The 141,420-nt window shown below is 53.3% G+C and overlaps 4 protein-coding genes and 1 long non-coding RNA gene across 17 annotated transcripts in view; 3 read left to right on the top strand and 2 right to left on the bottom strand.

The window, feature by feature from the left end:
- Positions 1 to 8,452, top strand: part of LOC102115913 (P2Y receptor family member 8) — a 72,324-nt gene extending 63,872 nt beyond the window's left edge. For 2 of the 3 annotated variants that reach the window (XM_045384383.3, XM_065538735.2), the window contains one exon: positions 4,950 to 8,452. In XM_045384383.3, coding sequence (XP_045240318.2) covers positions 4,974 to 6,053 — 1,080 coding nt within the window. In that variant the 5' untranslated portion in view covers positions 4,950 to 4,973 and the 3' untranslated portion in view covers positions 6,054 to 8,452. Of the gene's footprint in view, positions 1 to 3,467; positions 3,608 to 4,949 lie in introns of those variants that run through there. The other variant, XM_065538737.2, reaches the window with a different exon arrangement.
- Positions 8,453 to 20,334: 11,882 nt separating this feature from the next.
- LOC141406856 (probable bifunctional dTTP/UTP pyrophosphatase/methyltransferase protein) lies at positions 20,335 to 70,058 on the top strand. 6 transcript variants are annotated; one of them, XR_012429876.1, is made up of 13 exons: positions 20,335 to 20,506; positions 26,972 to 27,103; positions 33,186 to 33,233; positions 39,131 to 39,195; positions 42,368 to 42,429; positions 43,085 to 43,193; positions 46,227 to 46,614; positions 48,443 to 48,605; positions 52,080 to 52,264; positions 55,095 to 55,227; positions 56,602 to 56,745; positions 64,464 to 65,444; positions 69,711 to 70,058. XR_012429876.1 is itself a non-coding variant. In XM_074029239.1 (13 exons), the coding sequence occupies exons 1-13, from the start codon at positions 20,414 to 20,416 to the stop codon at positions 69,929 to 69,931; spliced, it is 1,866 nt and encodes a 621-aa protein (XP_073885340.1). In that variant the 5' UTR covers positions 20,335 to 20,413; the 3' UTR covers positions 69,932 to 70,058. The 6 variants fall into 6 exon arrangements, 4 of the variants coding, with proteins under 4 accessions (XP_073885340.1, XP_073885342.1, XP_073885341.1 ...); XR_012429877.1 differs by having other exon boundaries at positions 48,443 to 48,646; positions 65,322 to 65,444; XM_074029239.1 differs by having other exon boundaries at positions 65,322 to 65,444.
- A 3,926-nt stretch (positions 70,059 to 73,984) lies between these two features.
- Positions 73,985 to 82,780, bottom strand: LOC123571389 (uncharacterized). 2 transcript variants are annotated; one of them, XR_012429879.1, is made up of 7 exons: positions 82,668 to 82,780; positions 81,590 to 81,690; positions 77,389 to 77,552; positions 77,118 to 77,293; positions 76,673 to 76,894; positions 74,590 to 74,754; positions 73,985 to 74,148 (listed from the first exon to the last, which is right to left on the bottom strand). It is a non-coding gene; the product is annotated as an uncharacterized lncRNA (long non-coding RNA). The 2 variants fall into 2 exon arrangements; XR_012429878.1 differs by lacking the exon at positions 82,668 to 82,780 and having other exon boundaries at positions 81,590 to 82,657.
- Positions 82,781 to 84,955: 2,175 nt separating this feature from the next.
- SLC25A6 (solute carrier family 25 member 6) lies at positions 84,956 to 90,402 on the top strand. The gene is made up of 4 exons (XM_065538733.2): positions 84,956 to 85,203; positions 87,485 to 87,971; positions 89,113 to 89,253; positions 89,802 to 90,402. The coding sequence occupies exons 1-4, from the start codon at positions 85,093 to 85,095 to the stop codon at positions 89,957 to 89,959; spliced, it is 897 nt and encodes a 298-aa protein (XP_065394805.1). The 5' UTR covers positions 84,956 to 85,092; the 3' UTR covers positions 89,960 to 90,402.
- A 5,769-nt stretch (positions 90,403 to 96,171) lies between these two features.
- IL3RA (interleukin 3 receptor subunit alpha) lies at positions 96,172 to 139,949 on the bottom strand. Of its 5 annotated transcripts, none has more exons than XM_045384376.3 (12): positions 139,832 to 139,949; positions 135,393 to 135,477; positions 132,489 to 132,607; positions 129,995 to 130,109; positions 127,037 to 127,169; positions 126,767 to 126,951; positions 123,299 to 123,414; positions 111,097 to 111,123; positions 105,114 to 105,228; positions 99,238 to 99,343; positions 98,101 to 98,182; positions 96,172 to 96,434 (listed from the first exon to the last, which is right to left on the bottom strand). In XM_045384376.3, the coding sequence occupies exons 2-12, from the start codon at positions 135,454 to 135,456 to the stop codon at positions 96,360 to 96,362; spliced, it is 1,137 nt and encodes a 378-aa protein (XP_045240311.2). In that variant the 5' UTR covers positions 135,457 to 135,477; positions 139,832 to 139,949; the 3' UTR covers positions 96,172 to 96,359. The 5 variants fall into 5 exon arrangements, with proteins under 5 accessions (XP_045240311.2, XP_065394804.1, XP_065394802.1 ...); XM_065538732.2 differs by having other exon boundaries at positions 126,767 to 126,948; XM_065538730.2 differs by having other exon boundaries at positions 135,393 to 135,474.
- Positions 139,950 to 141,420: the final 1,471 nt, after the last annotated feature.

Raw genomic sequence — 141,420 nt, 5'->3', positions numbered from 1 at the left:
TGCTGGGATGACAGGTGTGAACCACGATGCCTGGCCAGGTTCTGAGTTTTGTTCAGGGAGGAAAATGGCTCTGGAATTGCATGATGGTGTTGTTTACACATCTGTGAATATATTAAAAACCATTGAAATGTATGAATGAGCGAAAGGTTATGGTATGTAATATGTAACTCACATCTTGGTAAAGCTGTTTTTTGTTTGTTTTGTTTTTTATTTTATTTATTTATTTATTTTTGAGATGGAGTCTCACTCTGTCACCCAGGCTTGAGTGCAGTGGCACCATCTCAGCTCACTGCAAGCTCCATCTCCTGGGTTCACGCCGTTCTCCTGCCTCAGCCTCCAGAGTAGCTGGGACCACAGGCACCTGCCACCACGCTAATTTTTTTGTGTTTTTTTTTAGTAGAGATGGGGTTTCACCATGTTAGCCAGGATGGTCTCGATCTCCTGACCTGGTGATCCACCCGCCTCGGCCTCCCAAAGTGCTGGGATGACAGGTGTGAACCATGATGCCTGGCCAGGTTCTGAGTTTTGTTCAGGGAGGAAAATGGTTCTGGAATTGCATGATGGTGTTGTTTACACATCTGTGAATATATTAAAAACCATTGAAATGTATGAATGAGCGAAAGGTTATGATATGTAATATGTAACTCACATCTTGGTAAAGCTGTTTTTGTTTTTGTTGATTTTATTTTATTTATTTATTTATTTATTTATTTATTTATTTATTTTTGAGACGGAGTCTTGCTCTGTTGCCCAGGCTTGAGTGCAGTGGTGCCATCTCAGCTCACTGCAAGCTCCACCTCCCGGGTTCACGCCATTCTCCGGCCTCAGCCTCCAGAGTAGCTGGGACGACAGGCGCCCGCCACCACGCTAATTTTTTTGTGTTTTTTTTAGTAGAGATGGGGTTTCACCATGTTAGCCAGGATGGTCTCGATCTCCTGACCTGGTGATCTGCCCGCCTCGGCCTCCCAAAGTGCTGGGATTATAGGTGTGAGCCACAGCACCCGGCTGGTAAAGCTGTTTTTAGAAGAAATGAATGAGAGGGGTGGGAGAGATACACACAGACCCTCAACAGGCGAGAAACATTCCTGGATGCATTGCTGCCAGAAAGGTATGCATTTCCTGCAAAGTGTAAGAAAAAGGGTCCAACCTGGCCGGGCATGGTGGCTCATGCCTGTCATCCCAGCACTTTGGGAGGCCGGGGCCATTGGATCACCTGAGGTCAGGAATTCAAGACCAGCCTGGCAAATATGGTAAAACCCCGTCTCTACTCAAAATACAAAAAGTAGCCAGGCGGGGTGGCGGGCGCCTGTAGTCCCAGCTACTCGGGAGGCTGAGGCAGGAGAATCATTTGAACTCAGGGAGGCAGAGGTTGCGGTGAGCCGAGATCGCGCCACTGCACCCCTGCCTGGGTGACAGAGTTCCAAAAAAAAAAAAAAAGAAAGAAAAGAAAAGAAAAAGAAAAGAAAAAAATAGGGTCTAACCTGCAGCCCCTGAGCGCCCACCTGTGGTCGGTCTGTTGCTTCAGACCATTCAGTGCCCAGATATTTCTGGAAAAGCCACCTCTGCAGGCCAGACACCGCCAAGAGCAACCGTTGTACTCATTTTGTGAAATTTCCATCCTGCCGCCCCAGCCTCGGCGGGACCCAAACCGCAAGCCGGTGCCTCTTGTGTCCGGGCAGCTGGTGACGGTTAGACGTAATTTCTTGATTAATCACCCACGTTGCTCAGCAGTCCTGGCTGGCTGTCTTCCCTGGGGGCTGTCCAGTGGCCACAGGGGACAGATCCGAAATTGCAACACGTCTGGCTGCGAAGGGACTGCTTGCTGGATCGTCAGACCACACAGGTTACAGACATGAGGGTGGCTGGGTGAGGCCGCCATTGCAGGACTTGCAACAGCACGTGCTGGTTAAATGTGTGCGAGGCACAGCTGCCTACCTGGAGGGTTAAAGCCACAAATTCCAGCCCAGGCGCGGTGGCTCAGGCCTGTAATCCCAACACTTTGGGAGGCCGAGGCAGGAGGATTGCTTGAAGCCAGGAGTTTGAGACCAGCCTGGGCAAAAGAGTAAAACCCCATGTCTACAAAAAATAAAAATATTAGCTGTGCATGGTGGTACTCTCACCTGTAGTCCCAGCTACTCAGGAAGCTAAGGCAGGAGGATTGCTTGAAGCCAGGAGTTTGAGACCGGCCTGGGCAACACAGCAAAACCCCATGTCTACAAAAAATAAAAATGTTAGCTGTGCATGGTGGTACTCTCACCTGTAGTCCCAGCTACTCAGAAGGCTAAAGCAGGAGGATTGCTTGATGCCAGGAGTTTGAGACCAACCTGGGCAATATAGCAAAACCCCATGTCTACAAAAAATAAAAATATTAGCTGTGCATGGTGGCATGCACCTGTAGCCCCAGCTACTCAGGAGGATTGCTTGAAGCCAGGAGTTTGAGACCAGCCTGGGCAAAAGAGTAAAACCCCATGTCTACAAAAAATAAAAATATTAGCTGTGCATGGTGGTACTCTCACCTGTAGTCCCAGCTACTCAGGAAGCTAAGGCAGGAGGATTGCTTGAAGCCAGGAGTTTGAGACCGGCCTGGGCAACACAGCAAAACCCCATGTCTACAAAAAATAAAAATGTTAGCTGGGCATGGTGGCATGCACCTGTAGTCCCAGCTAGTCAGGAGGCTGAGGCAGGAGGATTGCTTGAAGCCAGGAGTTTGAGACCAGCCTGGGCAATATAGCAAAACCCCATGTCTACAAAAAATAAAAATATTAGCTGGGCATGGTGGCATGCACCTGTAGTCCCAGCTACTCAGGAGGATTGCTTGAAGCCAGGAGTTTGAGACCGGCCTGGGCAATATAGCAAAACCCCATGTCTACAAAAAATAAAAATATTAGCTGTGCATGGTGGTACTCTCACCTGTAGTCCCAGCTACTCAGGAGGCTGAGGCAGGAGGATTGCTTGAGGCCAGGCATTGGAGGCTGCAGTGAGTTACGTTTGCACCACTGCCCTCCAGCCTAGGCAACAAAGCAAGACCCCATCTCCATAAAACAAAAACAAACAAGCAAAAGAACAATTCCAGGGCACCCCTGTTTCCAGTTCTGTCCACTTTACATTCTCGAAATAAAACTAGTGTCCCTTTGACAGACATATTTTTCATCAGCAGTGCATGGCTGAAGCGTCTGTCCTTCCAGACGTCCCCCACGGCCACAGCAGGCAGAACCCTAAGAAGGAAGGGTCTGATTTTCCTCCTGAAGCCATAGGTGGCCGGAGGTGCCCAGCTAGCCGTGGAGGGCGGTGCTGACTCGTGCATAACCGTAGGTTTCACACCTGGGCACGTCCAGGCGGGGCACAAAACTTCTCCCTGAAACTGAAATGAAAGCTCTGGGCCATTTTAAAAGCAGTTTGAGGAAGCTGTTTGCGCAGCAGCTGGTAAGAAGTCACAGGTCTCCTCTGGAGGAAGAAAGAGCAGGGTGGAGCCTTGGGTTGACATGGGTGTTACAAGCTAGAAAGACTTTGGAGATCTCCCGGCGCTCGGATTGTATGTTTTCTGCTGATACATGCTCTGTGGGAGGAATGTCCCTGAAATGAAAGGATTGACACCTGGGGGCTGAAGGTCGGTCGCTTTGTGGTTTCCATCCATGGGGGACAGTGAGTGAGTCGTGAGATCTGTACAACAATGCGTTCAACCTGCCCAGGGGAGCCACAGGCCCCACTCTGGATCTTCTAAGAGTCTCAGCCTGTGACATGCACCAAGGTCTCCAATGACCTCCCTGATCCAAAGAAGGAGGGGAAGGAGGGAGGGGAAGGAAGGAAGGAAGGGAGGGAGGGAGGGAGGGAGGGAAAGAAGGAATGAAGGAGAGAGGGGGGGAAGAGAAGGAAGGATGGGAGGGAAGGAGGAAAGAAAGGAGGGAGGGAAGGAAGGAGAGAGGAGAGAGAGGAAAGACAGAAGGATGGTAGGAAGGAAGGGAGAAAGGGAGGAAGGAGGGAGGGAGGGAAGGAAGGGAGGAGGGAAGGGAGGAAAGAGGGAGGGAGGGAGGGAAGGAAGGAACGAAGGAGGAAGGGAGGGAAGAGAAAGAAGGAGGGGAGGGAAGGAGGAAAGAAAGAGAGGGAAGGAAGGAGACAGGAGAAAGAGGAAAGACAGAAGGAAGGTAGGAAGGAAGGGAGAAAGGGAGGAAGGAGGGAGGGAGGGAGAGAAGGGAGGAAGGAGGGAGGGAAGGAAGGAACGAAGGAGGGAGGGAGGGAAGAGAAGGAAGGAGGGGAGGGAAGGAGGAAAGAAAGGAGGGAGGGAAGGAAGGAGAGAGGAGAAAGAAGAAAGACAGAAGGTAGGAAGGAAGGGAGAAAGGGAGGAAGGAGGGAGGGAGGGAAGGAGTGAAGGAAGGGAAGAGGGAAAGGAGGAAAGAGGGAGGGAGGGAAAGAAGGAATGAAGGAAGGAAGGAGGGAAGAGAAGAAAGGATGGGAGGGAAGGAAGGAAAGAGGAGAAAGAGGAAAGACGGAAGGTAGGAAGGGAGAAAGGGAGGAAGGAGGGAAAGAAGGAAGGAGGGAAGGAAGGAAGAAAGCAGAGAAGGGAGGGAGGGAGTGAGGGAAGGAAGGATGGGAAAAGGGAGGGAGTGACGGAAGGAAGGGTGGGAAAAGGGAGGGAGTGGGGAGAACAGAAAAGAAGGGAAGGAAGGAGGGAAGAAGAGAAGGTAGGAGGGAGGGAGGGAAGGAAGGAGCCAGGAGGAAGGAAGGAGAAAGGGGAGAAGAGAGGAAAGAAGAAAACGACAGAGGGTGAAGAAAGGAAGCAGACAGGCAGGGAAAGAAGGAGGAGAGGGAAGGAGGAAGGAAGGGCGGGAGGGATGGAGGAGACAGGGAGCCCTCTGCGAACGCATGTCCCCACCCTCCTTGGTCCCCGGGGAGCCCTCCCGGCAGCCACCTCCCCGCCTGCGCCCCTGAGCCGTGCGCCCTTCCCTCTGCAGAGCCCGGGCGAGGACCCCTCCAGGATGCACGTCCCAAACAGCACCGGCCCGGACAACGCGACGCTGCAGATGCTCCGGAACCCGACGATCGCGGTGGCCCTGCCGGTGGTGTACTCGCTGGTGGCGCTGGTCAGCATCCCGGGGAACCTGTTCTCCCTGTGGGTCCTGTGCCGACGCATCGGGCCCAAATCCCCGTCGGTCATCTTCATGATCAACCTGAGCGTCACGGACCTGATGCTGGCCAGCGTGCTGCCGTTCCAGATCTACTACCACTGCAATCGCAACCACTGGGTGTTCGGCGTGCTGCTGTGCAACGTGGTCACCGTGGCCTTTTACGCAAACATGTACTCCAGCATCCTCACCATGACGTGCATCAGCGTGGAGCGCTTCCTGGGGGTCCTGTACCCGCTCAGCTCCACGCGCTGGCGCCGTCGTCGTTACGCGGTGGCCGCGTGCGCCGGGACCTGGCTGTTGCTCCTGGCCGCCCTGTCCCCGCTGGCGCGCACCGACCTCACCTACCCGGTGCACGCCCTGGGCATCGTCACCTGCTTCGATGTCCTCAAGTGGACGATGCTCCCCAGCGTGGCCATGTGGGCCGTGTTCCTCCTCACCATCTTCATCCTGCTGTTCCTCATCCCCTTCGTGGTCACCGTGGCCTGTTACACGGCCACCATCCTCAAGCTGTTACGCACGGAGGAGGCGCACGGCCGGGAGCAGCGGAGGCGCGCGGTGGGCCTGGCCGTGGTGGTCCTGCTGGCCTTTGTCACCTGCTTCGCCCCCAACAACTTTGTGCTCCTGGCGCACATCGTGGGTCGCCTGTTCTACGGCAAGAGTTACTACCACGTCTACAAGCTCACGCTGTGTCTCAGCTGCCTCAACAACTGTCTGGACCCGTTTGTGTATTACTTTGCCTCCCGGGAATTCCAGCTGCGCCTGCGGGAATATCTGGGCTGCCGTCGGGTGCCCGGAGACCCCCTGGACACGCGCCGCGAGAGCCTCTTCTCCGCCAGGACCACGTCCATGCGCTCCGAGGCCGGTGCGCACCCCGAAGGGCTGGAGGGAGCCCCCAGGCCCGGCCTCATGAGGCAGGAGAGCGAGTTCTGAGTCTCCGGGGGTGCAGCTTGGAGAGCCAGGGGCGCATGGAGAGGCCACGGTGCCAGAGGTTCAGGGAGAACAGCTGCGTTTCTCCCGGGCACTGCAGAGGCACCGGTGAGGAAAGGTCTCCAGGTTTCACTGAGGGTAGAGAAACCAGCAAAACCCAGCGGCGCACAGGGCGCTCTGTGAGGCTGCAGCGGGGGCCTCTGCCTCTCTGTGCCATGCACCAGACAGCGTGTGCCACCACGCCCTGCTAATTTTTGTATTTCTTTTTAGTGGAGCCGGGGTGTGCACCCCCGAGTTCCTTAGACACTCCTTCTCACACCTGTCCGTCCCCGAGCATGGACATTCAACCAGCCCCGCTCCCTCGGCCACTCCATCTCTGGATATATCCTCCCTGGGCGACCTGCCAGCCCCATTCCCAGCTCCTCTCCTTGCTGACATCGTCCCTTAGCTGTGGTTCTGGCCTTTATTCTCCCCCAGAGGTGCTGGTCTCCTTAGTGTGGTGCACACCGACATTGCTGTTGGTTTCACTCAGGGCCACTGTGCTGGCTGTGGTTGGAATTCTTCTTTCAGAGGAACGAGGACAGATTTATATACTTCATCTCTGATGACTCCGGGAGCACCTGAGGTTCCTGCAGCTCAACTACTCCCGTGTTCCCCACATCTGCTCCCTGCTCCACCGCACCCCCCAACCTGGAGCTGACCACGGTGATTCCTGGCACGGTTGTTCTGACCTGGCTTGGAGGGCCCCCCACCCCCCCTCTGCTTCTGTGAATCCCTGAGAGTGAAGGAGGTCCCATCAGGCCCCTGGACCACCATCAGGCCTCCCTGACTCAGGACGAGGACCTCGGAGGCCCAGGTGTGGAAATGAGGCTCGGTGACATGGGTCCCAGCCCATCCCAATCCAAGGGTGCAGCTTGATTCCACAGTTCCCGGCCTTCTGCGCATTGTCTGCCTCGTGTTTCCCCCCCTGGCGAGTCCATCCGGGGTCCGGGGAGCAGGCAACTGGCCAGACCCGTGAGACCGTTTGGAGATCAAGCACCGGACACAGGTGTGGACCGCAGGAACCTGCAGGGGTCAGTCGCTGGGCCCCCTCCATGCTGTGTGGGTGGTGAGCAGACTGTGTGTTTGTCTTTCTTCCTCTGCACCAGACGTGCCTGCACCAGCCCCAATACCTGAGCTGGTTTAGCGTAAAGAAGAGGTCTGACTCCCCACAGGCGTCCGAACATTACAGGGAATTGGATTCCTGGCTCTGTTGGGTGAGAAAGATGGTTCTGGAGGCGAGAATGGGAGAGCTGGCCATCCGCCCAGGGGCTCTGGGAAGTCTCCATAGTGGGTGGCCTCGGATGCCCAGCCCCTCCCTTTCTGTGCACTGGGGACACCGACGGAGGCCAAAGCTGCTGTTCAGGGGCCCTGTGTTGGCGCCTCTCTCCTGCCATCATTATCATGGAAGGAAAACAGAGATGGTTTAGTAATTAATTCAACCATTCCCAAAACCCGTGTCCACCCGGAACATCAGGATGGGACCGTGTTTGGAAACCGGCTCTTTACAAATGTAATTTTTTTTTGTACTTTTTTTTAAAATTATACTTTAAGTTCTAGGGTACATGTGCATAAGGTGCAGGTTTGTTACATATGTATACTTGTGCCATGTTGGTGTGCTGCAGCCATCAACTCGTCATTTACATCAGGTATAACTCCCAATGCAATCCCTCCCCCCTCCCCTTCCCCATAATAGGCCCCGGTGTGTGATGTTCCCCTTCCCGAGTCCAGGTGATCTGATTGTTCAGTTCCCACCTATGAGTGAGAACATGCGGTGTTCGGTTTTCTGTTCTTGTGATAGTTTGCTAAGAATGATGGTTTCCAGCTGCATCCATGTCCCTGCAAAGTAATGAAGTAAGGCGAGGCCATCCTGCATTTACAATGGGCCCAATCCAGTGTCCCTGTGAGAGACGGAAGAGGAGACACAGACACAGAGGAGGAGGCCACGTGGAGACGGAGGCAGAGATTGGAGTGATGCGGCCACAAGCCCAGGGACGCCTGGAGCCCCCAGGAGCTGGGAGAGGCAGGAAGGATCCTCCCCTAGAGCTTTCCAGGCAGTGTGACCCTGACACACCTGGATCTCAAACTTCTGGTCTCCAGGACCGGAGGAGGATAAACTCGTGTTAAGCCCCCAGTTGCTAGGAATTCTGGGATTTCATTTCAGCAGCTCCCGCCAATGCACACACGCATTGAATCCACTCTGACATCCTGAAACTGTGATGTGGACCAGTGCAACGCGCTGGTTCCTGGGTGGGTCATTTCGGGAGGCCCGCTGTGCCCCAGGCTGGATCCCAGGGAGTGCTGTGTGTGTGTGTGTGTGTGTGTGTTTGTGTGTGAGCAATAAAGCTTTTTAATCACCTGGGTGCAGGCGGGCTGAGTCCAAAAAGAGAGTCATCAAAGGGAGATAGGGGTGGGGCCGCTTTACAGGATTTGGATAGATAAAGGAAAATTACAGTCAAAGGGGGTTCTCTGGTGGGCAGGGGTGGGGGGTCACAAGGTGCTCAGTGGGGGAGCTTTTGAGCCAGGATGAGCCAGGAGAAGGAATTTCACAAGGTAATGTCATCACTTAAGGCAGGGACAGGCCATTTTCATTTTCACTTCTTTTGTGCTTTTTGGATGTAATCTCCCAGCTATGGCCACTAGAGACAGATGAAGGCTCCTGGAAGAATGATGGCCCTGTAATGTGTAATGCTCTTTTTGTGTGTGTATTTTTGTTTCTGTTTTTTTGTTTTTTGTTTGTTTTTTGTCTGGATAGCACAGGAAGCTTTTTTTTTTTTTTTTTTTTCCGCAATGCCCAGCAGTCTGGTGGCTCATTCTCTCCATCACCCCCTAAGTCTGCTTCATGAATGACATCATGAAGGCATCCAGGATCCCTGGAGACAATAGCTCTGTGTTTTCTGATTTTTCTTGATTGAAGGACCAGAGTTTTTTTGGTTTTTGGTTTTTGGGTGTTTTTTGTTTTGTTTTTGTTTTTTTCTTTTTGAGACAGAGTCTCACTCTGTCACCCAGGCTGGAGTGCAATGGTGTGATCTCGGCTCACTGCAACCTCCGCCTCCTGGGTTCGAGCGATTCTCCTGCCTCAGCCTCCTGAGTAGCTGGGATGACAGGCGCCCGCCACCACACCCGGCTAATTTTTGTATTTTTAGTACAGACGGGGTTTCACCATGTTGGCCTGACTGGTCTCCAAATCCTGACCTCAGGTGATCTGCCCACCTCAGCCTTCCAAAGTGCTGGGATGACAGGCGTGAGCCCCTGCACGGTTCTGTATAAAGTGCTGCAGACCCTGGAGGTCAGCTTCATAAACCGAGCACCCCATCCCCTCCTTCAGAACGCTCCAGATCCCCCTGCCATGTGCCGTCGTGGCATGAAACCAGCCTTCCCGCCTTTGCCCTCTGCCGAGCCATGGTCTTTGGTGAAGGCGAGTGAGGCAGGCGTAGACGTGGGACTGCCAGGATGGTGTACCAGCAAGTGCAGCCTGAATGTCCACATGTCTCCAGAAAAATGAGCCACTGTTGTGAGCTGGTCTGCAGGCTCCAGGCGGGGGAACCTCCCTGGGAAACAGCGCTCTTCCACACATGGATGAAGGAGAGGCAGAGACTGCAGTGATGCAGCCACAAGCCCAGGGACCCCTGGAGCCCCCAGGAGCTGGGAGAGGCAGGAAGGATCCTCCCTTAGAGCCTCTCAGAAGGAATTGGGGCCGGGCGCGGTGGCTCAAGCCTGTAATCCCAGCACTTTGGGAGGCCGAGGCGGGCGGATCACGAGGTCAGGAGATCGAGACCATCCTGGCTGACACGGTGAAACCCCGTCTCTACTAAAAAATACAAAAAAAACTAGCCGGGCGAGGTGGCGGGCGCCTGTAGTCCCAGCTACTCGGGAGGCTGAGGCAGGAGAATTGCGTGAACCCGGGAGGCGGAGCCTGCAGTGAGCTGAGATCCGGCCACTGCACTCCAGCCTGGGCGGCAGAGCAAGACTCCGTCTCAAAAAAAAAAAAAAAAAAAAGAAAAGAAAGAATTGGATACAATTGTAGTAGATTGAATAGTGGTCCCCAGAGAGATCTGTCCATAGCCTAATGCTCAGAGCTTGTGAGTAAGACCTTATTTGGAAACAGGGTCTTTGCAGATGTGATTAAGTTAAGGACCTTGAGATTGGATCATTCTGGAGTAGGGTGGGCGCTAAACACAATGGCAGGTGTCCTAAGACACACAAGAGGAGATGCAGACACAGAGGAGGAGGCCACGTGGAGACGGAGGCAGAGACTGGAGTGATGCGGCCACAAGCCCAGGGACCCCTGGAGCCCCCAGGAGCTGGGAGAGGCAGGAAGGATCCTCCCCTCGAGCCTCCAGAGGGAACTGGGGGCTGCAGGAGAGACCCAGAACTTCCACAGAAAGAGAGAAATTGTCCTCCTGCTTCTCTAGACTGTCCCAAAGCTGAACCCTAGAAAGCAAAGCTGATACAGGAGCCTCCAGGACTGAAAGGCCTCAGTCAGCAAGAGACCCCGTAGGAGATCCAACCGCAGGTGCTCAGCGTGGGCCTTGGGTGTGTCTCGTGGGGGTGGGGGGCGGAACCCGTGAAAAACCTCAGAGTAACACCTTCAGGGCAATGCACAGAAGATCCCTAAACTGCCTTGTAAACAAAACTGAGAGCTTGAGTCAGAGGAAGCCGAGAGGATATCCTTCCTCGACACTGTTGAGAACGCCGACATCCTCCCGCAAATGAAGACGTTGCAAGCAGGCAAAGTGCTTCAGTTTTGTTTTTTGTTTTTTTTTTTTTTGCCTTTATGACGATTTGTGCAGCCACTTGGCTATGGAGAGCGACCGACACCCCCTCTTACTTCTGTGAATGTTTCCTGCAAGCTGACTCCGTGTGTTCACTTGCCGAGCTTTGAGTAAAAAGATAGCACGTGTCTGTTGACTCACACCCGTGTTTTAAGATGGAAAACTTTCCTTCTGTCCTTGGCAGGACATGGAGAGAGGGAGGCACTCCAAAAAGTCTCAGCCTTCATCAAGACGTGGTGGTTCATGCCGGTAATCCCAGCACTTTGGGAGGCTCAGGCCGGAGGACTGCTTGAGTCCGGGAGTTCAAGGGCCAATCTAGGCAACACGGTGAGACCCTGTGTCTATAAAAATTAAAAATAAAACATAAAAAAAAAAATCAGCATTGATGCTGCTTCTGTTTTGTTCCACTGCAGAAGGCAAATGTGTTTCTGTCTCTGATTTCTGTGGGGTTTGCATTTTAAACACAGACCCCATTTGATGCTGGATCCAATGTCTTATCCTCTTCACAGGCTCCCTGTCTTGGTCCGTTTATCCTGCTGGAAAACAAACAAACAAAAACAAAAACAAAACGCCATTGCTTTACTCAGGGTTCTCTAGAGGGACAGAACTAATAGCATAGATAGATAGATAGATACATAGATAGATAGATAGATAGATAGATAGATAGATAGATAGATAGATAGATAGATAGATAGTAGGTAGATAGAGATAGATGATTGATAGATTGATAGATAGATAGTAGGTAGAGATAGATAGATATAGATAGATAGATAGATAGATGATAGATACAGATAGATAGATAGATGATAGATAGATAGATAGATAGATAGAAAGATAGATAGATGATAGAGACATAGATAGATAGATGATACATAGATAGATAGTAGGTAGATACAGATAGATAGATGATAGATGATAGATAGATAGTATTTAGATAGATACAGATAAATGATAGATAGTAGATAGATATAGACAGATAGATGATAGATACATAGATACATAGATAGATAGATAGATAGATAGATAGATAGATAGATAGATAGTAGGTAGATAGATACAGATAGATAGATGATAGATAGATAGTAGGTAGATAGATATAGATAGATGATAGACAGACAGATAGATAGATAGATAGATAGATAGATAGATAGATAGATAGATAGATAGATAGATAGATAGATAGATAAAAGAGTTTAAGGCTGGGCGCAGTGGCTCACACCTGTAATTTCAGCACTTTGGGAGGCCGAGGTGGGCAGATCACCTGAGGTCCAGAATTCAAGACCAGCCTGACCAACAAGGGGAAACCCTGTCTCTACTAAAAATACAGAATTACCGGGCCTGGTGGTGGGCACCTGTAATCCCGGCTACTCGGGAGGCTGAGGCAGAAGAATCGCTTGAACCTGGGAGGCGGAGGTTGTAGTGAGCCAAGATCACGTCACTGCACTCCAGCCTGGGTGACAGAACAAGACTCTGTCTCAAAAAAAAAAAAAATAGACAAATGGATAGATACATGGATAGATAATAGATGGATAGATAGATGCATACATGGGTAGATAGATGATAGATTGATAAATGGATGATAGGAGATAGATAGATAGATACATACATACATAGATACATAGATGAAAGGTAGATGATAGATTGATAGATGATAGATGAAAGTATAGATGATGGATAGATGGATAGATAGACAACAGATTGATGATGGAAAGATAGATGGATAGATGGATAGAAGATAGATAGGTAGATAGATAGATAATACATTGATGATGGAAAGATAGAAAGGTGAATAGATGGATAGAAGATAGATAGATAGATAGATAGATAGATAGATAGATAGTTACACAGATGATAGATAGATGGATACATAGATAAACAGAATGGATGGATAGATAGATAATAGATGATAGCTAGATAGATGCAGGTAGATAATGGATACACAGATGGATAATAGATAGATAGACAACATAAGTGGGGGGATAGATGACAGATGAGGTAGGTAGGTAGATACAATAGATAGATGACAGGTAGGAAGAATAGATAGATGATGGATAGACAGATATATATATACATAGATGGATAGAGAGATACATAGATGATAGATACATACATAGATGGATAGATAGATGATAGATAGATACATATATACATACATAGATGGATACATACATAGATGATAGTTGCATACATATATAGATACATGGATAGATACATAGATAGATGATAGAGAGATACATACATACATACATAGATGGATAGATAGATGATAGACAGATATATACATGGATAGATAGACGATTGATAGATACATACATACATAGATGGATAGATAGATGATAGATACATATATACATACATAGATGGATACATACATAGATGATAGATGCATACATATATAGATACATGGACAGATACATAGATAGATGATAGAGAGATACATACATACATACATAGATGGATAGATAGATGATAGATAGATACATATAAACATACATAGATGGATACATACATAGATGATAGATGCATACATATATAGATACATGGACAGATACATAGATAGATGATAGAGAGATACATACATATATACATAGATGGATAGATAGATGATAGATAGATACATATATACATACATAGATGGATACATACATAGATGATAGATGCATACATATATAGATACATGGACAGATACATAGATAGATGATAGAGAGATACATACATACATACATAGATGGATAGATAGATGATAGATAGATACATACATAGATACATAGATAGATACCTACATAGATACATGCGTACATAGATGGATAGATGATACATACATACATAGATGGACAGATACATAGATGATAGATACATACATACACATACAGATGGATAGATACATAGATGATAAATAGATACACACATACATACATAGATGGACAGATACATAGATAGTTGATAGATACATACATACATAGATACATGGATAGATACATAGATGATAGATACATGCATACATAGATGGATAGATACAGAGATGATAGATACATACATACATAGATGGATAGATAGATGATAGACAGATATATCCATGGATAGATAGACGATTGATAGATACATACATACATAGATGGATAGATAGATGATCGATAGACAGATACAAACATACAAACATAGATGATAGATAGATAAATACATACATACATAGATCCATAGATGGATGGATAGATAGATAGATATCATGGCTAAATAGATGGAAGGGTGATAGATAGATCCGCAGACAAGATAGATGGATACATGATAGATGAATAGCTGGATAAATGATGGACAACATAGATACATAGATAGATGATAGATAGACAAACCCTCGCATGCTAACTCAGGGTTTCTCCACCTCAGCACAGCTGACATTTGGGGCTGGAGGGCTCTCTGCGGTGGGGCCGTCCCAGGCACTGTAGGATGTTGAGCAGTGGCCCTGGGCTCTGCCCACCAGATGGGAGCAGCACCCCCACACTGCACACACCCAGACATGACAGCCAAAAATATCTTCAGACATTGCCAGGTGTTTCCTGGACGGTAGGATCTCCTCAGTTCTTGGCAACTGAATTACACACAACCTACAAACCGGCACACATTTGAGAATCTTTGAACATCAGACTATGCGATGCTGGCTCAATGCAAAACAGGACATTAAGGAGAGAAGCCCGGCCTGGCGGGATGGGGTGTCTGAGTTTGCCGGGGTTGCCATAGCAAAGTTCTGTACGCTGTACAGCTTAGACAACAAACATTGATTCTCCCACAGTCCTGGAGGCTGGAGGTCTGAGGTCAAAGTGTGGGCACGGCTGGTTCCTCCTGAGGCCTCTCTCCTCCGCGTGGAGATGCCGTCTTCTCCTTGTGTCCTCACAGGGTCATCCCTCCATGTGTGTCTGTGTCCTCATCTCCTCTTCTTATGGGATGTCTTAGTCCATTGCAGGCTGCTATCACAGAATACCATAGACTGGCTGGCTTAGACACAACAGGCATTTGGCCGGGCACAGTGGCTCACGCCTGTAATCGCACCACTTTGGGAGGCCGAGGCAGGCAGATCACCTGAGGTCAGGAGTTCGAGACCAGCCTGACCAACATGGTGAAACCCTGTCTCTACTAAAAGAAAAAAAAAATACAAAAAATTAGCTGGGCGAGGTAGCAGGCACCTGTAGTCCCAGCTACTCAGGAGGCTGAGGCAGGAGAATGGCGTGAACCCTGGAGGTGGAGCTTGCAGTGAGCCGAGATTGCACCACTGCACTCCAGCCTGGGCGACAGAGTGAGATTCTGTCTTAGAAAAAAAAAACAAAAAACAAAACAAATAAACAACAACAACAAACAAAAAACAGGCATTGGCCGGGTGCAGTGGCTCATGCCTGTAATCCCAGCACTTTGGGAGGCCAAGGCGGGCAGATCACCTGAGGTCAGGAGTTCGAGACCAGCCTAACCAATGTGGTGAAACCCCGTCTCTACTAAAAAAAAAAAATAATAATACAAAAAAATTAGCGGGGCGTGGTGGCAGGCACCTGTAGTCCCAGCTACTCGGGAGGCTGAGGCAGGAGAATGGCGTGAACCCAGGAGGAGGAGCTTGCAGTGAGCTGAGATCGCGCCACTGCACTCCAGCCTGGGGGACAGAGCGAGACTCTGTCTCAAAAACAAACAAAGAAAAAAAAAAAAAAAAAACAGGCATTGGCCGGGCATGGTGGCTCACGCCTGTAATCCCAGCACTTGGGAAGGCCAAAGTGGGTAGATCACCTGAGGTCGGGAGTTTGAGACCAGCCTGGCCAACATAGAGAAACCCCATCTCTACTAAAAGATACAAAAAATTACCCGGGCGTGGTGGTGGGCACCTGTAGTCCCACATACTCAGGAGGCTGAGGCAGGAGAATCGCTTGAACCTGGGAGGCAGAGGTTGCAGTGAGCCGAGATCGTGCCACTGCGCTCCAGTCTGAGCAACAGGGCAAGAGTCAGTCTTAAAAAAAAAAAGCAAAGGAAATTCTGAAGGGCACATTGAGAGCAGGAGGGCTGCAGTAGTCAGGGATTTTGAGCAGTTAAATCTCTGCCTGGTGGGGTTTCAATGCTGTGGCCATAACGGAGAACTTACAGGCTGCTGGACCCCATCTCTGGTTAGCTGGCACCCCTTCTGGAACGCTGGTATGGGAGACTGGGTGGATCCGTGTCTCCCCATCGACTTGTCTACCAGGTGAATAGCACCTTATTTGGAAATAGGGTTCTTACATGTGCAATTAGTTCATGGTTTCAAGATATCATGCTGGATTAAGGTAGGCCCTAAGTCCAATGACAAGTGTCCTTCTAAGAGACAGAAGAGGAGACACAGACACAGAGGAGAAGGCCACGTGGAGACGGACGCAGAGACTGGAATGATGCGGCCACAAGTCCAGGGATGCCTGGAGCCCCCAGCAGCTGGAAGAGGCAGGAAGGATCCTCCCCTAGAGCCTCAAGAAGAAACCAAACACAATTGCAATGGTTTAGATGGTGAGCTCCAAATGATATGTCCATGTCCTAAGCCCCAGAACCTGGGAATGAGAACTCACTTGGAAAAAGGATCTTTGCAGATGTGGTTAACGATGAGATCATCCTGGAGTAGGGTGTCCCTTAAACACAATAACAGGTGTCCTTGTAAGAGAGAGAGGAGGAGACACAGACACAGAGGAGGAGGCCACGTGGAGACAGAGGCAGAGACTGGAGTGATGCGGCCACAAGCCCAGGGACACCTGGAGACCCCAGGAGCTGGGAGACGCAGGAAGGATCCTCCCCTAGAGGCTTCAGAGGGAGCGTGGCCCTGCCTATGCCTTGATTTCAGATTTCTGGCCTGCAAGGCTGTAATGCAATTGACTTTTGCTGTTTTAAGTTCCAGGGTTTTCAGTGACGGTTACCAGTAACCCCCACTGTAGGTCACTGAACCCTTCAGCTTTGCCTGTACCTGTTCAGGAAGTGGCAGCGTTCACTTCATCTTCCATAGACAATTGCTATAATTTTCTTTGCTATTTTTCCTTTTCTTTTTCTTTTTCTTTTTTTTTTTTTTTTTTGAGATGAAATCTTGCTCTGCCGCCCAGGCTGGAGTGCAGTGGTGCGATCCCGGCTCACTGCAAGCTCCGCCTCCTGGGTTCAGGCCATTCTCCTGCCTCAGCCTCCCGAGTAGCTGGGACTACAGGTGCCGCCACCTCGCCCGGCTAATTTTTTGTATTTTTCAGTAGAGACGGGGTTTCACCGTGTTAGCCAGGATGGTCTCGATCTCCTGAGTTCGTGATTTATCTGCTTCCCAAAGTGCTGGGATTATAGGCATGAGCCACCGCACCCGGCCTTCCTTTGCTATTTTTCTTTATGATTTAATATCTCACCCGCGGCTGGGCCCAGTGGCTCACACCTGTAATCCCAGCACTTTGGGAGGCTGAGGTGGGTGGATCACCTGAGGTCAGGAGTTCGAGACCAGCCTGGTCAACACGGCGAAACCCCATCTCTACTAAAAATGCAAAAATTAGCCAGGTGTGATGGCAGGTGCCTGTAATCCTAGCTCCTCTGGAGGCTGAGGGAGGAGAATCGCTTGAACCTGGGAGGCGGAGGTTGCAGTGAACCGAGATCGTACCATTGTGCTCCAGCCTGGGTGACAGAGTGAGACTGCATCTCAAAAAAAGAAAGAAAAGAAGAAAAGAAAAGAAAAGAAAAGAAAAGAAAGAAAAGAAAGAAAAGAAAAGAGAAAAGAAAGAAAAGAAAGGAAGGAAGGACGAAAATACCTTCACTTGCATGGAGTTTATGTTATATGCAGTACAGTTTGTAAAGTTGTGATTCCCTCTGTTGCTTCAAAACGAAGAAAAGTTACTTCTCCAAAAATACGAAATATGAAATCTGTATGCTGCTGTTATTTTTAAATTTTTTTTTTCAAAACTCACAATATTGCAAATCAGACATCACATGGTTTAGGTGTTTTATTTTTTCCTCCCGTTTATTTGACTATTCTGTAACTTCTCTGTTTTCCGTTTTCTCCATAATGTATTGGACACCCTCAGACGTCGTTCCACAGTGAACAAAAGTAACTGTGGGATTCCGTTCTCTGTGTCTACACATCGCTGGCATGTGATCTGGGTGTATGATTATTTTTGACATTTTATTTTAAAATCTTCTGAGTCACAAAAGGCTGGGGAAACAGTACCCGGAGTCTCCAGGCCACGTTGGGTTTATGTGGAGCAGGTGCGGCTGGGCTCTGGGTGGGGGCGGGTTAAGAAAAATCCAGGCACAGCTCACGCGCGCCCCCTGCAGCCTGCGGCGCGCAAGGGACCCGCTGCCTGGGGGTGGGGTCCGTTTAGGGAGGGAAGGTGCAGCCGAGACCACCAGGGCGTCCCTGACCTCGCAGCGCCCGCTCTGGTCCCATCCCTGAGCCCACAGGGGGTCCCCACGCCGCGCCCATCACCAGGCGCGCGGATCCCCAATGTCCACGCCCCTCCCACAAGGACCCCCACCTTCTTCCACACCCCTCCCACCCAGCCCGCGGGGACCCCCATCTCCATACCCTTCCCAGCATTCTCGCGGGGACCCTCATCTCCAAACCTCTCCCACCATCCCCACGGGGACCCCATCTCCACGCCCCTCCCACCATCCCCGCGGGGACCCCATCTCCACGCCCCTCCCACCGGTCAAGGAGGGGCCCCCTTCTCGCCATTCCCACCAGTCCCGCGGGGACCCCCATATCCACGTCCCTCCCACCACGCCCGCGGGGACCCCATCTCCACACCCCTCCCACCCGTCCTGGAGGGACCCCCTCATCTCCACGCCCCTCCCACCAGGCCCGCAGGGACCCCATCTCCACGCCCCTCCCACCAGGCCCGCGGACGGCCCCATATCCACGCCCCTCCCACCCGGCCCGCGGGGACCCCATCTCCATACCCCTCCCAGCATTCTTGCGGGGACCCTCATCTCCAAACCCCTCCCACCATCCCCACGGGGACCCCATCTCCACGCCCCTCCCACCGGTCCTGGAGGGGTCCCCTTCTCCACGCCATTCCCACCAGTCCCGCCGGGACCCCCATATCCACGCCCCTCCCACCAGGCCCTCGGGGACCCTCATATCCACGCCCCTCCCACCAGGCCCGCGAGGACCCCCATATCCACGCCCCTCCCACCAGGCCCTCGGGGACCCTCATATCCACGCCCCTCCCACCAGGCCCGCGGGGACCCTCATATCCACGCCCCTCCCACCAGGCCCGCGGGGACCCTCATATCCACGCCCCTCCCACCAGACCCGCGGGGACCCCATCTCCACACTCCTCCCACCAGACCCGGGGGGACCCTCATATCCACGCCCCTCTCACCAGACCCACGGGGACCCCATCTCCACACCCCTCCCACCAGGCCCGGGGGAACCCTCATATCCACGCCCCTCTCACCAGGCCCGCGAGGACCCTCATATCCACTCCCCTCCCACCAGACCCGCGCGGACCCCCATCTCCACGCCCCTCACCCGGGGGGGACCCTCATATCCACGCCCCTCCCACCAGGCTCGTGGGGAACCCCCCATCTCTACGCCCCTCCCACCAGGCCCGTGGATACCCCCCGCCATCTCCACGCCCCCCCCACCGGGCCCGCGGGGAGCCCCCCATCTCTACGTTCCCCAAGATGGCGCCCACAAGACCCCCATCTCTGAGCCTGGCCCCCCCACTTTCGGGTAAGAACACCCCACCCCCCACCGCTGCTCACAACCGCAGCCGCGGGAACCCCAGCATTTCCACTCCCCACGCCGCGCCTGCAAGGAACCCCAGGAATCCACGCCGGCCTTTCCTCCCTGGGGGACCCCCAGCTGCTGGCGCGTCCTGCGGGATTGTCAGTCTTGGCGCTGCGGGCGGGGCGGGGAGGGGCGGGGCGAGCGCCAGGGGCGGGGACAGGGCCCGGGAGGCGGAGCTGGGGGCGGTGCTTCACTGCGAGGCCGGGGCGGTGCCCGAGGGGAGTCGGGCGGGGGTGTGGCCTGGGCGTGGCCTCACGGGGAGACCAATGGAGGCGTGGAGTGGGCGTGGCCTGGAGGGGAGGGCAACGACGGCGAGGCCGGGGCGGGGCATCGCGGGGAGGCCAATGAAGGCATGGACTGGGCGTGGCTTCATGGGGAAGCCAATGGAGGCGTGGAGTGGGCGTGGCCTGGAGGGGAGGGCAACGACGGCGAGGCCGGGGCGGGGCATCGCGGGGAGGCCAATGAAGGCATGGACTGGGCGTGGCCTCACGGGGAGGCCAATGGAGGCGTGGAGTGGGCGTGGCCTGAAGGGGAGGACAACGACGGCGAGGCCGGGGCGGGGCATCGCGGGGAGGCCAATGAAGGCATGGACTGGGCGTGGCCTCACGGGGAAGCCAATGGAGGCTTGGAGTGGGCGAGGCCTGGCGAGGAAGGCAATGAAGACCTGGACGGGGCGTGGCCTCGCGGAGGCGGGCGGGGCGTGGCCTCGCGGAGGCGGGACTCTGGCCGCCGTTTTTTGCAGCTGCGCTCACCGCGGGCTCTGGGCTCTGCTCCGCGGACTCCCGGCTCCCGGCGTGGGCGCCATGGTGCTGTGCCCGGTGATCGGGAAGCTGCTGCACAAGCGCGTGGTGCTGGCCAGCGCCTCCCCGCGCCGTCAGGAGATCCTCAGCAACGCGGTGCGGCCTGGGCCTGGGCGGGGCAGGGGGCAGGGGGCAGGGGGCGGAGGGGCTGAACCCAGGAGGGCCCAGAGACCCAGGAACCCGAGGGGTAGGGATGGGAGAGTGACCCGAGACCCTGAGGGATGGGGGAGGGCAGAGTGACCCGGGACCCCCAGGGATGCGGTTGGGGAGAGTGACCCGGAAGCTCCAGGGATGGGGGAGGGGAGAGTAACCCGGGACCCCCGAGGGATGGGGGTGGGGAGTGACCTGCGACCCCTTAGGGATGGGGAAGGAGAGAGTAACTCGGGACCCCTAGGAATGGAGAGGGTAGAGTGACCGAGGACCCCTAGGGGTGGGGAGAGCAGTCTGACCCTGGACCCCCATGGATGGGGACGGGGAGAGTAACCCGGGACCCCTAGGAATGGGGAGGGCTGAGTCACCCAGGAGCCCCTAGGGGTGGGGAGAGCAGTCTGACCCTGGACCCCCATGGATGGGGACGCGGAGAGTAACCCGGGACCCCTAGGGTTGGGGAGGGCTGAGTCACCCAGGAGCCCCTAGGGACGGGGGAGGGGAGAGTAACCCAGGCCCCTAGGAATGGGGAGGGCAGAGTGACCTGGGACCCCCAGGGATGTGGGAGGGGAGAGTAAGCCGGGACCCCTAGGGATGGGGGAGTGGGGGAGAGTAACCCAGGACCCCTAGGAATTTGGAGGGCAGAGTGACGCGGGACCCCCAGGGTTGGGGGTGAGGAGAGTAACCCAGGACCCCTAGGGATGGGGTTGGGGAGAGTGATCCCGGACCCCTAGGAATGGGGAGGGCAGACTGACCCAGAACCCCCAGGGATGGGGACGGGGAGAGTAACCCGGGACCCCTAGGGTTGGGGAGGGCTGAGTCACCCAGGAGCCCCTAGGGGTGGGGGAGGGGAGAGTAACCCAGGCCCCTAGGAATGGGGGAGGGCAGAGTGACCTGGGACCCCCCAGGGATGTGGGAGGGGAGAGTAACCCGGGACCCCTAGAGATGGGGAGGGCAGAGTCACCCAGGACCCCTAGGGATGGTGGTGGGGAGACTAACCCGGGACCTCCTAGGGATGGGGTTGGGAAGAGTGACCCAGGACCCCTAGGCATGGGGTTGGGGAGAGTGACCTAGGAGCCCCTAGGCATGGGGTTGGGGAGAGTAACCTGGGACCCCTAGGAATGGGAAGGACAGAGTGACCCAGGACCCCTAGGGATGGTGGTGGGGAGACTAACCCGGGACCCCTAGGGATGGGGAAGGGGAGAGTGACCTAGGAGCCCTAGGCATGGGGTTGGGGACAGTAACCTGGGACCCCTAGGAATGGGGAGGGCAGTGTGACCCAGGACCCCTAGCGATGGGGAAGGGGAGCGTGACCCAGGACCCCTAGGGATGGGGATGGGGAGACTAACCCAGGACCCCCCTAGTGATGAGGGAGAGCAGAGTGACCCAGGACCCCCTAGGAATGGGGAGGGCACAGTGACCCAGGACCCCCTAGGGATGGGGGAAGGGAGAGTGACCCGGGACTCCCTAGGGATGGGGGAGGGGAGTGACCTGGGACCCCTGGGGATTGGGGAGGTGAGTGATCCAGGACTTCTAGGGATGGAGTGAGCCCTGTGTCTGAAGGTTGGGCTTCATCGTTGGGGTGTGGGAAGTGTTTCCTGGTGCCCCCGTGGGGATCTTATTGCGGGTGGTAGTGGGCCTAGGCAGTGGGTGTCTGCCTCTCTCTGGAGCCCTAATGACATGGAGGAGAGGGTCTAGTGATGAAGGGATAGTTACTGGTGATGGGGGTAGTTACTGGTGATGGGGGATAGTTATAGGTGATGTGGGATAGTTACTGGTGATGGGAGATAGTTACTGTTGATGGGGGGATGGTTACTGGTGATGGGGGGATGGTTACTGGTGATGGGATATAGTTACTGGTGATGGGGGTTAGTTACTGGTGATGGGGGGTAGTTATTGGTGATGGGGGGTAGTTACTGGTGATGGGGATAGTTACTGGTGATGGGGGTAGTTACTGGTGATGGGGGGCAGTTACTGGTGATGAGGGGTAGTTACTGGTGATGGGGGGTATTACTGGTGATGGGGGGGTACTACCCTCACTGGTGATGGTGGGCAGTTACCGGTGATATGGGGTAGTTACTGGTGATGGGGGTAGTTACTGGTGATATGGGATAGTTACTGGTGGTGGGGAGTAGTTACTGGTGATGGGGGTAGTTACTGGTGATGGGGAGTAGTTACTGGTGATGGGGGTAGTTACTGGTGATATGGCATAGTTACTGGTGATGGGGGTAGTTACTGGTGATGGGGGGTAGTTACTGGTGATGGGGGTAGTTACTGGTGATATGGCATAGTTACTGGTGATGGGGGTAGTTACTGGTGATGGGGGTAGTTACTGGTGATGAGGAGTAGTTACTGGTGATGGGGGTAGTTACTGGTGATATGGCATAGTTACTGGTGATGGGGGTAGTTACTGGTGATGGGGGGTAGTTACTGGTGATGGGGGTAGTTACTGGTGATATGGCATAGTTACTGGTGATGGGGGTAGTTACTGGTGATGGGGGGTAGTTACTGGTGATGGGGGTAGTTACTGGTGATGGGGAGATGGTTACTGGTGATATGGGATAGCTACTGGTGATGGGGGGTAGTTACTGGTGATGGGGGTAGTTACTGTTGATGGGGGGATGGTTACTGGTGATGTGGGGTAGTTACTGGTGATATGGGATAGTTACTGGTGATGGGCGGTAGTTACTGGTGATGGGAGGTACTATCCTCACTGGTGATGGGGGGCAGTTACTGGTGATGAGGGGTAGTTACTGGTGATAGGGGTAGTTACTGGTGATGGGGGGTAGTTACTGGTGATGGGGATAGTTACTGGTGATGGGGGGTAGTAACTGGTGATGGGGGGTAGTTACTGGTGATGGGGATAGTTACTGGTGATGGGGGTAGTTACTGGTGATGGGGGGTAGTTATTGGTGATGGGGATAGTTACTGGTGATGGGAGTAGTTACTGGTGATGGGGGGTAGTTACTGGTGATGGGGGGTAGTTACTGGTGATGGGGAGTAGTTACTGGTGATGGGGGTAGTTACTGGTGATGGGGGTAGTTACTGGTGATGGGGGGTAGTTACTGGTGATGGGGAGTAGTTACTGGTGATGTGGGGTAGTTACTGGTGATGGGGGTAGTTACTGGTGATGGGGGGTAGTTACTGGTGATGGGGGGTAGTTACTGGTGATGGGGGGTAGTTACTGGTGATGGGGGGTACTACCCTCACTGGTGATGGAGGGCAGTTACTGGTGATGAGGGATAGTTACTGGTGATGCAGGGTAGTTACTGGTGATGTGGGGTAGTTACTGGTGATAGGGGTTAGCTACTGGTGATGGGGGTTAGCTACTGGTGATGGGGGTTAGCTACTGGTGATGGGGATAGTTACTGGTGGTGATGGGGGTAGTTACTGTTGATGGGGGTAGTTACTGGTGATGGGGGTTAGTTACTGGTGATGGGGTAGTTACTGGTGATGGGGGTAGTTACTGGTGATGGGGGTAGTTACTGGTGGTGGGGAGTAGTTACTGGTGATGGCAGAAAAGTTATTAGTGATGGTGGGGTAGTTACTGGTTGCCTATGGATAGAGCAGTGGGCAGGAGTCTGCTCTTGGGAACTAAGGACAGGAGGTCTGGTACCTGGGAGAGGGGACCCCACGTGCCTGGGCCTAGTGACGGGGATGAGAATGGTCTGGGTGCCTTACAGAAGGCATGGGTCTCCATGATGGGGGGTGACGGGGCATAAGGCAGGAGTCTACGTGATCTGGGGTTGAGGTCTGCGGGGCAGGTCCAGGGCTTGGTGACTGGTGCCCTGAAGACCAGGATGGGCGTTGGGGCCAGGATCTGGGTACGCCTTCAAGAGGTGAGGAGGGCTGAGGAGGGTGTAAGAGTTGAAGAAAGATGAAACAAGAAAAGCAGCTTCACAGTCAAAGACAGATTTATTTTGGAGAATAAGCCTGAGGGGGGCTTCCGGCGGCGTTCGGTCGGGAGCGTTCTCTTACAGACTGAGGGTACTTAAGGGTTTAGGAAGGGAAGCCTATGGCGGGCTCGGAATGTTTCTGTGTGAGGCAAAGTTGACTGATGGGTTGGAATGTCTCTGGTCTGAGGGGAGCTTATCTTGGCCTTGGGATGTTTCTGGTCACAGTGGTTTATTTCAGGGTTTGACTGTTTCTGGTCATGCTGACATTAGCCATGAGGCTCATGATTTGGGGCTGGTTTTAGGCGGTTTTTAATCAAGGGAACTTAAAATGGTGGCACTTAGGCCGGGCGCGGTGGCTCAAGCCTGTAATCCCAGCACTTTGGGAGGCCGAGACGGGCGGATCACGAGGTCAGGAGATCGAGACCATCCTGGCTAACACGGTGAAACCCCGTCTCTACTAAAAAAATACAAAAAACTAGCCGGGCGAGGTGGCGGGCGCCTGTAGTCCGAGCTACTCGGGAGGCTGAGGCAGGAGAATGGCATAAACCCGGGAGGTGGGGCTTGCGGTGAGCTGAGATCCGGCCACTGCACTCCAGCCTGGGCGACAAAGCGAGACTCCGTCTCAAAAAAAAAAAAAAAAAATGGTGGCACTTGTCCAAGTTGGCCGTGCGTGTCCAAGATGGCCGTGCGTGTCCAAGTTGGCAGTATGTGTCCAAGATGGTGATATGTGTCCAAGTTGGCCGTGCATGTCCAAGATGGCGGTGTGTGTTCAAGATGGTGATATGCGTCCAAGATGGCAGTATGTGTCCAAGTTGACCGTGTGTGTCCAAGATGGCGGTGTCTGTCCACGATGGCGGTGTGTGTCCACTATGGCGGTGTCTGTCCACGATGGCGGTGTCTGTCCACGATGGCGGTGTGTGTCCACGATGGCGGTGTGTGTCCACGATGGCGGTGTCTGTCCACGATGGCGGTGTGTGTCCACGATGGCGGTGTGTGTCCAAGATGGCGGTGTGTGTCCAAGATGACGGTGTGTGTCCACGATGGCGGTGTGTGTCCACGATGGGGGTGTGTGTCCACGATGGCGGTGTGTGTCCACGATGGCGGTGTGTGTCCACGATGGCGGTGTCTGTCCACGATGGCGGTGTCTGTCCACTATGGCGGTGTCTGTCCACGATGGCGGTGTGTGTCCACGATGGCGGTGTGTGTCCAAGATAGGGGTGTGTGTCCACGATGGCGGTGTGTGTCCAAGATGGCGGTGTGTGTCCAAGATGGCGGTGTCTGTCCACTATGGCGGTGTGTGTTCACGATGGCGGTGTCTGTCCACGATGGCGGTGTGTGTCCACGATGGCGGTGTGTGTCCACGATGGGGGTGTGTGTCCACGATGACGGTGTATGTCCAAGATGATGGGGTGTGTCCAAGATGGCGGTGTCTGTGCCAGATGGGGGTGTCTGTCCACGATGGCGGTGTGTGTCCACGATGGCGGTGTGTGTCCAAGATAGGGGTGTGTGTCCACGATGGTGGTGTGTGTCCAAGATGGCGGTGTGTGTCCAAGATGGCGGTGTCTGTCCACTATGGCGGTGTGTGTCCACGATGGCGGTGTGTGTCCACGATGGGGGTGTGTGTCCACGATGGCGGTGTCTGTCCACGATGGCGGTGTGTGTCCACGATGGCGGTGTGTGTCCACGATGGGGGTGTGTGTCCACGATGGCGGTGTGTGTCCACGATGGCGGTGTGTGTCCACGATGGCGGTGTGTGTCCACGATGACGGTGTATGTCCAAGATGATGGGGTGTGTCCAAGATGGCGGTGTCTGTCCCAGATGGGGGTGTCTGTCCACGATGGTGGTGTCTGTCCAAGATGACGGTGTGTGTCCAACATGGGGGTGTGTGTCCAAGATGACGATGCTTGTCTGTCAGAGGGGGAGATGCGGAGTTCCCTGAGCCCTGGCAGGTTGTGACAGCCAGGGGCACCCCCACTGGGGGCATTTACCACCGTCATTCCTGACCCCACAGTCTCTGCGGGGATCACTACCTCTCAGACCAGGCCTCCCCAGGGATGCTGTTTTCTCTTCCTGGGTACCAGGGATTGACTCAGAGCCATCATTGCTTCCTTTCCCGCAGCCATCACTGCTGGCATTTTTCCTGAACTTCCTGTGGGCAGGATGGTTTTACCCCAACCATCAGGGCTCCGGGAACCCTCTGCCACCATTGACTCATGCGTTCAGGGCCTGAGTCAATCCTTCCCCGCTGGCCTCTTCGTTCCTGGCTTCTTCCTTTGCCAATGTCTTCCGTCGAGAGCCAGGAAGGCCCCCGGTCAGTCCCTGAAGGCCCCTAACCACACTTAGGGAAAGCTCTGGTGAGTTTCCGACTCCCCGGCCACACTCAGGGAAGGTTCGGTGGATGGAGGAGAAGATCGGGGCGTGTAGCCAACATCTCCTGCCAATCTTGCATGTTCTGTTCCGTTCCGTTTTCTTAGGCTCTTTCGTTGACCCTCCTGACCCCTTTTTCTTCTGTTGCAGGGTCTGAGGTTTGAGGTGGTCCCCTCCAGGTTTAAAGAGAAGCTGGACAAAGCCTCCTTCGCCACTCCGTACGAGTACGCCATGGAGACCGCCAAGCAGAAGGCCTTGGAGGTGGCCACCCGGATGCACCAGGCAAGGGGCCCCCTGCCCTTCTGCCCCCATGAAAATTCCTTTGCTCTGACGAGGGGATTTGCAGGTGCTAAATATCCATGATACAAATAAGTGTCATTCACAAGATACAGTTGGTGCCACAGCTGAGCTATTACTATGTTACAATGTAATGCGCTGTTGCAAGTAACCTAATAGTTACTTAGATAATAGTATCATTTATGATACAGAATTAATGTAGATTATTACTATATGTGTTACATTCTCTTGCAATTGATATCATAGTATCATTTATGATATAGAATTAATGTACCTTATCTGCTACTATGTTATTCTCTTGCAATTGATGTAGCATCATTTATGATACAGAATTAATGTAGATTATTACTATATGTGTTATATTCTCTTGCAATTGATATCATAGTATCATTTATGATATAGAATTAATGTACCTTATCTGTTACTATGTTATTCTCTTGCAATTGATGTAGCATCATTTATGATACAGAATTAATGTAGATTATTACTATATGTGTTATATTCTCTTGCAATTGATATCATAGTATCATTTATGATATAGAATTAATGTAGCTTATCTGTTACTATGTTATTCTCTTGCAATTGATGTAGCATCATTTATGATATAGAATTAATGTAGATTATTACTATATGTGTTATATTCTCTTGCAATTGATATCATAGTATCATTTATGATATAGAATTAATGTACCTTATCTGTTACTATGTTATTCTCTTGCAATTGATGTAGCATCATTTATGATACAGAATTAATGTAGATTATTACTATATGTGTTATATTCTCTTGCAATTGATATCATAGTATCATTTATGATATAGAATTAATGTAGCTTATCTCTTACTATGTTATTCTCTTGCAATTGATGTAGCATCATTTATGATACAGAATTAATGTAGATTATTACTATATGTGTTATATTCTCTTGCAATTGATATCATAGTATCATTTATGATATAGAATTAATGTAGCTTATCTGTTACTATGTTATTCTCTTGCAATTGATGTAGCATCATTTATGATACAGAATTAATGTAGATTATTACTATATGTGTTATATTCTCTTGCAATTGATATCATAGTATCATTTATGATATAGAATTAATGAAGCTTATCTGTTACTATGTTATTCTCTTGCAATTGATGTAGCATCATTTATGATACAGAATTAATGTAGATTATTACTATATGTGTTATATTCTCTTGCAATTGATATCATAGCATCATTTATGATCTAGAATTAATGTAGATTATTACTATGTGTTATATTCTCTTGGAATTGATATCATAGCATCATTTATGATCTAGAATTAATGTAGATTATTACTATGTGTTATATTCTCTTGCAATTGATATCATAGCATCATTTATGATCTAGAATTAATGTAGCTTATCTGTTACTGTGTTATTCTCTTGCAATTGATATAGCATCATTTATGATATAGAATTAATGTAGATTATTACTATATGTGTTATATTCTCTTGCAATTGATATCATAGTATCATTTATGATATAGAATTAATGTAGCTTATCTGTTACTATGTTATTCTCTTGCAATTGATATAGCATCATTTATGATATAGAATTAATGTAGCTTATCTATTACTATATGTTACAATATTCTTTTGCAATTGATATCATAGCATCATTTATGATACAGAATTAATGTAGATTATTACTATGTGTTATATTCTCTTGCAATTGATATCATAGCATCATTTATGATCTAGAATTAATGTAGATTATTACTATGTGTTATATTCTCTTGCAATTGATATCAGTATCATTTATGATATAGAATTAATGTAGATTATTACTATGTGTTATATTCTCTTGCAATTGATATCATAGCATCATTTATGATCTAGAATTAATGTAGATTATTACTATGTGTTATATTCTCTTGCAATTGATATCATAGCATCATTTATGATCTAGAATTAATGTAGCTTATCTGTTACTGTGTTATTCTCTTGCAATTGATATAGCATCATTTATGATATAGAATTAATGTAGATTATTACTATATGTGTTATATTCTCTTGCAATTGATATCATAGTATCATTTATGATATAGAATTAATGTAGCTTATCTGTTACTATGTTATTCGCTTGCAATTGATATAGCATCATTTATGATATAGAATTAATGTAGCTTATCTATTACTATATGTTACAATATTCTTTTGCAATTGATATCATAGCATCATTTATGATACAGAATTAATGTAGATTATTACTATGTGTTATATTCTCTTGCAATTGATATCATAGCATCATTTATGATCTAGAATTAATGTAGATTATTACTATGTGTTATATTCTCTTGCAATTGATATCAGTATCATTTATGATATAGAACTAATGTAGATTATTACTATGTGTTATATTCTCTTGCAATTGATATCATAGCATCATTTATGATCTAGAATTAATGTAGATTATTACTATGTGTTATATTCTCTTGCAATTGATATCATAGCATCATTTATGATCTAGAATTAATGTAGATTATTACTATGTGTTATATTCTCTTGCAATTGATATCATAGCATCATTTATGATATAGAATTAATGTAGCTCATCTATTACTATATGTTTTAATATTCTCTTGCAATTGATATCAGCATCATTTATGATCTAGAATTAATGTAGATTATTACTATGTGTTATATTCTCTTGCAATTGATATGAATAGTATCATGTATGATATTCAATTAATGTAGCTTATCTATTACTATGTATTCTAATCTCTTATGGTCGGGCGCGGTGGCTCACGCCTATAATCCCAACACTTTGGGAGGCCAAGGCGGGCGGATCACCTGAGGTCAGGAATTCAACACCAGTCTGGCCAACATGGTGAAATCCCATCTCTACTGAAAATACAAAAATTATCTGGGCGTGGTGGTGCACGCCTGTAATCCCAGCTACTCAGCAGGCTGAGGCAGGAGAATTGCATGAACCCGGGAGATGGAAGTTGCAGTGAGCCGAGATCATGCCACTGCACTCCCGCCTGGGCGATAGAGCAAGACTCCGTGTCCAAAAAATAAAAAATAATTTATCTTGCAATTAATATAATAGTGTCATTTATGATATACAATTAATGTAGTTTATTACTATGTGTTATAATATTATCTTGCAATTAATATAATAGTATCATTTATGGTATACAATTAATGTCCAGTATTACTATGTGTTGTAATATTCTACAATTAATATAATAGTATTATATATTGTAATAGTATGATATAGAATTATGTAGCTTATTACCGTGCCACTATGTAATATCTGATTGCAATTAATGTAACATCATTTCTAATATAGAATTATGTAGTTTATGTGTTCCTATATGCTACAATGCAATATACAATTATAATTAATATACTACTATCATTTAAGATTTAAGATTCATGTAGCTTATCTGTTACTATGTTATGAATGTAATATTGCAATTAATATAGTAATATCAGTTACAATATAGAATTAACATCTATCAGTATGTGTTGCGATACACAGAATTAGTATGTGTTACTGTGTGAGACTATGTAATACACTATGACAATTAACATAATTGGATCATCATGTAGAATTACGTCACTTATCTGTTACTATATGCTACTATGTAATACACTATTATTTTAGTAGAGGTGGAGCTTCACCATGTTGGCCAGGCTGGTCTCCAACTCCTGACCTCAGGTGATCCACCTGCGTCGGCCTCCCAAAGTGTTGAGATTACAGGTGTGAGCCACCGCGCCCGGCCGTAATACACTATTATAATTAATACACTCCTGTCATTTAGGATAGAGAAGTCATGTAGCTTATCCATTACTATATGTTATATAATGTATGACTCCAATTAATATATGAGTCACAATGTATAAAATTAACGCAGCTATTACTATATGTTGTAACTTGCTGTTACAGAGAATGTAATACTATCATTTAGGATATAGAGTAAATGTAGCTCCCCTGTTGATGTGTGTTACCATACAATACGCCATGGCACTTAATAATAAGAGATACATTAGAGGGCCGGGTGCGGTGGCTCACACCTGTAATCCCAGCACTTTGTGAGGCCGAGGCGGGCAGATCACGAGGTCAGGAGATCAAGACCATCCTGGCTAACACGGTGAAACCCCGTCTCTACTAAAAACACACATACAAAAATTGGCTGGGCGTGGTGGCGGGTGCCTGTAGGTAGTGGCAGGTGCCTGTAGTCCCAGCTACTCGGGAGGCTGAGGCAGGAGAATGGCGGGAACCTGGGAGGCGGAGCTTGTAGTGAGCTGAGATGGCGCCACTGCCCTCCAGCCTGGGTGACAGAGCGAGACTCTGTCTCCAAAGGAAGGAAGGAGGGAAGGAGGGAAGGAAGGAAGGAAGGAAGGAGGGAGGGAGGGAGGGATGGAGGGAAGGAAGGAAGGAAGGAAGGAGGGAGGGAGGGAGGGAGGGAGGGAAGGAAGGAAGGAAGAAAGACATTAAAGAAAGGAAGGAAGGGAAGGAAGGAAGAAAGACATTAAAGGAAGGAAGGAAGGAAGGGAAGAAAGACATTAAAGGAAGGAAGGAAGGAGGGGAGGAAGATATTAAAGGAAGGAAGGAAGGGAAGGAAGACATTAAAGGAAGGAAGGAAGGAAGGAAGGAGGGGAGGAAGACATTAAAGGAAGGAAGGAAGGAAGGAGGGGAGGAAGACATTAAAGGAAGGAAGGAAGACATTAAAGGAAGGAAGGAAGGGAAGGAAGACATTAAAGGAAGGAAGGAAGGAAGGAGGGGAGGAAGACATTAAAGGAAGGAAGGAAGGGAAGGAAGACATTAAAGGAAGGAAGGAAGGAAGGAGGGGAGGAAGATATTAAAGGAAGGAAGGAAGGGAAGGAAGACATTAAAGAAAGGAAGGAAGGAAGGAAGGAGGGGAGGAAGACATTAAAGGAAGGAAGGAAGGAGGGGAGGAAGACATTAAAGGAAGGAAGGAGGGGAGGAAGACATTAAAGGAAGGAAGGAAGGGAAGGAAGACATTAAAGGAAGGAAAGAAAGAAGGGAAGGAAGACATTAAAGGAAGGAAGGAAGGATGGAGGGAAGAAAGGAAGGAAGGAAGAAAGACATTAAAGGAAGGAAGGATGGAAGGAAGGAAGGAAGGAAGGGAAGGAAGGAAGACATTAAAGGAAGGAAGGAGGGAAGGAAGGAAGGAGAGAGAAAAGGAAAGGAAGAAAGCCATTAGAGGGAATGCTGTTGTGAGTAGTGCTATGAAGACAGGAATATTGATTGTGGCTTTTGGCAGTGCAGAGCTTAGGGAGGCCAGGGCTGGGGGCGATGAAGGTCAAAGCTGCACGCACATGTCCTGTGACTGCCGGCTGCTCTGCGGCTGAATTTCCAACCTGGATCTGGATTTGTTTTATCACCCTAAATACCTTTTTTTTTTTTTCTTTCTTGCCTTTTTTGTTGTTGTTGTTGGAGACGGAGTCTGGCTCTGTCACCCAGGCTGGAGTGCAGCGGTGCGATCTCGGCTCACTGCAACCTCCACTGGTGCCCGACTGATAAATTTGTATTTTTCTTAGAGACGGGGTTTCACCGTGTTGGCCAGGCTGGTCTCGAACTCCTGACCTCAGGCGATGCACCCGCCTCAGCCTCCCAAAGTGCTGGGATGACAGGCGTGAGCCACGGCACCCGGCCCTAAGTACCTTTTTCTGAAATTACATCGAACAGGTCAAGTCTTTTGGCCTTAATTCTGGGCAACTTGGGGCCCCTGGATCAACCTCAAGTAGAACCTGGAAGAACAAAAACTTACGCAACAGGCATTGTGTTTCCCGTGGTGCCCGTGAGACGCTCTGTGAGGGCCGGACCCCTGATCCTGCAGCCCCTGGGGCCCCGGCCTCACCCACGTTCCAGTCCCTGCAGGGGGACCAGCTGGGACACCCACTCGTGTCCTTGCTCATGACTTGGAGCGTCCCCAGCCTGAACTTCCAAAGTGGGCCTGGCTTTGCACCCTGTGCTGCTGTTTCACGCCCGTACCAACGGGGTGGACACTCCTCTGTGAGACCCACGGCATGTCACCACTAAACCGGAATCTTGCTTTCTTGCAGAAGGACCTGCGGACGCCCGACGTGGTCATCGGGGCCGACACGATCGTGGTGAGTGTGGCCAGGGTCCCTCCTTTCTAACGTCCGACTTGGTTTTCACATGCTGGGTGACTCTGCCTGTTCCGGACGTTCCGGGTTCCCTTGAAGACAGCAGTCCTTTGCCAGGGGCCAGCAGCGCCTCCTGGGTATGAGCACCCTGGCCTGTGGAGGAAAGGGGTGGACTCGCTTCCGGAAACTTCCATCACAAACCGCCACCAGATAAGGGGCCTAAAGGCACAGGAAGGGGCCGGGCGCCGTCGCTCGCCCCTGTCATCCCAGCACTTTGGGAGGCCGAGGCGGGCGGATCACCTGACGTCAGGACTTCGAGATCAGCCTGGCCAACATGGTAAAGCCCCATCTCTACCAAAAACACAAAAATGATCACGCCTGTCATCCCAGCACTTTGGGAGGCCGAGATGGGCGGATCACGAGGTCAGGAGATGGAGACCATCCTGGCTAACACGGTGAGACCCCGTCTCTACTAAAAAAATACAAAAAAAAATTAACCGGGCTTGGTGGCGGGCGCCTGTGGTCCCAGCCGCTCGGGAGGCTGAGGCAGGAGAATCACTTCAATCCGGGAGGCGGGGGGTGCAGTGAGCCGAGATCACGCCACTGCTCTGCAACCTGTGTGAGAAGAGCAAGACTCTGCCAAAAAACAAACAAACGAAGGCACAGGAAGGTACACAGTTCTGGAGGCCAGAAGCCACAAATCAAGGTGTCTGTAGGATTCGTTCCTTCCAGACGTACTGAGGAGACGTTGGTCTTGGTCTGTCTCCAGCTCCTCGTGGCTGCCGGCAGCTCCTTGTATCCTTTGGCTCATGGGTCCCGTGGTTCCTATCGGTGCCTCCGTCTCCATGTGGCCTTCTCCCCTCTGGGTGTCAGTGTCCAGATTTTCCTCTTCTTTTTCTGGTTTTGAGACGGAGTCTCACTGTGTCGCCCAGGCTGGAGTGCAGTGGCGTGATCTCAGCTCACTGCAACCTCCGCCTCCCCGGGTTCAAGCGATTCTCCTGCCTCAGCCTCCCGAGTAGCTGGGATTACAGGCACCTGCCACCATGCCTGGCTAATTTTTGTATATTTAGTAGAGACAGGGTTTCACCACGTTGGCCAGGCTGGTCTCGAACTCCTGAGCTCAGGTGATCCACCCGCCTCGGCCTCCCAGAGTGCTGGGATTATAGGCATGAGCCACCGCGCCCGGCCGACATTTTCCTCTTCTTATGACGACACCTCTCATAAAGTGCCCGCCCTAATCCTGTCCAACCGCATCTTAATTACATCGGCAAAGACCCATTCCTCTTTTTTTTTTTTTTTTTTTTTTTTTTTTTTGAGACAGAGTCTCGCTCTGTCGCCCGGGCTGGAGTGCAGTGGCCGGATCTCAGCTCACTGCAAGCTCCGCCTCCCGGGTTCACGCCATTCTCCTGCCTCAGCCTCCCGAGTAGCTGGGACTACAGGCGCCCGCCACCTCGCCCGGCTAGTTTTTTGTATTTTTTAGTAGAGATGGGGTTTCACCGTGTTAGCCAGGATGGTCTCGATCTCCTGACTTCGTGATCTGCCCGTCTCGGCCTCCCAAAGTGCTGGGATTACAGGCTTGAGCCACCGCGCCCGGCCTTTTTTTTTTTTTTTGAGACAGAATCTCACTCTGTCCCCCAGGCTGGAGTGCAGTGGTGTGATCTCGGCTCACGGCAACCTCCGCTTCCCGGGTTCAAGCGATTCTCCTGCCTCAGCCTCCTGAGTAGCTGGGATTACAGGTGCCCACCACCACGCCCAGCTCATTTTTGTATTTTTAGTAGAGACGGGTTTCATCATGACCAGGCTGGTCTCAAACTCCTGACCTCAAGTGATCCGCCTGCCTGGGACTCCCAAAGTGCTGGGATGACAGGCGTGAGCCACCGTGCCCGGCTGAAACTTTCCCCTTTTTATAACACCACCACCCATAAAGTGTCCACCCTAATCCTTTCCAACCGCATCTTAATTACATCGGCAAAGACCCATTTTTTTTTTTTTGAGATAGAGTCTCACTCTGTTGCCCAGGCTGGAGTGCAGTGGTGGGATCTCGGCTCACTGCAACCTCCGTCTCCCGGGTTCAAGCAAATCTCCTGCCTCAGCCTCCCGAGTAGCTGAGACCACAGGCACCTGCCACCACACCCGGCTAATTTTTGTATTTTTAGTAGAGACGGGGTTTCACCGTGTTAGCCAGGATGGTCTCAAACTCCTGACCTTGTGGTCCACCTGCCTCGGCCTCCCAAAGTGCTGCGATTACAGCCGTGAGCCACCGCGCCCGGCCTATGTCTTTTGTTTATAAGCCACCCAGTCTCTGGTATTCTGTGATAGCAGCCTGAAATGGACTGAGACATCTCATAAGAAGAGGGGATGAGGGCACAGACACACACAGAGGGACGACCCTGTGAGGACACAGGGAGAAGACGGCGTCTCCAAGCCCAGGAGAGAGGCCTCAGGAGGAACCAGCCCTGCCCACACCTGGATCTCGCCCTTCCAGCCTCCACGACCGTGGGAGGATCAATTTCTGTAGTTTAAGCCACCCGGGTTAAAAGACTTTGCTATAGTGACCTGAGCAGACTAACATATCTGCTCTTAAGTATGTACCCAAAAGGATTCAAAACAGGTCTTCAACCAAAAACTTCTACATAAATGTTCACAGCAGCACCATTCACAACAGCTAAAAAGGCAGAAATGGCCGGGCGCGGGGGCTCAAGCCTGTAATCCCAGCACTTTGGGAGGCCGAGACAGGCGGATCACGAGGTCAGGAGATCGAGACCATCCTGGCTGACACGGTGAAACCCCGTCTCTACTAAAAAAAATACAAAAAACTAGCCGGGCGAGGTGGCGGGCACCTGTAGTCCCAGCTACTCGGGAGGCTGAGGCAGGAGAATGGCGTAAACCCGGGAGGCGGAGCTTGCAGTGAGCTGAGATCCGGCCACTGCACTCCAGCCTGGGTGACAGAGCGAGACTCCGTCTCAAAAAAAAAAAAAAAAAAAAGGCAGAAACAGCCCACGTGCCTTTCCGTGGATAAATGGATAATTACAAGACGGTCCATCCACACACAGTGGAATACTATGCAGCCATGAACAGGAACGAGGCTGGCCGGGCGCGGTGGCTCACGCCTGTAATCCCAGCACTTTGGGAGGCCGAGGTGGGTGGATCACGAGGTCAGGAGATTGAGACCATCCTGGCTAACACGGTGAAACCCCGTCTCTACTAAAAATACTAAAAATTAGCCAGGCGAGGTGGCAGTGCCTGTGGTCCCAGCTACTCCGGAGGCTGAGGCAGGAGAATGGCGTGAACCCGGGAGGCGGAGCTGGCAGTGAGCTGAGATCCAGCCACTGCACTCCAGCCTGGGCTACAGAGCGAGACTCCGTCTCAAAAAAAAAAAAAGTAGCTGGGCGTGGTGGTGGGCGTCTGTAGTCCCAGCTACTTGGGCGGCTGAGGCAGGAGAATCACTTGAACCCAGGAGGCGGAGGTTGCAGTGAGCTGAGACTGCACCACTATACTCCAGTCTGGGCAAAAGAGTGAGACTCCATCTGAAAGGAAGGGGAAGGGGAAGGGGAAGGGGAAGGGGAATGGCAGGAGAAGGGGAAGGGGAGGGGAGGGGAAGGGGAAGGGGAGGGGGGGGAAGAGAAGGGAAGGAAGGGGAAGGGGAAGGGAAGGGGAAGGGAAAGGGAAGGGAAGGGAAGGGGAAGGGAAGGGGAAAGGAAGGGAAGGGGAAGGGAAGGGGAAGGGAAGGGGAAGGGGAAGGGGAAGGGAAGGGGAAGGGAAAGGGAAGGGAAAGGGAAGGGAAGGGAAGGGGAAGGGAAGGGAAGGGAAGGGGAAGGGGAAGGGAAGGGGAAGGGAAGGGGAAGGGGAAGGGAAGGGGAAGGGGAAGGGAAAGGGAAGGGAAGGGGAAGGTAATGGGAAGGGAAGGGAAGGGGAAGGGAAGGGGAAGGGAAAGGGAAGGGAAGGGGAAAGGAAGGGAAGGGGAAGGGGAAGAGAAGGGGAAGGGAAGGGGAAGGGGAAGGGAAGGGAAGGGAAGGGGAAGGGAAGGGGAAAGGAAGGGAAGGGGAAGGGAAGGGGAAAGGAAGGGAAGGGGAAGGGAATGGGAAGAGAAGGAAAGGGGAAGGGAAGGGGAAGGGAAGGGGAAGGGAAGGGGAAGGGGAGGGGAAGGGGAAGGGAAGGGGAAGGGAAGGGGAAAGGAAGGGAAGGGGAAGGGGAAGAGAAGGGGAAGGGGAAGGGAAGGGAAGGGGAAGGTAATGGGAAGGGAAGGGGAAGGGAAGGGGAAGGGAAGGGGAAGGGAAGGGGAAGAGGAAGGGAAGAGAAGGGGGAGGGGAGGGGAGGGGAAGGGAAGGGGAAGGGGAGGGGAGGGGAAGGGGAGGGGAAGGGAAGGGGAAGGGAAGGGGAAGGGGAAGAGGAAGGGAAGAGAAGGGGAAGGGGAGGGGGAGGGGAGGGGAAGGGGAAGGGAAGGGAAGGAGAAGGGAAGGGGAAGGGAAGGGAAGGGGAAGGGGAGGGGAGGGGAAGGGAAGGGGAAGGGGAGGGGAAGGGGAAGGGAAGGGAAGGGGAAGAGGAGGGGAAGGGAAGGGGAGGGGAAGGGAAGGGGAAGGGGAAGAGGAGGGGAAGGGAAGGGGAGGGGAGGGGAAGGGGAGGGGAGGGGAAGGGAAGGGGAAGGGGAGGGGAGGGGAAGGGGAAGGGAAGGGGAAGGGGAAGGGAAGGGGAAGGGGAAGGGAAGGGGAAGGGGAAGAGGAGGGGAAGGGAAGGGAAGGGAAGGGAAAGGGAAGGGGAAGAGGAGGGGAAGGGAAGGGGAGGGGAGGGGAAGGGGAAGGGGAGGGGAAGGGGAAGGGGAAGGGGAGGGAAGGGGAAGGGAAGGGGAAGGGAAGGGGAAGGGGAAGGGAAGGGGAAGGGAAGGGAAGGGGAAGGGGAGGGGAGGGGAAGGGAAGGGGAAGGGGAGGGGAGGGGAAGGGAAGGGGAAGGGGAGGGGAAGGGAAGGGGAAGGGGAGGGGAGGGGAAGGGGAAGGGGAGGGGAGGGGAAGGGAAAGGGGAGGGGAGGGGAGGGGAAGGGGAGGGAAGGGGAGGGAAGGGGAAGAGGAAGGGGAAGGGAAGGGGAGGGGAGGGGAAGGGGAGGGGAGGGGAAGGGAAGGGAAGGGGAAGGGAAGAGGAAGAGGAAGGGAAGAGGAAGGGAAGGGGAAGGGAAGGGGAAGGGAAGGGGAAGGGGAAGGGGAGGGGAAGGGAAGGGGAGAGAAGGGAAGGGGAAGGGAAGGGGAAGAGGAAGGGAAGGGGAAGGGGAGGGGGAGGGGAAGGGGAAGAGGAAGGGAAGGGGAAGGGGAGGGGAGGGGAGGGGAAGGGAAGAGGAAGAGGAAGGGAAGGGGAAGGGAAGGGGAAGGGAAGGGGAAGGGAAGGGGAGGGAAGGGGAAGGGAAGGGGAGTGGAGGGGAGGGGAAGGGGAAGGGGAGGGGAAGGGAAGGGGAAGAGGAAGGGAAGAGGAAGGGAAGGGGAAGGGGAGGGGAGGGGAAGGGGAAGGGAAGGAAAGGAAAGGAAAGGAACAAGGAACATGAATGGACCTTGAGGACATCACGCTCAGTGACGGAAAGCAGGCACAGAGGACCGCAGGTTGCAGGATTCCATGACTACGCCGTGTCCACAACGGGAAACGCACAGTGAAAGAAAGAGGATCTGGGGAGGGGCACTGGGGCGGGACAGCTTCCTGGGGCCAGGGTCTCCTTCTGGGGTGAAGAGAACATTCTGGAACCAGGCAGGTGGCGGTAAGGCAGCGTGGTCCGTTCAGGTAGTTGTTTGATACGGTGACTCTCGGGCCGTGTCCACTTCATTTCCGTAAAACGAGTGAGTTCTGCCAATGGCCCCGTGGGGCTTGCGTGGGCCTGACTCAGGCGGCGGGGACCGACTCCCCGCGTTCCCTTCCTCTCGCAGACGGTCGGGGGGCTGATTCTGGAGAAGCCGGTGGACAAGCAGGACGCCTACAGGATGCTGTCCCGGTGAGCACCGTGCTGGCCTCGGAGCTGTCTCAGTTCTGGGCCAGAGTAGCCGGCATATCCGGCCGGGTGTCCTGGGGAGCAGGGTGGATGTGTCTCAGCTCTGCCGTCGGAGCTGTGCTGTCTGTGCTCCTCTGTGTGCGCTGTGCTGTGTGAGCTGTGTGTGTGAGGTGTGTGTGTGAGCTGTGTGTGTGAGGTGTGTGTGTGAGGTGTGTGTGTGAGCCGTGTGTGTGAGCTGTGTTGTGTGAGCTGTGTTGTCTGAGCCGTGCTGTGTGAGCTGTGTTGTGTGAGCTGTGTGTGTGAGCTGTGTGTGTCAGCTGTGTGTGTGAGCCGTGTGTGTGAGGTGTGTGTGTGAGCTGTGTGTGTGAGGTGTGTGTGTGAGGTGTGTGTGTGAGCCGTGTGTGTGAGCTGTGTTGTGTGAGCTGTGTTGTCTGAGCCGTGCTGTGTGAGCTGTGTTGTGTGAGCTGTGTGTGTGAGCTGTGTGTGTGAGCTGTGTGTGTGAGCCGTGTGTGTGAGGTGTGTGTGTGAGCTGTGTGTGTGAGGTGTGTGTGTGAGGTGTGTGTGTGAGCTGTGTGTGTGAGCTGTGTGTGTGAGCTGTGTGTGTGAGCCGTGTGTGTGAGGTGTGTGTGTGAGCTGTGTGTGTGAGGTGTGTGTGTGAGCTGTGTGTGTGAGCTGTGTGTGTGAGGTGTGTGTGTGAGCTGTGTGTGTGAGCTGTGTGTGTGAGCTGTGTGTGTGAGCCGTGTGTGTGAGCTGTGTTGTGTGAGCTGTGTTGTCTGAGCTGTGCTGTGTGAGCTGTGTGTGTGAGCTGTGTGTGTGAGCTGTGTGTGTGAGGTGTGTGTGTGAGCTGTGTGTGTGAGCTGTGTGTGTGAGGTGTGTGTGTGAGCTGTGTGTGTGAGGTGTGTGTGTGAGCTGTGTGTGTGAGCTGTGTGTGTGAGGTGTGTGTGTGAGCTGTGTTGTGTGAGCTGTGTTGTCTGAGCTGTGCTCTGTGAGCTGTGTGTGTGAGCTGTGTGTGTGAGCTGTGTGTGTGAGCCGTGCTGTGTGAGGTGTGTGTGTGAGCTGTGTGTGTGAGCTGTGTTGTCTGAGCTGTGCTGTGTGAGCTGTGTGTGTGAGCTGTGTGTGTGAGCCGTGTTGTGTGAGCTGTGTGTGTGAGCTGTGTGTGTGAGGTGTGTGTGTGAGCTGTGTGTGTGAGGTGTGTGTGTGAGCTGTGTGTGTGAGCTGTGTGTGTGAGGTGTGTGTGTGAGCTGTGTGTGTGAGCTGTGTTGTGTGAGCTGTGTGTGTGAGCTGTGTGTGTGAGCTGTGTGTGTGAGGTGTGTGTGTGAGCTGTGTGTGTGAGCTGTGTGTGTGAGGTGTGTGTGTGAGCTGTGTGTGTGAGCTGTGTTGTGTGAGCTGTGTGTGTGAGCTGTGTGTGTGAGCTGTGTGTGTGAGGTGTGTGTGTGAGCTGTGTTGTGTGAGCTGTGTTGTCTGAGCTGTGCTCTGTGAGCTGTGTGTGTGAGGTGTGTGTGTGAGCTGTGTGTGTGAGCCGTGCTGTGTGAGGTGTGCTGTGTGAGCCGTGTGTGTGAGCTGTGCTCTGTGAGCTGTGTGTGTGAGCTGTGTGTGTGAGCTGTGTGTGTGAGCCGTGCTGTGTGAGGTGTGCTGTGTGAGCCGTGTGTGTGAGCTGTGTTGTGTGAGCTGTGTGTGTGAGCTGTGTGTGTGAGCTGTGTGTGTGAGCTGTGTGTGTGAGGTGTGTGTGTGAGCTGTGTTGTGTGAACTGTGTTGTCTGAGCTGTGCTCTGTGAGCTGTGTGTGTGAGCTGTGTGTGTGAGCCGTGCTGTGTGAGGTGTGCTGTGTGAGCCGTGTGTGTGAGCTGTGTTGTGTGAGCTGTGTGTGTGAGCTGTGTGTGTGAGCTGTGTGTGTGAGCTGTGTTGTGTGAGCTGTGTGTGTGAGCTGTGTGTGTGAGCTGTGTGTGTGAGGTGTGTGTGTGAGCTGTGTTGTGTGAGCTGTGTTGTCTGAGCTGTGCTCTGTGAGCTGTGTGTGTGAGCTGTGTGTGTGAGCTGTGTTGTCTGAGCTGTGTGTGTGAGCTGTGTGTGTGAGCCGTGCTGTGTGAGCTGTGTGTGTGAGCTGTGTGTGTGAGCTGTGTGTGTGAGCTGTGTGTGTGAGCCGTGCTGTGTGAGGTGTGCTGTGTGAGCCGTGCTGTGTGAGGTGTGCTGTGTGAGCCGTGTGTGTGAGCTGTGTTGTGTGAGCTGTGTGTGTGAGCTGTGTGTGTGAGCCGTGCTGTGTGAGGTGTGCTGTGTGAGCCGTGTGTGTGAGCTGTGTTGTGTGAGCTGTGTGTGTGAGCTGTGTGTGTGAGCTGTGTGTGTGAGCCGTGCTGTGTGAGGTGTGCTGTGTGAGCCGTGTGTGTGAGCCGTGCTGTGTGAGCCGTGTGTGTGAGCTGTGTGTGTGAGCTGTGTGTGTGAGCTGTGCTGTGTGAGCTGTGTGTGTGAGCTGTGTGTGTGAGCTGTGTGTGTGAGCTGTGTGAGCTGTGTTGTCTGAGCTGTGTGTGAGCCGTGTGTGTGAGCTGTGCTGTGTGAGCTGTGCTGTGTGAGCCGTGTGTGTGAGCTGTGTTGTGTGAGCTGTGCTGTGTGAGCTGTGTGTGTGAGCTGTGTGTGTGAGCTGTGTGTGAGCCGTGCTGTGTGAACTGTGTTGTGTGAGCTGTGCTGTCTGAGCTCTGCTTTCTGAGCTGTGTGTGAGCTGTGCTCTCTGAGCTGTGCAGGGAGGCAGGCACCATCCCTCCATGCTCACCCTTGTCTGGGATTCTGCAGCACCGATCCCAGAGTGTCTCACGCCCACTGCAGACTGTTGGGGCCATGAGAAGTTGGCAGTGCCCTGTCCTTCCCACTGGGCGTCCTGGACCTGAGCCCACAGCCTGGCATCTCACTCCCATCCCAGGACATGGGAGAGACGCGCCCCTCCCTGCCCGCCATAGGCCCAGCTGAGGGCTGCCCGGCCTGGGGCCTCCCGTCAGGGCCACGGCTCGTGGGATTTGTGACGCCTTCCTTGGCCTCTCCGTAAAGGTTTCCCTGGAGACCACACGGCAGGACCATCGGGAAGCAGAGAATGGGGACGGAGCCAGGACCAAGGACACCTCGCTGGCTCCCTGGTTTGAGACTCGCTTTGTAGCTCTCACGGTTCACAGCACGGTCACCGGTTGTGTCTTGCAGGTTGAGTGGGAAAGAGCACAGCGTGTTCACAGGCGTCGCCATTGTCCACTGCTCCAGCAACGGTAACCGTGGCCCGGGGATCGGGGTCCCCCCCAGAGGCCGAGAGAAGAACCCGGGACATTCTCAGGACCCTGGGCTGGAGGGAGGGGGACGGTTACCCACCCCCACCCCCAGAGGGGTTTGTGCTTATGGCCTGCCTGGGAAAGTTGTCAGCCGATTTGGAAGTGTGCAGGAGAAAGGAAAACGTGTGCTTTGTCTCTCTTTCTTTTTTTTTTTTGAGACAGAGTCTCGCTCTGTTGCCCACAGGCTGGACTGCAGTGGTACAATCTCAGCTCACGGCAACCTCTGCCTCCCAGGTTCAAGCGATTCTTCTGCCTCAGTAGCTGGGATTACAGGCGCCCATCACCACAGCCAGCTAATTTTTGTATTTTTAGTAGAGACGGGGTTTCACCATGTTGGCCAGGCTGGTCTCGAACTCCTGGCCTCAGGTGATCCACCTGCCTCGGCCTCCCAAAGGGCTGGGATTACAGGCCTGAGCCACCACGCCCGGCCCCTTTCTCTCTTTTCTTGTCTGAGACGCACCCCTTTCCCCCATGAACCATCCACATCTGAACTGTGCGCTACACTCAAGTCCACACCTCCACAGCCTTTCCACTGTCAGGGCACGGAGGTGACAAGCTGGCGTCCAGGCTCACCCCCAGGGCTCTGTCCTTGCAGACCGTCAGCTGCACACCAGGGTCTCGGAATTCTACGAGGAAACGACGGTGAAGTTCTCGGAGCTGTCTGAGGAGCTGCTCTGGGAATACATCCACAGCGGGGAGCCCATGTGAGTCTCGGGGGCAGGGGGAGGACGGGGGACACGTGTGGAAGCCTCTGGCCACTCTCACACGCGGGGTCCCACTCGGCCTTTGGGAAAGAAGGAGGCCCCTGTTCCTGAGGCCGTGTGGCAGAGGGAGAGCCGCCCGGCTGGGAAGCACATATATCCCTGGGCACACCTGTACTTTTCTGAGCCACCCGCTGCTCGCTGGGGGCTCGTCCAGGCACCTGCTCAGGTTGGGTCATTTGCTCCAGGGGCTCACAGAACTCAGGACAGCACTTTTCCTTCCCAGTTCCTTCTTCACGACCACACTGAGCCATGGAGGCTCAGAGAACCAGACTCCCAGGACAGAGAGGGGCCGGGTGGGAGCCAAGGGCTGCGGTGGGGACGGGGGAGGCCCTGGGCAGGGGTAGAGAAGTTCATGCCATGGGAGGAGGAGACCCCAGAGGTCTATGCCCAGCATGCTGGCTACAACTAACACTGAGAAACGGTGTGATCCAAAGTCACCCTAAGAGGTGATTCTAACGGTCGTCCCTGCCAAAGAATGGTGAGCGTGGGAGGTCTGCCGGCACCCGTCGGCTTCACTCATCATCCACCATCTGCGTTTATATGGGTTATACTCATCTACATCACACATCATGTCTCCATAATGATACATTATATAACGTAACGTGATAGAATTATATTTACAATTACATATAATTTGTGTATTACACATATTAATTATACATAATTATACGTTATGCAAATAGTTTATATATTATATATTTCTAATCTATTCTATTATACTGTAATATGTACATATATTTTATTATAGAGTATAAATCATAATATCGATTGATATTTAATGGTTAATTTTTAATGATTAATTTTAATTAATATTAAGTAATGATTGTCATAATTAATATTAATGTAATGTAGTTATACACCATTATAATTATAATAGATATTGTTACAATACATTATATTATAGATTATATAACACTTAAAATAGTTTATATAATAGGGACTGTTATATATAGTTATATATAATTTATTATATATTATAATAAAATATAATTATATATATTTATGTAATATAGAATTATATATGAATCTATGATATGATGGATAATATATATGTATTAAATATGAATAGATGTAAGTATACATATTAATACATATTAATTACATAATACTATATATTATATGTTATGTGTGATTATATGCATATAAATTATATATTAAATATATGTAATTATACATATTAATTATATATAAGATACAATATTATAATATATAAATATTATATATAATATACATAATATGTAATTATATATAATATAACATGATTATATTAAAAATAATTATATTAAATATATTTTTATATTATAAAAGTATATAAAATATTTATATATTTATGTATATAAATTTGTATAAAAGACGTTTATATATATATAAATAATTTTATCTATTTTTTTGAGACAGGGTCTCACTGTCACCTGGGCTGCAGTGCAGTGGCAAAGTCATAGCTCCCTGCAGCCTCAACCTCTCCAGTCAAAATGATCCTCTCACCTCAGCCCCCCTAGTGGCTGGGTCTACAGATGGACACCACCACGCCTGGCTAATTTTTTAAAAGTTTTTGTAGCAATGGGGTCTCACTATGTTGCCCAGGCTGGTCTTGAACTCCTGGGCTCAAGCAATCCTCCCACCACAGACTCGTGAGTAGCTAGGACCACAGGCACACGCACCAATGCATAGGCCCGATTTTGTTTTTGGTTTTTGTCGAGATGGAGTCTGCGTAACGTATACGTATCTTAACCTAAGATACGTAGAGGATGCTACGTCAGCTGAAATAAGCCAGGCAGAGAAAGATACCACAGGATCTTACTTATATGGAATATAAAACAGTTGCACTTAGTCAAAGAATACAAGATATAAGTCAGGGCCAGGTGTGGTGGCTCACGCCTGTCATCCCAGCACTTTCAGAGGCCGAGGCGGGTAGATCACTTCAGATCAGGAGTTTGAGACCAGCCTGGCCAACATGGTGAAACCCCATCTCTACAAAAAATACAAAAATTACCCGGGCGTGGTGGCGGGCGCCTGTAATCCCAGCTACTCTGGAGGCTGAGGCAGGAGAATCGCTTGAACCCGGGAGGCAGAGGTTGCCGTGAGCCGAGATCACACCACTGCACTCCAGCCTGGGCGACAGAGCGAGACTCCGTCTTTTAAAAAAAAAAAAAAAAAAAATTAAGTGAGACGGGAGGAAGAATTTCAAGGCTTTTTCCAGCCTGGTGACTGTGGCTTTCAGTAACACTGTCTTACTGGAAAATTGCCAGCACACTAGATCTCAAGTCTTCTCCACACACACACAAAATAAGTACATGAGGTGCTGGATAGGATAATTGGCTTGATTTAATGATGTTACATGTATACGTATGTCAAAATATCCCATTTAACACATGAAATTTTTTTTTTTTTTTTTTTTTTTTGAGACAGAGTCTTGCTGTGTCAGCCAGGCTGGAGTGCAATGGCGCGATCTTGGCTCACTGCAACCCCTGCCTTCCAGTTTCAAACGATTCTCCTGCCTCAGCCTCCCGAGTAGCTGGGACTACAGGCACCTGCCACCACGCCTGGCTAATTTTTTTTTTTTTTTTTTTTTTTTTGAGACGGAGTCTGGCTCTGCCGCCCGGGCTGGAGTGCAGTGGCCGGATCTCAGCTCACTGCAAGCTCCGCCTCCCGGGTTCACGCCATTCTCCTGCCTCAGCCTCCCGAGGAGCTGGGACTACAGGCGCCCGCCACCTCGCCCGGCTAGTTTTTTGTATTTTTTAGTAGAGACGGGGTTTCACCGTGTTAGTGATTTTTGTATTTTCAGTAGACGGGGTTTCACCATGTTGGCCAGGCTGGTCTCGAACTCCTGACCTCAGGCGATCCACCCGCCTCGGCCTCCCAAAGTGCCGGGATGACAGGCGTGAGCCACTGCGCCCGGCCTTGCCCTGAAATTTTTAGACCCGGAAACTTTTCTCCCCGTCGTCACCTCTTAACCTTCCCCTGCCCACGCAGGGACAAAGCTGGCGGCTACGGGATCCAGGCCCTGGGCGGGATGCTGGTTGAGTCTGTGCACGGGGACTTTCTGAATGTCGTGGGCTTCCCACTGAACCACTTCTGCAAGCAGCTGGTGGAGCTCTACTACCCACCCCGCCCGGAGGACCTGCGGCAGCCCGTCCAGCACGACTCCATCCCGGCCGTGGACACCTTCGAAGACCTCAGTGATGTGGAGGAGGGCGGCTCGGAGCCTGCTCAGAGGGAGACGGGCAGCCGCGACGAGAAGGCCGAGGTGGGAGCGGCCGGACGGGCCACGGCCGAGGCCGAGTGCCACAGGACTCGGGCGACCCTGCCCCCGTTCCCCACACGCCTCCTGGAACTGCTGGACGGCTTTAAACTATCAAAGGTACCTGTGTCTGTCTCCTCAGGTTGCTTTCACCGACCACCCCACACACTCGGCTTGAATCAACAGTCCTGAAGGCTGGCAGTCTGAGGTCAAGTTCTCTCAGGGCCACGCTTTGTCCGAACGTTCTAGGGGAGGGTCCTTCCTGCCTCTCCCAGCTCCTGACGGCTCCAGGCATCCCTGGGCTTGTGGCCGCATCACTCCAGTCTCTGCCTCCGTCTCCACGTGGCCTCCTCCTCTGTGTCTGTGTCTCCTCTTCTGTCTCTTAGAAGAAGGCCTGTTGTTGGGTTGAGGGCCCTGATCCAGGATTATCTCATGTCAAGATCCTTAACTTGATTACATCTGCAAAAACCCTATTTCCAAATAAGGTCTCATTCCAGGTCCTGGACTTTAGGATGTGGACAGATCTTTCTGGGGGCCGCTGTTCCATCTGGTATAATTATATTCCATTCCTTCTAGGGTTCTAGGGGAGGATCCTTCCTGCCTCTCCCAGCTCCTGGGGGCTCCAGGCGTCCCTGGACTTGTGGCCGCATCATTCCAGTCTCTGCCTCCGTCTCCACGTGGCCTTCTCCTCTGTGTCTGTGTCTCCTCTTCTGTCTCTTACAAGGACACCTGTCACCGGATTTTGAGGCCTCCCTAATCCACTGACTCCAACTCATCTGAAGTCCCCTAGCTTACTTACGTCTGCAAAGACTCTTTTTTTTTTTGAGATGGAGTCTGGCTCTGTCGTCCAGGCTGGAGTGCGGTGGCGCCATCTCGGCTCACTGCAAGCTCCGCCTCCCGGGTTCCCGCCATTCTCCTGCCTCAGCCTCCTGAAGGGTTTCGCCATGTTGGCCAGGCTGATCTCGAACTCCTGACGTCAGCCGATCCACCCACCTCGGCCTCCTAAAGTGCTGGGATTACAGACGTGAGCCACCACGCCCAGCCTCAGGCCCCGTCTTTCAGCCGTTCTGCAGGTCTGGGCTCCCAGGGTCCCCTCACGGCGCACAGCAGACCGAGAAGGGATGCAGCCCTCCCAACACCAGGGGTCCCTTACAGGGCATCCTCTGGGAAGCAGAGGTGGGGATGTCAGGTGCAGGAGGGGCGCAGGTTTTGGGGAGACAGGGAGACCGGGCTGACACCTCCTGTCATTCATCATCACCAGGAGAGAGAACATGAGGTGAATAAGGAATAAAGGTAGTTACGGCACATTCCATCTCTGTCTCTAATTTACTGAGTGATGATTATTAAATCACCACCGGATGGATTATAAACAACAGACATGATTCTCCCACCGTCCTGGAGGCTGGAAGTCTGAGATCCAGGTGTGGGCAGGGCTGGTTCCTCCTGAGGCCTCTCTCCTGGGCTTGGAGATGCCGTCTTCTCCCTGTGTCCTCACAGGCTCGTCCCTCTGTGTGTGTCTGTGTCCTCATCTCTTCTTATAGGGACCCCAGTCCTATTGGATGAGGCTCCACCCAAATGACCTCATTTTACCTGAATCACTTCTTTCAAACCCTGCCTATGCACACCGTCACATCCTGACCTGAGGGACTGGGGGTATTAGGGGTGCAACATACGGGTTTGGAACTCAGTCCATATCTGCAGCACGTTGATTTTTCTCCCACAGGCTGGTTTTTCTGCATGATGTTCATCGATGTGCTTTTACCTTGTGTACGCCTTGTTTTACAGCTGGAGACTTGATCCTCCAGATCCCCAGCGTTCTCTGTAAAAGGCGGCTCGGTGGCCCCGTCGAATACTTTCGACAACATTGGTCTGCGTCTTTTGGGTCTGCGGGAGTCAAAAGTACTCGGCAAGTGACTTCATGGGTCTCTCTGCACTTGTTTTTTAACAGGCCCTGCTCACTGCTTGCAAGCTGAAGGTGTTCGATTGGTTAAAACGTGAAGCACCCCAGAAGGCGCCAGATATTGCCAGCAAAGTGGACGCCTCTGCCTGTGGAATGGAGAAGCTTCTGGACGTCTGTGCTGCCATGGGGCTCCTGGAGAAGACAGAGCAAGGTGACAGGACCCAGCGGGTTTTGCTCTGACGATCTTTACAGGTAGAAGTCACTGAGGGAAGGTGAGCTGGAGCCCGGGCAGAGCGAGGAAGGAGGGCCAGACCTTCTATCCCTCTGCCCTCGGGAACGCTGCTTTTCCCAGAACGGGGAGAAGCAGAGGGTGAATGAGAGAGGGGGAACAGTGGTGGCCGCGAGCACGCCGGAGAAGCGTGACGTCCTTATGGGCTCCAGTCTCAAAGGGGCTGTATCAGTCCATGTTCTCCTGAGAAACAGAACCCAGTAGGGTGCACACAGACATTAATTTACTTGCTGATTGATGTTTATGGACAGATAAGGTGGGTGGATGGGTAGACAGATACATAGATAGATGATAAATGCATAGATACCTTGATATAGATTGACGATACAGAGATGATAGATACATAGGTGATGGGAAGAATTGATAGATACATAAATGGATGGATGGATGGTAGGTGGATAGATGGATGGGAGGAAGGATGAATGGATGGATGGACAGATGGATCGATCAATGGACAGATGGATGGATGGGAAGGTGGATGGATTGGTGGATCAGTGGATGGGTGGATGGATAGATGGATGGACGGATAGACGGATGGATAAATGAAAGGGTGGGTGGATGGATGGATCAATGAATCGGTGGATGGGTGCATAGATGGGTGGGTAAGTGGATGGATGGGTGGATGGATGAGTGGGTGAGTGGATGGGTGGGTGGATGGATAGATGGATGGATGTGTGGATGGAAGGATGTGTGGAAGGATGTCTCAATGGAGGGATAGATGATTGGATGGGTAGGTAGGTGAATGGATGTGTGGATAGATGGATGAGTGGGCATGTAGATGGGTGGGTGGGTGGGTGGATGGATGGATAGATGGATGGATAAATGAAAGGGTGGGTGGATGGATGGATCGATGAATCGGTGGATGGGTGCATAGATGGGTGGGTAAGTGGATGGATGGGTGGATGGATGAGTGGGTGAGTGGATGGGTGGGTGGATGGATAGATAGATGGATGTGTGGATGGAAGGATGTGTGGATGGATGGGTGGATGATTGGATGGGTACGTGGGTGAATGGATGTGTGGATGGATGGATGAGTGGGCATGCAGATGGGTGGGTGGATGGATGGATGGATACAATGGATAGATAAATGAAAGGATGGGTAGATGGATGGATGGATCAATGAATCGGTGGATGGGTGCATAGATGGGTGGGTAAGTGGATGGATGGGTGGATGGATGAGTGGGTGGGTGGACAGATGGATGGACGGATGGATGGATGAATGGATGCATGTGTGGACTGATGGATGAGTGGGCATGTGGATGGGTGGGTGAATGGATGGATGAGTGGATGGATAGATGCATGGCTGGGTAGATGATTGGGAGTGTGGGTGAACAAATGAGTGGGTGGACGGATGGATGGATGGATGGATGGATGGATGGATGGATGGATGGATGGATGTGTGGATGGATACATGTGTGGATGGATGGATGAGTGGACATGTGGATGGGTGGGTGAATGGATAGATGAGCAGATGGATGGATGCATGGCTGGGTAGATGATTGGGAGTGTGGGTGAACAGATGGGTGGGTGGGTGGACGGATGGATGGATGGATGGATGGATGGATGGATGGATGGATGGGTGGATGGATGGATGGATGAGTGGGTGGGTGGGTGGATGGATGGATGGATGGATGAGTGGGTGGGTGGGTGGATGGATGGATGGATGGATGGATGGATGGATGGGTGGGTGGGTGGGTGGATGGATGGATGGATGGATGGATGGATGGATGGATGGATGGGTGGATGGATGGATGGATGAGTGGGTGGGTGGGTGGATGGATGGATGGATGGATGAGTGGGTGGGTGGGTGGATGGATGGATGGATGGATGGATGGGTGGGTGGGTGGGTGGGTGGATGGATGGATGGATGGATGGATGGATGAGTGGACATGTGGATGGGTGGGTGAATGGATGGATGAGTGGATGGATGGGTGCATGGCTGGGTAGATGATTGGGAGTGTGGGTGAACAGATGGGTGGGTGGGTGGACGGATGGATGGATGGATGGATGGATGGATGGATGGATGGATGGATGGATGGATGGGTGGATGGATGGATGAGTGGGTGGGTGGGTGGATGGATGGATGGATGAGTGGGTGGGTGGGTGGATGGATGGATGGATGGATGGATGGATGGATGGATGGATGAGTGGACATGTGGATGGGTGGGTGAATGGATGGATGAGTGGATGGATGGGTGCATGGCTGGGTAGATGATTGGGAGTGTGGGTGAACAAATGAGTGGGTGGACGGATGATGGATGGATGGATGGATGGATGTGTGGGTGGATGGATGAGTGGATGGATGGGTGCATGGCTGGGTAGATGATTGGGAGTGTGGGTGAACAGATGGGTGGGTGGGTGGACGGGTGGATGAATAGATGTATCGGTGGATCAGTGGATGGGTAGCTGGGTGGGGGAATGGATGGAAGGAGTTGGACAGGCTTGCTTCTGGGGTTTTCAGTGAGCTGGATGAGGCCCACTCACATTTTGGAGGTTCATCTCCTTTCCTTAATGTCAAACCGATGGTAGATGCAAACGCCAGCTTCAGTGCACCTCCACACCCACATCTAGATGGGGGTTTGATTGCGTAACTGGGAACTTAAGTGTGGCCACAACCACGAAGGAAGGATCAGCCTCGTTGGGTAACAGTTACAGCAGTCGACAGCTGGGGCATGGTGGCTATAGTCAGATGGATGATGTTTATTTTATTTTATTTTTGAGACGGAGTCTCGCTCTGTCGCCCAGGCTGGAGTGCTGTGGCGCGATCTCGGCTCACTGCAAGCTCCGCCTCCTGGGTTCACGCCATTCTCCTGCCTCAGCCTCCCGAGTAGCTGGGACTACAGGCGCCCACCACCTCGCCCGGCTAATTTTTTGTATTTTCAGTAGAGACGGGGTTTCACGGTGTTAGCCAGGATGGTGTCGATCTCCTGACCTCGTGATCCGCCCGCCTCCGCCTCCCAAAGTGCTGGGATTACAGGCGTGAGCCACCGCGCCCGGCCGTTGTTGTTGTTTTTGAGATGGTGTCTCGCTCTGTCACCCAGGCTGGAATTTCAGTGGCATGATCTCGGCTCACTGCAACCTCTATCTCCCAGGTTCAAGCCATTCTCCTGCCTCAGCCTCCCGAGGAGCTGGGACCACAGATGCCCGTCACCTCGCCCGGCTAATTTTTTTGTATTTTTAGTAGAGACGGGGTTTCACCGTGTTCGCCAGGATGGTCTCGATCTCCCGACCTCGTGGTCTACCCGCCTCGGCCTCCCAAAGCGCTGGGATGACAGGCGTGAGCCACCGCGCCCGGCCGACGATGCTTATCGTAACATCTCAGTGATGCGTCCCCTACGGTCAGGTTTCCTTGGGTTTCCTCGTTAGGAGGTCACAGGACCGTCCCCGTTTCTTCAGGTTACAGTAACACGGAGACAGCCAACCTTTACCTGGCGTCGGACAGTGAGTACTCTCTGCACGGCTTCATGTTGCAGAACAACGACGTCATCTGGAACCTCTTCACGTACCTGGAGTTTGCCATCCGAGAGGGGAGAAACCAGCACCACAGGGTGCTGGGGAAGAAGGTGGAAGATCTATTCCAGGTATAGCATAACAGCCCCGCACACACCTTTTTCCACCTAGCGTGCATTTTGCTAAAGCACTTTGGCACCCAGCTCACCAGGCACCTTGAGCCATCTGTCTCCGGTCTGACGGATCCCAAAGGCTCGGCTCGTTAAGCCTGGAGACCTTAGTGCCGTGGCCTTTGCGTCCCTCAGCCCGGGAACAGGTGCAAGGTAGACCCTCCTCCACCGTTATCCAGCAGCCGATGAACATAGAATTCCCTGCTAGAAACGGGTCTGAAGGCCACGCACAGGGGCTCGCACCTGTCATCCCAGCACTTTGGGAGGCCGAGTCGGGAGGATGATTTGAGCCCAGGAGTTTGAGACCAGCCTGGGCAACATAGTGAGACCCCATCTCTGCAAAAAAAAAAAAAAAAAAAAAAATTAACGATTAGGCTGGGCACGGTGGCATGAGCCTGTAATCCCAGCTACTTCGGGAGGCCGAGGTGGGTGGGAGGGTCCCTCGAACCCAGGAGGTCGAGGCTGCCGTGTGAGCCGTGCTGCCGCACTCCGGCCCGGGCGACAGAACAAGGCTCTGTCTCAAAAGCAGCAACACAGGAAGGAGCGGGACAGGCTGCGTTAAATGAATGCCCTGGTTTTTTTTTGTTTTCTTTTGTTTTGTTTTTTGCTTCAATGGAATCGACACTTGCTTCTCCGAGACCGCCGTTTGCAAAGCGCTGGCTGCATCCTCTCACCCCTCCTTCCCCTTTCCCCGCCCAGAACCTCTCTGAGGTGGACGCGCGAGACGTTGTGGGGTCCGTGGGGCCTCTGCGGGCGGCGAGGGGGTCTCGGTCTGCAGGGCTGCACCAGACGGGCGTGGGGAGTCTGCTGTGGGCTCGGCCGGCCACGGCCTCATTCCTCCTCGGCAACCTTCGTCCCTATGGCACCGAGCGCCCAGTCAGAGAGCGTGTGTGTGTGCTGCAGAGATGGACCCCAGGGAGCCTGGGCCTTCGTTCCGATGTCAGGGAGAGACACAGACAGACAGACAGAGGGAGACACAGAGAGAGAGACAGGGAGACAGAGACAGAGGGAGACAGAGACAGGGAGATAGAGGGAGACAGAGACAGAGACAGGGAGACTGAGACAGAAAGAGATAGAGATAGAGGGAGACGGGAGACAGTGAGATAGGAAGACAGAGACAGGGAGATAGAGAGATAGAGGGAGACAGAGACAGACAGGCAGAGATGGAGGCAGACAGAGACAGGGAGATAGAGGGAGACAGAGACAGGGAGGCTGAGAGACAGACAGAAAGAGAGATAGAGGGAGACGGGAGACAGTGAGATAGGAAGACAGAGACAGGGAGACAGAGACACAGATAGAGGGAGACAAAGACAGAGAGACAGAGGGAGACACAGAGAGAGAGACAGGCAGACAGAGACAGAGGGAGACAGAGACAGACAGGGAGATAGAGGGAGACAGAGACAGGGAGATAGAGGGAGACAGAGACAGGGAGATAGAGGGAGACAGAGACAGGGAGATAGAGGGAGACAGAGACAGGGAGACTGAGAGACAGAGGGAGACAGAGACAGACAGGGAGATAGAGGGAGACAGAGACAGGGAGACTGAGAGACAGACAGAGATAGAGGGAGACGGGAGACAGTGAGATAGACAGAGACACAGATAGAGGGAGACAAAGACAGAGAGACAGAGGGAGACAGACACAGACAGGCAGAGATGGAGGCAGACAGAGACAGGGAGATAGAGGGAGACAGAAAGAGACAGAGATAGAGGGAGACGGGAGACAGAGAGAGAGACAGTGAGATAGGGAGACAGAAACAAAGAGGGAGACGGAGTAAGAGACAGACAGAGACACAGAGGGAGATGAGAGACAGAGAGACACAGCGAGGGAGGGACACAGGGACAGGGAGCCTTGGAGAGACAGAGATAGAGGCAGATAGAGACAGAAACAGGAGACACAGATAGAGGGAGACAGAGGCGGAGGGAGAGAGAAAGACAGAGACAGAGACAGAAGGAGACAGAGACAGAGAGAGAGAAAGAGGAAGACAGAGACGCACCGAGGGAGACAAACAGAGACAGACAGACAGAGACCAAGGAAGACAGAGTTGGAGAGAGACAAAAGCCAGTGGCGGAGAGAGAAGCCGAGAGGCGTGGCCAGGGGCCCCGAGCCGGCGTGAGCAGCTGGCCTGGGCATCGCAGAGTACACATCCCTAAGCCCCATCATTGCCACCCGCGCAGGGGAGGGCCGGGAGCCCCCGTGGGATTTAGGGAGCCAGGATGGAGCGGGGCCGTCCCGCTGGGAGTCGGGCTCAGAAGCAGCCTCAGCAGGGTTTGCATGCCCTGGCGGGGACAGGGGATGTCCGGGCAAACCCCGGACGCAGCCCCGAGCCAGGATGGGCCTGGGCTCCTCCGGGACCCGGGGTAGGTGCCACCGGGGGGGACGTGGGGGAAGCTCGGAGTGGAGCTTCTCCTCTGCACACCGGAATTCTCGGAGGAGCCCCCTCTGCCACACCGCACCGGCGTGGTGAAGCACGGGCACCCTCCAGGGTGAAAAGCTTGATTGTGAAAAGCCTATTGGGAAACTCAGACGCTTGGAGTTCAGGCTGTGATGCGGACCAAGTGATTCCAAGGAGACGGCCCACCGCTTTGGGGTCCTCCGTCCCCAGCCAGCCCAGCCCCCACAGAGACAGGGGCGCCCAACACAGCTGTGGTGGGAAGTCTCCTCTGCAGCCCAGGCCTGGCTGAGCCCCCACGCCCTGGAGCCCTGCGCTTCGACCCCCGGACCCCCGGGGAGAGGCTGGGCGGACCCTCGGCCCGTGCTCCCTGGCGCCCCTGAGCCCCCGCTGTGTTCCAGGACGCGTACTACCGGAGCCCGGAGACGCAACTGCGGTTCATGCAGGCCATGCACGGCGTGGCAAAGCTGACTGCGCGCCAGGTGGCCACGGCCTTCGATCTGTCCCGCTTCTCCTCCGCCTGCGACGTGGGAGGTGGGTAGCCGCCCCCCCCCCAACCCCTCCAGGGCTCTCCTTCCTTTCGTTGATTAAGCCGCGGGCATCTTCCCTGCTCAGGACACCTGCAAACTGCCTTTTTCCACTGAGAAACCTGACGACGACCTGAATTGGGCCAGGCTGAGTCCCAGATGGTGGGTGGATATTCCCACATTCCAGGAGTCCCCCTACAGACTCTGGGGCCCTCTCTGTTGGCTGCGGAGCTGAGGCAGAGCACCTTGGAGCCGCTGGCTTCCCCTCAGCAAGTCTGATTATATCCTGACTCACCCTCCACCCCACCCCAGCCCTGGACAGTGGGTGGAGCAGTAGACACGTTCCCAAGGGGTGCTGGGGGATCAGGGGCCTGGGATGATTCTCACACCATCCGCTTACATTTCCCCAACCTCGGAATGCCTCTCCTCCTTGTGGTCCAGAGTGGCTGCTGTAGCACCAGCCATTGTGTCTATATCCCCATGGCAGGAAGGAGAAGGGAGAAGTACAGCCCCCACCTCTGGGCTGGAAGGATTTCCCTGCAGGTCTGTGCCCCCACACGTGGCCCAGAGTGGCTGCTGTAGCACCGGCCATTGTATCTATATCCCTGTGGCAGGAAGGAGAAGAGTGGAGTACAGCCCCCACTTCTGGGCTGGAAGGATTTCCCTGCAGGTCTGTGCCCCCACACGTGGCCCAGAGTGGCTGCTGTAGCACTGGCCATTGTGTATACATCCCCACGGCAGGAAGGAGAAGGGAGGAGTACAGCCTACACCCCTGGGCTGGAAGGATTTCCCTGCAGGTCTGTGCCCCCACACGTGGCCCAGAGTGGCTGCTGTAGCACCAGCCATTGTGTCTATATCCCCATGGCAGGAAGGAGAAGAGTGGAGTACAGCCCCTACCCCTGGGCTGGAAGGATTTCCCTGCAGGTCTGTGCCCCCACACGTGGCCCAGAGTGGCTGCTGTAGCACCGGCCATCGTGTATACATCCCCACGGCAGGAAGGAGAAGGGAGGAGTACAGAGTACACCCCTGGGCTGGAAGGATTTCCCTGCAGGTCTGTGCCCCCACACGTGGCCCAGAGTGGCTGCTGTTGCACCGACCATCGTGTCTATATCCCCATGGCAGGAAGGAGAAGGGAGGAGTACAGCCCCCACCTCTGGGCTGGAAGGATTTCCCTGCAGGTCTGTGCCCCCTCACTCACCTGCTTGCACAGTCTTCTCTGGGACCCCAGCAAACTCCCCACCACTGGCTTTCCCTTCCAGCATGGGTCTCAGTGCCATGCCCTCGAACATGACTTCTGCCCCGGTTGAGCTTGGGAGAATTGTCAGCGTTCCGTAGGCACCAGGACGACCTGGCCGCAGAGCGTGTATTTGCTTCCCCGCAGGCTGCACAGGTGCACTGGCCCGAGAGCTGGCCCGCGAGTACCCTCGTCTCCAGGTGACTGTGTTTGACCTCCCTGACGTCGTCGAGCTGGCCGTCCACTTCCAGCCCGCCGGACCACAGGCGGCGCAGATCCACTTTGCAGCAGGTGAGCCTTCCTCGCGTTCGCCCTGCCAACGTTTTCCAGGCTCCGTCATCTCTTTCCAGACAGAGTGCGTGGCTGTGCGTGTACCCGTGTTTCTGCGTGGGCGCTTCTATGGTGGGTGTCTGTGTGCATACATGACTGTGTGCTGTGCGTGTGTGTGTGCATCTGTCTGCCTGTGTGTGTGGTATGCCCTTGGGCGTGTCTGTGCGTGAGAACGTGTGTGTGCGTGTGTGTCTGCATCCGCACGTGTGTGTGTACGTCTCTGGTGTGTGGTTGCATATGTTTCTGTGAGAGGTTGTGTGTGTGTCTGTGTGGATATATGTGTGCATGTCTGTGTGTCTGCGTCTGTGTGCATGTTGTGTGCCGATGGGTGTCTGTTTGTATATATGACTGCTGGGGTTGTGTGTGCATGTGCGTGTCTGTGGGCATGTCTGTGTGTCTGCATCGGTGTGCATGGTGTGTCTGTGGGTGTCTGTGTGCATATGTGATGGCTGTGCTTGTGTGTGTGGTATGTCTGTGTGTGTGTGTGTGTGTGTGTGCGTGAGACTGTGTGTGTCTGTGTCTGCGTGTGTGTGCACGTCTCTGTGGTGTGTGGTTGCATATGTTTCTGTGAGGGTATGTGTGTGCACCTGTGTGGATATAGGTGTGCATGTCTGTGTGTGCGTCTGTGCCCATCTGTGTCTGCGTCTGTGTGCATGCTGCGTGCTGGTGGGTGTCTGTGTGTGCATGTCTGTGTGTGTGTGTGTGTGCATGCTGCGTGCCGGTGGGTGTCTGTGTGTGCATGTCTGTGTGTGTGTGTGCATGCTGCGTGCCGGTGGGTGTCTGTGTGCGCATGCTGTGTGCCGGTGGGTGTCTGTGTGTGCATGCTGCGTGCCGGTGGGTGTCTGTGTGTGCATGTCTGTGTGTGTGTGTGCATGCTGCGTGCCGGTGGGTGTCTGTGTGTGCATGTCTGTGTGTGTGTGTGCATGCTGCGTGCCGGTGGGTGTCTGTGTGCGCATGCTGTGTGCCGGTGGGTGTCTGTGTGTGCATGCTGCGTGCCGGTGGGTGTCTGTGTGTGCATGTCTGTGTGTGTGTGTGCATGCTGCGTGCCGGTGGGTGTCTGTGTGTGCATGTCTGTGTGTGTGTGTGCATGCTGCGTGCCGGTGGGTGTCTGTGTGTGCATGTCTGTGTCTGTGTGTGCATGCTGCGTGCCGGTGGGTGTCTGTGTGTGCATGTCTGTGTCTGTGTGTGCATGCTGCGTGCCGGTGGGTGTCTGTGTGTGCATGTCTGTGTGTGTGTGTGCATGCTGCGTGCCGGTGGGTGTCTGTGTGTGCATGTCTGTGTGTGTGTGTGCATGCTGCGTGCCGGTGGGTGTCTGTGTGTGCATGTCTGTGTGTGTGTGTGCATGCTGCGTGCCGGTGGGTGTCTGTGTGTGCATGTCTGTGTGTGTGTGTGCATGCTGCGTGCCGGTGGGTGTCTGTGTGTGCATGTCTGTGTGTGTGTGTGCATGCTGCGTGCCGGTGGGTGTCTGTGTGTGCATGTCTGTGTGTGTGTGTGCATGCTGTGTGCCGGTGGGTGTCTGTGTGTGCATGTCTCTGTGTGTGTGTGTGCATGCTGTGTGCCGGTGGGTGTCTGTGTGCATATGTGACTGCTGTGGCTGTGTGTGTCTGTGTCTCCGTGTGCATATGTGTGTGCATGTCTGTGTGTCTCCGTCTGTGTGCATGGTGTGTGTCGGTGTCTGTGTGCATATGTGTCTGCTGTGCTTGTGTGCGTGTCTGTGTCTGTGTTTGTGTCTGTGTGTAGTATGTCCTTGTGTGTGTGTCTGTGTCCACGTGTGTGTGTGTCCACGTGTGTGTGCACGTCTCTGTGGTGTGTGTGTGTGTCTCTGAGGGTATATGTGTCTGCGTGTCTGTGTGGGCATATGTGTGCATGTCTGTGTGTGTGTGTCTCTGTGTGCCCGTCTGTGCGTCTGTGCATGTCACTGCTGTGCTTGTACATCAGTGTGTGCATGTGTGTCTGTGTGTGCATGTATGTGTGTGGTATGTCCTTGCATGCATGTCTGTGCATGAGAATGTCTGTGTGTCTGCGTCTGCGTCTGTGTGTGTGCAACTCTCTGTGGTGTGTGCTTGCATACGTGTCTGTGAGGGTATGTGTTTCTGTGTGTCTGTGTGTACATGTCTGTGTGTGTGTCTGCATCTGCGTGCGTGTGTGTGCCTGTCGCTGTATCTGTGTCTGTGTGCCCATCTGTGCATGTGTCTGCATCTGTGTGCATGTGTGTGCCTGTCTGTTGGTGTGTCTCTGTGTCCGTGTGTCTGTGTGCCCATCTGTGCATGTGTCTGCGTCCGTGTGCGTGTGTGTGCCTGTCTGTTGGTGTGTCTCTGTGTGTCCGTGTGTCTCCGTGCCCATCTGTGCATGTGTCTGCATCCGTGTGCGTGTGCCTGTCGCTGTGTCTGTGTCTCCGTGCCCATCTGTGCATGTGTCTGCATCTGTGTGTGTGTGTCTGTGTGCCCATCTGTGCATGTGTCTGCATCTGTGTGTGTCTGTGTGCCCATCCGTGCATGTGTCTGCATCTGTGTGTGTGTGTCTGTGTGCCCATCTGTGCATGTGTCTGCATCTGTGTGTGTGTGTGTGTCTGTGTGCCCATCTGTGCATGTGTCTGCATCTGTGTGTGTGTGTGTGTGTGTGCCCATCCGTGCATGTGTCTGCATCTGTGTGTGTGTGTGCCCATCCGTGCATGTGTCTGCATCTGTGTGTGTGTGTCTGTGTGCCCATCTGTGCATGTGTCTGCATCTGTGTGTGTGTGTGTGTCTGTGTGCCCATCTGTGCATGTGTCTGCATCTGTGTGTGTGTGTGTGTCTGTGTGCCCATCCGTGCATGTGTCTGCATCTGTGTGTGTGTGTGTGTCTGTGTGCCCATCTGTGCATGTGTCTGCATCTGTGTGTGTGTGTGTGTCTGTGTGCCCATCCGTGCATGTGTCTGCATCTGTGCATGTGTCTGCATCTGTGTGTGTGTGTCTGTGTGCCCATCTGTGCATGTGTCTGCATCTGTGTGTGTGTGTCTGTGTGCCCATCCGTGCATGTGTCTGCATCTGTGCATGTGTCTGCATCTGTGTGTCTGTGTGCCCATCCGTGCATGTGTCTGCATCTGTGTGTGTGTGTCTGTGTGCCCATCTGTGCATGTGTCTGCATCTGTGTGTGTGTGTGTCTGTGTGCCCATCTGTGCATGTGTCTGCATCTGTGTGTGTGTGTGTCTGTGTGCCCATCTGTGCATGTGTCTGCATCTGTGTGTGTGTGTCTGTGTGCCCATCCGTGCATGTGTCTGCATCTGTGTGTGTCTGTGTGTGCCCATCCGTGCATGTGTCTGCATCTGTGTGTGTCTGTGTGCCCATCCGTGCATGTGTCTGCATCTGTGTGTGTGTGTGTGTCTGTGTGCCCATCTGTGCATGTGTCTGCATCTGTGTGTGTGTGTGTGTCTGTGTGCCCATCTGTGCATGTGTCTGCATCTGTGTGTGTGTGTGTGTGTCTGTGTGCCCATCTGTGCATGTGTCTGCATCTGTGTGTGTGTGTGTGTCTGTGTGCCCATCTGTGCATGTGTCTGCATCTGTGTGTGTGTGTGTGTGTCTGTGTGCCCATCTGTGCATGTGTCTGCATCTGTGTGTGTGTGTGTGTCTGTGTGCCCATCTGTGCATGTGTCTGCATCTGTGTGTGTGTGTGTGTGTCTGTGTGCCCATCTGTGCATGTGTCTGCATCTGTGTGTGTGTGTGTGTCTGTGTGCCCATCTGTGCATGTGTCTGCATCTGTGTGTCTGTGTGCCCATCCGTGCATGTGTCTGCATCTGTGTGTGTGTGTCTGTGTGCCCATCTGTGCATGTGTCTGCATCTGTGTGTGTGTCTGTGTGCCCATCTGTGCATGTGTCTGCATCTGTGTGTGTGTGTGTGTCTGTGTGCCCATCTGTGCATGTGTCTGCATCTGTGTGTCTGTGTGCCCATCCGTGCATGTGTCTGCATCTGTGTGTGTGTGTCTGTGTGCCCATCTGTGCATGTGTCTGCATCTGTGTGTGTGTGTGTGTGTCTGTGTGCCCATCTGTGCATGTGTCTGCATCTGTGTGTGTGTGTGTGTCTGTGTGCCCATCTGTGCATGTGTCTGCATCTGTGTGTGTGTGTGTGTGTCTGTGTGCCCATCTGTGCATGTGTCTGCATCTGTGTGTGTGTGTGTGTCTGTGTGCCCATCTGTGCATGTGTCTGCATCTGTGTGTCTGTGTGCCCATCCGTGCATGTGTCTGCATCTGTGTGTGTGTGTCTGTGTGCCCATCTGTGCATGTGTCTGCATCTGTGTGTGTGTCTGTGTGCCCATCTGTGCATGTGTCTGCATCTGTGTGTGTGTGTGTGTCTGTGTGCCCATCTGTGCATGTGTCTGCATCTGTGTGTGTGTGTGCCCATCCGTGCATGTGTCTGCATCTGTGTGTGTGTGTCTGTGTGCCCATCTGTGCATGTGTCTGCATCTGTGTGTGTGTGTGTGTGTCTGTGTGCCCATCTGTGCATGTGTCTGCATCTGTGTGTGTGTGTGCCCATCCGTGCATGTGTCTGCATCTGTGTGTGTGTGTGCCCATCCGTGCATGTGTCTGCATCTGTGTGTGTGTGTCTGTGTGCCCATCTGTGCATGTGTCTGCATCTGTGTGTGTGTGTGTGTGTCTGTGTGCCCATCTGTGCATGTGTCTGCATCTGTGTGTGTGTGTGTGTCTGTGTGCCCATCCGTGCATGTGTCTGCATCTGTGTGTGTCTGTGTGTGCCCATCCGTGCATGTGTCTGCATCTGTGTGTGTCTGTGTGCCCATCCATGCATGTGTCTGCATCTGTGTGTGTGTGTGTGTCTGTGTGCCCATCTGTGCATGTGTCTGCATCTGTGTGTGTGTGTGTGTCTGTGTGCCCATCTGTGCATGTGTCTGCATCTGTGTGTGTGTGTCTGTGTGCCCATCCGTGCATGTGTCTGCATCTGTGTGTGTGTGTCTGTGTGCCCATCTGTGCATGTGTCTGCATCTGTGTGTGTGTGTGTGTCTGTGTGCCCATCTGTGCATGTGTCTGCATCTGTGTGTGTGTGTGTGTGTGTGCGCCCATCCGTGCATGTGTCTGCATCTGTGTGTGTGTGTCTGTGTGCCCATCCGTGCATGTGTCTGCATCTGTGTGTGTGTGTCTGTGTGCCCATCCGTGCATGTGTCTGCATCTGTGTGTGTGTGTGTGTGTGCCCATCTGTGCATGTGTCTGCATCTGTGTGTCTGTGTGCCCATCCGTGCATGTGTCTGCATCTGTGTGTGTGTGTCTGTGTGCCCATCCGTGCATGTGTCTGCATCTGTGCATGTGTCTGCATCTGTGTGTGTGTGTCTGTGTGCCCATCTGTGCATGTGTCTGCATCTGTGTGTGTGTGTCTGTGTGCCCATCTGTGCATGTGTCTGCATCTGTGTGTGTGTGTCTGTGTGCCCATCCGTGCATGTGTCTGCATCTGTGCATGTGTCTGCATCTGTGTGTCTGTGTGCCCATCCGTGCATGTGTCTGCATCTGTGTGTGTGTGTCTGTGTGCCCATCTGTGCATGTGTCTGCATCTGTGTGTGTGTGTGTCTGTGTGCCCATCTGTGCATGTGTCTGCATCTGTGTGTGTGTGTGTCTGTGTGCCCATCTGTGCATGTGTCTGCATCTGTGTGTGTGTGTCTGTGTGCCCATCCGTGCATGTGTCTGCATCTGTGTGTGTCTGTGTGTGCCCATCCGTGCATGTGTCTGCATCTGTGTGTGTCTGTGTGCCCATCCGTGCATGTGTCTGCATCTGTGTGTGTGTGTGTGTCTGTGTGCCCATCTGTGCATGTGTCTGCATCTGTGTGTGTGTGTGTGTCTGTGTGCCCATCTGTGCATGTGTCTGCGTCTGAGTGTGTCTATGTGGGCCTGTCAGTGTATCTCTGTATGTCCGTGCTTGTGTGTGTGTGTGCATGTCTTTCTGGTGTGTGCTTGCATGTGTGCCTTTGTGTCTGCAGGACTGTACGTCTGTGCATTTGGATGGGTGTATGTGTGCGTGCCTGTGTGTCTGCGTCCGTGGGTGTGCCTGTGCGTGCCTGTGTGTCTACCCCCGTGGGTATGCCTGTGCGTGTCTGTGTGTGGGTCCAGAGAGACACGAGGGCATCTCCAAACAGGTGGATGAGACCGGGTGCGCTGGCTCACACCTGTCATCCCAGCACTTTAGAGAGGCCGAGGCGGGAGGATCACCTGAGGTCAGGAGTTCGAGACCAGCCTGACCAACATGGTGAAACCCCGTCTCTACTAATAATACAAAAACCAGCCGGGCGAGGTGGCGGGCGCCTGTAGTCCCAGCTGCTCGGGAGGTTGAGGCAGGAGAATCGCTTGAACCCAGGGGGAGGCGGAGGTTGCAGTGAGCCGAGATCGCGCCACTGCACTCCAGTCTGGGCAACAGAGCGAAACTCCATCTCAAAAAAGAAAAAAAAAAAAAAAACGAGACACCTGACATGCCGTAATTCAGTACCATCCTACTGCGGCCAGGCCTGCAGGCACAGGTGCTGGGGACCTCCATGCCCCTCCACTGGAGGTTTCTGGATACTTTTTTTTTTTCTGAGACGGAGACTCGCTCTGTGGCCCAGGCTGGAGTACAGTGTCCGGATCTCAGCTCACTGCAAGCTCCGCCTCCCGGGTTCACGCCATTCTCCTGCCTCAGCCTCCCCAGTAGCTGGGACTACAGGCGCCGCCACCTCGCCCGGCTAATTTTTTGTCATTTTGGTGGAGACGGGGTTTTACCGTGTTGACCAGGCTGGTCTCGAACTCCTGATCTCAGGTGATCTGCCTGCCTCGGCCTCCCAAAGTGCTGGGATTACACCCCGCCCAGCCGGAAATGCTAAAGTTTAAAATCATGAGCCCTGAAAGAGCACCTTCTCCTCAGGGCTGGGGGAAAGCAGCTCAGACTTCCCACCACACACCCTCCCGCCCCTTCTTTCCCCTCATGCAACTCGCAGCTTGCTTGCTTGCTTGGCTGTGGTTCATATTTGCTGGACACAGCAGGGTTAGCCATCAGTCAATACAAACACTTCTGTGATCATCCGCAGGTGCACACCAGCACACGGTAGCTACGGGGTTTCCCGGGGTGACTGGAACAAACTAGCCCAAGCGGGGGCCTCACAACTTCCAAAACCACAGGAATTTATCCTCTCCCAGTCCTGGAGACCAGAGTCTGAGATCAAGACATCTCAGGGCTGGGAGGCTCCTTCCTGCCTCTCCCACCTCCTGGGGGCTCCAGGCGTCCCCGGGCTTGTGGCCGCATCACTCCAATCTCTGCCTCTGTCTCCACATGGCCTCCTCCTCTGTGTCTGTGTCTCCTCTTCTGTCTCTTACAAGGACACCTGTCATTCCATTTAGAGCTGAGCTAATCCTGGGTGATCTCATCTCAAGATACTCAACAGAATGACACCCGCAGAGACCTTCTTTCTAAATGAGATTCTATTCACAAGTCTGCGGGTTAGGACATGGACAGATCTTTTGAGGTCACCATCCCAACCCACTGCAATTGTGTTTGGTTCTTTCTGGAGCCTCTAGGGGAGGCTCCTTCCTGCCTCTCCCAGCTCCTGGGGGCTCCAGGCGTCCCTGGGCTTGTGGCCGCATCACTCCAGTCTCTGCCTCTGTCTCCACGTGGCCGCCTCCTCTGTGTCTGTGTCTCCTCTTCTGTCTCTTAGAAGAACACCTGTCATTGCATTTAGGGGACACCCTATTCCAGGATGATTGCATCTTGAAATTCTGCACTCAATGACATCCAGAGAGACCCTATTTCCAGATAAGTTCCCATTCCCAGTGACCGAGAGTCGGCACCTGAATGTATCTTTTAAGGGGACGCCATTCACCGCACTCCAGCAGACCATCTTTTAATTTCAGCAATCATAGAGGGGCGTGCCGCTACACGCACCCCCCTGCAGGCAACCCTTCCGGGGTGCCTGAATCGGGATCGCCAGGGAAGGCCCCGCTGTTGCCCACTCCCTAGCAGTGCGGCCCCGACGCTCCCTGGCTGAGAGACACCCATTTGCCCTGACTCTGCCTGCCTCGCCCAGGTGGTGCCTCTGAATTTCCTTTTTTCCTCCCTTGCCTTTTTTTTTTTTGTCAGCCGGGCTGGAGTGCACTGGCGTGATCTCAGCTCACTGCAGCCTCCGCCTCCCGGGTTCAAGCGATTCTCCTGCCTCAGCCTCCCGAGTAGCTGGAATTACAGGCACCCACTACCCCCGTCCAGCTAATTTGTATTTTTAGTAGAGCTACGGCTTCGCCATGCTGCTCAGGCTGGTCTCGAACTCCTGAGCTCAATCTGCCTACCTCAGGCTCCGAAACTGCTGAGATTACAGGTGTGAGCCGCCGTGCCCGGCCTTTTCTCGGCCGGAGTCTAACCGCACGCCCGTGGCATCGCTAACCAGCTCCTCTGTTCAAGTACCCATGGGGATATACTCATTCCTGCCCACACCCCTCTCTTCTCCATCCCTGATTTAGGATGTGGGTGGCCGTCCGAGGATCTGTCCGGGGAGGACTGCTTCTCCCATACCTGACGGACGTGTCGCCTTTTGTCTTTAAACCAGGTGATTTTTTCAGGGACCCCCTCCCCAGCGCTGAGCTATATGTCCTGTGCCGGATCCTGCACAACTGGTCAGACGACAAAGTCCACAAGTTACTCAGCAAGGTCGCCGAGAGCTGCAAGCCAGGTGAGAGCCCGTCGTCACGTTCACTCTTTTTGTTAAGACGTAGTTTTCGGTTCAAGTTTTACAAGGCGGCCGGGCGCGGTGGCTCACACCTGTCATCCCAGCACTTTGGGAGGCTGAGGCTGGTGGATCACCTGAGGTCAGGAGTTCGAGACCCGCCTGGCCAACATAGTGAAACCCCGTCTCTACTGAAAATACAAAACTTAGGCAGGCGTGGTGGCGGGCGCCTGTAATCCCGGGTCCTTAGGAGGCTGAGGCAGGAGAATCGCTTGAACCCAGGAGGTGGAGATTGCAGTGAGCCGAGATTGCGCCACTACACTCTAGCCTGGGTGACAGAGTGAGATTCTGTATCAAAAAAAGAACAGCAAAAAAAGAACTGGCTTATGTGATTTTTGGAGGTTGGCAAGTCCAGCGTCTGGATGAGAGGCCCGCGACATTGTGGAGGATAAATCCGCTGTATTTAAAGCTGGCCAATGTGGTCAGGTGCAGTGACTCACACCTATCATGCCTGCACTTAGGGAGGCCAAGGTGGGCAGATCACCTGAGGTCGGGGGTTTGAGGCCAGCCTGGCCAACATGGTGAAACCCCGTCTCTACTAAAAATATAAAAAAATTAGCCGGGCATGATAGCAGGCACCTGTAATCCCAGCTACTCGGGAGGCTGAGGCAGGAGAATCGCTGGAACCTGCAGACGGAGGTTGCAGTGAGCCGAGACGGTGCCACTGCACTCCAGCCTGGGCAACAGAGCGAGACTCCATCTCAAAAAAAAAAAAAGAAAATCCTAAAGAGAAAATATATTTACCATTATGAAGTTGAAGTGGCTCATCCTAAAGGTCTTCATTCTTGTTGTCTTCACACTGAGGAGGCTGCAGAGGAGGAGGAAGCCGTGGGCTGCTCTTGCTGTCTCAGGGGTGGCCGAGGCAGAGGGAAATCCGTGAGGGCAGTTTAGAGCCGTGTTGCTCAAGGCTCAGCTGGATCGAAACTGTGTGTTTATACACAGGCACACACACACACACACACACACCACGCACCCTCTCGGCTCAAAGCCTTCGTATCAGGTTTCTCCCGTTCCCCCAGCCTGCTCCTGGAGCCGGGTGGGGCTGCTGGAACCCCAGGCTCCAGGGGTATCGGATTTCCACAATGGAAGGACACGGCCCTGAGGGAATCTGGTGGGCGTTCAGGCTCCCTCAGAGTTCACAGTTGCTGCTGCAGTGAGAATTCCTAGAATATTTGCAGAGAACACTTAATTACCTTAACAGAGCCGGCCAGGACTCCTCATAGGTTCAGCTGGTCAAGAGACTTCCATCCTTTTCTCTCTCCCTCTCCCTCTTTCTCCGTCTTTCTCTGTGTATCTATCTTTTTTTTTTTTTTTTGAGACGGAGTCTCGCTCTGTCACCCAGGCTGGAGTGCAGTGGCCGGATCTCAGCTCACTGCAAGCTGCGCCTCCCGGGTTCCCGCCATTCTCCTGCCTCAGCCTCCCGAGTAGGCACGTGCCACCACGCCCGGCTAATTTTGCATTTTTAATAGAGACGGGGTTTCACCATGTTGGTCAGGCTGGTCTTGAACTCCCAACAGGTGATCCACTCACCTGGGACTCCCAAAGTCCTGGGATTACAGGCGTGAGCCACTTTGCCCGGCTCTCTTTATATATATATATATTTTTTGAGACGAGGTCTCATTTTGCTGCCCAGGCTGGTGTGCAGTGGTGCAGTCACAGCTCACTGCAGCCTTGACCTCCTAGGCTCAAGCTATCCTCCCACCTTAGCCTCCCGAGTAGCTGTGAGTACACGCATGCATCACCATGCCCAGCTAATTTTTTTCAAAAGTTTTCTTTTGTGAGGCCGGGCGCCATGGCTCACACCTGTCATCCCAGCACCTTGGGAGGCCGAAGCCAGCAGGCTACGAGGTCAGGAGTTTGAGACCAGCCTGAGCAATAGGGTGAAACTCCATCTCTACTAAAAACACAAAACTTAGCCAGGCATGGTGGCGGGCGTCTATACTCCCAGCTACTCAGGAGGCTGAGGCAGGAGAATCGCTTGAACCCAGAAGGTGGAGGTTGCAGTGAGCCGAGATCACGCCACTGCACTCCAGCCTGGGCGACAGAGCGAGAGTCTCAAAAAAAAATAACCAAAAAGTTTTCTGTGGAGATGGGAGTCTCTCTCTGTCACCCAGGCTGAAGGGCAATGGTGTCATCATAGTTCACTGCAGCCTTGACCACCTGAGCTCAAGCAATCTTCCTTCCTCAGCCTCCCCAGTACCTGGGAGTACAGGCATATATTACCATGCCCTGCTACTTTTTTAAAATTTTTTTTGTAGAAATGGGATCTTGCTATGTTGCCCAGGCTACTCCCAAACTCCTGGGCTCAAGCGATCCTCCTGCCTTGGCCTCCCCAAATGCTGGGGTTAAAAGATGCTCGAGCCACTGCACCTGGCCTGTCTCTCTTTCTCTCCCGCTTCCTCTCTGTCTTCTCCTCTCTGTGACTTTTTATGTATCTCATCTATCATCAGTCTGTTTCTCCTCTCTCCTCTTTTCTCCCTTCCTTCCTTATCTGTCTTCTGTCTCTTCCTCCCTCTCCTCACCCTGCCTCTGTCTCTTTTTATACTTCTATCATCATCCTTTTTTAAAAAAAAATCCTTTTTAAAAAATAAAATAAAATAGAGACCAGATCTCACTATGTTGCTCGAGTTGGTTTCAAATTCCTGGGCTCAAACCATCCTCCCACCTCAGCCTCCCAAAGTGCTGGGATTACAGGCGTGAGCCACTGCACCTGGACTTCTAACAGTGATCCGTCAGCTATCTGTCATCTGTCTATCATTTATTATCTATCTATCCATCCATCCATTCATCTACCTACCGATCATCTACCATCTATTCATCTATCCATCCATCTCATCCATCTATCTATCCATTCATCTATTTGCCCATCATCTACCATCTATTCATCTATCCATCCATCTCATCCATGCATCCATCTATCCATCCATTCATCTACCTACCCATCATCTACCATCTGTTCATCTATCCATCCATCTCATCCATGCATCCAACTATCCATCCATTCATCTATCTGCCCATCATCTACCATCTATTCATCTATCCATCCATCTCATCCATGCATCCAACTATCCATCCATTCATCTATCTGCCCATCATCTACCATCTATTCATCTATCCATCCATCTCATCCATGCATCCAACTATCCATCCATTCATCTATCTGCCCATCATCTACCATCTATTCATCTATCCATCCATCTCATCCATGCATCCATCTATCCATCCATTCATCTACCTGCCCATCATCTACCATCTATTCATCTATCCATCCATCTCATCCATGCATGCATCCATCCATCCATCTGCCCATCTACCATCTGTTCGTCTATCCATCCATCTCATCCATGCATCCAACTATCCATCCATTCATCTATCTGCCCATCATCTACCATCTGTTCACCCATCCATCCATCTCATCCATGCATCCATCCACCCATTCATCTGCCCATCATGTACCATCTGTTCACCCATCCATCCATCTCATCCATGCATCCATCCACCCATTCATCTGCCCATCATCTATCATCTGTTCACCCATCCATCCATCTCATCCATGCATCCATCCATCCATTCATCTATCTGCCCATCATCTACCATCTATTCACCCATCCGTCCATCTCATCCATGCATCCATCCATCCATTCATCTATCTGCCCATCATCTACCATCTATTCACCCATCCATCCATCTCATCTATGCATCCATCCATCCATCTGCCCATCATCTACCATCTGTTCACCCATCCGTCCATCTCATCCATGCATCCATCCATCCATTCATCTATCTGCCCATCATCTACCATCTATTCACCCATCCATCCATCTCATCCATGCATTCATCTATCCATCCATCTACCTACCTACCTACCCATCATCTACCATCTATTCACCCATCCATCCATCCATCTCATCCATGCAACCATCTATCCATCCATTCATCTACCTACCCATCATCTACCATCTGTTCATCCATCCATCCAGGAGAACTGGAACGGACCCAGGTGATGCATCCATCTATCCACCCATCTTTCGATCTAATCTCCTTCTCCGTCTGTCCGCCCTGCATCGTCTCTGTCTCACTCCCCTCCCCTCCCTGTGTAAGGGTTCTCGGCAGCCTCTGCTCACAGCTCTGAGCTCCCATTGCCCGCTGTGTCCCCCTGAAGGATCCCCGCCTGGCTGGCCAGGACTCCAGCTCTCTGCTCTCCCCCCCCAGGGGCCGGCCTGCTGCTGGTGGAGACGCTCCTGGATGAGGAGAAGAGGGAGGCGCAGGGTGGCCTGATACAGTCGCTGAACACGCTGGTGCAGACTGAGGGCAGGGAGCGGAGCAGAGGCGAGTACCAGTGCTTGCTGGAGCTGCACGGCTTCCACCAGGTGCAGGTGGTGCACTTGGAGGGTGTCCTGGATGCCATGTTGGCCACCAGAGTGGCCCCCTGAAGCCCAGGCAGCGTGTTCATTATAGGGACGTCCTCCCCCAGGCTGCAGGTGGACCACCTGGTCCCCAAGTACATAGGACAGTCACATAGGAGCGTGCAGTCGTGGCTGAATAAAGAAAGCAAAAGTCTGTCCATGGCTCCTCTGTGAGAGTTCTTGATGAGGGAAGAGGCTGCATTTGGGGAGAAGGGAACAGAGGGTGCATTAGGGGAGGAGGGGATGGAGGCAGCATTTGAGGAGGAGGGGAAGGAGGCTGCATTTGGGGAGGAGGGGATGGAGGCTGCATTTGGGGAGGACGGGATGGAGGCTGCATTTGGGGAGGAGGGGATGGAGGCTGCATCTGAGGAGGAGGGGAAGGAGGCTGCATTTGGGGAGGAGGGGATGGAGGCTGCATTTGGGGAGGACGGGATGGAGGCTGCATTTGGGGAGGAGGGGATGGAGGCTGCATCTGAGGAGGAGGGGAAGGAGGCTGCATTTGGGGAGGGGGATGGAGGCTGCATTTGAGGAGGAGGGGAAGGAGGCTGCATTCGGGGAGGAGGGGAAGGAGGCTGCATTTGGGGAGGAGGGGATGGAGGCTGCATTTGGGAAGGAGGGGAAGGAGGCTGCATTCGCAGAGGAGGGAGATGGAGGCTGCATTCGGGGAGGAGGGGATGGAGGCTGCATTTGGGGAGGAGGGGATGGAGGCTGCATTTGGGGAGGAGGGGATGGAGGCTGCATCTGAGGAGGAGGGGAAGGAGGCTGCATTTGGGGAGGAGGGGATGGAGGCTGCATTTGGGGAGGAGGGGATGGAGGCTGCATTTGGGGAGGAGGGGATGGAGGCTGCATTCACAGAGGAGGGAGATGGAGGCTGCATTTGGGGAGGAGGGGATGGAGGCTGCATTTGGGGAGGAGGGGAAGGAGGCTGCATTCGGGAAGGAGGGGACGGAGGCTGCATTTGGGGAGGAGGGGAAGGAGGCTGCATTTGGGGAGGGGGGACAGAGGCTGCATTTTGGGAGAGGGGATGGAGGCTGCATTTGGGGAAGAGGAGGAAAAGGAGGCTGCATTCGGGAAGGAGGGGACGGAGGCTGTACTGCGGGAGGAAAGGAAGGAGGTTGCATTTTTGGAGGAGATGGAGGCTGCATTCAGGGAGGAGGGGAAGGAGGCTGCATTTAGGGAGGGGGGTACAGAGGCTGCATTTGGGGAGGAGGAGGGGAAGGAGGCTCCATTGGGGGAGAAGGAGAAGGAGGTTGCATTTCTGGAGGAGATGAAGACTGCATTCAGGGAGGAGGGGACGGAGGGACAGCAGGGAGGACCGTTCAGCCCGGCGGACGTCCTGGGAGCCAGCAGCCTTCCAGAGTAGCCGGTGGGGACTCGCGGGGAGGGTGGTGGGGACGGGGCTTTCTCACGGCTGCTACGAGGGTGCCGTCCACCAGGCAGGGCCTTGGTCCTTCTCCGCACCCCAGCCTGCATCTTCCCACCTTCCCCACGATTTCCAGTGTGTCTCCTCTGTGGGAGCACCGTCGCTGCCGCTCACCCCCGGACGCCCACAGGCCACAGAGTGGCAGTTCTCCGGGCAGGTTCCGTGTCTCCTGTCTTGGTGTAGAGACTGTCACGAGCGGGACCTCCCCAGCCCCTCCTGCAGGGCTGAAATGCGTCTGTAAAACACCCGCTCCCCGAGTCCAGGCAGGCCAGACTCACACCTGCCCTGCGAGGACCTCCTGGGCACACAGTCACTGCGGCTGTAGGGAGCCCGGCGAATCCACATTTCCCCCGTGCTCCACTCCCAGTTCCTGCTGCCGGGCTGTGTCCCGACCCTCAGACCTCAGTTGGCCCTGTGGGGCCCACACAGCCCCCTTTCCTCCCTAGCCCCTCCGGGAACAGCTGGGCCAACCTGGGGCTGGGCTGGGGCGGAGCCCCTCAAACCACAGCCTTGACCTCCAGGAGCACCGAGGTTCAGGCATGATCTGAAAAGCGGGGAGAACCGGAGCAGGCCCAGGTGATGTTTTTAGGGCAGACACACCCACAGCTTTCCCGTTCCCGGGCTGGGCGTCCGTCTGCGTGATATTTCAGCTGTTTTCCTTTTTTTTTTTGAGTCATAGAGTCTCGCCCTGTCGCCCAGGCTGGGGTGCAGTGGCCGTATCTCAGCTCACTGCAAGCTCCGCCTCCCGGGTTCACGCCATTCTCCTGCCTCAGCCTCCCGAGTAGCTGGGACTACAGGCACCCGCCACCTCGCCCGGCTAGTTTTTTGTATTTTTTCTTTAGTAGAGATGGGGTTTCACCGGGTTAGCCAGGATGGTCTCGATCTCCGGACCTCGTGATCCACCCGTCTCGGCCTCCCAAAGTGCTGGGATGACAGGCTTGAGCCACCGCGCCCGGCCGGTTTTCCTTTTTTTGAGACGGAGTCTGGAGTTTCGCTCTTGCTGCCCAGACTGGAGTGCAATAGTGCGATCTCGGCTCACCGCACCCTCCACCTCCTGGGCGGCCTATTTCAAGGTGCCCGCTGGACAGGTGGGTGTGTGCTTTTCTGCAGTGGTCACGCGTGATCGCAACACCCAAGTCACAAGCTGCTGCACCCTTACTGTTGCCTGGCATCACAAAAGAATGTGTAGGTTGCTTTGTGCTTTAAGAAAACAGCTGAAATAGGCTGGGTGCAGTGGCTCACACCTGTCATCCCAGCACTGTAGGAGGCCGAGGAAGATAGATCACTTGAGGTCAGGAATTTGAGACCAGCCTGGCCAACATGGTGAAACCCTGTCTCTACAGAAAATAACAAAAATCAGCCGGGCGTGGTGGCGGGTGCCTGTCATCCCAGCTACTGGGTGGGAGGCTGAGGCAGGAGAATCGCTTTAACCTGGGAAGCGGAGATTGCGGTGAGCCACGATTGTGCCATTGTACTCCAGCCTGGGCAACGAGAGCGAAACTCCATCTCAAAAAAAAGAAAAGAAAAAGAAGAAAAAAGAAAACAGCTGAAATCGGCTGGGTGCAGTGGCTCACGCTTGTAATCCCAGCACTTTGGGAGGCCGAGGCGGGTGGATCCCCTGAGGTCAGAAATTTGAGACCAGCCTGGGCAACATGGTGAAACCCTGTCTCTACAGAAAATACAAAAATCAGCTGGGCGTGGTGGCGGGTGCCTGTCATCCCAGCTACTGGGGGGAGGCTGACGCAGGAGAATCGCTTGAAACCAGTAGGCAGAGGTTGCGGTGAGCGGAGATCGTGCCACTGCACTCCAGCCTGGGCGACAGAGCAAGACTCCGTCTTAAACAAATAAAAAAAAGAAAACAAAACTGATTTCTGTATATTTTATGTAACATAAATTATGTGTTCTATAAATTCTGTAAATGATGCGTTCTATCCATATACAGGTATGTGTGTAGAGGTGTGTGTATTCAGGTGTGTATACGTACATACACACCGACCTGCACACACACACACACACACAGATACGGTCATACGTGTCACTGAACGACACGGACCTGTTTTGAGAAATGCGTCCTTCGGCAATTCTCTTTGTGTGCACATCACGGGGTGTGCTCACACATACCGCCGTGGCACACACAGCCTGCTACTCACCTGGGCTGTGTGGCAGGACCCCGGGCTCCCGGCCTGCTACTCACCTGGGCTGCATGGCAGGACCCCAAGCTCCCGGCCTGCTACTCACCTGGGCTGCATGGCAGGACCCCAAGCTCCCGGCCTGCTACTCACCTGAGTGTGCCGAGTGCCGTAGGCTGCTATAACACAACGGTGTTTGTATGTCTACAAATAAAGACACAGGAAAACTACAGTATTACCATCTCCTGGGACTTCTGATGTCTACGAAGGCCGTTGTTGACTGAGGGAACGTTACCAGGCACGCGTGACTGTGTGTGATTCTGGACAGACTCTGTTTTTTTTTTTTTTTCTTTTTTGAGACAGAATCTCGCTCTGTCGCCCAGGCTGGAGTGCAATGGCGCGACCTCGGCTCACTGCAACCTCCGCCTCCCGGGTTCAAGCCATTCTCCTGCCTCAGCCTCCCCACAGTAGCTGGATGACAGGCGCCCACCACCACGCCCGCCTAATGTTTGTATTTTTAGTACAGACCGTGTTTCACCATGTTGGCCAGGCTGGTCTGGAACTCCTGACCTCAGGTGATCCGCCCGCCTCGGCCTCCCAAAGTGCTGGCATTGCAGGCGTGAGCCACCGCGCCCGGCCTAACCGCACTTTTTTTTTTTTTTACGATCACACGTGGTGTCTCCATGGCAGGCCTAGATGGACCAGGAAGAAAATTCGACTTTGATGATGAAAGGGGGAGTCCAGAGCAGTGGTGCGTGGCTGTGGCCCTCACCGCTTGGCAAGCAGGAAGGATGAGGCTTCCAGTCCCCTCCAATCACACTGGCCTCAGCGTGGGGCCAGACGGGACAGCCGCCAGGCGATGCCACAGAGCCCAGCCCTGGAAAGCGGCCAGCCCTCCGTCCCTCCTACTCCCTCCTCCCTCCCTTCCCATGTCAGCCTGGCCCAGAGCTGTCCCTCCTTCCTCCCTCCCCAAGTCAGCCTGGCCCAGAGCTGTCCCTCCTCCCTCCCTTCCCACGTCAGCCTGGCCCAGAGCTGTCCCTCCTTCCTCCCTTCCCACGTCAGCCTGGCCCAGAGCTGGGGCGACAGATAGCATCCCGGTCACCTTGGGCTGCCTGCAAGGTTTCCCCACGTACCTGCAGGACGCCGTCTGTCTTAAGGCACACGAAGGCCTCTGCAGGGTTCACAGACGGCTTCCACAGCTGCTCTCTGCTCCATCTCAGGTGACCACTGGCCATCTCGAAAGCAACCTGCTTTGATGGCTTTCAAGCCTGAAGCTCCCTCCTCTCCAGCCCCTGCCACTGGGGACGGGGAATCGGGACAGGATGGAAACAGAGGCAGGCCCAGCCCGCCAGTTGTAGGGGCCAGGGACAGATTCCCACCTCTTGGGTGCCCAGGGAAGGCCCCACCCCGGATTGAAACGTTCGTGGGTCCGAGAAGGTTCTGGGACTCTGCCCAGGAAAAGGCTGGCATGGGGGGCCCCTCGGTGGAGAGAACCACAGGCGTCTGACCTAGGGGGAGCCCAGGCCCTGCGTGGTCTTGGTTGTTGGGAGTGGGCTGGGGGGCCACGTGATTGCAGCAGGACCTCCGGCGTGGCCTCCGTGTTCTGGTCCCCACGCCCATGTGTGCCCTTAAACTAAGGGTCCATGGAGGGCGTCCCCCAGGTGGAAGGAACCTGCAGGACACCCTCAGCAGAAGCCAGACACAGGGTCCCTGGGACCTGTTCCCTCTCACTCTCCCTTCTGTGTCTGCTGGAACTTTTTTTTTTTTTTTTTTGAGGAGTCTTGCTCTGTCGCCCAGGCTGGAGTGCGGGTGGTGCGATCTCGGCTCAGTGCAAACTCCGCCTCCCAGGTTCAAGCGATTCTCCTGCCTCAGCCTCCCCAGTAGCTGGAATTACAGGCGCCCGCCACCACGCCCAGCTAATTTTTTTGTATTTTCAGTAGAGACGGGGTTTCACCATGTTGGCCAGGCTGGTCTCAAACTCCTGACCTCAGGCCTCTCAAAGTGCTGGGATGACAGGCGTGAACCACCGCGCCCAACCCGTCTTTTTATTCATTGGAGTAACTGTGCAAAAGCAGCACCTCTGGACTCTGAGAGTCTCTGTGTGGCATGCATAGAACATCGCAAAGACTGCGATGATTTAAAAACCAGTGGCCGGGCGCGGTGGCTCAAGCCTGTAATCCCAGCACTTTGGGAGGCCGAGACGGGCGGATCACAAGGTCAGGAGCTCGAGACCATCCTGGCTAACCCGGTGAAACCCCGTCTCTACTAAAAAAATACAAAAAACTAGCCGGGCGAGGTGGCGGGTGCCTGTCGTCCCAGCTACTCGGGAGGCTGAGGCAGGAGAATGGCATGAACCCGGGAGCTTGCAGTGAGCTGAGATCCGGCCACTGCACTCCAGCCTGGGCGACAGAGCGAGACTCCGTCTCAACAACAACAAAAAAACCAGTGGGGTGACAAGGCTGGAAGTCTGTGCAGGGCAGCCTGGCCGGCCGGGTTCACCCACTCCCTCCTTCTCCACTCAGCGAGCGCTGCACTGAGGGCCTGGTGCATACCAGGACTGTCTGTCTGGCTCTAAAACACCCTCTGGATTTATCTGGGGGCTGGGGTGGTGGAAGGAGGAGGACAACAGACCCTCAGGATGATGTTGAGTACACAGCTCCTCCCCACCTGCCGAGCTCAATGCCTTGTTCCAGAAGGCTTTGCAGAGAGCCCTTTTCCAGGGTAAAGGTCTTACGGGGCTCTTCGTGGGGGAGAGGTCTTGGGGGGCCCTTGTGAAGGGGGAGGTCTTGGGGAGCCTTTGAGACGGAGATCTTGGGGAGTTGTCTTCCAGGGGCAGGTCTTGGGGGGCCTCTTTGGGGGGAAAGGCTTTGGGGGACCCTCTTCATGGGGGAAGTCTGGGGGGCTTCCTTCAGAGGGCAGGTCTTGTGGGGACCCCTTTGGGGGAGGCCTTTTGAGGAGCCCTTTTCAGGGCGGTGGCCCTGGGAGTCCCTTTTCAGGGAGGAGGTCTTGGGGAGCCCTCTTCAGAGGGAAGGTCTTTTGGGGGTCCTCTTCTGGGCAAAGGGGTCTGTCAGGCCCCCTCATCCTGCAGCCTCATCAGCTCTCCCTGGCCCACACTTCTTACGGGCAGAGCCTCGGTAATGATTAATTACAGAACAGCTGCTGTGGCCCCACCCAACACAGAGCCTGGCACCCCACCCCACCCCGCAAAAAGCCCACCTCAGCCCTGCTCTGATTCCTTCCCAGCCATCGGATGAAGCCTAACGTCTTTCCTGCTTCCGGGTGGGACGTGGTGGCTCACACCTGTCATCCCGGCACTTTGGGAGGCCGAGGCGGGCCGATCGCTTGAGGTCAGGAGTTCGAGACCAGCCTGCTGCTTGGGCCCGGCACCCAGGATGTGCTTGGCAAATGCTTCTGGAATGGATGGATGACACCCCGTCTCTATTAAAAATACAAAAATGAGGCGTGGTGGCACGCACCTGCAATCCCAGCTACTCGGGAGGCTGAGGCAGAAGAAACGCTTGAACCTGGGAGGTGGGGCTTGCAGTGAGCCAAGATCGCGCCACTGCACTCCAGCCTGGGCAACAGAGCAAGACTCCGTCTCCATATACACACACACACACACACACACACACAAGCCACCTCTACTTCTATATGAACCCACCACTTCTCTGAACCCCAGGGGGCTTTGTGGACGCAGATTCCATGAGAGCACCCGCTGGTCAGGCAGCAGTGATCTCTGAAGCCACGCGGGTAATTTTATCAGACGCTGGCAGATAAGGAGTCCTCGTGGCCGAGTGCCTGGCAGGCAGATCGGGACTCATTCCTCTCTACTCAGTCCTTGGAGGGGGAGGGCGGTGAGAGACACAAGCTCTACTCCCACTACCCAGCAGCTGTTCTCTCCCTCACTTCCAATTCCCGGCTGTGAGGCTCACCTCACCCTCCTTTCCCAGGGAGGCCATGTCCCCGGGTTCCGGGGCAGGTGGCCCCAAAGGCTTCCCAGGTCATGCCCTACTCAGGCATGGCGACTGCGTTGTTCCCTCCCAGATACGAGGGGCAAAGAAGTTAGCGTCCAGGGCTAAGTCCCACGTGCAGGACTCTGTACGGAAAAACAGCCCCAGTTAGCAATTCATCCATCCATCCATCCTTCCATCCATCCATCATCTATTCATCCATCCATTCATCCATCCATCCATTATCCATTCATTCCCGAATTTGCCGAGTGAGCACATCCATCTATCCATGCATCTATCCACCCACCCATTCATTATCCATCCATCCATCCTTCCATCCATCCATCCATCATCCATCCATCCATCCATCATCCATCCATTCCAGCATTTGCCAATCAAGCAATCCATCCATCCATCCATCCTTCCATCCATCCATCATCTATCCATCCATCCATTCATCCATCCATCCATTATCCATTCATTCCAGAATTTGCTGAGTGAGCACATCCATCTATCCATGCATCTATCCACCCACCCATTCATTATCCATCCATCCATCCTTCCATCCATCCATCCATCATCCATCCATCCATCCATCATCCATCCATTCCAGCATTTGCCAATCAAGCAATCCATCCATCCATCCATCCTTCCATCCATCCATCATCTATCCATCCATCCATTCATCCATCCATCCATTATCCATTCATTCCCGAATTTGCCGAGTGAGCACATCCATCTATCCATGCATCTATCCACCCACCCATTCATTATCCACCCACCCATCCACCCACCCACCCACCCATTCATTATCCAACCATCCATCCATCCATCCATCATCCATCCATTCCAGCATTTGCCAATCGAGCAATCAATCCATCCATTCATTCATCCACCCCCCCACCCCCCCCACCCATTCATTATCCAACCACCCACCCATCCATTCCAGAATCATTTGCCAAGCAAGCACATCCATCTATCCATCCACCCACCCACCCATTATCCATCCATCATCCATCCATTCCAGAAGCATTTGCCGATCAAGCAATCCATCCATCCACCCATCCATTCATTATCCATCCATCCATCCATCATGTATCCACCCATCCATTCCAGAAGCATTTGCTCATCAAGCAATCCATCCATCCATCCATCCATCCATCCATCCATCCATCCATCCATCCATCCATTCCAGAAGCATTTGCTGATCAAGCAATCCATCCATCCACCCACCCACCCATTATCCATCCATCCATCCATCCATCCCAGAAGCATTTGCCAAGCACATCCATCTATCCATCCATCCACCCACCCACCCACCCATGATCCATCCATCCATCATCCATCCATCCATTCATTCCAGAAGCATTTGCCAGCAATCCATCCACCCACCCACCTATTCATTATCCATCTATCCATTCATCCACCCACCCACCCATTATCCATCCGTCCATCATCTATCCACTCATTCATTCCAGAAGCATTTGCCAATCAAGCAATCCATCCATCCACCCACCCACCCATTCATTATCCATCTATCTATCCATCATCCATCCACTCATTCCAGAATCAGTTGCCAAGCAAGCATATCCATCTACCCATCCATCCACCCACCCATTCATTATCCATCCATTCATTATCCATCCATTCATTCCAGAATCATTTGCCAAGCAAGCATATCCATCTACCCATCCATCCACCCACCCATTCATTATCCATCCATTCATTATCCATCCATTCATTCCAGAATCATTTGCCAAGCAAGCATATCCATCTACCCATCCATCCACCCACCCATTCATTATCCATCCATTCATTATCCATCCATTCATTCCAGAATCATTTGCCAAGCAAGCACATCGATCGATCTATCCATCCATCCACCCACCCACCCACCCATTCATTATCCATCCATCCATCCATTATCCATCCATTCATCCATCCATCCATTCCAGAAGCATTTGCCGATCAAGCAATCCATCCATCCACCCATCCATTCATTCCAGAATCATTTGCCAAGCAAGCATATCCATCTATCCATCCATCCACCCACCCATTCATTATCCATCCATTCATCCATCCATTATCCATCCATCCATTCCAGAAGCATTTGCCGATCAAGCAATCCATCCATTCACCCATCCATTCATTCCAGAATCATTTGCCAAGCAAGCATATCCATCTATCCATCCATCCACCCACCCATTCATTATCCATCCATTCATTCCAGAATCATTTGCCAAGCAAGCACATCGATCTATCCATCCATCCACCCACCCATTCATTATCCATCCATTAATTATCTATCCATTCATTCCAGAATCATTTGCCAAGCAAGCACATCGATCTATCCATCCATCCACCCACCCACCCACCCATTCATTATCCATCCATCCATCCATCCATCATCCATCCATTCATCCATCCATCCATTCCAGAAGCATTTGCCGATCAAGCAATCCATCCATCCACCCATCCATTCATTCCAGAATCATTTGCCAAGCAAGCACATCCATCTATCCATCCACCCACCCACCCATTCGTTATCCATCCATCCATCCATCATCCATCTATCCATCCATCATCTATCCATCCAGCCATCTATTATCCATCCGTCCATTATCCCTCATTCCAGAAGCATTTGCCAAGTGAGCACATCCATCTATCCACGTATCTATCCACCCACCCGTTCATTATCCATCCATCCATCCATTATCCATCCATTCCAGCATTTGCCGATCGAGCAATTCATCTGTCCACTCACCCACCCATTCATTATCCATCCATCCATCCATCCATTCCAGAATCATCTGCCAAGCAAGCACATCCATCTATCCATCCAGCCACCCATTCATTATCTATCCATCCATCATCAATCCATCCATCATCTATCCATCCATCCATCCATCCACCCATCTATTATCCATCCGTCCATTATCCCTCATTCCAGAAGCATTTGCCGAGTGAGCACATCCATCTATCCACGTATCTATCCACCCACCCGTTCATTATCCATCCATCCAGTCATCCATGCATCTATCTATCCATCCATCCATCATCCATCCATTCCAGCATTTGCCGATCGAGCAATCCATCCGTCCACCCACCCACCTATTCATTATCCATCCACCCATCCATTCATTCCAGAATCATCTGCCAAGCAAGCACATCCATCTGTCCATCAATCCACTCACCCACCCACCCATTATCCATCCATTATCTATCCGTCCATCATTGATCCATCCATATCCATCACCCATCCATTCATCCATTATCCATCCATCCATCTTCTGTTCGTTATCCATCCATTCATTATTCATCCATCCATTCATTATCCATCCATCACCCATCCATCATCCATTCATTATCCATCCATCCATCCATCATCCATCCATCCATCCATTATCCATCCATCAATCCATCCACCCATTATCCATCCATCCATTATCCATCCATCCATTATCCACCCATCCACCCATCATCCATCCACCCATCATCCATCTATCATCCATCCATCCATTATCCATCACCTGTTCATTATCCATCCATCCATTATCCATCATGTATCTATCCATCCATCACCCATCTATCCATTCATTATCCATCCATCCATCCATCCATCCATTATCCACCTATCCATCCATTCCAGAAGCACTTGCCAAGCACATCCTGTGTGCCAGGCCCAAGCAGGCAGGCATCCTCCTGGCTCGGAGAGGAGCCTGAGCAGAGCCCACAGACAGCACCACCCTGCTGGCAGGTCACCAAGCCACCAAGCCAGTGCAGGCTGAGGGCTGAGCACACAGAGCGCCATCTCAGTGTCTGGACATGGTTAGCCGTCCCCACCCGCATGGAAGGAACCTTCTTCTCTCCCCTAAGACAGGCTTTGCAGACTTGGACAGGGAACACCGTGTTCCAGGGCCCAGGCACTGAAAACCAGCACCAGGGCCCCGTCCTGCGCGACCTCGCTGAGGCTGGGAAACCAACACAGGCCTGTTGGGCGCAGCGCCCCAGCAAATTCCCCACCCCTGCCCAGCACCCACAGTGCTCCCGGCCTCCTGCAGGGAGCCTGGCTTGGTCCTGGGTCCTCAGAGGACACTGTCCACTGCCGGGGCCCTAGCAGAACCTCAGGAATGTGCTTGGTCTCCATGCCCTCCCCACAGCAAGGGCCCAAGGTTAGACCTACCCATGCTTCAGTGACTTCTGAGCCACCCGTCCCGCCGCCCAGCTGCCGCTCCAGCCTCCAGAGCCGGCCCCAACCTCCAGCCCCAGCCTCAGCCGCTCTCCCTAGAGGTCAGAAAAAGCCTCAGGCAGGGCTCACAGCTGCACCCAGGAGTCACCCAGGGTGAGTCCGCTCTCCAGGGCAAGCGGGTCCCTGCTGTCCACCCACAGCCAGGGACTGTACCTCCTCAATACACAAGGGAGATAAAGGAAAAACAAGAGCGAGAAAGCACAGGGAGAGAAAAGGAAGGAAGGGAGAAGGAAACGGAAAGAAGAGGAAGGAAAAGAAGGGAGGAAAGGAAGGAAGGAGAGAGAGCAGGAGGAGAGGAAAAAAGAGGGAAAGAAAGGGAGCGATGGGGAAAGGCAGGAAATGAAGCGAGAGAGGGAAAGAAAAAAAAAGGAAGGAAAGACGGAAGGGACGGACGGGAGAAAGGGAGGAAAAGGGCAAAGGAGGAGGCGGGGAGACAGGAAAGAAGGAAACGGGGAGGGAGGAGAGAAGAAAAAGGAAAAAGAGGGAGGGAGGAGAGAAGAAAGAGGCAGGGAGGGAGGAAAGAAAAACAGGCAGGAGATAAGAAAAAAGAAAGGGAGGCTGGGCGCGGTGGCTCACGACTGTAATCCAGCACTTCGGGAGGCCGAGGTGGGCGGATCACCTGAGGTCAGGAGTTCGAGACCAGCCTGGCCAACATGGTGAAACCCTGTCTCTCCTAAAAATAAAAATAAAATAGCCGGGCGTGCTGGCACCAGCCTGTAATCCCAGCTAGTTAGGAGGCGGAGGCAGAAGAATCTCTTGAACCTGGGAGGCGGAGGTTGCAGTGAGCTGAGATCACGCCACTGCACTCCAGCCTGGGTGACAGAGCGAGGCTCCATCTCAAAAAAAAAAAAAGGAGAACAGGGAGAAAGGGAGAAACAGACGGGAAGAAAAGAGCGAGACAGGAAAGAATAAAAGAAAGGAAAAAGAAAAAGAGAGAGAGAAAGGGAGAGAGGGAGAAAGGGAGAGAGGAAAGAAAAGAACGGAAAAGACACGACCAGGCACAGTGGCTCACCAGGCACAGTGGCTCACAGCTGTCATCCTAGCACTTTAGGAAGCCGATGTGGGCGGATCCCCTGAGGTCGGGAGTTCGGGACCAGCCTGGCCAACATGGTGAAACCCCGTCTCTACTAAAAAATATAAAATTAGCCAGGCGTGGTGGTGGGTGCCTATAATTCCAGCTACTCGGGAGGCTGAGGCAGGAGAATCCCTTGAACCCAGGAGGGGGAGGTTGCAGTCCAGCCTGGACAACAAGAGCGAAACTGTGTCTCAAAAATAAATACATAAAACAAACCGGAAAAGAGAGGGGGGAGAAAGGGAAGAGAGGGAGGGAGACAGGAAAGAAAGAGGAAAACGGAGGGAAGGAGGGAAAGGGAGAAAAAGGAGGAAGGGAAGGAAAGAGAAAAAGAAAGGAAGGAAAAAGGAAGAAGGGAAGGAAAGAGAAAAAGGAAGAAGGAAAGGAAAGAGAAAAAGGAGGAAGGAAGGAAAGAGAAAAAGGAGGAAGGGAAGGAAAGAGAAAAAGGAAGAAGGGAAGGAAAGAGAAAAAGGAGGGAGGCGGGAAAGCAGCAAAACTCAAAGGCAAGCGGGGAAGGAGGGAGACGGGGGCCAAGGGCGGGCGGGAGAGAGCCGGGAAGGGAGAGGAGGCGGAGGAAGCAGAAAAAGCGGGAGGGAGGGAGGGAGGAAGGGCGGACAGGGAGGCCGGGAAGGGCGACCCCGGCCGCAGCCCCCCCAACCCGACGGACACTGGCAGATCGGGGAGCCCAGGGCGGGTGGGCGCGGCCCAGGGACCCCCAGCCCCAGCGCAGAGGGCACCGCGGGGTCAGAGGTCGGAGGCCCAGGGACCCCCCCCCTCACCCAGCCCGAGCGCGGAGGGCACCGCGGGGTCAGAGGTCGGAGGCCCAGGGACCCCCCCCCCTCACCCAGCCCGAGCGCGGAGGGCACCGCGGGGTCAGAGGTCGGAGGCCCAGGGACCCCCCTCACCCAGCCCGAGCGCAGAGGGCACCGCGGGGTCAGAGGTCGGAGGCCCAGGGATTCCCCCCCTCACCCAGCCCGAGCGCAGAGGGCACCGCGGGGTCAGAGGTCGGAGGCCCAGGGACCCCCCCCCCCCCACACCCAGCCCGAGCGCGGAGGGCACCGCGGGGTCAGAGGTCGGAGGCTCAGGGACCCCCCACCCCCACCCCCACACCCAGCCCGAGAGCGGAGAGCGGTGCGGGGTCAGAGGTCGGAGGCCCAGGGATACCCCCCCACACCCACCCCGAGCGCGGAGGGCACCGCGGGGTCAGAGGTCGGAGGCCCAGGGACCCCCCCCACACCCACCCCGAGCGCGGAGGGCACCGCGGGGTCAGAGGTCGGAGGCCCAGGGACCCCCCCCACACCCAGCCCGAGCGCGGAGGGCACCGCGGGGTCAGAGGTCGGAGGCCCAGGGACCCCCCCCCCACACCGAGCCCGAGCGCAGAGAGCACCGCGGGGTCAGAGTTCGGAGGCCCAGGGACCCCCCCCACACCCAGCCCGAGCTCGGAGGGCACCGCGGGGTCAGAGTTCGGAGGCCCAGGGACCCCCCCCACACCCAGCCCGAGAGCGGAGAGCGGTGCGGGGTCAGAGGTCGGAGGCCCAGGGACCCCCCCCACACCCAGCCCGAGCGCAGAGGACACCGCGGGGTCAGAGGTCAGAGGCCCAGGGACCCCCCCCACACCCAGCCCGAGCGCAGAGGGCACCGCGGGGTCAGAGGTCAGAGACCCAGGGACCTCCCCCCACCCAGGACGGGCGCGGAGGGCGGCGCGGGGTCCCCCGGGTACACTCCGGCAGGAAACGGGGTCTCCCGAAGTGGGACCCGGGAAACTGTGACGGGGTTGGAGCCGCCTGGAGGTCAAGGGTCGGGGGTCGGGGCACCACGTGTTGCGCATCCCGGCCGGGTAGCCGCGGCCTCCGGGAGAAAGCGGGCGGCGCTCTCGGAGCGACCCGAGTACCATGGTGGGCTCCTGACTCCGCAGCCGCCCGCCAGCCCGCTCGGGTACCGGCAGCGGCGTGACCTTCACAAGGTCAAGGCTGCCGCGGAACACCCCCGCGCTGCCCCTACGGCGCATGGGCGGAGCCTGACTCCCGGCATACCTCGGGGTGCGGGGCGGGGCGTCTCCGGGGAGCGCAGCCAATGGGCGCGGTGCGCTGGAGAGCGGGGCGGGGCGCGGCGGGGTTCCCGGCAGCCCCCGGGGGCGCGGCACGCAGGCGGGGGTGGGTCGTGGCCGGGCGGCGCAGCCAATGGGCGCGGCGCGAGGGGGCGTGGGGGCGGAGAGTGGGCGTGGCGTCGGCGCCTCAGCGGCTGCGCGGTGGCCGCTCCGTCCTTTCGGTCCCGGCGGCGGCAGGGCTGAGCCAGCGACGCCCTCCATTCACTCTCCGCGCCCGCTCTCCGGCTGTCCGCCCGTTCCGCTGCCCGCCCCGCCACCATGACGGAACAGGCCATCTCCTTCGCCAAGGACTTTTTGGCCGGAGGCATCGCCGCCGCCATCTCCAAGACGGCCGTGGCTCCGATCGAGCGGGTCAAGCTACTGCTGCAGGTGGGGACGCGGGCGCGGCCGCTCCGGGGATGGGGGGACGGGAACCGAGTGGCCGGGCCGGGAGGGGACGCGGGCAGCGGAACCCTGCAGGCGGGCGCCGGAAGTGGAAGGCCGCGATGGCTTTGTCCAAGCGCCGCCGGCTTCCGGGGCAAGCGTCACGTGACCGCTGCGGCAGGGCGTGGCGACGTCCACGCGTGCGCACTGGGCCCGACCGGCGGCGGGGATGCGGCACGGGCCTGAGGGCGCATGCGCGATGGACCAGGCCCAGGGATGCACTTTGCAGCGGGCGGGCGGGCCTTGACCTTGAACTCAATCCTGCGGGTCCTCCGGGCTGGGACCAACCTTTCCGGCCGTCGCCTGGCCGGTGTCTGCTCTTGCCCCGTCCACCGTGAAGGGCAATTCTAAGGCCCACGGGGCAGCGAGCCTGCCCGCAGGTGTCCTGGAATAACCAGGATACGGTTACTGGTGGTTCTCACCCCCCTCTTCATAGCTCATTTGTGTAATTCTGATCCAGAGCGATGCATTTTTTTTGTCTTTGGGGAGAGGGTTATCGAAAGCAGATGATGCCTAGGAACACTGCTGCCAGCACGTCGTTGTTCACGTTGTACTCCCAGTGACCAGCTCGGTGATGGGAATGCATGGGTTTGGCCGCAAGGACAGGTCACGCCCGCGATCCCAGCGCTTCTGAGAGGCCTGAGGAGGATCGCTTGATGCCAGGAGTTTGAGAGCAGTGGGGGGCAACAGAGCAAGACCCCACCTCAAAAAGAAATTATTTTAACTGAAGGAAGAAGGGCGTCCAAGTGCGTTGAGAGGCCTGGGGAGGATCGCTTTTGAGCTCAGCAGTTTGAGACCAGCCTTCTAAGATAATTATTTTAAACTTAGCAGGGTGGCGTATTCCAGGAGTTTGAGACCAGCCAGGGCAACGTAGCAAGACCCCCACATCTTTAAAAAAATTTTTCTTTTTTTTTTTGAGATGGGGTCTTGCTCTGTCCCCCAGGCTGGAGTGCTGTGGCGCCATCTCAGCTCACTGCAAGCTCCGCCTTCCAGGTTCACATCACTCTGTTGCCTCGGCCTCCCGAGTAGCTGAGACTACAGACGTCTGCCACCACGCCTGGCTAATTGTTTGTATTTCTAGTAGAGACGGGGATTTTACCGTTTTAGCGGTCTCAATCTCCTGACCTCGTGATCCACCCACCTCAGCCTCCCAAAATGCTGGATTATAGGCGTGAGCCACGGTGCCCGGCTTAATATTTTTTTTAGAACTTAGCAGGGCGGGGTGTCCCAGCGGCTCGAGAGGCCCAGGGAGGATCACCTGAGCTCAGGAGTTTGAGAGCAGCTTGGTCACCGTAGTAAGACTCCATCTCTCAAAGTAATTTTTAAAGTTAGTGGGGCTTGATGCTTGTGCACCTGTAGACCCGGATACTCGGGAGACTGAGGCGGGAGAATGGCCTAATCCACGAGTTGGAGGCTGCAGTGAGGTGAGATCGCACCACTACACTCCAACCTGGGTAACAGCATGAGACCCTATCTTTTTTTAAAAAAAGAAAGATGAGGACAACTTACCAGTAATGCCCACAAGCTAGTTTCCTAAACAGGATGATGCACTCTGGCCGGGTACAGTGGCCCATGCCACCTTCGGGAGGCCAAGGCGGGCGGATCACCTGCGGTCAGGAGTTCGAGAGCAATCCGGCCAACACGGTGAAACCCCGTCTCTACTAAAAATAAACAAAATGAGGCCGGGCGCGGTGGCTCAAGCTTGTAATCCCAGCACTTTGGGAGGCCGAGATGGGCGGATCACGAGGTCAGGAGATCGAGACCATCCTGGCTAACACGGTGAAACCCCGTCTCTACTAAAAAATACAAAAAAAAACTAGCCAGGCGTGGTGGCGGGCGCCTGTAGTCCCAGCTACTCGGGAGGCTGAGGCAGGAGAATGGCGTAAACCCGGGAGGCGGAGCTTGCAGTGACCTGAGATCCGGCCACTGCACCCTAGCCTGGGCGACAGAGCGAGACTCCGTCTCAAAAAAAAAAAAAATAAACAAAATGAGGCAGGCATGGTGGTGGGCACCTGTAATCCCAGCAACTTGGGAGGCTGAGGCAGGAGAATCGCTTGAACGCAGGAGGCAGAGGTTGCAGTGAGCCGAGATCACCCCATTGCACTCCAGCTTGGGCAACAAGAAAGAATGATTTGTGTCAAAAAAAAACAAAAAAAATCACTCTGTAGCTGGGATGTTTCGGGTGGTTGGCCCCGGGTCTGGTCTGGACACCCTCTGCGTCCCCCAGGTCCAGCACGCCAGCAAGCAGATCGCCGCCGACAAGCAGTACAAGGGCATCGTGGACTGCATCGTCCGTATCCCCAAGGAGCAGGGCGTGCTGTCATTCTGGAGAGGCAACCTGGCCAACGTCATCCGCTACTTCCCCACTCAAGCCCTCAACTTCGCCTTCAAGGATAAGTACAAGCAGATCTTCCTGGGGGGCGTGGACAAGCACACGCAGTTCTGGAGGTACTTTGCGGGCAACCTGGCCTCCGGCGGTGCGGCCGGCGCCACCTCCCTCTGCTTCGTGTACCCCCTGGATTTCGCCAGAACCCGGCTGGCCGCGGACGTGGGAAAGTCAGGCACAGAGCGCGAGTTCCGGGGCCTGGGAGACTGCCTGGTGAAGATCACCAAGTCTGACGGCATCCGGGGCCTGTACCAGGGCTTCAGCGTCTCCGTGCAGGGCATCATCATCTACCGGGCCGCCTACTTCGGCGTGTACGATACGGCCAAGGGTACGTGTGGCGGCCGTCGCAAAGTCCCGGAGACGGGATCGATGCGCAGACATTCCCTCGGGGTCCCTTGGGCTGAAGGTCTGAGATCCAGGTGTGGGCAGGGCTGGTCCCTCCTGAGGCCTCTCTCCTGGGCTTGGAGACGCCGTCTTCTCCCTGTGTCCTCACAGGGTCATCCCTCTGTGTGTGTCTGTGTCCTCATCTCCTCCTCTTATGGGATGTCTTAGTCCATCTCGGGCTGCTATCACAGAATACCATAGACTGGGTGGCTTATGAACAACAGACATTGATTCTCCCACAGTCCTGGAGGCTGGACGTCTGAGATCCAGGTGTGGGCAGGGCTGGTTCCTCCTGAGGCCTCTCTCCTGGGCTTGGAGACGCCGTCTTCTCCCTGTGTCCTCACAGGCTCAACCCTCTGTGTGTGTCTGTGTCCTCATCTTCTTTTCTTATGAGGTGTCTTAGTCCATCTCAGGCTGCTATCACAGAATACCAGAGACTGGGTGGATTGTAAACAACAGACATTGATTCTCCCACCGTCCTGGAGGCTGGAAGTCTGAGATCCGGGTGTGGGCAGGGCTGGTCCCTTCTGAGGCCTCTCTCCTGGGCTTGGAGACGCCGTCTTCTCCCTGTGTCCTCACAGGATCGTCCCTCTGTGTGTGTCTGTGTCCTCATCTCCTCTTACAAGGACACTAGGCTCATAGGATGGGGCCCACCCTGCTGACCCCCTTTACTGTTACTCACCTCTTCAGAGACCTCACATGCAAGTACAGTTGCATTCTGAGGCCCTGGTGCCGGGGGTGGTACGTCAGCATGTGGATTTTGAGGACACAATGTAACTCCCGTCGTAACTGTGACCCTTTAGAAGGTCAGGGCCCTCGCTTTTCCCCCAACAGGCCTAACCCCGGCCTCTGGAACTGTCTTGCTGGGCTCCGGTAGGTGGCCGGCGGCCTCTTCCCCTCCTGGCCCTGCCCCGACCTTTGGTGTTGTAAACATCAGCTTGCACCGAGCAGCCACGTGGAGGGGGCACGGGTGGTCTTGGAAGAGCTCATCACCACCTCGGGTGGCCGTGAGCACACAGCGGAGGCTGAGCCTGGTCTCCGGTGGCCGTGCAGGCGCTGGAAGGTGACGTGCCGTTCCCCCGCAGGCATGCTCCCCGACCCCAAGAACACGCACATCGTGGTGAGCTGGATGATCGCGCAGACCGTGACGGCCGTGGCCGGCGTGGTCTCCTACCCCTTCGACACGGTCCGGCGGCGGATGATGATGCAGTCTGGGCGCAAAGGAGGTACCCGCGCGGGCTCGGGAGGCGGGAGACCCTTGCTAGTGGGAAGGGGAACCAGGAGCTCCTTGGCCTGGGCCGGTGGGAGGCCAGGAACCATCAGAGGAGGCACTGTCCCGGGCGTGGGAGGCAGCAGTGTGTCAGAAAGTAACCGGCTGTGCGGAACGATTTTCCTGAATGATGGGCTTCTGATCTTGGGGGTTTCATGGTCCAGGCAGCAATTGCTGCATCCCCACCTCCTAGAACCTCCGCCCACATCCACACCCTCGATCCTGCCCTCTCTGCGTGGACGCCAGGGGAGGAGATGGGGGACGCCCAGGGCAGGGCCTGAAGCCCTGTGTCCAGCCCTCCTCGAGACAGTGGCTTACGAGGACGGCTTGAGCTCAGGGCACGGGGTCACCAGAGCCTCGGGTTCCCTCCTATAATCAGAACTGTGGCTCAGGCGTCCGGGGTGTTACTTCTGTAAAACGTCTTCAGGGGTGCAGGTGGCGTCCGTGTCTCGAGGAGCTCGGCGGCGAGGCCCTCACTGTCTGACCGTCTCCCTGTCGTTGCAGCTGACATCATGTACACGGGCACCGTCGACTGCTGGAGGAAGATCTTCAGAGACGAGGGGGGCAAGGCCTTCTTCAAGGGTGCCTGGTCCAACGTCCTTCGGGGCATGGGGGGTGCCTTCGTGCTGGTCCTGTACGACGAGCTCAAGAAGGTGATCTAAGGGCCGCGGCCTCCTCCCCACACACACCAAGGGAACCAAGAGAACCACGTAGAATCCTCAACCGTGCGGACCATCAACCTTCGAGAAATTCCATTTGTCTTTTTCCCAGCCGGACCCTGCCCGTAGACGGCGGCCGGGGAAGGCTGTAGAGAAGGGGCGCGACGCGATCCCGTCGTCGGCCCCCGATTCCATGTCTTGATCACGGGGTGGGAGGGAACCATGGCGTCCCCGCGGGCCCATGGGCGAGGCACTCCAACACTGAGACCTAGAGTCCAGACGCTTGTAGGACCCGAGTCGTGTTTTAAGTATTTATTTAAAACAAAAGAATCATGTTTCCCATTTGTACCTCAGCGCTAGCCCCTGTTTTTGCACGGCCGAGTACTAGCAAGTATGTTCTGTGTTGGGCATCCTGCTGCAAAACAATAAACCGAGGACACACAGGGCCTCCTGCCTGACCGCACCTCTCCACGGGGCAGCCTGGGGTCTGCAGATGGGGGCTGGGCCCATGGGACGCAGGTGGGGCCACGCTCTGCCCCTGTGGCCGGCCCACGTTCCTGGCGTGTGGTGCCACCACCTCCCCAGCACCCCCAGGACAGCAGACAAGGTCACAGCTGGGAAGAGGAGGGGGGTAGAAACCAAGGCTGGCGGAAGTGTAGCCGGGCTCCGTGGTGAATGCTGGAGGTCCCCAGGGCACCTGCACTTACTGTGCCTTCTCTGAGACCATTCGTGTGACCGTAACACCTTGGCTTGGTTGTAAATAAGACACGTGTCTCCTAGCTCTGAAGGCTGGAAGTCCCAGAAAACCAAGGCGTGGCAGGTTCGGTCTCTGGTGAGTACCCGGTTCCTGGCTTCCGGATGGCTCCTTCTCTCTGTGTGTCCTCACACGATGGAGGAGGCCAGGGAGCTCTCCGGAGTCCCTTTTACAAGGGTGGGGATCCCATCCAGGAGGCCTCACCACCTCATCACTCCCAGAGACCCCCACTTCCCACACCGTCACTTTGGAGAGGGGTATTTTCAGGCTGAATCTTGGGGAGACCCAAATGGGCATGAGGGCCTGCGTTCCTCTCCGCCTCCCACAGCTCCCGAGGGCCACGCCAGCCCCCATTCCGGCGTGAACAGTGGAGTCAGCTGGGGTCCCCAGAGTGGCCGCTGTGTGTCCTTGGGTTCGCCCGTGAGGATCCCACCACAGGGGGTGCCCACCGCCGGGCACGCCAGCTTCCTTCGAGCTCCCTGCGCACATTCATTGCGAGGCAAGAAACGCCGTGTTGACTCTGCCAGGCTGAACGTTGGGCCTTGGTGGTGCCAGCACACGCCAGGGCCACAGGGACCGCAGCCCTGGGGATCCACAGCTGGCTCTCCTGGGCTCTCCACAAATCCCAGCCGTAGTAAAAAAAAAAAAAATCTGTTTTTTGAGTTGGAGTCTTCCACCCAGGCTGGAGTGCGGTGGCGCCATCTTGGCTCACAGCAACCTCTGCCTCCTAGGTTCAAGCAATTCTGCCGCGGCTTCCCAAGTAGCTGGGATTATAAGCGTGCACCATCACACCCGCCTGATTTTAGTATTTTTAGTGGAGATGGGGTTTCACCATGTTTGCCAGGCTGGTCTCAAGTTCCTGGCCTCAAATGATAGACCGCCCACCTCGGCCTCCCAAAACGGTGGGATGACAGGTGTGAGCCACCGTGCCTGCCCCGAAAGGCAGACTCTACATCTCTGCACTTTGCCAGGTAGAAACCCTCATTTGTGTCCCGATGAGTCCCGTGTTTGTCACGTGTCTCGGCCCGGAGGCAAGTGGAGAAACAGGAGCTTCCGCCATCAACCCTGTGGGTCCTGCACACCCTCCACAAAACAGCCACGACCCACGGGGATTCGTGGGTCCTGCACACCCTCCAGAAACTAGCCATGGCCCACGGGGACCCGTGGGTCCTGCACACCCTCCACAAAACAGCCACAACCCACAGGGACCCGTGGGTCCTGCACCAGAAATGCCACGGCCCACGGGGATCCGTGGGTCCTGCACACCCTCCACAAAACAGCCACAACCCACAGGGACCCGTGGGTCCTGCACACCCTCCAGAAACTAGCCACGGCCCACGGGGACCCGTGGGTCCTGCACACCCTCCACAAAACAGCCACGGCCCACGGGGACCGTGGGTCCTGCACACCCTCCACAAAACAGCCACGACCCACAGGGACCCGTGGGTCCTGCACACCCTCCACAAAACAGCCACAACCCACAGGGACCCGTGGGTCCTGCACACCCTCCACAAAACAGCCACGACCCACGGGGACTGGTGGGTCCTGCACACCCTCCAGAAACTAGCCATGGCCCACGGGGACTGGTGGGTCCTGCACACCCTCCACAAAACAGCCACGGCCCACGGGGACCTGTGGGTCCTGCACACCCTCCACAAAACAGCCACGACCCACAGGGACCCGTGGGTCCTGCACACCCTCCACAAAACAGCCACGGCCCACGGGGACCTGTGGGTCCTGCACACCCTCCACAAAACAGCCACAACCCACAGGGACCCGTGGGTCCTGCACACCCTCCACAAAACAGCCACGACCCACGGGGACTGGTGGGTCCTGCACACCCTCCACAAAACAGCCACAACCCACAGGGACTCGTGGGTCCTGCACACCCTCCACAAAACAGCCACGACCCACAGGGACCCGTGGGTCCTGCACACCCTCCAGAAACTAGCCATGGCCCACGGGGACCGTGGGTCCTGCACACCCTCCACAAAACAACCACGACCCACGGGGACTGGTGGGTCCTGCACACCCTCCAGAAACTAGCCATGGCCCACGGGGACTGGTGGGTCCTGCACACCCTCCACAAAACAGCCACGACCCACAGGGACCCGTGGGTCCTGCACACCCTCCAGAAACTAGCCATGGCCCACGGGGACCGTGGGTCCTGCACACCCTCCACAAAACAACCACGACCCACAGGGACCCGTGGGTCCTGCACACCCTCCACAAAACAGCCACGACCCACGGGGACCTGGGCTCCGAGTTCCTGCCTGGAGCCGTGGTAACTGCTTCATCCACTCTTGGACATGTTTTCACTCCTGTGACTTCATAGATTATAACACAGTAGTCCGGGCATGGTTTCCTTAGCAGTTCCAGTGAAATCCTACGTGGTGGTATACTGGACTCTGGGGGATTTGGGGGATTCGATGGTGGCGGGGGAGGGTATCCAAAGTTACAGTTCAAAGACCAGCAAGTGCACTTCGCGTTACTTTTTTTTTTTCGAGATGGCGTCTCACTCTTGTCACCCCGACAGGAGTGCAATGGTGTGCTCTCGGCTCAACGCAACCTCCGCCTCCCAGGTTCCAGCCATTCTGCTTCAGCCTCCCACGTAGCTGGGATTACAGGCATACGCCACCACGCCCGGCTAATTTTGTGTTTTTAGTACAGACGGGGTTTCACCACGTCAGCCGGGCTGGTCTCAAACTCCCGACCTCAGGTAATGTGCCTACCTCGGCCTCCCAAAGTGCTGGGGTGACAGGCGTGATTTTACACACATAAGCCACTGTGCCTGGCCAGTCCTGCCCAATCTTGAAATGCTGAGGCTCTTAGCAAGCTGAGTGTTGGAGGTAACTTCATAGGAAATAATACGTGGTGTTACTAAGAGAATCCTGCCTCGTGGGTACTACCAAAATCACAGTTCTGGTTGGGCTCCGTGGTTTAGCTCTGTAATCTCAGCACTTTGGGATGGTGAGGGGTGGATCGCCTGAGGTCAGGAGTTCGAGACCAGCCTGACCAACATAGAGAAACCGCGTCTCTACTAAAAACACAGATTAGCCGGGTGTGGTGGCGCACGCCTGCAATCCCAGCTACTTCAGAGGCTGAGGCTGGAGAGTTGCTTGAACCCAGGAGGCAGAGATTGCTGTGTGCTGAGATGATTGTGCCACTACACTCCAGCCGGGGTGACAAGCGAGACTTTGTCTCAAAAGAGGTTGGGGGGGCCGGACGCGGTGACTCAGGTCTGTAATCCCAACGCTTTGGGAGGCCGAGGTGGGCGGATCACATGAGGTCAAGAGTTCCAGACCAGCCTGGCCAACGTGGTGAAACCCGTTCTCTACTAAAAGCAAAGTTAGCCGTCCATGGTGGCAGGTGCCTGTAGTCCCAGGTACTGGAGAGGCTGAGGCAGGAGAATTGCTTGAACCCAGGAGGCAGAGGTTGCTGTCAGCTGAGATGGTGCCAGTGCACTGCAGCCTGGGTGACAAAGCAACAGTCCGTCTCAAAAAAACAAAACAAGCCGGGCACGGTGACTCACGCCTGAAATCCCAGCACTTTGGGAGGCCGAGGCGGGCGGATCACCTGAGGTCGGGAGTTTGAGACCAGCCTGACCAACATGGAGAAATCCTGTCTCTACTAAAAATACAAAAATTAGCCGGGCATGGTGGTGGCGCACGCCTGTAATCCCAGCTACTTGGGAGGCTGAGGCAGGAGAATCACTTGAACCCAGGAGGCAGAGGTTGCAGTGAGCGGACATCGCGCCACTGCCCTCCAGCCTGGGCCACAGAGTGAGACTCTGTCTCAAAAAAATCACAGTTCCTTCGTGTGGATTTGCAGTGGGGCGGTTTCGACTCATCCTGGGCTCCCTGGGAGGGTTCCGTGTTCTAGGTGGAAAAGCCGCGGACATCGGGACCGTCCCCAGGGGCTGCAGGTGGGCTGACAGGCTCCCTCCTTGCCAGCGTCACTGCTGCCTGGATTCCTTCTCCCTGCTTTCCTCCCCCGCCACACACAGGCAATGCTCCTTTCACCTCTTTTCCTGCAGCTCCAAGTACCCCCGTTTTCGGTTTGGCCCTCACACCCGGCAGAGGCCCGGTCGGGAAGACCCCAACCGGGAGACAGGGCCTGGGGAGGGGATCAGAAGTCGAGGTAGGGTGGGGACGGAAGGGCCCAGGCTGGCCTCAGGGTGTGAGCGCAACTGAACCTGCCAGGGCAGATCCCAGAGCCCTCGCCGGATGTGGGCAGCTCCTCAGGTCTGTGGGTAAAAAGGAGCGTGGACACGGCCTGTTTACGGACATTAGAGTCTGCCTGGCTACACAAGCCCTGTACGGTGGCTTAGAGACGTGCAACCAGGCCGGGCGCGGTGGCTCACGCCTGTCATCCCAGCACTTTGGGAGGCCGAGGCGGGCCGATCACGAGGTCGAGAGATCGAGACCATCCTGGCCAACACGGTGAAACCCCGTCTCTACTAAAAATACAAAAATTAGCCGGGCGTGGTGGCAGGTGCCTGTAGTCCCAGTTACTCGGGAGGCTGAGGCAGGAGAATGGCGTGAACCCGGGAGGCGGAGCTTGCAGTGAGCCGAGATGGCTTCATTTCACTCCAGCCTGGGCCACAGAGCGAGACTCTGTCTCAAAAAAAGAGCTGTGCAGCCAGGGTCACGTGTACAACTGGGGGCGGAGAGGACAGACAAGCCAGGCAGGACATCTGGCGCCCTCGGAAAGCAGCAAAGCTGTTGTTTCTCAGAAGTCCTAGAGGAGCCAGTTATAAGACGCTGGAGGCCGGGCGCGGTGGCTCCCGTCTGTCATCCCAGCACTTTGAGAGGCCAAGGCAGGCGGATGAGGTCAGGAGTTCGAGACCAGCCTGGCCAACATGGTGAAACCCCATCTCTACTAAAAAATACAAACACTGGCCGGGTGTGGTGGCAGGTGCCTGTCATCCCAGCTACTCCGGAGGCTGAGGCAGGAGAGGTCTGAACCCCAGAGGCAGATGTTGTAGTGAGCCGAGATCACGTCACTGCACTCCAGCCTGGGCGGCAGACCGGGACTCTGTCTCAAAATAGAAAAAAGGCCAGGTGTGGTGTCTCACGCCTGTAATCCTGGCACTTTGGGAGGCCGAGGTGGGCGGATCACAAGGTCAAGAGTTCGAGACCAGCCTGGCCAAGAGACCAACCTGGTCACTATGGTGAAGCCCCGTCTGTACTAAAAATACAAACATTAGCCGAGGGTGGTGGCAGGTGCCTGTCATCCCAGCAACTCGGGAGGCTGAGGCAGGGGAATTGCTTGAACCCGGGAGGCGGAGGTTGCTGTGAGCTGAGATTGCGCCACTGCCCTCCAGCCTGGGCGACAGAGCGAGACTCCAAAAAAAAAAAAAAACGTGGAAACGTCTGTCTAGTGGTGTTGGAGGAATGGGGCTGAATCCAGAGACGGGGACCAGTGAGTGGGGGAAAAAAAAAGCACTTTTATCATGAAGTAAACACACAAAAGTTCTGTTCTTTCCTTTTCCTGGCATCTTCTGACTACATTGCACAGGCGTCTCCCACGCCCACCACCCGTTAGGAACGTCCATTCCTGCGCCGCGTCCAGCAGCCACAGGCTGTGCAGGTGCCTGGCCCGGCCAGGGAGATTGAGGCAGCCCCCGGCAGGCCCTGAACCCCGGTCTCAAGTTTTCTCCACCACCTGCACTTCAGACACCAGACACTCCTCCAGGCCGGCTTTGCCCACCTCCCAGACCACCTGCAGAGACAAGACGAGGCAGGGTGAGTCGGGCACCCCTAGATAACAGAGCCCAGGTCCTGATCCGCAGGGGCCTGTCCCATCTCAAATCGGCTCTGAGGGCCAGGTGTGGTGGCTCGCACCTGTAATTCCAGCACTTTGGGCCAGGCACTGTGGGTCACACCTGTCATCCCAGCACTTTGGGCCGGGCGCGGTGGCTCGCACCTGTCATCCCAGCACCTTGGGCCGGGCACGGTGGGTCACACCTGTCATCCCAGCAGTTTGGGCCGGGCACGGTGGTTCACGCCTGTAATCCCAGCACTTTGGGCCGGGCGCGGTGGGTCACACCTGTGATCCCAGCACTTTGGGCCGGGCGCGGTGGGTCACACCTGTAATCCCAGCACTTTGGGCCGGGCGCGGTGGCTCACGCCTGTCATCCCAGCACTTTGGGCCGGGCGCGGTGGGTCACGCCTGTCATCCCAGCACTTTGGGCCGGGCGCGGTGGCTCACGCCTGTGATCCCAGCAGTTTGGGCCGGGCGCGGTGGGTCACGCCTGTCATCCCAGCACTTTGGGCCGGGCGCGGTGGGTCACACCTGAAATCCCAGCAGTTTGGGCCGGGCGCGGTGGGTCACGCCTGTCATCCCAGCACTTTGGGCCGGGCGCGGTGGCTCACACCTGTCATCCCAGCACTTTGGGCCGGGCGCGGTGGCTCGCGCCTGTGATCCCAGCAGTTTGGGCCGGGCGCGGTGGCTCGCGCCTGTGATCCCAGCACTTTGGGCCGGGCACGGTGGGTCACGCCTGTAATCCCAGCAGTTTGGGCCGGGCGCGGTGGGTCACGCCTGTAACGCGCCTGTGATCCCAGCACTTTGGGCCGGGCGCGGTGGGTCACACCTGAAATCCCAGCACTTTGGGCCGGGCGCGGTGGGTCACGCCTGTCATCCCAGCACTTTGGGCCGGGCGCGGTGGCTCACACCTGTAATCCCAGCACTTTTCGGAGGCCAAGACGGACGGATCACGAGGTCAGGAGATCGAGACCACCCTGGCCAACACGGTGAAACCCCGTCTCTACTAAAAATACAAAAAAATCAGCTGGGTGTGTTGGTGCGCGCCTGTAGTCCCAGCTACTCGGGAGGCTGAGGCAGGAGAATCGCTCGAACCCTGAACCGGGAAGGTGGAGGTTGTGGTGAGCTGAGATCGCACCACTGCCCTCCAGCCTGGGCAAGAAGAGCAAACCTCCGTCTCAAAAAAAAAAAAAAAAAGAAAAAAATCCGCCGTTCCCTGGTGTGTGGGGCGCCGAGACAGCCCGTGATCACGGTGGGCGGGGAGCCCGGTGTCCCCCCCACCCCCTTCATCCTGCAGGTTTTGGCAGACGGTGTCCAGCCGCCTAGTCCAGGGCGTCTCACTCTGGTCGCCCAGGCTGGAGTGCGGTGGCTCGATCGTCGTTCACTGCAGCCTCCGCCTCCCGGGTTCAAGAGATCCTCCTCCCTCAGCCTCCCGAGTAGCTGGGATTACAGGTGCACACAGCACCACGCCCGGCTGATTTTGTATTTTTAGTAGGGACGGAGTTTCTGCATGTTGGCCAGGCTGGTCTCGAGTTCCTGGCCTCAAACTGTCCGCCCGCCTGGGCCTCCCAAACCGGCCACCACGCCCGCCCAGACCCCTCCCGCGGCGGAAGACGTAACATACCAGCTTGTCCTGTTGGAAGGTGTCACCGATGGGGTCTTTCATGTGTGGGATGCGGGGAAACAGTCTCTGCATCACCAGATACCTCGGAGGAAAGAGAAATGGTCCAGCTCTGAACCCAGCACCCACCAGCTCATCATCCGGGACACGGCGTGTCCAGGACAGGCAGGGCCAGGACGGAGCAAAAGACTCCAGTCATCTACTCCAGGGGTCTCCCTTTTCCCGGCCCCCGAGGCCCTGACACGCCCCCGACAATCATCGTAGGCAGGCACTGGTGTCTAAGAGGGAGCAGGGTGCTGGGACCGGAGCCACCTGGGGTGCAGCTGCCAACACACCCTTGGTGCCTCAGGTCACGGAGTTTACGACTTGAGCCAGTAGCTTGCAGCTCCTCCTCCTCCCTGTCCCTCTCTACTCCTCCTCCTCCCCTTCCCTCCCTACTCCTCCTCCTCCCCCTCCCTCCCTACTCCTGTTCCTCTCCCCTCCCTCCCTACTTGTCCTCCTCTCCCCTCCCTCCCTACTTCTCCCCCTCCCTCCCTCCTCCTCCTCCTCCTCCTCCCTCCCTACTCCTCCTCCTCCTCTCCCTCCCTACTCCTCCTCCTCTTCCTCCTCCCTCCCTACTCCTCCTCCTCCTTTTCCTCTCCCTCTCCCTCCGTCTCCCCCTCCCCTTCCTCCTCCCCTTCCCCTCTGGGAGATAGAAGTTACCACTGCACCCATTTGACAGTTTGTGAAGCTCTGATGCCTGGCAAGGAGACTGGGTCTGGCCGGGCACAGTGGCTCACGCCTGTCACCCCAGCACTTTGCGAGGCCGAGGCGGGCAGATCAACTGAGGTCAGGAGTTCGAGACCAGCCTGGTCCACCTGGCAAAACCCCATCGCTACTAAAACTGTAAAAATTAGCTGGGTGTGTTGCTGGGCGCCTGTAATCCCAGCTACTGGGGAGGCCGAGGCAGGAGGATCACTTGAACCCGGGAGACGGAGGCTGCACTGAGCCGAGATCGCGCCGTTGCACCCCAGCCTGGGCCACAAGAGCGAGACTCAGTCGCAAAAATGCTCCTAATGATGCTCAGGACGGTTCTGGGAATAACTTTCAGGGTCGCACTGGAAACAAGAGGGACCCCCGCGGATGCCCTGGAGGGCTCACCTTCTGCAGATGAGGAACACACAGAGCAAGGCCAGCAGCGTCCCCAGCGCGATCAGCAGCGACGTCCGCCAGGCACGCGAGCTCGCGCCCTCCTCCTGGTCGCACTCTGGGGGAGAGGACGAGAGGGTCACGGACCGGGGCCTCGGTCTAGGGGGAGAGGGTCACGGACCGGGGCCTCGGTCTAGGGGGAGAGGGCGAGAGGGTCACGGACCGGGGCCTCGGTCTAGGGGGAGAGGGCCACGGACCGGGGCCTCGGTCTAGGGGGAGAGGACGAGAGGGCCACGGACCGGGGCCTCGGTCTAGGGGGAGAGGGTCACGGACCGGGGCCTCGGTCTAGGGGGAGAGGGCCACGGACCGGGGCCTCGGTCTAGGGGGAGAGGGCCACGGACCGGGGCCTCGGTCTAGGGGGAGAGGGCCACGGACCGGGGCCTCGGTCTAGGGGGAGAGGACGAGAGGGTCACGGACCGGGGCCTCGGTCTAGGGGGAGAGGGCCACGGACCGGGGCCTCGGTCTAGGGGGAGAGGGCCACGGACCGGGGCCTCGGTCTAGGACGAGAGGGTCACGGACCGGGACCTCGGTCTAGGGGGAGAGGGTCACGGACCGGGGCCTCGGTCTAGGGGGAGAGGGTCACGGACCGGGGCCTCGGTCTAGGGGGAGAGGGCCACGGACCGGGGCCTCGGTCTAGGGGGAGAGGGCCACGGACCGGGGCCTCGGTCTAGGGGGAGAGGGCCACGGACCGGGGCCTCGGTCTAGGGGGAGAGGGCCACGGACCGGGGCCTCGGTCTAGGGGGAGAGGGCCACGGACCGGGGCCTCGGTCTAGGGGGAGAGGGTCACGGACCGGGGCCTCGGTCTAGGGGGAGAGGGTCACGGACCGGGGCCTCGGTCTAGGGGGAGAGGGCCACGGACCGGGGCCTCGGTCTAGGGGGAGAGGGCCACGGACCGGGGCCTCGGTCTAGGGCGAGAGGGTCACGGACCGGGGCCTCGGTCTAGGGGGAGAGGGCCACGGACCGGGGCCTCGGTCTAGGGGGAGAGGGCCACGGACCGGGGCCTCGGTCTAGGACGAGAGGGTCACGGACCGGGACCTCGGTCTAGGGGGAGAGGGTCACGGACCGGGGCCTCGGTCTAGGGGGATCAGGGACCATGGGCTCTCCCCACAGCCCTGGAAAGCAGACAGGTGGCTGCCACATGGGGAGGCGTCCAGGGGGGACACCCCCGTCCTGCCACCCGCACAGGAACCGTGACCACCTGCGGGCCACCTATGTCCCCGGACAAGAAGGGACGTCCGGGCCTCCCAGGCCCAGCCCGGAACCCGGAGCGACATCCGGACCTCCCAGCCCGGAACCCTGCGTTCCCGGACAAGGAGGGACATCCGGGCCTCCCAGCCCCAGCCCGGAACCCGGAGCGACATCCGGGCCTCCCAGCCCCAGCCCGGAACCCTGCGTCCCAGGACCCGGAGCGACATCCGGACCTCACAGCCCGGACCCTGTGTCTCGGGACCTGGAGCGACGTCCGGACCTCCCGGCCTGGAACCCAGCGTCCTGGGACCCGGAGCGACGTCCGGGCCTCCCGTCCCCAGCCTGGAACCCGGCGCGACATCCGGGCCTCCCAGCCCCAGCCCGGAACTTCGCGTCCCAGGACAAAGAGGTACATCCGGGCTTCCCATCCCGGAACTCTGCGTCCCGGGACCCGGAACAACATCCGGACCTCCTAGCCCGGAACTCTGCGTCCCAGGACAAGGAAGTACATCCGGGCCTCCCAGCCCCAACCTGGAGCCCGGAGCGACATCCGGACCTCCCATCCCGGACCCCTGCGTCCCGGGACAAGGAGGCACATCCGGGCCTCCCAGCCCCAGCCCGGAGCCCTGCGTCCCGGGAGAAAGAGGGACATCCGGGCCTTCCATCCTCAGCCTGGAACCCTGAGTCCAGGGACCCGGAGTGACATCCGGGCCTCCCAGCCCCAGCCCGGAACCCTCCGTCCCAGGACCCGGAGCGACATCCGGACCTCCCAGCCCGGAACCCTGTGTCTCGGGACCCAGAGCGACATCCGGGCCTCCCAGCCTGGAACCCTGCGTCCCGGAACCCGGAGCGACGTCGGGGCCTCCCAGCCCCAGCCCGGAACCCTCCGTCTCGGGACCCAGAGCGACATCCGGGCCTCCCAGCCTGGAACCCTGCGTCCCAGAACCCGGAGCGACATCCGGTCCTCCCAGTCTGGAACCCGGAGCGACATCCGGACCTCCCAGTCCCAGCCCGGAACCCTGCGTCCCAGGACAAGGAGGTACATCCGGGCCTCCCAGCCCCAGCCCGGAACCCTCCGTCTCGGGACCCAGAGCGACATCCGGGCCTCCCAGCCTGGAACCCTGCGTCCCAGAACCCGGAGCGACATCCGGACCTCCCAGTCTGGAACCCGGAGCGACATCCGGGCCTCCCAGCCCCAGCCCGGAACCCTGCGTCCCAGGACAAGGAGGTACATCCGGGCCTCCCAGCCCCAGCCCGGAACTCTGCGTCCCGGGACCCGGTGCGACATCCGGGCCTCCCAGTCCGGAACCCTGCGTCCTGGACCCGGAGCGACATCCGGGCCTCCCAGCCCCATCCCGGAAGCCTAAGGGAGTTGGAAGACACGTGGATCCCCGTCTGCCTGGTGCTGGGGACACGGGGAGCGCCGGGGCGTCCACTGCCTCGCAGCCTGGCAGGTGCTTTGGGTGCGGTCAGCACGGGGGGGGAAGCTGAGGCACCACCGGCGTGCGTGCTTGGAACTCGATTTTCTGGGTATCACGGAGTGTGTGTGTGTTGTGTATTTTGTGTGTATTAATTTTTTTTTTTTTTTGAGAAGGAGTCATGCTCTGTTGCGTGTGTGTGTTGTGTATTTTGTGTGTATTTTTTTTTTTTGAGAAGGAGTCATGCTCTGTTGCGTGTGTGTGTGTTGTGTATTTTGTGTGTATTAATTTTTTTTTTTTGAGAAGGAGTCATGCTCTGTTGCGTGTGTGTGTGTTGTGTATTTTGTGTGTATTAATTAATTTTTTTTTTTTTTTTGAGGAGTCTGGCTCTGTGGCCAGGCTGCAGTGCAGTGCTGCAATCTGATCTCAGCTCACTGCAACCTCCCTCTCCCGGGTTCCAGCGATTCTCCTCCTGCCTCAGCCTCCCCAATAGCTGGGACTACAGGCACCTGCCACCACGCCCAGCTAATTTTTCTTTTTTTTTTTTTTTTGGAGACGGAGTCTTGCTCTGTCGCCCAGGCTGGAGTGCAGTGGCCGGATCTCAGCTCACTGCAAGCTCCGCCTCCCGGGTCTACGCCATTCTCCTGCCTCAGCCTCCCGAGTAGCTGGGACTACAGGCGCCCGCCACCTCGCCCGGCTAGTTTTTTGTATTTTTTAGTAGAGACGGGGTTTCACCGTGTTAGCCAGGATGGTCTCCATCTCCTGACCTCGTGATCCGCCCGCCTCGGCCTCCCAAAGTGCTGGGATTACAGGCTTGAGCCACCGCGCCCGGCTAATTTTTCTATTTCTAATAGAGACGGGGTTTCATCACCTTGGCCAGGCTGGTTTCGAACTCCTGACCTCAGGTGATCCACCCGCCTCGGCCTCCCAAAGTGCTGGGATGACAGGCCTGAGCCATGGTGCCTGGCCAGAAGCTTTTACTCTCAAGCAATCCTTTTCGGAATCCGGCTGCAGAGTCCATAGGCACAACCACTCTGGATGGGAGAGAGCAACCCCTGGCCTGCAGACGGTTGTCTTATTTGATTTGATTTTTTTGAGACGGAGTCACGCTCTGTGGCCCAGGCTGGAGTGCGGTGGCGCCATCTCGGCTCCCTGCAAGCTCCGCCTCCCGGGTTCACGCCATTCTCCTGCCTCAGCCTCCTGAGTAGCTGGGACTATAGGCGTTCGCCACCAGGCCTGGCTAATTTTTGTATTTTTAGTAGAGACGGGGTTTCACCATGTTGGCCAGGATGGTCTTGAGCTCCTGACCTCGTGATCGGCCCGCCTCGGCCTCCCAAAGTGCTGGGATGACAGGCGTGAGCCACCGCGCCCGGCCAATTCCTGTTCTTTAATCCACACACATTTGTGGCCAGTCTGTCTCTCTTTCTGTCTCTCTCTCAGACAGAGTCTCCCTCTGTCAGCCTAGGCCGGAGGGCCACGGTGCAATCACAGCTCACTGCAGCCTCAACCTCCTGGACTCAAGCCATCCCTGTCGTCCCAGCTACTTGGGAGGTTGAGATGGAAGGATCCTCCTGAGCCCTGGAGGAGGTGAGCTGTGATTAGCCCCGGGACACACCTAAGCTAAAGCCTCTCGGGGGAGAGCTGGGGCCTGGGAGATTCGACCTCCGGCTGTGCTGTTTCCAGAATGGTTCATTGTTTGAATCATAGGAGAGGAGACCTGCTTTTAGATCGGCTCAGGAAGCAACGGCAGTTTTTTGTTGTTGTTGTTTTTTTAGGCTGAGTGTCACTCTGTCACCCAGGCTGGAGGGCAGTGGCACGATCTGGGCTCACCGCAACCTCTGCCTCCCAGGTTCAAGCGATTCTCTGTAGTAGCTGTGGGATGACAGGCATAAGCCACAGCACCCGGCCTAATTTTTGTATTTTTAGTAGAGACGGGGTTTCACCATGTTGGCCAGGCTGGTCTCGATCTCCTGACCTCAGGGGATCCACCCGCCTCGGCCTCCCAAAGTGCTGGGATGACAGGCCTGAGCCATGGTGCCTGGCCAGAAGCTTTTACTCTCAAGCAATCCTTTTCTGAATCCGGCTGCAGAGTCCATAGCCACTCTGGATGGAAGAGAGCAACACCTGGCCTGCAGACATTTTTTTTTTTTTTTTTTTTTTTTTTGAGTCTCGCTCTGTGGCCCAGGCTGGAGTGCAGTGGTGCCATCTCCGGTCACTGCAAGCTCCGCCTCCCGGGTTCACGCCATTCTCCTGCCTCAGCCTCCCGAGTAGCTGGGACTACAGGCGCCCGCCACCTCGCCCGGCTAGTTTTTTGTATTTTTTAGTAGAGACGGGGTTTCACTGTGTTAGCCAGGATGGTCTCAATCTCCTGACCTCGTGATCCGCCCGTCTTGGCCTCCCAAAGTGCTGGGATTACAGGCTTGAGCCACCGCGCCCGGCTAATTTTTCTAATAGAGACGGGGTTTCATCACCTTAGCCAGGCTGGTTTCGAACTCCTGACCTCAGGTGATCCACCCGCCTCGGCCTCCCAAAGTGCTGGGATGACAGGCCTGAGCCATGGTGCCTGGCCAGCAGCTTTTACTCTCAAGCAATCCTTTTCTGAATCCGGCTGCAGAGTCCATAGCCACTCTGGATGGAAGAGAGCAACACCTGGCCTGCAGACATTTTTTTTTTTTTTTTGAGTCTCGCTCTGTGGCCCAGGCTGGAGTGCAGTGGTGCCATCTCCGGTCACTGCAAGCTCCGCCTCCCGGGTTCACGCCATTCTCCTGCCTCAGCCTCCCGAGTAGCTGGGACTACAGGCACCCGACACCACGCCCGGCTAATTTTTTGTATTTTTAGTAGAGACGGGGTTTCACCGTGTTAGCCAGGATGGTCTCGATCTCCTGACCTCGTGATCCGCCCGCCTCGGTGTTATTCCAAGGCCCAGGGGGTGTCTGTCAGTGGGATGACCTTGTTTCCCCTCCACGTCTCCTCTCGTGAATAAGATTAAGGTGTGAGGTCACCATCAGGTTCAGGCTCCTTTTGGAGGTCACAAACTGGGGGAGTGAATCTCCTCTCCTTTGCGGGCAGAACACCAAGAAACAATGAAGAACTGGTGACCCGTAGGCAGGCAGGCGGGGGGTGGCCTGTGTTTCCGTGACCCAGGATGGCACGCCTGGCTTCCACTCACCCGTGAGGGAGACAGGAGGGGCACGCCCCGCTCACCCCACTCTCCCCACTCACCGAAGCGCTGGGGGGTGCTCCAGGCACTCAAGAATTCATACACTGTTTCCCGGGCTCTTATTTGCACTGTGTACGTTCCAGGATTGGGTAGCTGGAAGGAGGTTGTGTCTCTGACCTGTGGTTTAAAAGAAAATAAAGAAGGAAAGAGGGGCCGGGTGTAGCGGCTCATGCCTCTCACCTCAGCACTTTGGGAGGCCGAGGCGGGTGAATCACCTGAGGTCAGGAGTTCAAGACCAGCCTGGCCAACGTGGTGAAACCTTGTCTCTACTAAAAATACAAACATTAGGGTGTGGTGGCAGGTGCCTGTAGGCCCAGCTACTCTGGAGGCTGAGGCAGGAGAATCACTTGAACCTGGGAGGTGGAGGTTCCAGTGAGGTGAGATCATGCCACTGCACTCCAGCCTGGGTAAGAGAGACTGTGTATCAAAATAAGAAAAGAAAGAAAGAGAGAAAGGAAGGAAGGAAAGAAGGAGAGAAGAGAGAAAGAGAAAAGAAAGAGGAAGAAAGGAGGGAGGGAGGGAAGGAGAAAAAAGGAAAGGGAGGGAGGCAGGGAAAGAGAAAAGAAAAAAAAGGAAAAGAAAGAAGAAAAGAGGGGCTGGGCGCTATGGTTCATGCCTCTCACCACAGCACTTTTGGAGGCTGAGGTGGGAGAATTGTTTAAGCCCAGGAATTTGACACCAGCCTGGGTAACATAGCAAGACCCTATCTTTACTGAGAAAAAAAAAAAATGTAAAAATTACCAGACATGGTGACACACGCCTTTGGTCTCAGCTACTGGGGAGGCTGAGGTGGGAGGATACTGTGAGCCTAGGAGTTTGAGACCAGCCTGGACAACAAAACCCATCTCTACAAAAAAATTTTTTTGTTTTGTTTTGAGACGGAGTTTCGCTTTTGTTGCCCAGGTTCAAGTGATTCTTCAGCCTCAACCTCCCGAGTAGCTGGAATCACAGGCGTGCACCACCACGACCGGCTAATTTTGTATTTTTAGTAGAGACGGTGTTTCTCCATGTTGATCAGGCTGGTCTGGAACTCCCGACCTCAGGTGATCCGCCCCCTGCCTCAGCCTCCCAAAGTGCTGGGATTACCGGCATGAACCACCACGCCCAGCCAAAAATATTCTATGCTATGCTATGCTACGCTACGCTACGCTACGCTACGCTACGCTACGCTATGCTATGCTGTTCTATGCTATGCTATTCTATGCTATTTTATTCTATGCTATTCTATGCTATGCTATTCTATTCTATGCTGTGCTATTCTATTCTATGTTATTCTATTCTATGCTGTTCTATTCTATGCTATGCTATTCTATGCTGTTCTATGCTATGCTATTCTATTCTATGCTATTTTATGCTATGCTATTCTAGTCTATGCTGTTCTAGTCTATGCTATTCTATGCTACGCTATTCTATTCTATGCTATGCTATTCTATTCTATGCTGTTCTATGCTATTCTATGCTATGCTATTCTATTCTATGCTATTCTATGCTATGCTGTTCTATGCTATGCTATTCTATTCTATGCTATTCTATGCTATGCTATGCTATTCTATGCTATTCTATTCTATTCTATGCTGTTCTATGCTATGCTTTTCTATTCTATGCTATTCTATTCTATGCTATGCTATTCTATTCTATGCTATTCTATTCTATGCTATTCTATTCTATGCTATTCTATGCTATTCTATTCTGTGCTATTCTATGCTATTCTATTCTATGCTATTCTATTCTATGCTGTGCTATGCTGTGCTATGTTGTGCTATGCTATGCTATGCTATGCTATGCTATGCTGTGCTATGCTGTGCTATGCTATGCTATGCTATGCTATGACAGAGCCTTGCTCTGTCGCCCAGGCTGGAGTGCAGTGGCGTGATCTCAGCTCACTGCAAGCTCTGCCTCCTGGGTTCACGCCATTCTCCTGCCTCAGTCTCCCAAGTACCTGGGACGACAGGCGCCCACCACCTCGCCCGGCTAGTTTTTTGTATTTTTTAGTAGAGACAGGGTTTCACTGTATTAGCCAGGATGGTCTCGATCTGACCTCGTGATCCACCCGCCTTGGCCTCCCAAAGTGCTGGGATTACCGGCGTGTGCCACCGCGCCCAGCCCCAAAGTTTTTTTAAATGAACTGACATCGTGGCAAACACCTGTAATTTCAGGTACTCAGGAGGCTGAGGCAGGAGGATCCCTTGAGCTCAGGAGGCAGAGGTTGCAGTGAGCCGTGATTGTGCCACTGACCTCCAGCCTGGGTGACACAGTGAGAGCCTGTCTCAAATTAAAAACCAAAAAAAAAGAAAAAACCATTCATATTTACAGCCTCAGCCCCCAGCACCTTTCAGTGGGGCCTTATGATGAAATAGCTGTTCATGGCAGATGTCATGAAGATGCAAATTGAGATGATGTCATTTTGGATTAGGGTGGGCCATAAATTCTATGACCGATGCCCTTATAAGAAGAGGAGACACGGCCAGGCGCAGTGGCTCACGCCTGTCATCCCAGCGCTTTAGGAGGCTGAGGTGGGCGGATCACTTCAGGTCAGGAGTTCGAGGTCAGCCTGAGCAACAAGGTGAAACCCCGTCTCTACTAAAAATACAAAAAACTAGCCGGGCGCGGTGGCGGGCGCCTGTAGTCCCAGCTACTCGGGAGGCTGAGGCAGGAGAATGGCGGGAACCCGGGAGGCGGAGCTTGCAGTGAGCCGAGATCGCACCACTGCACTCCAGCCTGGATGACAGAGCGAGACTCCGTCTCAAACAAAACAAAACAAAAAAGAGACACAGATGCAGAGAAAAAGGCCATGTGGAGACGGAGGCAGAGAGTGGAGTGATGTGGCCACAAGCCCAGGGACCCCTGGAGTCCCCAGGAGCTGGGAGAGGCAGGAAGGATCCCCATTCGTCTGTTAAAATGGACTAATACAGGGGGACAGACAGAGACAGAGATAGAGAAACAGACAGAGAGATGGAGGCAGAGAGAGGGAGAGAGAAAAACAGAGACAGAGAGAAGCGGAAACAGAGAGACAGAGAGAGTGGGTGATGGAGTCTGGCTGTGTCCCCACCCAAATCTCATCTTAAACTCTAGCTCCCATAATTCTGACGTGTTGTGAGAGGGACTGGGTGGGAGATAATTGAATCATGGGGGGCAATCTCCCCCATACCGTTCTCAGGGTAGTGAATACGTCTCACGAGATCTGATGGTTTAATAAAAGAAACCCTTTCTCTTGCCTCTCTTTTTTTTTTTTTTTTCTCCAGACATAGTTTTGCTGTCACCCAGGCTGGAGGGCAGTGGCACGATCTCAGCTCACTGCAACCTCCGCCTCCGGGGTTCATGCCCTTCTCCTGCCTCAGCCTCCCGAGTAGCTGTGACTACAGGCGTGCGCCACCACGCCCGGCTAATTTTTTGTATTTTTCGTAGAGACGGGGTTTCACCATGTTGACCAGGCTGGTCTCGAACTCCTGACCTCGTGATCGGCCCACCTCGGCCTCCCAAGGTGCTGGGATGACAGGCGTGAGCCACCACGCTTGGCCCTGGAGGCCATTATTCTAAGTGAAGTAACTCAGGAATGGAAAACCAAATATCGTATGTTCTCATCTGTAAGTAGGAGCTAAGCTATGAGAATGCAAATGCACAAGAATATTATGGAACTTGGGGACTCGGGGGTGAGGATGGAAAGGAGGTGAAAATAAAAGACTACATATTCAGGCCAAGCATGGTGGCTCACGCCTGTTATCCCAGCATTTTGGGAGGCCAAGGCGGGTGGATCGCCTGAGGTCAGGAGTTCGAGACCAGCCTGGCCAACATAGTGAAACCCTATCTGTATTAAAAATGCAAAAAAAAAAACTTAGCTGGGCATGGTGGCGAGTGCCTGTAATCCCAGCTACTTGGGAGACTGAGGGAGTAGATCTGCTTCAACCCGGGAGGCAGAGGTTGCAGCGAGCCGAGATCGTGCCACCGCGCTCCAGCCGAGGCAACAAGAGCAAAACTCCGTTTCGAAAAGAAAGATGAAGAGAGGGAGGGAGAAAGGGAGAGAGATACAGAGACACAGGCAGAGAGACTGGGAGTGGGGAGATACAGACAAGGAGAGAGAGAGAGAAAGAGAGGGAGGGAGAAAGGGAGAGAGATACAGAGAGGGGGAGGGAGATAGAGACGAGAGAAAGAGAGGGAGGGAGAATGAAAGAGGGAGAGACGGGGACAGTGGGAGACAGAGAAAGAGGGAGGGAGAAAGGGAGAGAGATACAGACACACAGACTGGGAGGGGGGAGATACAGACAAGGAGAGAGATAAAGAGCGAGGGAGAATGAAGGAGAGAGAGACACAGATGGGGACAGTGGGAAATGGCGACAGTAGGAGATAGAGACGGACACAGAGAGAAAGATAGAGGGAGAAAGGGAGATCGAGATGGAGAGAGAAAGAGGGAGGGAGAAAGGGAGAGAGATATAGAGGCAGACACAGAGAAAGAGACAGAGATAGAGACAGAGAAAGAGAGAAGGAGAATGGGAGAGGGAGAGACAAAGACACAGAGAGAGAGATGGGGAGAGGGGAGATAGAGACGGGGAGAGCCGGATATAAAGAGAGGGAGGGAGAAAGGGAGAGAGATACAGAGAGGGGGAGGGAGATAGAGACGAGAGAAAGAGAGGGAGGGAGAAAGGGAGAGAGATACAGAGACAGAGAGAGACTGGGAGGGGGGAGATACAGACGAGAGAGAAACGGAGGGAGGGAGAATGAGGGAGAGACAGAGACACAGATGGGGACAGTGGGAGATAGAGACGGAGAGAGAGAGATGGAGGGAGAAAGGGAGATACAGAGACAGACAGAGGGGGAGATAGAGATAGAAGGAGGGAGAAAAGGAGAGAGATACAGAGACACGGAGACAGATACAGGGAAACAGATGGACAGAGAGAGAGGGACATGACAATGCCGTGTGCGGCTGTTTGTTCCTCCGGATCCCAGGCAGGGGCTGGTGGAGGGTCCTCTGTGTGACGTGCTCGTCTGAGGCCGGGGCCACCTGTCTGTCAATGCTTGTCTCTGCTGGGTAGAGCTATGGTTTGGTAGTGCGTTCCTGCTGGACTGGGGCTGCCTGGCCCGGGGTAAGGCATGTGGGGCAAATGGGGGGACCTCGTTTGGACGGCGCCTGGCCAGCCACAGCGTCTGGCTCTCACACGTCGGGAGGGGTCATCCCTGACTCTGCCCTTTCCCATCCCTCTATTTGGGGATGGGCTATATCCCAATTTTGCAAGATTGCAGTAAGGGTGACACCCAGAGCCTGTCAAATGAAAGCCACTGAACCGTGACTAATAATATTATAATATTATTATATAATTATATATTATACATTTACATATATACAATTTATATAGATGTATATTATAATTATGTATAATATATTAAACAATTATATATTATAAAATATATATTATAAAAATATATAATATATAAATTATAAAATATATATAATTATAATGACACATAACATTATATAATTATATCTATAATTATACATAACATATAACTATAATATATAACATAAATATATAAAATATAAATTATATATAATATAAATATGTAATATATAAATGTTGTATATTATATACGGTGACAGCAAGACTGCATCTCAAAAATAAATATATGATATATAATATATAATTATATATATTATGTGATTACATATATGATTATCAATATATCATATATGTCACATTATATATAATATAAATAACATGATTATATATATCACATATAATATATAACAATATGTATTACAACATAATATACAGCATATCACATATATATAACATATATGTAATATATAGCATATATTGTTATATATTATATGTTGTGTGTTATCTAATACATATGTAATATATAATTATATATTGTAATAAATGGTATAATAAAAATATTAATACAATAATTAATAGTATTATTAATAATAATAATAATAAAACTCACCCTTTGCAATGTCAAGTACAGCGTCTGGGGCTACGTAACACTCACCTGTTCTGTCCTTACAGGCTGCATTCTCTGCAAGACAAAAGCAAACAAACTTTTGAGTGTCTGGAGGCTTACCTGACAGCCTCCTCCTTCCAAACTCAAATTTCTTTCTCCAGGAAAACCAGCAAAACAGTGGGGGCTCTGGGAAGGCCTTGGGGCAGCAGTGGGGGCAAAAGCAGTAGGGGTACATAGCACCTGACCAAAAGGTTGGTTGGTTGATTTATTTATTTATGAGATGGAGTCTTGCTCTGTCACCCAGGCTGGAGTGCTGTGGCGTGATTTTGGCTCACTGCAAGCTCTGCCTCCCGGGTTCACACCATTCTCTTGCCTCAGCCTCCCGAGTAGCTGGGACTACAGGCGCCCGCCACCACACCCGGCTAATTTTTTGTAGTTTTAGTGGAAAGTTGGCCAGGATGGTCTTGATCTCTTGACCTCATGATCTGCCTGCCTCGGCCTCCCAAAGTGCTGGGATTACAGGCGTGAGCCACCACGCCCGGCCCAAAAGGTTTCTTACGGTGTACAAGCCCTTGTGGCAAGACCTTGGTGGGAGGGGGCTTCGTGAGGCCTGTGGACAAACAAGACCCACTGTCCTCTCAGACTGCCTCCGGATGTACCCAGGGGTAGCCACAGACAGCCTATGCCAGGCCAACGAACTGGGGGGGGGTGCAGCACCAGACTAGCTAGGACTCCGCCTCTGGTTGCAGCTACGCCTGCTCCTTCATCAGTGAAAGAAAGAAAGAAGTCTGTGCTGTATTTATTTTCTTTAAAAAAAAAAAACACATGGGCTCAAAACTACTAGGTAATATAAAAGAAATTCATAGACCTAATGTTTTTGAGCAGATATAGACTTACAGAAAAACTGCATATGAAATAATCAGTATTTGAGCATAAATAATAAATATATGGCCAGGCACGGTGCCTCGCACCTGTAATCCCAGGCCTTTGGGAGGCTGAGGCGGGTGGATCACGAGGTTAGGAGTTCGAGGCCAGCCGGGCCAAGATGGTGAAACCCCGTCTCTACTAAAAAATACAAAAAAAATTAGCCAGGCGCGGTGGCAGGCACCTGTAATCCCAGCTACTCAGGAGACTGAAGCCGAGAATCGCTTGAACCTGGGAGGCGGAGGTTACAGTGAGCTGAGATCGTGCCACTGCACCCCAGCCTGGGTGACAAGAGTAAGACTCTATCTCAAAAATAAATAAATAAATAAATAAATAAATAAATAAAAATAAAAAACTAAATATAGTACATAGGCTGGGCCCGGAGACTCACACCTGTAATCCCAGCACTTTGGGCGACAGAGCGAGACTCTGGCAATGCAATGCAATGCACTACACTACACTACACTACACTACGATACGACACAATACAATACAATACATAAAAAAAAATTTAAAAATTTTAAAAAAATTTTTTTTTTTTTTTTTTTTTGAGACGGAGGCTGGCTCTGTCGCCCAGGCTGGAGTGCAGTGGCCCGATCTCAGCTCACTGCAAGCTCCACCTCCTGGGTTCAGGCCATTCTCCTGCCTCAGCCTCCCAAGTAGCTGGGACTACAGGCGCCCACCACCTCGCCCGGCTAATTTTTTGTATTTTTTAGTAGAGACGGGGTTTCACCATGTTAGCCAGGATGGTCTCAATCTCCAGACCTTGTGATCCACCCGTCTCGGCCTCCCAAAGTGCTGGGATTACAGGCTTGAGCCACCGCGCCTGGCCAAAAATTAAAAAACATAAAAAAAATAAATGAAATGAAATAATAAAATAAAATAAAATACTAAATATAACACATAGGCTGGGCCCAGAGGCTCACACCTGTAATCCCAGCACTTTGGGCGACAGAGCAAGACTCTGTCAATGGAATGGAATGGAATGGAGAATGGAATGGAATGGAGAACGGAATGGAATGGAGAATGGAATGGAATGGAGAATGGAATGGAATGGAGAACGGAATGGAATGGAATGGAGAATGGAATGGAATGGAATGGAGAATGGAATGGAATGGAATGGAGAATGGAATGGAATGGAATGGAGAATGGAATGGAATAGAGAACGGAATGGAATGGAGAGCGGAATGGGGAACGGAATGGAGAACGGAATGGAATGGAGAACGGAATGGAATGGAATGGAGAACGGAATGGAATGGAGAATGGAATGGAGAACGGAATGGAGAATGGAATGGAGAACGGAATAGAATGGAGAATGGAATGGAATGGAAGAATGCAATGGAGAATGGAAGAGAGAATGGAATGGAATGGGGAATGGAGAATGGGGAACGGAATGGAGAATGGAATGGAATGGAGAACAGAATGGAATGGAATGGAACGGAATGGAATGGAATGGAACTGAGAATGGAATGGAATGGAGAACGGAATGGAATGGGGAATGGAGAACGGAATGGAATGGAGAATGGAATGGAATGGAGAACGGAATGGAATGGAAAATGGAATGGAATGGAGAACGGAATGGAGAATGGAATGGAATGGAGAACGGAATGGAATGGAATGGAGAATGGAAGAGAGAATGGAATGGAATGGAGAACGCAATGGAATGGGGAATGGAATGGAGAATGGAGAACGGAATGGAATGGAATGGAACGGAGAATGGAATGGAACGGAATGGAATGGAGTGGAGAACGGAATGGAATGGAGAATGGAATAGAGAACGGAATGGAGAATGGAATGGAATGGAGAACGGAATGGAGAATGGAATGGAATGGAGAATGGAATGGAATGGAGAACGGATTGGAGAATGGAATGGAATGGAGAACGGAATGGAATGGAGAACGGAATGGAATGGAGAACGGAATGGAATGGAATGGAGAACGGAATGGAATGGAATGGAGAACGGAATGGAATGGAATGGAGAACGGAATGGAATGGAGAATGGAATGGAATGGAGAACGGAATGGAATGGAGAATGGAATGGAATGGAGAATGGAATGGAATGGAATGGAGAATGGAATGGAATGGAATGGAATGGAGAATGGAATGGAGAACGGAATGGAATGGAACGGAGAATGGAATGGAATGGAATGGAGAACGGAATGGAATGGAGAACGGAATGGAATGGAGAACGGAATGGAATGGAATGGAGAATGGAATGGAGAACGGAATAGAATGGAGAACAGAATGGAGAATGGAATGGAATGGAAGAATGCAATGGAGAATGGAAGAGAGAATGGAATGGAATGGGGAATGGAATGGAGAATGGGGAACGGAATGGAGAATGGAATGGAATGGAGAACGGAATGGAATGGAGAATGGAATGGAATGGAGAACGGAATGGAATGGGGAATGGAATGGAGAATGGAATGGAGAACGGAATGGAATGGAAGAGAGAATGGAATGGAATGGAGAACGGAATGGAATGGGGAATGGAATGGAGAATGGAGAACGGATGGAGAATGCAATGGAATGGAGAACGGAATGGAATGGAACGGAATGGAATGGAGAATGGAATGGAGTGGAGAACGGAATGGAATGGAGAATGGAATAGAGAACGGAATGGAGAATGGAATGGAATGGAGAACGGAATGGAATGGAATGGAGAACGGAATGGAATGGAATGGAGAATGGAATGGAATGGAGAATGGAATAGAATGGAGAACGGAATGGAATGGAGAATGGAATGGAATGGAATGGAATGGAGAATGGAATGGAATGGAATGGAATGGAATGGAATGGAATGGAGAACGAAATGGAATGGAGAACGAAATGGAATGGAGAATGGAATGGAATGGAGAACGGAATGGAATGGAGAATGGAATGGAGAACGGAATAGAATGGAGAAGAGAATGGAATGGAATGGAAGAATGCAATGGAGAATGGAAGAGAGAACGGAATGGAATGGGGAATGGAATGGAGAATGGGGAACGGAATGGAATGGAATGGAACGGAGAATGGAATGGAACGGAATGGAATGGAGAATGGAATGGAATGGAGAACGGAATGGAATGGAATGGAATGGAGAATGGAATGGAGAACGGAATGGAATGGAGAATGGAATGGAATGGAAGAGAGAATGGAATGGAATGGAGAACGGAATGGAATGGGGAATGGAATGGAGAATGGAGAACGGATGGAGAATGCAATGGAATGGAGAACGGAATGGAATGGAACGGAATGGAATGGAGAATGGAATAGAGAACGGAATGGAGAATGGAATGGAATGGAAGAATGCAATGGAGAATGGAAGAGAGAACGGAATGGAATGGGGAATGGAATGGAGAATGGGGAACGGAATGGAATGGAATGGAATGGAGAATGGAATGGAACGGAATGGAATGGAGAATGGAATGGAATGGAGAACGGAATGGAATGGAGAATGGAATGGAATGGAATGGAGAATGGAATGGAGAACGGAATGGAATGGAGAACGGAATGGAATGGAAGAGAGAATGGAATGGAATGGAGAACGGAATGGAATGGGGAATAGAATGGAGAATGGAGAACGGATGGAGAATGCAATGGAATGGAGAACGGAATGGAATGGAAAGGAATGGAATGGAGAATGGAATAGAGAACGGAATGGAGAATGGAATGGAATGGAGAATGGAATGGAGAATGGAATGGAGTGGAGAACGGAATGGAATGGAGAATGGAATAGAGAACGGAATGGAAAATGGAATGGAATGGAGAACGGAATGGAATGGAGAATGGAATGGAATGGAATGGAGAATGGAATGGAGAATGGAATGGAGAACGGAATGGAATGGAAGAGAGAATGGAATGGAATGGAGAACGGAATGGAATGGGGAATAGAATGGAGAATGGAGAACGGATGGAGAATGCAATGGAATGGAGAACGGAATGGAATGGAAAGAAATGGAATGGAGAATGGAATAGAGAACGGAATGGAGAATGGAATGGAATGGAGAATGGAATGGAGAATGGAATGGAGTGGAGAACGGAATGGAATGGAGAATGGAATAGAGAACGGAATGGAAAATGGAATGGAATGGAGAACGGAATGGAATGGAGAATGGAATGGAATGGAATGGAGAATGGAATGGAATGGAATGGAGAATGGAATGGAATGGAGAACGGAATGGAATGGAGAATGGAATGGAATGGAATGGAGAATGGAATGGAGAACGGAATGGAATGGAAGAGAGAATGGAATGGAATGGAGAACGAAATGGAATGGGGAATGGAATGGAGAATGGAGAACGGATGGAGAATGCAATGGAATGGAGAACGGAATGGAATGGAACGGAATGGAATGGAGAATGGAATGGAATGGAGAATGGAATGGAGTGGAGAACGGAATGGAATGGAGAATGGAATAGAGAACGGAATGGAGAATGGAATGGAATGGAGAACGGAATGGAGAATGGAATGGAATGGAGAATGGAATGGAATGGAATGGAGAATGGAATGGAATGGAGAAGGGAATGGAATGGAGAACGGAATGGAATGGAGAATGGAATGGAGAACAGAATGGTGAATGGAATGAAATGGAGAATGGAATGGAATGGAGAATGGAATGGAGAACGGAATGGAATGCAGAACGGAATGGAATGGAGAACGGAATGGAATGGAGAAAGGAATGGAGAAGGGAATGGAATGGAGAAGGGAATGGAATGGAGAACGGAATGGAATGGAGAACGGAATGGAATGGAGAACGGAATGGAATGGAGAATGGAATGGAGAATGGAATGGAATGGAGAACGGAATAGAATGGAGAAGAGAATGGAATGGAATGGAAGAATGCAATGGAGAATGGAAGAGAGAACGGAATGGAATGGGGAATGGAATGGAGAATGGGGAACGGAATGGAATGGAATGGAATGGAACGGAATGGAATATGGAATGGAATGGAGAACGGAATGGAATGGAGAATGGAATGGAATGGAATGGAGAACGGAATGGAATGGAGAATGGAATGGAGAACGGAATGGAATGGAAGAGAGAATGGAATGGAATGGAGAACGGAATGGAATGGGGAATGGAATGGAGAATGGAGAACGGATGGAGAATGCAATGGAATGGAACGGAATGGAATGGAGAATGGAATAGAGAACGGAATGGAGAATGGAATGGAATGGAAGAATGCAATGGAGAATGGAAGAGAGAACGGAATGGAATGGGGAATGGAATGGAGAATGGAGAACGGAATGGAATGGAATGGAACGGAGAATGGAATGGAACGGAATGGAATGGAGAATGGAATGGAATGGAGAATGGAATGGAATGGAGAACGGAATGGAATGGAGAATGGAATGGAATGGAATGGAGAATGGAATGGAGAATGAAATGGAATGGAGAATGGAATGGAGAACGGAATGGAATGGAAGAGAGAATGGAATGGAATGGAGAACGAAATGGAATGGGGAATGGAATGGAGAATGGAGAACGGATGGAGAATGCAATGGAATGGAGAACGGAATGGAATGGAACGGAATGGAATGGAGAATGGAATGGAATGGAGAATGGAATGGAGTGGAGAACGGAATGGAATGGAGAATGGAATAGAGAAAGGAATGGAATGGAATGGAGAACGGAATGGAGAATGGAATGGAATGGAGAATGGAATGGAATGGAGAAGGGAATGGAATGGAGAACGGAATGGAATGGAGAATGGAATGGAGAACGGAATGGTGAATGGAATGAAATGGAGAATGGAATGGAATGGAGAACGGAATGGAGAATGGAATGGAGAACGGAATGGAATGCAGAACGGAATGGAATGGAGAACGGAATGGAATGGAGAAAGGAATGGAGAAGGGAATGGAATGGAGAACGGAATGGAATGGAGAACGGAATGGAATGGAGAATGGAATGGAGAACGGAATGGAATGGAGAATGGAATGGAATGGAGAACGGAATGGAATGGAGAACGGAATGGAATGGAGAATGGAATGGAGAACGGAATGGAATGGAGAACGGAATGGAGAAGGGAATGGAATGGAGAATGGAATGGAATGGAATGGAATGGAATGGAGAATGGAATAGAGAATGGAATGGAATGGAGAACGGAATGGAATGGAATGGAGAATGGAATGGAATGAAATGGAGAATGGAACGGAATGGAATGGAGAACGGAATGGAATGGAGAACGGAATGGAATGGAGAATGGAATGGAATGGAATGGTGAACGGAATGGAATGGAACGGAGAATGGAATGGAACAGAATGGAATGGAGAACGGAATGGAATGGAGACGGAATGGTGAACGGAATGAAATGGATAACGGAATGGAATGGAGAACGGAATGGAGAATGGAATGGAATGGAGAAGGGAATGGAATGGAGAATGGAATGGAATGGAGAACGGAATGGTGAACGGAATGAAATGGAGAATGGAATGGAGAACGGAATGGAATGCAGAATGGAATGGAATGGAGAAAGGAATGGAATGGAGAAAGGAATGGAGAAGGGAATGGAATGGAGAATGAAATGGAGAACGGAATGGAATGGAGAACGGAATGGAATGGAGAACGGAATGGAATGGAGAATGGAATGGAGAACGGAATGGAATGGAGAATGGAATGGAGAACGGAATGGAGAATGGAATGGAATGGAGAATGGAATGGAATGGAATGGAGAATGGAATGGAATGGAATGGAGAACGAAATGGAATGGAGAACGAAATGGAATGGAGAACGGAATGGAATGGAGAACGGAATGGAATGGAGAATGGAATGGAGAGCGGAATAGAATGGAGAAGAGAATGGAATGGAATGGAAGAATGCAATGGAGAATGGAAGAGAGAACGGAATGGAATGGGGAATGGAATGGAGAATGGGGAACGGAATGGAATGGAATGGAACGGAGAATGGAATGGAACGGAATGGAATATGGAATGGAATGGAGAACGGAATGGAATGGAGAATGGAATGGAATGGAATGGAGAACGGAATGGAATGGAGAATGGAATGGAGAACGGAATGGAATGGAAGAGAGAATGGAATGGAATGGAGAACGGAATGGAATGGGGAATGGAATGGAGAACGGAATGGAATGGGGAATGGAACGGAGAATGGAGAACGGATGGAGAATGCAATGGAATGGAGAACGGAATGGAATGGAACGGAATGGAATGGAGAATGGAATAGAGAACGGAATGGAGAATGGAATGGAATGGAAGAATGCAATGGAGAATGGAAGAGAGAACGGAATGGAATGGGGAATGGAATGGAGAATGGGGAACGGAATGGAATGGAATGGAACGGAGAATGGAATGGAACGGAATGGAATGGAGAATGGAATGGAATGGAGAACGGAATGGAATGGAGAATGGAATGGAATGGAATGGAGAATGGAATGGAGAACGGAATGGAATGGAAGAGAGAATGGAATGGAATGGAGAACGGAATGGAATGGGGAATAGAATGGAGAATGGAGAACGGATGGAGAATGCAATGGAATGGAGAACGGAATGGAATGGAAAGGAATGGAATGGAGAATGGAATAGAGAACGGAATGGAGAATGGAATGGAATGGAGAATGGAATGGAGTGGAGAACGGAATGGAATGGAGAATGGAATAGAGAACGGAATGGAGAATGGAATGGAATGGAGAACGGAATGGAATGGAGAACGGAATGGAATGGAGAACGGAATGGAATGGAGAATGGAATGGAATGGAATGGAGAATGGAATGGAATGGAGAATGGAATGGAATGGAGAATGGAATGGAAAACGGAATGGAATGGAACAGAATGGAATGGAGAACGGAATGGAATGGAGAACAGAATGGAATGGAGAACGGAATGGAGAATGGAATGGAATGGAGAATGGAATGGAGAACGGAATAGAATGGAGAAGAGAATGGAATGGAATGGAAGAATTCAATGGAGAATGGAAGAGAGAATGGAATGGAATGGAGAACGGAATGGAATGGGGAATGGAATGGAGAATGGGGAACGGAATGGAATAGAGAACGGAATGGAAAATGGAATGGAATGGAGAACGGAATGGAATGGAGAATGGAATGGAATGGAGAACAGAATGGAATGGAGAATGGAATGGAATGGAGAATGGAATGGAGAACGGAATGGAATGGAAGAGAGAATGGAATGGAATGGAGAACGAAATGGAATGGGGAATGGAATGGAGAATGGAGAACGGATGGAGAATGCAATGGAATGGAGAACGGAATGGAATGGAACGGAATGGAATGGAGAATGGAATGGAATGGAGAATGGAATGGAGTGGAGAACGGAATGGAATGGAGAATGGAATAGAGAACGGAATGGAGAATGGAATGGAATGGAGAACGGAATGGAGAATGGAATGGAATGGAGAATGGAATGGAATGGAATGGAGAATGGAATGGAATGGAGAAGGGAATGGAATGGAGAACGGAATGGAATGGAGAATGGAATGGAGAACAGAATGGTGAATGGAATGAAATGGAGAATGGAATGGAATGGAGAACGGAATGGAGAATGGAATGGAGAACGGAATGGAATGCAGAACGGAATGGAATGGAGAACGGAATGGAATGGAGAAAGGAATGGAGAAGGGAATGGAATGGAGAACGGAATGGAATGGAGAACGGAATGGAATGGAGAATGGAATGGAGAACGGAATGGAATGGAGAATGGAATGGAGAATGGAATGGAATGGAGAACGGAATGGAATGGAGAATGGAATGGAGAACGGAATGGAATGGAGAACGGAATGGAGAAGGGAATGGAATGGAGAATGGAATGGAATGGAATGGAGAATGGAATAGAGAATGGAATGGAATGGAGAACGGAATGGAATGGAATGGAATGGAGAACGGAATGGAATGGAGAACGGAATGGAATGGAGAATGGAATGGAATGAAGAATGGAATGGAATGGAATGGTGAACGGAATGGAATGGAACGGAGAATGGAATGGAACAGAATGGAATGGAGAACCGAATGGAATGGAGACGGAATGAAATGGATAACGGAATGGAATGGAGAACGGAATGGAGAATGGAATGGAATGGAGAAGGGAATGGAATGGAGAATGGAATGGAATGGAGAACGGAATGGTGAACGGAATGAAATGGAGAATGGAATGGAGAACGGAATGGAATGCAGAATGGAATGGAATGGAGAAAGGATGGAATGGAGAAAGGAATGGAGAAGGGAATGGAATGGAGAATGGAATGGAGAACGGAATGGAATGGAGAACGGAATGGAATGGAGAACGGAATGGAATGGAGAATGGAATGGAGAACGGAATGGAATGGAGAACGGAATGGAATGGAGAATGGAATGGAGAACGGAATGAAATGGAGAAGGGAATGGAATGGAGAATGGAATGGAATGGAATGGAGAATGGAATAGAGAATGGAATGGAGAATGGAATGGAATGGAGAACGGAATGGAATGGAATGGAATGGAGAATGGAATGGAATGGAGAACAGAATGGAATGGAATGGAATGGAGAATGGAATGGAATGGAGAATGGAATGGAATGGAGAACGGAATGGAATGGAGAACGGAATGGAATGGAGAATGGAATGGAATGGAGAATGGAATGGAGAACGGAATGGAATGCAATGGAGAATGGAATGAAATGGAGAACGGAATGGAATGGAGAATGGAATGGAATGGAGAATGGAATGGGGAACGGAATGGAATGGAGAATGGAATGGATAACGGAATGGAATGGAGAATGGAATGGAATGGAGAACGGAATGGAATGGAGAATGGAATGGAATGGAGAACGGAATGGAATGGAGAATGGAATGGAGAACGGAATGGAGAACGGAATGGAATGGAGAACGGAACGGAATGGAAGACGGAATGCAGAACGGAATGGAGAACGGAATGGAATGGAGAACGGAATGGAATGGAGAATGGAATGGAGAACGGAATGGAATGGAGAATGGAATGGAATGGAGAATGGAATGGAGAACGGAATGGAATGCAATGGAGAACGGAATGGAATGGAGAATGGAATGGAATGGAGAATGGAATGGAGTACGGAATGGAATTGAGAATGGAACGGAATGGAGAACGGAACGGAATGGAGAACAGAACGGAATGGAGAACGGAACGGAATGGAGAACGGAATGGAGAACGGAATGGGGAACGGAATGGAAAGGAGAACGGAATGGAATGGAGAATGGAATGGATAACGGAATGGAATGGAGAATGGAATGGAATGGAGAACGGAATGGAATGGAATGGAATGGAGAATGGAATGGAATGGAGAACGGAATGGAATGGAATGGAATGGAGAATGGAATGGAGAACGGAATGGAGAACGGAACGGAATGGATAACGGAACGGAATGGAGAACTGAATGGAATGGAGAATGGAACGGAATGGAGAACGGAACGGAATGGAGAAGGAATGGAATGGAGAACGGAATGGAATGGGGAACGGAATGGAGAATGGAATGGAATGGAGAATGGAATGGAATGGAGAATGGAATGGAGAACGGAATGGAATGGGGAATGGAATGGAGAATGGAATGGAATGGAGAACGTAATGGAATGGGGAACGGAATGGAATGGAGAATGGAATGGAGAACGGAATGGAATGGGGAACGGAATGGAGAATGAAATGGAATGGAGAACGGAATGGAATGGAGAACGGAATGGAATGTCTCAATAAATGAATAAATAAATAAATATTTATGTTCCACTGGGCCCCTGTATCCACAAGCGTTACACGTGCGATCCAACGACCCGTGGATCAAAAATATTTGAGTAACTTGCATTGAATTTGTAGATCACTAAAAAAGAAAACAGAAAGTTCAAGAAAAAAATAAAAATAACCACACAACAATAAAAATAATAGAAATAAAACACAATAGACCGCATAAGGTCTAAAATTTTTGTTCTTTTTTTTTGAGACGGAGTCTCACACTGTCGCCCAGGCTGCAGTGCAGTGGCACGATCTCGGCTCACTGCAACCTCCGCCTCCCAGATTTACGCCATTCTCCTGCCTCAGCCTCCCGAGTAGCTGGGACTACAGGTGCCCGCCACCTCGCCCGGCTAGTTTTTGTATTTTTAGTAGAGACGGGGTTTCAGCATGTTGGTCAGGCTGGTCTCGAACTCCTGACCTTGTGATCCGCCCGCCTTGGCCTCCCAAAGTCCTGGGATGACAGGTGCGAGCCACTGCGCCCGGCCTTTTTTCTTTTTCTTTTTTTTAACGATCCCTGCGTTCTGTGGCATTATCAGAGATTTTTTTGCCCGTCCCAAGGCCCCAGAGTGCAACTTCCCAAAAATCAGGGATGTCCAGGGCGGGGGTGGTGGGGGGAACGGGTGAACGGTTTACCTTTTGGATCCGAAGCTCATAGCGGAATTTGCGATTGAAATGACTTTTCATTTTCCAGTGCATGAAGGAATGTGTCTCATTACACTCTCCAGTCATGTTGGGTGGAGTTAATCTCTCTAACAATGAGAAAAGCACTTTTAGCAGTAAAAATCAATTCTTTTTTTTTTCTAGAGATACTTCACACAGGACTGAGCCGTGCTGGGGGCACTGGGGGAAGTGACCCTCCTTAGGATTTGCATCCTGGGAACCCCACTGTCCTGGGAGCAGCCTTGAGCACCACCCTTTTGGTCACTTCAGTACCAGCTTTTCTGAGGATTGGCAGGTGCACATCTTTGTCCCTGCCCCCTCCATCTCTGGGCTCAGCCCCGCTGGGCAGCCTGGCCCACTCCCCACCCCTGCCCAGCGCCAACCCCCACTCCCCATGCCCCCTCTGCCCGCCTACAGCCCACTGCAGCCTTGAGGGCCCTCTCCGCAGCATTCAGGATGGGCCCTCCAGAGACTCCTGCACTTTTGGCCTGTACATATCCTTCTGGAGCTGCCACTTCCCGGCTTCTCTCCTCCCGCCCATCCCCACCTCAGCCCCCTGAGGGGATGTCCCGCCACTCCCAGCGGCCCAGGGCATCCTCCACGTCCAGGGAACCCCAGGCACTTCCACATTCTCAGGCCAGCGCAGCCCTGTGTCTCCGGCTGTCTGTCTGGGTCTCCCCTGGGCCCCTGGAAGCAAGTCCAGCCCTGGCCCCCGCCTCCTTCTCCCCCTCCTCCTGCTCTCCTGTTCTTTCTCCCCTTCCCTACCCTCCTCCCCCTCCACTCCTCCTCTTCCTCTCCCTCCTTTTTCTACCCCTTCTCTCTCTCCTGCCCATTCTCCTTGTCACCCTCCTCTTCCCCTCTCCTTTCTCCTCCTCCTCCCCTGCTTATTCTCCTCCTCCTCCTCTTTTTCTTCCTCCTGTTCCTTCTTCCTTCTGCCCCTCCTCCTCCTTTTTCCTCCCCTTCCTCCATCCTCTCCCCTCCTTCTCCCTCCTCCTCTCTTCCCTTCTCCCCCTCCACCCTCCTCCCCCTCCTTTTCCTCCCTCTCCTCCTCCTCCCCTGCCCATTCTCCTCCTTTTTCTTCCTCCTCTCTTCCTGCTCCTTCTTCCTTCTGCCCCTCCTCCTCCTTTTTCCTCCCCCTCCTGCTCCCCTTCCTCCATCCTCTCCCCTCCTTCTCCCTCCTCCTCTCTTCTCTTCTCCTCCCTCCACCCCCTCCTTTTTCTCCCTCTCCTCCTCCTCCCTTGCCCATTCTCCTCCTTCTCCTCCCACTCCTTCTGCCCCCCTCCTCGTCCCTCCCTCTCCTGCTCTCCTTCCTCCACCCTCCCCTCCTCCCTCCTCCTCTCTTCCCTCCTCCACCACCACCCTCCTCCCCCTCCTTTTCCTCCCTCTCTTCCTCCTGTCCTTTCTCCTCCTCCTCCCCCTCCTCAGCTCACTACCCTCATACCCCACCTTCTCTGTCTTCCCCTCCCTCCCCCTCCTACTCCTCTCCATTCTCCTTCCTCTCTTCTCTCTCCTCTTCCTCCTCCACCCTCTCCTCCTCCTCCTCCTTTCTGCCTCTTGTTCTTTCTTCTCCTCCTCCTCCTTCCCTCCCCATCTCCACCTCCTCCCCCTCCTTTCCCTCCGTCGTCTTCTCTTCCTCCTCCTCCTCCTCTTCCTGTTTCCTCTTTTCTTCCTTCTCCTCCTCTTCCCCCTGCTCATGTTCTTCCTCTCCTCCCTTCTCTTCTCCTTGTCCTTCTCCTCCTCTTCCTCATTTCCCCCTCCTCTTCCAAGGTATCCAAGCACCCTCCCCGTGGGGTCAGGGCACGTCCGCTCTGGGCATATTGACATTCTCACCACCTGGGAGGTTCCCCGGAGCTCGGATGTTGTGGACTGAAAGTGTGTGTCCTCCTGTGTTGAAGCCCTGACCCCTGGTTGGACGGTGTTAGAAGGTAGGGCCTTTGGGAGGTGACTGGGGTGGGCTGAAGTTATGAGGGTGGACCGCTATGATGGGGGGGTACCATGACCCGTGATGGAACCCATGATGAGGGATTCCATGACTCATGATGGAACCTATGATGGGGGCTCCCATGACCCATGACCCATCATGGGGGCTCCCATGACCCACAATGGAGGCTCCCATGACCCATGGTTGCGGGGGGTCCCATGACTCATGATAGGACCCAGAAGGGATCCTGTGACCCATGATGGAACCCATGATGAGGGATCCTATGACCCATGATGGAACCCAAGATGAGGGATCCTATGACCTATGATGGAACCCATGATGAGGGATCCTATGACCCATGATGGAACCCATGATGAGGGATCCTGTGACCCATGATGGGACCCATGATGAGGGATCCTATGACCCATGATGGAACCCATGATGAGGGATCCTATGACCCATGATGGAACCCATGATGAGGGATCCTATGATCTATGATGGGACCCATGATGAGGGATCCTGTGACCCATAATGAAACCCATAATGAGGGATCCTATGACCTATGATGGGGGATTCTATGACTCATGATGGAACCCATGATGGGGGCTCTCATGACCCATGATGGGGGGGATCCCATGGCTCATGATAGGACCCATGATGAGGGATCCTATGACCCATGATGGGGGGGGGTCCCATGACCCATGATGGGACCATGATGAGGGATCCCATGACTCATGGTGGAACCCATGATGGGGGATCCAATGATGCATGATGGGACCTATGATTGGGGATCCTATGACCCATGATGGGGGTGTTGCATGACCCATGATGGGACCCATGACGGGGGATCCTATGACCTATGATGGGACTCATGACAGGGGATCCTATGACCCATGCTGGGAGGGGTCCTATGACCCATGATGGGGGATCCTATGACCTGTGATGGGACCCATGATGGGGGATCCTATGACCCCTGATGGAACCCATGACAGGGGATCCTATGACCAATGATGGAACCCATAATGAGGGGTTCTATGACCCATGCTGGGAGGGGTCCTATGACCCATGATGGAATCCATGATAAGGGATCACATAACTCAGGGTGGAACCCATGATCAGGGGTCCCCTAACTCTTGGTGGGACCCATGACGGGGGCTCCTATGACCTATGACGGGACCCACGATGGGGGTGACTCATGATGGGACCCGTGACAGGGGATCCTATGACCCGTGACAGGACCCATGACGGTGTGAGTGCCCTTCTAACAAGAGACCCCAGAACTTCATCTCTCTCTCTCTCTACCATATGAAGACATAGTGAGAAGATGACCCTCTGCAAGCCAGGAGGAGACCTCCCTAGGAGCCCAGTCGGCCAGCACCCTGACCTCCAACGTGCAGCCTCTGGAAATGCGAGAGGCCAGTGTCTATGTGTGGGCCCACCCGGTCCGTGGGATGTGGCCTGAGGCTAAAACCGTGGCCTCGCAGAGCTGAGGGTGGGAGGGAATGTCGTGGGCTACTCACCAATCTGTGAAAAGAAGACAAACTTATCTGTGCAGGGGATACTGACGGCTGCGCTCCTGCCCCTCACCAGGATGTGGGAACTTTGAGAACCGCGGGAGAGTCGAGCGATGTCATCGAACCGACACCCGATCTGTGTTCCCCGAGCATCCGTTTTGTAGTGAAGGCACCTGTACTGTTCGTGGCTGCTGCGGTAAGCGGTAAGGTTGCGGGACGACCGTGCCCCGAAGGCCTGCACCGGGGACAGCCCGACCTGCCCAAGGGCACACCTACTTGGGATTGTTCAAGTACAGGTCGTACTGGACGTCAGCGGGGGCCGCCGGGCCTACCACCCAGCTGCAGCTCAAGAAATCCACGTCATGAACCCAGCAGGTCAGATTCTCTGCGCCTGCCCGAGGCGTCCCACCTGGGTTCACAAACATAAAAGAAAACTCGAATCGGGACCAGGTGTGGGGGCTCACACCTGTCACCCCAGCACTTTGGGAGGCCCATGCGGGTGGATCACCTGAGGTCAGGAGTTCGAGACCAGCCTGGCCAATGTAGTGAAACCCCGTCTCTACTAAAAATACAAATATTAGCCGGGCGTGGTGGCTCACGCCTGTCATCCCAGCACTTTAGGAGGCCGAGGCGGTTGGATCACCTGAGGTCAGGAGTTCGAGACCGGCCTGGCCAACATGGAGAAACCCCGTCTCTAATAAAAATATAAAAGAATTAGCCAGGTGTGATGTTGGGCCCCTGTCATCCCAGCTACTAGGGAGGCTGAGGCAGGAGAATTTCTTGCACCCGGGAGGCAGAGGTTGCAAGAAGCCGAGATCGCATTAGTGCACTCCAGCCTGGGCGACAGAGGGAGACTCTGTCTCAAAAAAATAAATAAATAAATAAATAAAATTCTAATCGCTTTTTAGAGTGCCTTTCGTATTCTGAGACCATGGAGGATACACAAGCAATTGTAAAAAAATAGTAATAATACAGAGACATCCTAGACATTCTTTTATTTATTCATTTTTATACAGAGTCTCGCTCTGTCGACCAGGCTGGAGTGCAATGGTGCGATCTCAGCTCACTGCAACCCCTGCCTCCCGGGTTCAAGCGATTCTCCTGCCTCAGCCTTCTGAGTAGCTGAGATTACAGGCACCTGCCACCACACCCGGCTAATTTTGTATATTTAGTAGAGACGGGATTTCACCATGTTGGCCAGGCTGGTCTCGAACTCCCAACCTCAGGTGATCCACCTGCCTCGGCCTCCCAAAGTGCTGGAATGACAGGCATGAGCCCCCACACCGAACCTCCCCAGGGAGCACTTTTACAGCCAAACCCACCTCTCTCCAGCTCTCGCTCCTGCTTATATCCCTGCAAACCAGGAGACTGTTTTCTATTTATAAAATGTTGCCATTTCAAGACAGTTGTATAAATGAAATCACTCTGTGTGTTACACTCTGGCGTGCTCTTTTTTTCCAACTCAGCATAACTCCCTGGGAATCTATTAAACTTAAAAATAATTAACTCGAGGCCAGGCACAGTCGTTCACGCCTATAATCCCAGCACTTTGGGAGGCCGAGGTGGGCGGATCACCTGAGGTCGGAAGATTGAGACCAGCCTGGCCAACATGGTGAAACCCCGTCTCTACTAAAAATACAAAAATTAGCCAGGCGTGGTGGCAGGTGCCTGTCATCCCAGCTACTCGGGAGGCTGAGGTGGGAGGATCACTTGAGCCTAGGAGTTTGAGACCAGCTTAGGTAACATAGCAACACCCCATCTCTATTTAAGGCGGGGCGTGGTGGCTCACCCCTGTACTCGCAGCACTTTGGGAGGATGAGGCAGGCAGATCACGAGGTCAGGAGTTTGGATCAGCCTGACCAACATGGTGAAACCCCATCTCGACTGAAAATACAAAATTAGCCAGGTATAGTGGCGGGCGCCTATAATCCCAGCTACTCAGGAGGCTGAGGCAGGAGAATCGCCTGAACCCGGGACGCGGAGAAAGAGAAAGAGAAAGACAGAGGGAAAGAGAAAGAGCAACAGAGAGAAGGAAGGAAGGGAGGGAGGGAGGGAAGGAAGGAAGAAGAGGAGAGGAGAGAAGGAAAGAAGGGAGTGAGGCAGGGAGGGAAAGAAAGAGAAAGAAGGAAGGAAGGAAGAAGGAAGGAAAGAAAGAAAAGAAAAGAGAAAATAAAAGAAAGGAAGGAGAGAAGAAGAGAAGGAAAGAAGGGAGTAAGGCAGGGAGGGAAAGAAAGAGAAAGAGAAGGAAGGAAGAAGGAAAGGAAAGGAAGGAATGGAAGGAAGGAAGGAAAGAAAGAAAAGAAAAGAGAAAGGAAAGAGAGAAGAGGAGAAAGAAAGGAGTGAGGCAGGGAGGGAAATAGAAAGAAGGAAGGAAGAAGGAAAGGAAAGAAAGGAAGGGAAGGAAGAAGGAAGGAAAGAAAGAAAAGCAAAGAGAAAAAAGGAAGGAAGGAAGGAGAGAAGAGAAGGAAAGAAGGGAGTGAGGCAGGGAGGGAAAGAAACAGAGAAGGAAGGAAGGAAGAAGGAAAGGAAAGAAAGGAAGGAACGGAAGGAAGAAGGAAGGAAGAAAAGAAAGAAAAAGGAAGGAGAGAAGAAGAGAAGGAAAGAAGGGAGTGAGGCAGGAGGGAAAGAGAGAAGGAAGGAAGGAAAGAAGGAAAGGAAAGAAAGGAAGGAACGGAAGGAAGAAGGAAGGAAGGAAAGAAAAAGGAAGGAGAGAAGAAGAGAAAGAAAGAAGGGAGTGAGGCAGGAGGGAAAGAGAGAAGGAAGGAAGGAAAGGAAAGAAAGGAAGGAACGGAAGGAAGGAAAGAAAAAAGGAAGGAAGGAAGGAGAGAAGAGAAGGAAAGAAGGGAGTGAGGCAGGGAGGGAAAGAAAGAGAAAGAGAAGGAAGGAAGAAGGAAAGGAAAGGAAGGAACGGAAGGAAGAAGGAAGGAAAGAAAAAAGAGAAAAGGAAGGAAGGAAGGAGAGAAGAAGAGAAAGAAAGAAGGGAGTGAGGCAGGGAGGGAAAGAAAGGGAAGGAAGGAAGGAAGAAGCAAAGGAAAGGAAGGAAGAAGGAAGGAAAGAAAAAAGAAAGGAAGGAAGGAGAGAAGAAGAGAAGGAAAGAAGGGAGTGAGGCAGGGAGGGAAAGAAAGAGAAAGAGAAGGAAGGAAGGAAGACAGATAAGGCAGACACAGGGAGGGAGAGAGGAGAGAGGGAGGGAACAGACGGAAAGAACAGACACACAATGAACATTTTTCTCACTGTTCTCAGGGAAGAGGATCCACGTGGAGAACGGGGGACTGGCCACTCGGACGGTGTAGTTGGTCACTTCACATAAGGAAATGGCTCCGAACTGGCAATAGCTGTTGTTCATTGCCTGAGAGAGACACGGGAATGTGACGGCTGCGGGGAGACCATGCTGAATTTGATGCTAAGGATGTTCGGATGTTTCCTGAGGTCGAATTTCGCTCTTGTCGCCCAGGCTGGAGTGCAGTGGCGCGATCTCGGCCCACCGCAGCCTCTCCCTCCCGGGTCCAAGCCATTCTCCTGCTTCAACCTCCCAAGTACCTGGGATTACAGGTGGCCGCCACCACGCCCGGCTAATTTTTAAAGTATATTTTTGGGTAGACAACAGGGTTTCACCACGTTAGCCAGGCTGGTCTCGAACTTCTGACCTCAGGTGATCCGCCCGCCTCGGCCTCCCAAAGTGCTGGGATGACAGACGTGAGCCACTGCGCCCGGACAAAATTTCCTTAGTTTTTTTTTTTTTTCCCCCCCAACATTTGTGGTTCTAGATAAACTTGAGAGTCAGTTGGCCACGGTATATGGTAAAATTGCCTTGGGGTTCTAAACTGTTTAATCTCTACTCTCCAAAATCACATATGGAAGCCCTAATGTTCAATTGTGACCGTATTTGGAGCTGGAGTCTTTAAAGAGGCGATTCGGGTAAAATGAGGTCATTAGGGTGGGCCCTGATCCAATAGGACTGGTGTCGTTATAAGAAGAGGAGATGAAGACACAGACACACACAGAGGGATGACCCTGTGAGGACACAGGAAGAAGACGGCGTCTCCAAGTCCAGGAGGGAGGCCTCAGGAGGAACCAGCCCTGCCCACACCTGGATCTCAGACCTCCAGCCTCCAGGACTGTGGGAGAATCAATGTCTGTTGTTTAGGCGTCCTGGGCTGTGGGACTTTGTAATGGTGGCCCGAGCAGACGCATAAAGGCCTGTGATTTGAATTGTATTGAACAGACATAGCACTTGGAGGGGACGAAATGGGTTCTCAAGGAAACGTGTTCCTTTACCACAAGACACTGACTTGGAAATCGCTCACATTCTCACCTGGGCCGCCCCGTGAGGTCTGGCCCTGTTCTCCAACCCTGAGAACGCAGGTGATGACAAGCTGGGGGATTTGGAAGGATTTCGGGATGAGAACCATGTTTCCTGAGCACACACTTTTGTTTTTTGTTTTGGTTTGTTTTGTTTGAGACGGATGTTTGCTCTTGTCGCCCAGGCTGGAGTGCAGTGGCGCGATCTCAGCTCACTGCAACCTCCGCCTCCCAGGTTCAAGCGATTCTCCTGCCTCAGCCTCCTGAATAGCTGGGATGACAGGCATCTGCCACCACGTCTGGCTGATTTTTATTTTTATTTTTCAAGAGAAGGTCTCGCTTTGTCACCAGGCTGGAGTGCAATGGCACAATCTCGGCTCACTGCAACCTCCGCCTCCCGGGTTCAAGCGATTCTCCTGCCTCAGCCTCCCGAGTAGCTGGGATTACAGGCACCTGCCACCACGCCTGGCTAATTTTTATATTTTTAGTAGAGACGGGCTTTTGCCACATTGGCCAGGCTGGTCTCGAACTCCTGGCCTCAGGTGATCCATCCGCCTCGGCTTCCCAAAGTGCTGGGATGACAGGCGTGAGCCACCACGCCCAGTTAATTTTCGTATTTTTAGTGGAGACATGGTTTTGCCATGTTGGCCAGGCTGGTTTCGAACTCCTGACCTCAAATGATCCACCTGCTTTCGCCTCCCAAGGTGCTAGGATTATAGGCGCCCGCCACCACACCTAATTTTTTTTTGTATTGTTAGTAGAGACAGGGTTTCACTATGTTGGCCAGGCTGGTCTCGAACTCCTGACCTCAGGTGATCCACCCACCTCAGCTTCCCAAAGTGCTGGGATTACAGGTGTGAACCACGGTGCCTGGTCCTCTCTCTCTCTCTTTTTGAGACACAGTCTGTCTCTCTCACCCAGGCTGGAGTGCAGTGGCGCGATCTCGGCTCACTGCAACCTCCGCTTCCTAGATTCAAACGATCCTCCCGCCTCAGGCTCCCGAGTAGCTGGGAATTACGGGCATGAGCCACCACGCCCAGCTAATTTTCCTATTTTTAGTAGAGACGGGGTTTCACCATGTTGGTCAGACTGTTCTCGAACCCCTGACCTCAGGTGATCCGCCCGCCTCGACCTCCCAAAGTGCTGGGATGACGGGCGTGAGCCACCGCACCCAGCGTGCGGTTTGGTTTTCCACCAGTCATAGGTTAGCCTCGTTTCATTTTCACGTCCACCCTGTCCAGTGTGTGCCACCTTGGATATCCCACGGATGGGGAACCAGGCCCTCCAAACTCACTTCAAATCCCACAGCTGGCTTCGGGGCAGAACCCAGGTACTTATGACAACAGTGACGGGAGCAGTACTGGTTCTCAGATTCCTGCGGGAGACGGAAACGTCTCGTTTGTCAACCGTAGAGAATAGGATTTACCGGCATAGAATAGTCGGTGCCTTTGATACACTCCACGTCGGTCACGTTTCTGTTCAGGTCCCACATCAACTGCTGAGCCTTTTCTTTCATCCTTAGATTCCTGATTGGTGCATTTGGATCTAAAACGGTGACAGGTTGGAGTTAGAAGAGATACACACAAATCTTTTTTTTTTTTTTTGGAGACGGAGTCTCGCTCTGTCGCCCAGTCTGGAGTGCAGTGGTGCGATCTTGGCTCACTGCAAGGTCCGCCTCCTGGGTTCACGCCATTCTCCTGCCTCAGCCTCCCGAGTAGCTGGGATAATAGGTGCCCGCCACCGCACCCGGCTAATTTTTTGTATTTTTAGTAGAGACGGGGTTTTACCGTGTTGGCCAGGCTGGTTTTGAACTCCTGACCTCAAGTGATCCACCCGCCTCAGCCTCCCAAAGTGCTGGGATGACAGGCGTGAGCCACCGCGCCCGGCCGGTAAAAGGCAATATTCTATCACATTTTGCTGGTCACCCGGGCGAGAAACATACATCAGATATTTCTCCAGGGGTTTATCTCTGATCGGCCACTTAGAAAACTTGAGGAAATGACTCTGTAAACTGTAAAGGATCTTCAGTGGTTATCAAGGTCAACAACCTTGGTCTGATAAGCAAGACCAAAACAGAAGAACATTTAGACTTCTGACATTATTTTCCCCTAACTTTGAAGCATAATTTATTCCTTCAAACAAACTCACTGAGAAAAAAATTCTTATAAGACTATTATTTATTTACTAATTTATTTATTTATTTACTTATTTATTTATTTATTTAGAGATAGAGTCTCGCTCTGTCTCCCAGGCTGAAATGCAATGGCACGATCTCAGCTCACCGCAACCTCCACCTCCTGGGTTCAAGGGATCTTCCCAAGTAGTTGGGACGAGAGGTGCACGCCACCATGCTCAGACTTTTTTTTTTTTTTTCTTTTTTGAGACAGAGTCTCGCTCTGTCGCCCAGGCTGGAGTGCAGTGGCGCGATCTCGGCTCACTGCAAGCTCCGTCTCCCGGGTTCAAGAGATTCTCCTGCCTGAGTCTCCTGAGTGGCTGGGACTACAGGCACCTGTCACCATGCCCAGCTAATTTTTTTGTATTTTCGGTAGAGACAGGGTTTCACCATGTTGGCCAGGCTGGTCTTGATCTCCTGACTTCGTGATCTGCCCCCCTCGGCCTCCCAAAGTGCTCTGTCGTCCAGGCTGGAGTGCAGTGGCGTGATCTTGGCTCACTGCAACTTCCACCTCCTGGGTTCAAGCGATTCTCCTGCCTCAGCCGCCCGAGTAGCTGGGATTACAGGCGTGTGCCACCACGCCCAGCTAATTTCTGTATTTTTAGTAAAGACGGGGTTTTACCATGTTAGCCAGGCTGGTCACGATCTCCTGACCTCATGATCATCCATCTGCCTTGGCCTCCTGAAGTGCTGGGATTACACACTTGGGCACGGTGGCTCACGCTGGCAATCCCAGCACTTTGGGAGGCCGAGGCGGGTGGATCACCTGAGGTCAGGAGTTCGAGATCAGCCTGGTCAACATGGTGAAACCCCGTCTCTACTAAAAACAGAAAAATTAGCCGGGCGCGGTGGCGGGCGCCTGTATTCCCAGGTACTTGGGAGGCTGAGCCAGGAGAATCAATGCAACCCGGGAGGTGGAGGTTGCAGTGAGCCACGGTCACGGTATTACAATCCAGCCTGGGCAACAAGAGTGAAACTCTGTGTCAAAAAAAAAAAAAAAAAAAAAAAAAAGTTAAAGAATGAAAAGCAAATTAAAATGAAAAGAAATTCAAGCTAAAAGGAAACTGCTGCAATAGCAGACAGTAAAAACGAATGAAAAAAAGGCCGGGCACAGTGGCTCACACCTGTAATCCCAGCACTTTGGGAGGCTGAGGCACGTGGATCAGCTGAGATCAGGAGTTCGAGACCAGCCTGACCAACATGGCGAAATCCTGTCTCTATAAAAAAAAAAATAGAGAAATTAGCCGGGCGTGGTGGCGGGCACCTGTAATCCCAGTACTTTGGGAGGTCGAGGCGGGTGGATCACTTGTGGTCAGGAGTTCGAGACCAGCCTGACCAACATGGCCAAATCCTGTCTCTTAAAAAAAAAAATAGAGAAATTAGCCGGACGTGGTGGCGGGCACCTGTCATCCCAGTACTTTGGGAGGTCGAGGCGGGCGGATCACTTGTGGTCAGGAGTTCGAGACCAGCCTGACCAACATGGCGAAATCCTGTCTCTATAAAAAAAAAATAGAGAAATTAGCCGGGTGTGGTGGCGGGCACCTGTCATCCCAGTACTTTGGGAGGTCGAGGCGGGTGGATCACTTGTGGTCAGGAGTTCGAGACCAGCCTGACCAACATGGCGAAATCCCGTCTCTATAAAAAGAATACAGAAATTAGCCGGGCGTGGTGGCGGGCACCTGTCATCCCAGCGACTCGAGAGGCCGAGGCAGGAGAATCGCTTGAACCCGGGAGGTGGAGGTTGCAGTGAACTGAGATCGCGCCACTGCACTCCAGCCTGGATGACAGAGTGAGACTCTGTCTCAAAACAAAACAAAAAAGAAAAAAGAAAGAAAAAAAAACATAACATAAACCGTGCAGGAAACCGAAACGGTAAACTGGCACTCCGGATCCCAGCGTGCGACTTTCATCCAAAGACCTCACATGGCGTCTGCGTCACCATCAGGTGCCTGCCTGTGACGTCGTATTGCCGTTGTGCCAGACGCTGCGTTACAGGGACCTTGGCGACGGGTACAAGGAGGTCTCCGAGTCATTCCTGACCGCCGCACGAGACTCTGCCATGAGCTCAACAGGGAAAGTCTCCCCGAAGAACAGCAGGTGACATTGTGCGTTTGTCCCCCCCACCCTCCACGGTCGATTTTTTTCTCCAGCTCTTACCCTCCTTCGTTTGCAGGAGACAGGGCGTGGCGACCAGGAGCAGCGTCAGCCAAAGGAGGGTCATCGGGAAGGACGGAGGTGCCTGCTGGAGGAGAACGGAGAGTCAGGCAGCGGGGACTGGCCATGTCTGTTTGCACGTTTGCACATGACCGCGTGCATGCCTGTACACACGTGTCTATAAGCATACGTGGCTGTGTGCCTGCCCATCTGTGTACATTTGTGTGCCCGCGTGTATCTGGGTGCACACATACGTGTCTGTGTGTTTTCTTTTCTGTGTGTGACAGAGTCTCGCTCTGTCACCCAGGCTGGAGTGCAGTGGCAAGATCTCGGCTCGTTGCAACCTCCGCCTCCCGGGTTCAAGTGATTCTCCTGCCTCAGCCTCCTGAGTAGCTGGGACGACAAGCACCTGCCACCACGCCCAGTTAATTTTTGTTTTTGTTTTTGTTTTTGTTTTTTGAGACGGAGTTTTGCTCTTGTCGCCCAGGCTGGAGCGCAGTGACGCGATCTCGGCTCACCGCAACCTCTGCCTCCTTGATTCAAGCGATTCTCCTGCCTCAGCCTCCCAAGTAGTTGGGATTACAAAAGCAGGCACCACCACGCCCGGCTAATTTTGTATTTTTAGTAGAGACGGGGTTTCACCATGTTAGCCAGGCTGGTCTCGAGCTCCTGACCTCAGGTGATCCGCCCGCCTCGACCTCCCAAAGTGCTGGGATTACAGGTGTGAGTCACTGCACCCAGCCAACCTTTTGTATTTTTTAGTAGAGACAGGGTTTCGCCATGTGGGCCAGGCTGGTCTCGAACTCCTGACCTCAGGTGATCCACCTGCCTTGGCCTCCCAAAGTGCTGGGTTACAGGTGTGAGCCACTATGCCCGGCTGTGTCTGTGTGTTTTCATGCATATGTATCTGTGCGTGCATTCCATGCATACACACATGTGCATACACCAATATACACGCATGAGTCTGCCTGTGTGCGTGCCTCCATGTGCCTAAAAGTGCATATTTATGTGCATGCATGTGTGAATGTATGTGTACAAAGGTGTTTGCATGAGTGTGTACGTGTGCATGCATGTGCATTTCTGTGTGTGTACGCATCTGTGTGTGTGTCAGCCTTTCCATTTTGAAAGAACCTCTACCGGCCGGGTGCAGTGGCTCACGCCTGTCATCCCGGCACTTTGGGAGGCTGAGGCAGGTGGATCGCCTGAGGTCAGGAGTTCAAGACCATCCTGGTCAACATGGTGAAACCCCGTCTCTACTAAAAATACAAAAATGAGCCGGGCGTGGGGACACTCACCTGTCATCCCAGCTACTCGGGAGGCTGAGGCAGGAGAATCGGTTGAACCCGGGAGGTGGAGGTTGCAGTGAACCGAGATCGCACCACTGCACTCCAGCCTGGACAACAGAGCAAGACTCCACCTCAAAAAAATAAAAAGAAAAAAAGAAAGCAGATGAGGTCACAGATATGTTAATTATCTTGATTTAGCCATTCCACAAGGCATACATCTTTCAAAACAGGGTTAGACACCACAAATATATACAATTTTGGCAATTAAAAAAATAATTTTTCACACGTCTGTAATCCCAGCTACTCGGGAGGCTGAGGCAGGAGAATCGGTTGAACCCGGGAGGCAGAGCTTGCAGTGAGCCGAGATCGCGCCACTGCACTCCAGCCTGGATGACAGAGCGAGACTCCATCTCGAAAAAAAAAAGAAAAGAAAAGAAAAAGAAAATTAGCCAGATGTGGTTGCAGGCACCTGTAATCCCAGCTACTCAGGAGGCTGAGGCAGGAGAATCGCTTGAACCCGGGAGGCGGAGCTCGCAGTGAGCTGAGATCGCGCCACTGCACTCCAGCCTGGATGACAGAGCGAGACTCCGTTTCAAAAAAAAAACAAAAACAAAAAACGGATAGTCCGTTCTTGGCTCCGGCTGTATCCACAAACCAGTAAAACTCATCCCCTGGGGCACAGCGGGAAACTCAGATGACAAAGCAGTGGAAGGAAGTTTAATTAGAATTATGAGTCAACGCAGACAGAAATTCTTAAGTGGCTGCAGTTACGGTAACAAAGGGGTGCAGGGCCTCAGCCTCCTGGGCTGGAACTGTTTCCGACGTCCCAGACAGGCTGGTTCTCCTACACCGTACTGTGGGGTGATAGCTTTCTTTTCTCTTTATTTTTCTTTCTTTTTTCTTTCTTTCTTTTCTTTTCTTTTTTTTTTTTTTGAGACGGAATCTCACTCTGTCGCCCAGGCTGGAGTGCAGTGGCCGGATCTCAGCTCACTGCAAGCTCCGCCTCCCAGGTTCACGCCATTCTCCTGCCTCAGTCTCCCGAGTAGCTGGGACTACAGGCGCCCACCACCTCGCCCGGCTAGTTTTTTGTATTTTTTAGTAGAGATGGGGTTTCACCGTGTTAACCAGGATGGTCTCGATCTCCTGACCTCGTGATCCGCCCGTCTCGGCCTCCCAAAGTGCTGGGATTACAGGCTTGAGCCACCGCGCCCGGCCATTCTTTTCTTTTTTTTTTGAGACGGAATCTCACTCTGTCGCCCAGGCTGGAGTGCAGTGGCGCGATCTTGGCTCACAGCAACCTCCCACCTCCCCGGTTCAAGCAATTCTCCTGCCTCAGCCTCCTGAGTAGCTGGGATTAGAGGCACACGCCACCACACTCAGCTAATTTTTGTATTTTTAGTAGAGAAGGGGTTTCACCGTGTTGGCCAGGCTGGTCTCAAACTCCTGACCTTAGGCAAACCTCCTTTCTTTGCCTCCCAAAGTGCTGGGATGACAGGTGTGAGCCACCGCGCCCAGCCTACCATCTTTTAAAGAACCAAATGGCTTTAGCATCAGTAGGCCTTGCAAGGCAACAGGCGGTATCTAGAGTCTCCATTCGGACAGAGTCTGTGTTCCGCTCAGCCAAGAGACCAGGGGGTGAGTGCCCATAGTGGCCACACGGTCCAAAGTGTGCTGGGCACACCACGCACAGTCACACTCGCCTGTAGGGGCCGTGGTCCAGGAAGACACCGGAGAACGTTGGGACATCTGTGCTCTTAACATTTATTGATCAATATTTTCACTGGCCAGGCGCGGTGGCTCACGCCTGTCATCCCAGCACTTTGGGAGGCGGAGGCAGGGGTGGACTGCCCGAGGTCAGGAGTTCGAGACCAGCCTGACCAACATACGAAACATACTAAACATACAGAATCTCTACTACTCTACTAAACATACAAAATTGCTACTAAACATACAAAAATTAGCCGGGCGAGGTGGCGGCGCCTGTAGTCCCAGCTACTCAGGAGGCTGAGACAGGAGAATCGCTTGAACCCGGGAGGCGGAGCTTGCAGTGAGCCGAGATCGCGCCACTGCACTCCAGCCTGGGCGACAGAGTGAGACTCTGTCTCAAAAAACAAAAAAAACACACCACCACTTCTATCTTCTAGAACATTGTCGTCACTCCAAAAGGAGACCCCAGGTCCATTAAAGACCCGTGCTTCCCCCACCCAGCCCCTGGCAACCACTCATCCACTTTCTGTCTCTGTGGATTTACCTGTATCTGGACATGGGGAATAAATGCAATCGTACGGACACTATGTATCTTTTTGTATCTGGCTTCTCTCAGGAAGCATGATGTGTTCAGTGTTCACCCACATTGCCACCTGTGGCAAAGCCCTGTTCCTTTTCATGGCTGTGTAATATTCCACTGTGTGGATGGACCACATTATATTTCTCCATTCATCTATAGAGGGGTATGAGGGTTCTCTCTACCTCTTGGCTACCGTGAATAAAGCTGCTTGTTCCTTTTTCATGGCTGCGTAATATTCCACTGTGTGGATGGGCCACATTATATTTCTTCATTCATCTATAGATGGGTATGAGGGCTCACAGCACCTCTTGGCCACTGTGAATAAAGCTGCGAGGAGGGACCTGAGGTTTCACCAGCCATCCGGGACATTCTGAGTCCCACCAGCCTTTGAAAACCACTGAGAACGGCATGAAAAGACTGGGGTCCCAGCCCCAAAAACGGCTACCCGGCTGGCAGTCAGCCCACCCTGGGCGTGAGCTCTTTCACTAGCTTTCTAAATAAACAGAGAACTCTGTTTATTAGAATCCGGGCTTTCTAATAAACAGAGAACCCTAGGCACGTGTGGGTGTTTACATTTTTCTAGCAAGCACGCCGAAAAACCGGAAAACACAGTAACATTACTTCTAACGCCATCACCTTTCTCAACCCAAGGCGTCTGAGATGACATGACGGCTTCCAGCACGCGAGCCACATACCAACGATGAATGAGATCGCAAGCATCCCTCTTTGGTACCGGGCCGTTGAACGTGCCGTGTGGTACCCACGGACGGCAGGTCTCAGCGGAAACCGGTTCGGTGCCAGTGAATGCCCCGTGTCTGCCAGGACGGATTTAGGAACCCACCATCCACCGCCTCCCGTGCTTGCCGTACCTTAAATGCAGATCCAAGTCCTGTGTGGAGGAAACAGCACGAAAGGTGTAGTCTCTGGGATGTTTCTGATATTTTCCCTGTGTGTGCTAGAAGCAGCTTCCCCGAAGAGAAACCGAACGTTGTCCTCCCAGATTGAGCTGTTTTATAAGCTCCAGCTGGGGCCCCACCCCGGAAAGTCAGACCCAATGGGGATCTGGCAGTGGGGAGGGGGCCGTCAGAGACCCCCTTTCTCTCCCACGGGCTGGGATCCCGGGGTCAGCAGGCTCGTAACCCGCGGCAGACTTTCCTTGAAAGATTCTTTCTTTGAAACTTGTCATGTTCCCCGTTCTCATTTTTTTTTTCTGCCAGTGTTTCTGTTTGCTATAATTAGAATTCAGGCTATAGCTATTCAAGCAGGATTGGGCAACTTCCTGACAGAGTAAATTCAGCCCTGGAGGGGTGAATGCTGGTATCCAGGGGCTCCTGCTTGTGTCTCCTCCCTGTGCCCAGACAGGGGAGGTGGCTCCCGGTCTCAGATGACGGATCTTATTAAAGATACGTTAGTGGCCAGGTGCAGTGGCTCACGCCTGTCATCCCAGCACTTTGGGAGGCCGAGGCGGGTGGATCATTTGAGGTCAAGAGATGGAGACCATCCTGGCCAACATGGTGAAACCCCCATCTCTATTAAAAATACAAAAATCAGCCTGGCATGGTGGTGGGCACCTGTAATCCCAGCTTCTTCGGAGGCTGAGGCAGGAGAATAGTTTGAACCTGGGAGGCGGAGGTTACAGTGAGCCAGGACGGCACCACTGCACTGCAGCCTCGGTGATAAAGCAAGACCCTGTCTCAAAAAAAAAAAAAGTGGTCAGGTGCGGTGGCTCACACCTGTCATCCCAGCACTTTGGGAGGCTGAGGCAGGTGGATCACCTGAGGTCAGGAGTTCAAGACCAGCCTGGCCAACATGGTGAAATCTCGTCTCTAGTAAAAATACAAAAATTAGCCAGGTATGGTGGCAGGTGCCTGTAATCCCACCTTCTCCGGAGGCTGAGGCAGGAGAATAGTTTGAACCTGGGAGGCGGAGGTTACAGTGAGCCAGGATGGCGCCCCTGCACTCCAGCCTGGGTGATAAAGCAAGACTCTGTCTCAGAAAAAAAAATAAATAAATAAAAGATATCTTAGTGCCCAGGTGTGGTGGCTCACGCCTGTCATCCCAGCACTCTGGGAGGCCGAGGCGGGTGGATCACCTGAGGTCAGCAGTGCGAGACCATCCTGGCCAACATGGGGAACCCTCGTCTCTAGTAAAAATACAAAAATTAGCCAGGCGTGGTGGCAGGTGCCTGTAATCTCAGCTTCTCCCATGGCTGAGGCAAGAGAATTGCTTAAACCCGGGAGGCGGAGGTTACGGTGAGCCAGGATGGCGCCACTGCGCTCCAGCCTGGGTGATAAAGCAAGACTCTGTCTCAAAAAAAAAAAAAAAAAAAAAAAAAAAAAAAAAAAAAAGCTCTTTGTAAAGTCCCTCCCTCTGAATTTATCAGCTCTCTCGTGCTTGGCACCCTTTTCAATTCCAGCCCAACCTCAGCCGTTCCCTGGAGCCCCCACCTTGCAGCCCG

This window comes from Macaca fascicularis, chromosome X (assembly GCF_037993035.2).
Source record: "Macaca fascicularis isolate 582-1 chromosome X, T2T-MFA8v1.1".
Classification (NCBI taxonomy): domain Eukaryota; kingdom Metazoa; phylum Chordata; class Mammalia; order Primates; family Cercopithecidae; genus Macaca; species Macaca fascicularis.
The sequence above is the reverse complement of the archived record's forward strand: the minus strand, read 5'-3'. Positions and strand labels throughout refer to the sequence as shown.

Coding starts and splice junctions, on each gene's coding strand:
- LOC141406856 (XM_074029239.1), top strand. CDS start 20,414: ATGGTGCTGTGCCCGGTGATCGGGAAGCTGCTGCACAAGCGCGTGGTG. Junction 27,104..33,185: donor TGGCCACCCGGATGCACCAG/GCAAGGGGCCCC, acceptor GCTTTCTTGCAG/AAGGACCTGCGGACGCCCGA. Junction 43,194..46,226: donor ATCCACAGCGGGGAGCCCAT/GTGAGTCTCGGG, acceptor CTGCCCACGCAG/GGACAAAGCTGGCGGCTACG.
- SLC25A6 (XM_065538733.2), top strand. CDS start 85,093: ATGACGGAACAGGCCATCTCCTTCGCCAAGGACTTTTTGGCCGGAGGC. Junction 85,204..87,484: donor GGGTCAAGCTACTGCTGCAG/GTGGGGACGCGG, acceptor TGCGTCCCCCAG/GTCCAGCACGCCAGCAAGCA. Junction 87,972..89,112: donor CGTGTACGATACGGCCAAGG/GTACGTGTGGCG, acceptor GTTCCCCCGCAG/GCATGCTCCCCGACCCCAAG.
- IL3RA (XM_045384376.3), bottom strand. CDS start 135,456: ATGACCCTCCTTTGGCTGACGCTGCTCCTGGTCGCCACGCCCTGTCTC. Junction 126,952..127,036: donor CTGTACTTGAACAATCCCAA/GTAGGTGTGCCC, acceptor CGCTTACCGCAG/CAGCCACGAACAGTACAGGT. Junction 111,124..123,298: donor ATGAGCTTCGGATCCAAAAG/GTAAACCGTTCA, acceptor TTTGTCTTGCAG/AGAATGCAGCCTGTAAGGAC.